Below are 144179 nucleotides of genomic sequence, written 5' to 3' on the forward strand. Positions count from 1 at the left end.
AGCCGTACAAGATACAGATTTTTAATTCATTACATCGGCAACTGTGCTGTAAAATAATCTACAATCATACTTTGAAACAATTAATACAAAGTTCATCAATGTTGAATATTTGTGAAACTTTTTTTATTAAAAATAGCTGATTGTACTTTATAAAAGATATTTTAAAAAAGATTTTAAAAGTTGTGTAGTTACTACCGATAGATGAAACATTAATTTATTTCACATCAGAAACTAGAGGTTTCAAAAAAATAACTTTGAGGCAAGAGGAGGGAGGAGGAAACCACAGAAGCCATGTAATTCCTTAAAAAGTGCGGAATGGAATATGTATGCGATATTTGTACGAAATGTTTCTTAGTGTCAACTGCACAATTGTAAGAAAATATAAATGATACTCTTCAACTGATGTTTCATTTATTGAAAATTGTAACTGATGAAGTAATACTTTTACACATACAAAAATTGTATGAATTATGAAAAGCCAACTGTGTATCAGATTACATATAATTCTGAATTGCCTTCAAGATGGTTAATTAAACATTCCTAGAAGACCATAATGAGCCATTTCAATGCAAATGACACAAATAATTCATTGAAAATTTATCGTAATTGCCCGGTGCAGTGATAGCCTCAACACAGTATGGTAGTACCGTATTCAATCGATGTCTTGCATATGAAGCACAACTGATTTTTTGTGTAGAATGAGTAACACTTCTGTAAAGGATTATTTCTCGCAGGAATTTCAGTGTTCTTCGCAAGCGCAGCTGTAGCTTATTCATCTGTCAAAGAATCCCTGTTATGACGAAGCACATTCAGAATCCAACAGTCTTCAAGACCTGTCTTTCGACATATTGTATTTGTGACCTTCTTTGGTACCGTAGGGTTACATGCATTCAAGAGTATTGGCCAAACGGTAGGGACAAGTGAACCATGTTTCTGTACAGACTAGAATGCGCGCTTTGCTATACGGGAAAACAAATTAATGATTGGGTCAACACATTTCTTTGGAGATATCTGAGAATGCCACCACACGCAGGCCATAGCTGAAGAGCTCTCCATAGAAGAAGTGATTTATTAGGTGCCATGGACCAATTATACCAGTATTTACCAGGCACAAGGTTCCACAAACCCAGTATTTCATTTCGTACATGTCGTGTCTCTTGACAGTTAAATCGTTCTTCTTCATACTTTTCGTCCTGGCATAGTCCACGATTTAAAACCATGATCAGAGTTCTTAACAGTTCTGCTTCGATGCTGTACCATATCCAATTCGGCGTATAGCATAACATAGCTTGAAAGAAAATACGAAACATATCTACTTTAGTAAGTTAATCTTTGCATCTCAGTCGCTGAAGTCATTTGCGACTTTGGGATGTGCCACTTCATTGTCTCAGCAAAGTATGCGGGATCGTAAAAGATTATGTAATAGAACGATACATGTTTATTGGTAATCCAATTACAGTGCTGTGTATGGGGTTGTCAACATACTGAGTGGTCGTACTGATGAGAGAACATGTCCGTAACGAAACGGTAGTGAACAGGTATTGAAGCCTGAAAATGTCATTATCAGTTACTATGTCGTGTTACTTCAGGTTTCTTTCAGTCCTCACAATAATTAAACATGTTATCAGCACACGATCAAGATGGCGTAAGAAAACAACTACTGACTTAATTTCCTCGGAGCAGTTCCTGATAATGCACAAAATTTTTAGCATTTCCGATGATCTGCAGAACGGTAACAAGCCCTTTTTCCCGAGCGGGCGATATTTACATCCGTAAATGCTGTTCACCACAAGCGAAAATGCACAACCTACCCCCACACTTTGAAATCACTAGACCACCACGCAGTATGCATATTTTGTTCCGCTTGTTGCTCTCTCGAGATATGGCGTCTATTTGCTAGGTGGCAGTGGCATTGGCATCATTTTCACACTGGTGGGGATCTTGAATTTATCATAATTCAGATAATTTCTGTGAAATATTCATATGGACAAAAACCTTGGTCCTGAATCTAATAAGACAAAACAACATCTGAATCCCTGCAGCAGTTCCTGAGATTAGCCTGTCCATAAGACAGATGCGAGCAGGCGACTTAAATTCACATACAGTTGGGTCAGAAGCAGCTGGAAAAGCTTGTATGTGCGTTGCATGGCAGGTTGTCCCTTCTGCACACGAAGCTTAAATTTATAACATCCGAAAAATACACAGTTTAACTGACATTGATCATCTGAACATGTGGTAACTCACGGACTCACAAATGTCAGAACATTACCGCATTTTAGCTCGTGCAGGTTCTTGAATTTGTGCCCGCAGCCACTTTGTTTGGCTAACTTCAATGCTAAGTAACTGGGAAACGGCACAACGTATCGAATTTTTCTCTTAACAATTATCTTTGAGCACAAAATTCCCTGGAATACTCTTACAAGCTTCTCAGACTTTTTCTGACCGCCCCGAATATAGAGATGCTGCATCGTTGGTGTGTTTAAGGATTTTTTATGAGATTATTCCAGTTCGCAAAGCTAAACGGTACGATCGACTGATTTGATACTAAAATATATAACAGCCCTCATTAAGAGCCTCGGATCAAGATATCGCATGATTCTGTAGCTTAATGCCATTAACCGCTGTTGCTCTTAATAGCTAATTGGCTCTTGTCTTTCTAATTAGATACGCCGCAGCTTTTATATTTTTTATAGTACAACAAATGGCTTGTATCACTAAATTTTTCTGTCAGAGGCGTGTCTTTTGGCTATAAGTAGATTGAAAGTAGGGTAAATCGTAGCAGAGGCCGCGATTTTAAAACGTGACTACTGAACGCGTGTCTTGTGAGACCACGAGGCAGCCAGAAGCTGGCGCTAACCGTCTTCAACCTGTTGCTATGGAGGGCACACTCACGAATAACTCAGTTCCTCGCCGCCTTCCGATATTTCACAACATATGACGTCACTCTACCACAAATACAAGTGCAGCCATTTAAAATATAATGCCTCACCAGCCTCTCATTTTGTAACGACATTTTCGATCCCCATTTGTGTAAAAGACGTGTACGACATTTTTTTCGGTTAACAAAGCAAAATTTTTCATACATTCGATTAATGTAATTGATTCGCAGTTGCGAATATGAACTACAATCAGCCGTTAAATGGAATGACGACAGTGAAAATTTGTGCCGAACCGGGAATCGAAACCTGATTTCCCGCTACTCGCGAGCGGTCACCCTACCATTACTATCTGTTTTTTTGTCGTAAACACTCGAGTTTAAGCTTTAATTACAAGCAAACCAACAGGCGTATCACAATATATCAATATCTGTCTTGTTTTATTCTACGTTTGGCTATATGAAGCCATTTGGTTTTAAAGTTCAATATATATTTTTTATTTCAGTTTGTAGTGAGGACTGTCTGGTTTTCGGCGTCTTCGCTACAACCTGCTCACTTCAAAAATATATAGCTTGAAATGTTTTTGTCCGATGTTGTATGGTAGTGGAATACTCAAGTTACAGAGTATTTCGATCACCAGCAAAAAAAGTTCATTTGATTTTTTCTGAACTAACATCATCTCATGACTGTGTAAACATCTGACAGAAAGTATTGGTTTGTTTTGAAGGTCTCTTCTGTGGCTGTAAAAAGCTGCAACCACTGTAACCGTGCACTGTGCTACGAATTTTATACAGAGTAGTCAGAGCGGTGCGCTAACTGCATGCTCCTCCGTATTTTGTAGTGGGACGCGAAATTGAAGCGTCATCCATCCATCCACCAGTGGCAGCCCAGTTTGCAGGCGAATATAAGTTTAATTTAGTGTTTTGTTTATATATTTTGTAATATTTGTAATTTTTGTGAATTATCTAAAGTTTTGTATTTATTTTTATGTTTCATGTACGGAGAGGGAGGCGCAACGAACGGAGACAGCATCTTCACTGCTGGGAAAATTGCTGGCCACTATACGTCGCGGGTCGACAGCCAAAGAGCAACAGAAGATCCTGAAACCGAGTTGTTGTGTCGTGCTTCCAAAATCTGAAAAAATAAGAATTTGTAATGTTTCTACAACAATAGAAAGTTTAATCATGTTGTAAATGTTCAGTCCTATCTTGTCAAGGCTCATGTTCACGTCTATATGTAGTATATATGAAGATAATAAACTAGTGTATACTACAAAAGTTTAAATACGTGTTCCGAGAATTTATTTATGAAGAATTGTATTAAGGAAGAAGTATTACTGATTTATTTGACAAGATTATTAATTTTTGACAACGTTCAACGCTTGGTTGAGTTTTAAAAGTTTATTCAATGTGGTTTTAATATTTATTAAAGCAGATAACTTGCAATAATATAATTTCTGAGTAGAAACAAACGACAACTAAATTGAAAAAAAGTTTGCGCAAACCAACTGAGTGACGTAATACTGCGCATACGGCTCAAATGATGATGTTTTAATTACAGTTTCGTTCAAGAACCATTCAGAGACAACTTTAAAAAGAATTTAAATAATTTTGAAGTGTTTTGTAACTGACGTAGGTGACGAAGTCTGCACATGGTCATATGTGAAAAGAAAATCATTTATACAAAACTTACGTCGTTACACTACAATTCACACCCAGTGACGCCTGCGGGCTTAGGACGATAGAGCGTCAATCGGTACCGTTGGTCTTCAAGGCCTGTTCGGACTGAGCTAGATATTTAATACTGGTTCTGTGCATGCTGGACCTCGTGATTAAGGCTACGAAAATGAGTGCATCGCTGCCACGAACCCCACATCTATTGGAAAACGGTTTGCCTACTACTGAAAACGTAGCATATGATTCACCCAATGCGTCTACTGTTATTCCCACGATCGAGTAAGCACAGAATGAGTCTTGAATATCACAATTTATAAAATTCGTACCACGTTGTACGTATAGGGGCTGTAGCTTTTTACAACAACAAAAGAGACATTGAAAGTAAAACACCTCTTTCTGGTATTTGTTTATCCTGAGCTGAGGAAACGTTATTTCAGACAAATCGTAATAAGTTTCTGGGAATGGCATCCATAGCTCAGAGACGTTTTGAATAACAATAACAACACTTAACACTCGAAAGGCGTGCAAATTATAAAAAAAATTATAACAGTTAAAATCTCAAGAATGATGAGGTGTTTCGAAGATCTGCATAGATGTATAAAGGTGCTTCACTCGCAACTAGCGGTTTTACGTCAGTACAGTCGTATCCTCAGATTTATCCGTCAAGAACACAAATCACTGTGTGGAATTTTTGAAATGGTAGAAATACAGAATCGTACTGTTTGCGTTAAACAAAAAACAATGACGAATACTCAGATTGAGTGTATATCCGTGAGATATAAATATATGGACAGTTATGGAGTCCCAGCTTTCGGTACGTTATCCACGTTAAGAGTGAAACCACTATTGTGGGTTGTCATAATAAAATTTAGTACACCAAACAGGTGCTTGTCAAAATGTACAAACCATGACTGCTGAGTGAGCCAGGCTTAGAAAAAAGCGATAGGAAAGCCTAGTAGTGAAAGGAACACTACTGTGAACAGGGCTAAAAAGCCTAAAAGTTAACTGAAATCTAGGGAATGTACTATAGGCACACGGGAAACATCATCGAAAAAATAATAAGGTGGAATACGCACATTACAGGGGATTTTTAAGTGCTGTATCCGCACGATTTCAAAAATTTCACACAATGATTTGTATTCTTGACAGATAAACCTGAAATGCGTCTATACCGACATGAAGCCAGTAGTTGTGATTTCTTACAACTATGAGGCTTTTGAAAACACCTCATCATTCTCGACTTTTTAATTCTTATAATTTTTATGATAATTAAATGGTTATCGAGCGTTGAGTGTTGTTACTGTTATTCATAAATTATAGCTACGTCATAACATTTGGTTCTGATTTCATCAGCTTCTGGAGAATGGTGTTCGATGGGTCTGTTATTTGAAAGGCTCGCAGAGTCGCAGGGCGAGACTGGACGTGCGCCAGCTCGCGGCTTTAATTGCGCAGCCGTCGCTGGTTGCTGCCTTACACTCCTGGTCGTCACTCAGCACTGGGCCCCGCCTACCGACACGCATCGTGGCTGGTGGAGCTGCCGGCCGCTCGGGGCTGACTGTAGAGGCACAAATAACCTTCCCCCGCCCCCCCCCCCTCCACACTCTCCACCACTCACTACCACACAACGCGGGCCGCCATGCGTTTCGTGTACCTCGCATCAAAGGCTGCCTGGTGACCGCACAGGCACTCCGGCATGAGCGGCAACGTGCTGTTTCCAATTATTGTATACCTATAATAAACAGGGGAGAAATTAACGTTTTAATCTGTGCTGTGGCGAACAATGTTAAAATTTACCGATGAGGCTGTGATAGTGAACATTGAATTCTAAGCGACAATTTGCTGCCTCTCCCATCGAATCCATTAAATCCTCAGTGCTTATTGTACCGTTCACTGGTCATTTTGTAACCTTGCATTGCCGCTCCCTCCTGGGGATCATGATTCTTGCTGTCTTCGCTCCTTCCCCTCTGCACCCTCCTCCCCTTCTCTTCGGGTTCTTACTTATGTCGGCCTGACTATCCACCTGATTTCTTGTATTGGTCTTCCTTTGGGGTTTGACTTTGACTTAAAAATTTTCTCTGTGTAGCGTGAAGCATTTGGGAAAGAACTTCTCTCTCCCCTTCTTCCCCTCTTCCATCCCCTCTGTACGCCCCCCCCCCCTCCCGCTTCACTAGGTCATCAGATGTGTAGATGTGTAGCCAGTCCATGTCTTGGGGCTTATAAAATAAATAAAATAAATTAAATAAAAAATATATTGTTATTTAGATATTGATTATTCTATCTGTATGATGGTGATTGTGATTGCAATTGTAATTAATATTTTGCTTATCTGGAACGTGGACGTTTAATTATTCGGTATCAGACGCTTGACAATGGCTTTTTCGTAAAGGCAATGTTACTCGTAGTTGACCGTGAAATAAAACTGAAATAATCGGACTTCGTAATTAAATCGTTTCCAAAGACTGCTGCGGTAGGTGCGGACTCATAATCTAAATCTCAATATTACAATAATTTGCCAGCCATGCCAATACATCGTACAGAGGTGATTGTCTACTAAACATAAAAAAGTTACACAGTTAGTTAAATCAGATATATTCAATGAATAAGCCTACAGTTCATAATCCTACTTACTTTTATAAATATAAATTCTTTACAGAATCGAGTGCCTAGTGTGGTTGCAACTCGCAGTATTCTTCTATAACATGAAATATGGCGGTGTGCCAGACAATAAAATAAAATACGTGCTTCTCGCACCACTTCTACCAGAGCTCTCCCTTTCTTAAACAAACATAAGAGTAACGTAATTGTGCTTTTGTTTTATCAGCGACACAGCGCTGCAGTTGTGTGCCATAGGCTTTATTTATTTGTCACTGATTATTTATTTAATTAATATTTCGCGTTTCCGAGGAAACTCACGCTCGGCATGCAAATGTGCCTTTATATTGCCCCCTGAATTGCGAGGCGAAAGGACACACCTGCAGGCGAGCAATTCACCTAAAGGCACAAGAAAATCTAAGTTATCTACAACTATTTACATGACCTACATTATACACATTATATACATTATATACAAAATTTGAATGACGCGGGTGCGCCGTAAAAGTTCTTATGTTGGCAGATAGAGTGCTCGCATGAGCAGAAGCGTCTGTGTAACTGCGGCACTGCCGTTATATCGTACAGTTAGATCACGCGGCACAGTATTGCAGATCATATTGTTCGTGTGCGCGCGTTTTTCAGTCGTTGCACAAAGAAAATATTCAACCAAGATTACATATGAAGACTACATTCTATGACAGGTAACGTAGTTTTAAATTTACAATATTTGTTATAACACAATACAACTTAGATTGTTGAATGTTCTTAGTTACATAGTATTGTTTTGAAATACTTCAAAGAAAAATGTCCGTATTTTTCAGGTGCGTTGACCTATACACATCGTGTCGTTATTACAGTTCATATTCATCCGCTGCACAATAATTTTTTACAGGTTAGTATCGTCGTGGTAAAGTTTTTTGATCACAGTAACATCGTTGTATAACAATGTGATTAATACATAAGCGTGTCCATTTCTCATTTCCATTATAGTCGTAGTGATGCAGTTCGTTGTGACTAAAAGCATTGCTTATTACAGATCAGACGTGACCCGTCGAGTAATTGGTCCACGTGCAGTTCGTTTTTTACATTCCGTGGAAGCTTGGTTGCAGAACCTCGGACGGCACATAGCTGGCGTCGATCCTTGGACAGTCCAGGTAAGAGTGTCAGTTACATTTCGAGAACATTTCATTCCCTGAAGTTCCAACCAAAATTCTTCCACCCGTCGTGTTGTTTTCTGGACAGGCACTTTGTGTCCATTTAATCCAGTTAACATCTTGAAGTTGGGTACTGTAGTAATGTCACTAGACGATGCACGAATTATGCACTTCACATTTTCAGTTTTTTGCTGAATATAGCTCACCTAAATGTTCGTAGTTATTAATCAAGGAAATCGTTCATCGCGTTTACATAAATACGCTGCATAATGAATGGCATTAACAGTTTCTTTCACATAGGTTTTCGCGTAGTTGCAGAGTTAGTAATGTTCGTTAATGTCCGTGAACAGTGGTTCACTATGCAATGTCTTTTTGGCACTCGTTTTGTTCAAATTTTTACATAGTAACAGTTACACTATACATCAGTTAAAAAATAAGTAATTATACATACACATGTCACATATTTTCTTAGCATAAACATAATATAGTTGCACATAAACATGTTTACATCATCATTACATCGCTATAGGTTATTACATTGTGTCACATTTGATTACATGAATTGCAGATATTTACATCCTCTTTAGCGGTTTTGCTGGGATATTATCGATGTTTTTTTGTGATGTCATCTGAAATTAAGATAGGTTAGACACAACATTCATTACATCAGTAGGCAAGACCAGGCGTTTTCACTACTCAATAAATATTCAAAATAGTAAGAGAGAGAAAATGTTCGATTCCTCGCGTTTTGTGCGTGTGTGTAGAGTGTCTGTGTGGCCTTGACTACTGATAGATGCTTTTCGTGTTGAGAGATGTGCGTCTAATCTATTTCTCAAAGTAAAAGATCGCTTCACAGATGACGTCTGTCAGTTCGTCAGGTGTCACACCAACGTCATCCACTGCTACGTAATCATAAATTTTACTTTAATATTCCGTCTTTCAGGTGGAGGCGCGCGCTGAAAGAAGAGTTCTTCTGTCTTCAACTGCGTCACTGGAACCGCTGAAATGAAAATTTCTATACTACTTATTATCTGTGTTGTAACAACAGAGTTTTTCGAGTTGCTTAGCAATATTTTGATGGGTATGACTTTGACATTATTCAGCATGAAATGCTCTAAGATCTCGGTGTGCTTATAGCCCAATAATTTTGTTAGTTCTAGGATGTTGTAACAGATACGCACCAGGATGCGGTATGTTAACAATTATATAAGGTCCTTCATATAGCAGACGCCACTTAGCGTTGCGTCGTTTGAGTGCTACAGATTTATGATGAGTACGAAGTAGTACAAGCATTCCTACCTCGAATTTTTGTTTTCTTTTTATTATGTTTCTGTGATGTTTGTTTCGTATTTGTGCGTGATGTGTCAATGTAGTCAATACTTCTTTTATTTTCTGTTCAGGTGTGATTTCCTTGTCTGACAACTTAGGTAATGGTTCTATCCACTGATCGTTCTGTTTGCAATTGAACATGATCTCGTTAGGTGTGTAATTCGTATCGTAAATATTTAAGTTATTGTGTACGTCTTCGAAAAGACTTAGGTAGGACACCCAATTAGTATGTTTTGATGAAATATAGGTCCTCATGAAACGGTTTAATTCTCGGAAAAGTCTCTCAGTCGCGTTACATTGTGGACTAAACCTCGAAATAAATATACTTTTAATGTTATTGTCCTTCAAGAAATTTCTCCATTTGTACCCAGAGTAGTATGCTGCATTATCTGATAGAATTGCTTTAGGTTTTCCCACGTGCGTCAGGTAATCACTTGAGAATCTTCGTATTGTAGCATTTGCAGTGGCGGATTTTAAAGCATAAAGTTTTACATGTTTAGAAAATATATCGTAAAAAGCTAAGATATATTTGACGCCTCCAGAGCTTGCTGGATGCGGTCCACTGATGTCAGTACACAGAATTTCCAGGGGTTTACTGGGTAAAATAGAATGTAAATCTGTTTTTGTGGATAAATTCTGAGGTTTTGATTTTTGACATATGACACATGTTTTCAGTTCCCTGTAAATTTTTCTTCTCATATTGCTAAAATAACAGTATGTACTGAGCTTTGCCAAACACTTTTTCGTCCCATAATGACCCCAAACTAAGTGTGTGTGCCAAATTAGATTACGTTCAGACTCTTTGGGAATGCATACACACCAGTTGGTAGCATTTGGATGTCGGCGGTAAAATAACACATCATTGTGTAACTTGTAATACTTAGTCAAAGGATGATTGTGTTTTTCTACCAGTAATGTTATTATCTTATACCAGTGAGGATCAGATTTTTGTAATTCAGCCATGTTTCTGCACATATCAATATAATATTGGTGATACTGCTTGTCTTGCATTAAGAGAATCCTGCAGTCATTTATATTTTCTAAGTCACTGTTGGTATCATTCATACCTTGTGGAAGTCTAGACAAAGTGTCTGCAATGGTGTTGTCCTTACCTCTTATGTACTTAATTTCAAAAGAGTAGTTCTGAAGTGTAACTGCCCATCGTGATAGTCTAGGATGTACAAGTTTACAAGTTAACAAAAATGTCAGGGCCTGGTGATCGGTGTAAATTACTGTATGTTTTCCAAATAAATAATAATTGAATTTCTTGAATGCCCATACTATGGAAAGTGTTTCTAACTCAGTAGTGGAGTATGTACGCTCACATTCAGTTAGAGTGCGACTCGCAAACCCAATAATTCTTATCTGTTCCTCCTCTTTATTCTTTACTACTTGAAATATGCAACAGCCCAAGCCAGTACGTGAAGCGTCACAAGTCATACAAAAATCTAAATTGAAATCTGGATGGCTCAATATGTTAGCATTCACTAAAGCATGTTTAATTGTATTAAAGTCATTCTGGCACTGTTCCGACCAGATCCAAACTTGATTCTTTCTGAGTAGATTTAGCAGATGTTTACTGTTCAAAAGTGGTTGTGGCAAAAAACGTCTGAAAAATGAACATAGCCCAAGGAATGATTTTAACTGCTTTTTAGTTCGAGGGCTAGGAAAGTTTCTGATAGCATCTAATTTACTGGGATCAGGACGTATGCCCCGTGAATTAATGATATGTCCTAAATATTTTATCTCACTGCAACCAAATTTTGATTTTCTTAGGTTGGCTGTGACTCCAGCTTGTGCAAATTTTTCTAAAATTCTTTGAAGTGTGTCAACGTGTTCCTTCCAAGACTGTGTAGCTATCAGTATATCATCTACATAGTGTGTGACTGTCTCAACTAAATCGTCGCCAAGCACGGTATCCAGGGCTGTAATGAATACCCCAGAACTGACATTCAGTCCGAAGGGTAGAACACAAAACTGATAGGTTCGCCCCCCAAACATAAATGCAGTATATTTCCGAGAATCAGGAGTGATACCCACCTGCCAAAACGAATTAGCGAGATCTATTGTGGAAAAATATTTTGCATCTAGAAATTTCTGTAATTGCTCATCTAAATTTTCAGGTTTTGTGTGAACCGGTAAAATTATTTCATTAATAGCTCGTGCGTCTAACACTAACCTAATGCTTCCATTTGATTTTTTGACAACAAGTAGAGGACTACAATAAGGTGAGGTGGATGGTTCAATGACCTTCCAGTCTAACATTTGTTTTAATTCTTGCCACACAGCAGGTCGTTGAGATAACGGTACGTTATATGTCTTGTGGTAGAATATCTTGTGAGGCTTAACTTCAATCTTGTATACATACGTGTTGATAACACCTAATCGTTTGGTAAAAACTTGTAAATATTTGGATAACACTTCCTGTAGTTTTATACGTTCATGTACACTGAGAGCTGTAGCTTCACTTATCTTATGATCAAGCAATGTTTTCAAGTCCATTATCTCTGTGTCAGATGAGTGTGTTTGCATGTCTTGAATGTCATTGTCAAGTACTAACTGAACCTTGTACCCTGTACAGTGTTTGTCATGCTTTAGAGTTCTCCTGTCCAAATCAATAATAATTACCCTGATTTTATCATTTAAAATACATTTACCTTTGGAGAAGTCTATAATGCAGTCCTTCTCGCTCATAATATCTATTCCTAATATGCAATTTGTCACAAGGTTTTGTACAACCAGGAATGGCCATTGTACGGTTCCATTACCTATTTTAACGTTTACAAAAACTTGCTTCGTAACCCTACATGACTTATTACCTAGTGCAGTAGTTATTTTACAGTTTTGGGCAGGAAACTCAGGCACAGGTTCCAATTCACACATCCTTTTATAGAAATTAAAAGACAAAACGCTCACAGCTGCACCTGTATCTAGGATAATAGTAGTTGGAATCCCACCTACTACACCAGTAGTAGATGCTAAAACAATTTCATTTCTGTTTAAACGACATTGTGTACTGTCTTGTAAAAGTTCATCTGATATATTGTTATTGTGGTTGTATCTTATAAATAAAACAGGTAGTTTTTGTTTAGAATTACTCGGCATATCATTATTCTGTTGTTCAAGTGTGGTGTCAAATAACTGATTAACATTGAAGTCGCCCCCCAAGAATTCTTCAGCCACGACCTGGGGCAAAGTAGTGACTGTTTCTAGTTTGTTGGATTAGCATTTGTACTAGGTACTGACACAGATTGAGGTTGTGCATCAGGTGTCATTTCTATTATATTCACATTCGGATATTGCCTATTATGATCTCCAAACTTTTGCGGTTGTTGTTGCTGTTGCGCATTATAACTTACCTGTCGGTCGTAAGGTATGCTCCAATTTTGTCCTGGTGGCTGCTGTGGTAAAGCAGAGTTTGAATGAAAGTACTGATCGTTACGAGTCCAACCTTGATGCTGTCTTGGCTCGTAGTTACTATTATTTCTATTTCTGTTTGTGTTTTTGTTATTACCTTTGTATCCGTTGTTACCGTTGTAGTTATTACCGCGGTGCCTTTTGTATGGATTGCCGCATGAAATGTTATTACTGTTGTAACTATTGTTTGTATTGGAATACGCGTGTTGATTTTGATTTCCGTACTGAGACGGCATGTGAGTTTGCTGTTTTTGTTGTACCGCGTATCCAACTGTGGGCGCGCCAGAATTGTGTTGGCAAGCCTGCATGTTTTGCATACCACTAGTGTAAACATTGTGGCTGCTGTTTTGCCGCGCGAAGCGCTGATCTTCAAGTAACATGTCAACCGAATCTAAGGCTGTTAAAAAATAATCTGAATCGTCATCCGGGATATGTAGAAGTTTTTCCTTAATGTTGAAAGGCAATTTGGCCTTCAACGCTCGGAGTATATCACGCGTTGCGACTGGTTCGTCTAAAAAGTGTCCCATGTTCAAGTATTTTTCAAAATATCTGCGTAGGTTACCATTTTTACTGTTAAAAGTTTCAGGTTCTAAAATTTGTCTTCTGAGTCGCTCCTGGACGGATTGCGACCAGAATTTGTTCAGAAAAGCACGCTCAAACTCACTGTACGTGGTACATACGTCAGCTTGACTGTATGCCCAGACAGCTGCATCGCCTTGGATGTAACCGACAATATATGAAATCTTTTTCCGGTCACTCCAAGTGCGTGGAAATGCGTTACTAAAAGATTTAAGAAAAATCACCGGTTCGTTTTTCTGGGATAAAAATCTGAAATTGCCTGTGTTTCATTAAGCTTTCATCTTCCTTCGCATTGTGATATGGATTTATTCCACTGTAATTACTGGTTTGTTCAGCTTGCGAGTAATTACGATAATGTTGCTGTGGTTTACCATGATAATAGCTTGTGTTTGTGTTTCCACATCGTGGTATGTGTTGTAGTCGTGGTGTGTTTTGTTCTTGTGTATTTGTCGTGTGCGGAATGTGTGTATCATACTCGAATGTATATTGGTTTCTGAACTGTACATTTTGACTGATATTTTCGTTACATTCAGACTGTAGTTGATCGGTGAATTGTCTCATGGGTGCAGTGACGGATTGTACTGCGTCACTGATCAGCTGTTTGTTATTAGTAATGTATTGCGCTACGGAGTCGTGCACAATTGTTGGTAAATTTTCACGTAAGCATCTATCAAAATGTTTGTCTTTGTTCTCAACCCAATCATGAAATTCTTTATTAATATTTTGAAAATGAGGTGTGGCATCTGATTGTAAGATGTCAGTCAGGTGTTGTTCAACATTGTCCAATTTATTCTGTACGTCAGTAATTCGTTTTTCAAGGTTGTCATGTACTGAAGGATATGTCTGAATTTGTTCAGTAAGAGCTTCACACGTGACATTAAGGTTTTTTACTTGTGTCTGTAAAAGTGCTACGTCAGTTGTAGTCTTTTCTTGTCTCGTATTAAGCTGGGAAAATTTAGTACTGAGTTCGGTCATCTGTTTGGTCAGTGTGGTGTCATTAAGTTCCACACGTTTACACAAAGTGTCATTACCTATCTTGATTGCTATGAGATCAGATTTGATTTCGTCATTTTGTGTTTTTAACTGTTCATTTTGTGTCTCTAATTGTGCCTTTAAGGTTGCCATGTTTTCGGCGTTCTGTTTCCTTATGGTTGCCATATTTTCTGCGTTTTGTTTCATTAGCATTTGTAACATGTCGGCAATGTTTACCGTTTGCAAGGTCTCTGCCCCCGCCGCGTCATTAGACGTGACGTCATGCATTAACATGGGCTCTGATTGTGATTTTGAAATTTTTGTAGTGGACGGCCTATCGTCAAAATTTTCGTCAACACTTGCGTCAATGTTTGATGAATCGTCACTACCGGTTGCTGTCGTAAAGTCATTTTCTAACACTTGTCTCACGTCCGAGTCGGATTGCGTCTGAATAGTACGTCCTTGCTGTTCCATTTTTGCGTATTGTTTTCTAGTTATTACCATGCCACACGTGATATATGTTTCAAGAAAATTTTTGACACTGATTTTAAAATAAAATGTAGTTGAGCATGAATCGCTCGTAGCAACAATGGCTGTCTGTTAATTTAAAAATATAAACTGAATTTGAGATTATTGGTAATGGCTGCTGGCCATGTTACATGATATCGTACAGAAGTCGGCCATATTGTACACTCGTGTATTGGTATTGTTGCATACGTTATTGTTTAGGGAAAAGTACTGAGAATGAAATTTATCACTGAAACTGTTATGCAGAAAAGAAACACTACAGAATTTACTGAAAAGCTAATACACTGAATTATACGTCTGGTCAAGCCTACCAATGCAAAGATGCTGCGTCTTACCTTATTTTGCTGGAAGTTTCATTGCGTCTTCCCGCAAAATTTCAGAATTGGAAAATATCTTCAGATTTTGTTATCTCTCATACATTGACGTCCAGGTCCAGAAAGTTGATTTTTTACATGAAACAAAGAGAACAATGTAACAAATGACAAAATAACAAGTCCGACACGCCGTCGCCAATATAAAATAAATAAAATAAATAAAAAAATGTTATTTTAAATATGTTAATTATTCTATCTGTATGATGGTGATTGTGATTGCAATTGTAATTAATATTTTGCTTATCTGGAACGTGGACGTTTAATTATTCGGTATCAGACGCTTGACAATGGCTTTTTCGTAAAGGCAATGTTACTCGTAGTTGACCGTGAAATAAAACTGAAATAATCGGACTTCGTAATTAAATCGTTTCCAAAGACTGCTGCGGTAGGTGCGGACTCATAATCTTAATCTCAATATTACAATAATTTGCCAGCCATGCCAATACGTCGTACAGAGGTGATTGTCTACTAAACATAAAAAAGTTACACAGTTAGTTAAATCAGATATATTCAATGAATAAGCCTACAGTTCATAATCCTACTTACTTTTATAAATATAAATTCTTTACAGAATCGAGTGCCTAGTGTGGTTGCAACTCGCAGTATTCTTCTATAACATGAAATATGGCGGTGTGCCAGACAATAAAATAAAATACGTGCTTCTCGCACCACTTCTACCAGAGCTCTCCCTTTCTTAAACAAACATAAGAGTAACGTAATTGTGCTTTTGTTTTATCAGCGACACAGCGCTGCAGTTGTGTGCCATAGGCTTTATTTATTTGTCACTGATTATTTATTTAATTAATATTTCGCGTTTCCGAGGAAACTCACGCTCGGCATGCAAATGTGCCTTTATAGGCTGTCATGTACCCATATGGCTGATCGCCTTTACAACACAGGTATCACACTTCTGATGAGCTGTTGCCTCCCCATGTATGTCTAGGAGTGGTTGCTTGTCATTATGGAGCATCAGAACTCAGAGCAATGGCCTCTGTGCGAGACAGTCCTTGCTCTGGCTGGGTGGCGCCCAAGGGAAGAGCCCCTGATCAAAATGGGTGGTATCAGGGAGGATGCTTTGCACATGGAACGTATCAAGAACTGCTGATTCTTCTATGGACATCTTTTCGTTTGTAATGGATCACTTAATGCTGATTCTTATGACCCTGTGTCCCTCCCTTCCCTGGCTACATCGTGGGTGGAAGGTGAGGCTCTCCAGCTTGTTGTTAAATACTTTTCCCCGTACCTGATGTGCACTAGGACTGACAAGGACACTTCCACCACTACCAAGCAGTTACTTTTTGTGCAAAATATCGGAGACAAGTTTGGCAAAGTGGGGTCTCTCAGTAAGATGCAGTCTGGTTTATTGTTGATGAAACTTCTCCTGCCACCAAATGTGCAGCTGTTCATGCTTGTAGCCATGTTGGCGAGGTCGTGATGTCCATTACTCCTCACCAGCCCTTGAATATGGTTCAAGGAATCATTTGTCATAGGGATGTCATCCCTCAAATTGATGATCAACTCTGGGCCATCTTGAACAACAGGTCGCTCAATGAGCTTGGCATGTTCAGAAATGTCGTAAGGGCAATTGCACTGATACTGGTGCCTTTATTCTGACATTTGAGGGAGGTACCCTCCTGTAGAAGGTCAAAGTTATGTGTTATTAGCATGATGTGAAGCCACACATCCTGCCACCCATGAGGCTTTTTCTTTGTTTGCGTTTTTGGTGCATTTCTTCCTGCTTTATAATGCAGCATCTAGGTGGTGAATGTGGACACCCACTCTATGATGGAAGTCCCTGTGTTCCCCCACCCATATGTTTTAACAACCATCACTCTACATGCTCGCCAGATTGTCTGGCTTATAAGAAGTAAAAGAAGATACAGGAGTATAAGTCCCTTGATAGAGTATATTGCACTGATACTCATCAGAAACATGACTGACTTCACACCATGTTAGTGAAATCTAACTTTACTTCTGAAACTTCCTGACAGATTAAAACTGTGTCCCCGACCGAGACTCGAACTCGGGACCTTTGCCTTTCGCGGGCAAGTGGTCTACCATCTGAGCTACCAAAGCACGACTCACGCCCGGCAGAAGTAAAGCTGTGAGTACCGTGCGTGAGTCGTGCTTTGGTAGCTCAGATGGTAGAGCACTTGTCCGCAAAAGGTAAAGGTCCCTAGTTCGAGTCTCAGTCGGGCACACAGTTTTAATCTGCCAGGAAGTTTCATATCAGCGCACACTTCGCTGCAGAGTGAAAATCTCATTCTGGTAACTTTACTTCTGTTACATTCTTTCCCTTTCCTCCCTCCTCCTTGCTCCAGTTACACCCCCTCCACTATGGTTCCCATGTCCTCCCATTTGGGTGCCATCCCCCTCGCCAGCTGGATAACTGTTCCTCTTCTTGAGCGCCAACCAGTGATAGAATCTCTCTCCCAGGGCCCCTTCCCCAGTATCTCCTATGCTGGAGGCCTGCTGCCACATCTCAGCCACAGGACCCACTGTCCCACTGTCCACATGCCCCAAGATCTTGCAGCAGCCTGCTCTCCCTCCCCCCTTCATCCTACGAAATAAAAGAACAAGAAACGTAAGTCCCAGGACAAGACCTCCTTGTGAGCCAAGATGTGCCATCCCATCCCCCCCTCCCCCTCGCAACCTCATTCTAATAATGGATGGTGACCTGGTGGCTCCAGCCTATTGCCCTCCCATTTCGATTATTCAGTGGAACTATAGTGCGTACTACTGTCACCTCCCAGAGCTGCAATTCTTTGTTCCTTTTACTTGGCAACTTGTTTCATTGTCCAGAAATGTTATTTTGCTGAAGCTCACTTCATGGGTTTCAAGATTTCTGCCAGAACCTGACCAGCCCTCGAGGGCTTCTGGTGGAATTTGCATGTTGGTCCACAAAGATGTTGTTAGTGTATGAATCTATATTTGTACAACATTGCAAGCAGTTGGTATCTTGGTCCACTTGGACTCTGCAGTAATATCTCTCTCCTGACAAGCCACCTACACCCACGTTCCAGCAGCCTTCCTTCCTTCAGCAACTCTCCCCTTCCTTACACCTCCTTGGGAATTCTTATGCCCATCACCCTTTATGGGACAGCACTTTTTCATTTCTTCATGGGTTCCTCATTGATCACGACCTGTGCTTTATTAATAATGGTTGATCTCCTCATTTTAGTGCCGCATATGGCACTTTCTCTGCCACTGACCTGTAGCTAACGTCCCCACCACTTCTTCCTTCCTTGCACTGGTCGCCATACGCGACCTCTGTGATAGTGATCACCTCCCATTGGATATCTTGCTCCTTTCCCACCTGCTGATGGCTACATAACTCTGCTGGTCCTTTGTTATGAGTGCTTCTTTATACCTTCCATGTCATGTTTACATGTTCTTTGTCAGATTGTACTGATGAAGTCATTCTTGACTTGTCTGATAAGATAATTCACATTGCCAGTATTGCCTGCATTTCCGTTCCCCATTCGATGGGCTCCATTTGCTGCCAGCCGGTCCCATGGTAGTGCATGTCCATTGCCACCATCATCTGTGATCGTCGTAATGTCTTGCAACATTTTAAGTGGCACCTGTACTTCGCCAGTCTTATTACCTTTAAACATCTCCACGCCATAATCCATTATTTGACCAAACGGAGCAAGTTGGGAACACTTCATCTTCTCACTAGTTTCTTGTGCCCCTTTGTCGTAAGCATGGGCCACATTTTGCACATTCTAGGTATGTCAGCGATAGACTTCTGTTCTGGGCCTTGCCCTTCTAGGTGACCTTTGCATGGATCCATCACTTCTAGCAGAATACCTTGTGACACATTTTGCGATGGCATCAGTGTCAACCACCTATCCAGTTGCCTTCCTCATCTGAAAACAGGCTTACCCCTTGTTAGGTGGAATCCTACAAAGAACCTTTGCTGAATGGGATCTTATTCTGGCACTCTCTGCTTGCCACAATTCAGTCCTTGGTTCTTATTCCATCCATTACCAAATGCTTCAAGACTACAGTCCTCCACAATGTCAATATCTCCTCGAAGTGGTTAACATATTTGGCTCTAAGGCATTTTCTCCTCTCAGTGGAGAGACAGTACTGTGATTCCTGTCCTTAAGTCTGGCAATGATCTGTCGTCAATTGATAGTTACTGACTCATTAGTCCAATCAATGTCCACTGCAGTTTATTTGAGTGGATGGTGGCTCATTGGATGAACGAGATCCTTGACTTCAAAGACCTTTTACCTCCTCATCAGTGTGACTTTCAGGAGGGATGGTATCTGATCAGTCATCTGCTTTGACAGGAAACTGCAGTTCGCCAGGTCTTTTCTCAGCACCACTCCCTTGTCACAGTTTTCTTTGACCTTTGTAAGGTCTACTGCACAGCTTGGCACCATCACATCCCACTTACACTCCATGGATGAGGTTTCCAGAGGCCCCTCCCGAATTTTATTCAGCAGTTCCTAACCAACTAGTCGTTCAGGTTGACACTGTTCTCAGCTCTTCACATACAAGGGTTTTGTATTATGTGTCTACCTTTTTCTCATTTCTCCACCTGACCACTGGTCACCCCTGCTGTGTATATGGATGATTTCTGTGTTTGAGTTAGCGCCCATTCAGAGGTCACTGTGGGGCAACATCTTCAGGGTGCCAACTGGAGCACTTCTGCTTGGACACTCTGGAACAGTCTTCAGTTCTCTCCCATTAAATCGAAGGTGATACATACCTGTCGTTGCTCTATTGTCCATGCAGATCTGGAGCTCTATCTCAACGTCCAACACCTGACCATCGTCTCCCAGTTTCATTTCTTGGGTCTTCATTTTGACAACAAGCTTACTTCATTTCCCCATATCCACCACTTGAGGACTGGCTGGTTCTGTGGCCTATGCTTCCTTGCACACACCCCTTGGGGTGCAGATGGTTCAACTATTCTCCTCCTCTATCTATTCTTGACTAGAGTTGTCAAGATTATGGATCAGCTGGTCCTTATGCACTGCTCCTTTTGGAAATAGTTCAGGGTTTAAATTTACACACAGTGCTTTCACACTAGTGCCCATAGTCTGGTGAGTGATGCTTTCAGTTCCAGTTCGGCAGTCCTAGTTCTTGGTATCCCATTCCATCTTTATTTGCTCCTCCCCTGCTCACCCCTCCTGTTCGACTCTTTTCGCTCACCCACTGTCCACCCTTTAGTGGGTTTAGTGGTTGGACTCGCCTTCACTTCTCTCAGAACTGATTTCCATATCCTCTCCTTGTCCTCTTCCTCATGTTCTCTTCTGATCATTCTCCTTCATTAGTTCCTTGGCCCCTGATTCAGGAGGATCTCTTGTGGCCTCTGAAAGCCTCCATCACTCAAATAGTGATCCAATGTCCGTTACACCTGCTCTTGTGGGACTTCCAGGATGCCACTGTTCTTTCGCTGACCTCTAAATCTGCTGATCGTGTGGGAGATGACTTCATGTGTTCTGCTGCCATGGAACATCATCTCTCGCCTGCCTTGTGTGTGGTGTTTACTGTGGAATTGATAGCCATTTACTGGGCACTCTGCTTTATTAAATGGTCTACCCTCACCTGAGTTGTGTTATGTATGGATTCAATGAGGGGTCTTCAGGCTATCACTAAGTGCTTCATCTCTGTCATCCACCACTATCTCCCTGATCTTGGTGATGCTATTAGTTTGGTTAATTTCCTTTGGGTTCCTGGCCATGCTGGTATCCTAGTAATGAGCTTGCTGATTGTTGGCTGGCGGGACAGGGGGGCAGCGGCCACATACCCACAGTTTTCCATGATCACTCAAGGGGCATATTTGTGGCTTTATGTCAAATCCCTTTCTGCACTGAGTAGGTTAACTTTTTGGAGCTACCCCCTAACGAATAAACTTTGTACAAGTACAGTCAAGGAGACTCCCACCACGTGACTTTCTTCCTGGTGGGAATCTGTCATCCTCTGTCTTCTTTATATCAGCTACACTAGGTTGACCCATTGTTTTCGGTCCCCCCCCCCCCTCATGAAACAGGGACCTTGTCGTTGGTGGGGAGGCTTGGGTGCATCAGCGATACAGATTGCCATACTGTAGGTGCAACCACAATGGAGGGGTATCTGTTGAGAGGCCACACAAACCTGTAGTTCCTGAAGAGGGGCAGCAGCCTTTTAAATAAATGCAGGGGCAACAGTCTGGATGATAGACTGATCTGGCCTTGTAACAATAACCAAAACGGACTTGCTGTGCTGGTACTGCAAATGGCTGAAAGCAAGCGAAAACTACAGCCGTAATTTTTCCCGAGGGCATGCAGATTTACTGTATGGTCAAATGATGAGGGCATCCTCTTGGGTAAAATATCCCGGTGGTAAAATAGTCCCCCATTCGGATACCTAGGCGGGGAGTAATCACGAGGAAATCATTATCAGGAGAAAGAAACCTGGCGTTCTACGGATCGGAGCGTGGAATGTCAGGTCCCTTAATCAGGCAGGTATGTTAGAAAATTTAAAAACAGAAATGGATAGGCTAAAGTTAGATATAGTGGGAATTAGTGAAGTACGGTGGCAGGAGGAACAAAACTTCTGGTCAGGTGAATACAGAGTTACAAATACAAAATCAAATAGGGGTAATGCCGGAGTAGGTTTCATAATGAAGAAAAAAATAGGAATGCGGGTAAGCTACTACAAACAGCATAGCGGACACACTATTGTGGCCAAAATACACACGAAGCCCACGCCTACCACATTAGTACAAGTTTATATGCCAACTAGCTCCGTAGATGACGAAGAGATTGATGGAATGTATAATGAGATAAAAGAAATTATTCAGACAGCGAAGGGAGACGAAAATTTAATAGTCATGGGTGACTGGAATTCGATAGTAGGAAAAGGAAGAGAAGGAAATGTAGTAGGTGAATATGGAATGGGGGTAAGGAATGAAAGAGGAAGCTGCATGATAGAATTTTGCACAGAACATAACTTCATCATAGCTAACACTTGGTTCAAGAATCATGAAAGAAGGTTGTATACTTGGAAGACGCCTGGAGATACTGGAAGGTTTCAGATTGATTATATAATGGTAAGACAGAGATTTAGGAACCAGGTTTTAAATTTTAAGACATTTCCAGGGGCAGAAGTGGACTCTGACCACAATCTAGTGATTATGAGCTGTAGATTAAAACTGAAGACACTGCAAAAAGGTGGGAATTTAAGGAGAAGGGACCTGGATAAACTGACAGAACCAGAGGTTGTAGAGAGTTTCAGGGAGAGCATAAGGGAACGATTAATAGGAATGGGGGAAAGAAATACAGTAGAAGAATGGATAGCTTTGAGGGATGAAATAGCGAAGGCAGCAGACGAGCAAGTAGGTAAAAAGACAAGGGCTAGTACAAGTCCTTGTGTAACAGAAGATGTATTGAATTCAATTGATGAAAGGAGAAAATATAAAAATGCAGTAAATGAAGCAGGCTAAGAGGAATACAAAGGTCTCAAAAATGAGATCGACAGGAAGTACAAAATGGCTAAGCAGGGATGGCTAGAGGACAAATGTAAGGATGTAGAGGCATATCTCACTAGGGGTAAGATAGATAGTGCCCACAGGAGAATTAAAGAGACCTTTGGAGTAAAGGAACCACTTGTATCAATATCAAGAGATCAGATGGTAACGCAGTTCGAAGCAAAGAAGGGAAAGCAGAAAGGTGGAAGGAGGGAGATGTACTTTAGGACAATATTATGGAAACGGAAGAGAATGTAGATGAAGCTGAAATGGGAGATATGATACTGCGTGAAGATTTTGACAGAGCACTGAAAGACCTAAGTCGAAACAAGGCCCTGGGAGTAACAACATGGCATACAAACAGCACAGCCCGGTCAATGGAAGGGAAAACTGGCAAACAAAGAAGTGAGAGGAACAGCTGGGCAACAGGAGGAGTAAAAAATGAAGGGTGGGTGGGCGCAACAGTGACAACATTGGCACCAGCTCAGCCACTGAACCTCCCCAATCCACCTGATCCCCCACCATACTATGATAATGACACAATGGGGACAGAGCATGGGAAGAAGACACTGAAAAAGAAAACGGCACAAATGACCAGACACGCTGGCCGGTGTGGCCGTGCGGTTCTAGGCGCTTCAGTCCCGAACCGCGCGACCGCTACGGTCGCAGATTCGAATCCTGCCTCGGGCATGGGTGTGTGTGACGTCCTTAGGTTAGTTAGGTTTAAGTAGATCTAAGTCTAGGGGACTGATGACCCTGACAAAACTCTACCATCAGGCGAGCAAGATGTATGAGACAGGCGAAATACCCTCAGACTTCAAGATAAATATAACAATTCCAATCCCAAAGAAAGCAGGTGTTGACAGATGTGAAAATTTCCGAACTATCTGTTAAATAAGCCACGGCTGCAAAATACTAACGCGAATTCTTTACAGACAAATGGAAAAACTGTAGAAGCCGACCTCAGTGAAGATCATTTTGGATTCCGTAGAAATATTGGAACACATGAGGCAATGCTGACCCTACGATTTAACTTAAAAGATAGATTAAGGAAAGGCAAACCTACGTTTCTACCATTTGTAGACTTAGAGAAAGCTTTTGACAATATTGACTGGAATAGTCTCTTTCAAATTCTGAAGGTGGCAGGGATAAATTAATGGGACCTAAAGGCTATTTACAATTTGTACATAAACCAGATGGCAGTCATAAGAGTCGAGGCTCATGAAAGGGCAGTAGTGGTTGGGAAGGGAGTGAGATAGGTTGTAGCCTATCCCAAATGTTATTCAATCTGTATGTTGAGCAAGCAATAAAGTAAACAAAAGAAAAATTTGGAGTTGGAATTAAAATCCATGGAGAAGAAATAAACTTTGAGGTTCGCCAATGAAACTGTAATTCTGTCAGAGACATAAAATGACCTGGAAGAGCAGTTGGACGGAATGGACAGTGTCTTGAAAGGAGGATATAAGATGGACATCAACAAAAGCAAAACGAGCATAATGGAATATAGTTGAATTAAGTCGGGTGTTGCTGCGGGGATTAGATTAGGAACTCAGACACTTAAAGTAATAAATGAGTTTTGCTATTTGGGGAGCAAAATAACTGATGATGGTCGAAGTAGAGAGGATATAAAATGTAGTCTGGCAATGGCAAGGAAAGCGTTTCTGAAGAAGAGAAATTTGTTAACATCGAGTATAGATTTAAGTGTCAGGAAGTCGTTTCTGAAAGTATTTGTATGGAGTGTAGTCATGCTCTGAAGTGAAACATGGACGATAAATAGTTTCGACAGGAAGAGAATAGAAGCTTTCGAAATGTGGTGCTACAGAAGAAAGCTGAAGATTAAAAGGGTAGATCACATAACTAATGAGGGGATATTGAATAGAATTGGGGAGAAGAGAAATTTGTGACACAACTTGACTAGAAGAAGGTATCAGTTGGTAGGACATGTTCTGAAGCATCAAGGGATCACCAATTTAGTATTGGAGTGCAGTGTGGAGGGTAAAAATCGTAGAGGGAGACCAAGAGATGAATACACTAAACAGATTCAGAAGGAAGTAGGTTGCAGTACGTACTGGGAGATGAAGCAGCTTGCACGGGATAGAGTAGCATGGAGAGCTGCATCAAACCAGTCTCAGAACTGAAGACCACAACAACAAGAACAACAACAACAGCATGAGCTGTCCCCCCACCCCCATCCAGTTTGTAGTTGTGATCCATCATTTGCTGAACTGCTCTCAGCTTTTGGCCTTTTGTACTAAAATAAGTTCTCCCCCCTCTCGCTGTAATGGCTGTTAGCGTATGACCTTCACATGGTTACATGTGTCCTCAGTTTTCTTTGTGAAAATGACCTACCTGCCAGATTTAGGTACCTGAACTTCTTACTGGAATTTTGAGTACCTTGGTTTTGCATTGACGGTAGCTATATGAGCATTCGTCTTGCTGCCATACTAGCTGGTTTTCCCCTTCTGTTTCATACATTGTGTCTGGTCAAAAATGGTTCAAATGGATCTGAGCACTATGGGACTTGTCATCTGAGGTCATCAGTCCCCTAGAACTTAGAACTACTTAAACCTAACTAACCTAAGGACGTCACACACACCCATGCCCGAGGCAGGATTCGAATCTGCGACCGTAGCGGTCAAGCGGTTCGGGACTGAAGCGCCTAGAACCGCACGGCCACACCGGCTGGCGTGTCTGGTCATTTGTGCCGTTTTCTTTTTTAGTGTCTTCTTCCCATGCTCTGTCCCCATTGTGTCATTATCATAATATGGTGGGGGATCAGGTGGATTGGGGAGGTTCAGTGGCTGAGCTGGTGCCAATGTTGTCACTGTTGCGCCCGCCCACCCTTCATTTTTTACTCTTCCTGTTGCCCAGCTGTTCCTCTCACTTCTTTGTTTGCCAGTTTTCCCTTCCATTGACCGGGCTGTGCTGTTTGTATTGTTCTCCTCTTGGTTTATGCCACCTTAGATCATGACTGACCACCTCACTATTTGATCTCCTCCCCCAATGAAACCCCATGAAAGGCTGTAGTTCAAAACAGTTACTGTTAACACTAGACATACCAATCGTTCTGTAGACCCTTAATGGGGAGATATTGAAGGATGTAGAAGTAAAAATATTGTAACATGTATTTACAGAAGGAAGGTATGTTAATGGTTTTTTACAGATCCTAAGTGAAATGGTCCTCATGAACTCGGAATACGCGAAAACTATTTTCATTTATGAGGCAATAACAAAGTTGTGACAACACACATAAATGTAATACTCAGAGGTGCATGCGATAACAGAGAACCACTTTACAACACATATTTACACTGATGGCATTATTGCAGTGAAGAGGCGCTCAAAGATCTTATGTAACACTACTCACGTTGTTTGATGTTATTAAGAACATACACATCAGTTGATTCTATTAAGAAATTCGTCACTAGAGTTAGAGGATTTAACCATCCTTAAATCAGCAAGGATCTGCGATGAGAAACGTAAATGATAGTTAAACTTTTTTATAACCATTGAAAAGACAAAAATTGATGTTCATGTATATGGGACACCGTTTGCACCAAAGTAAGTGACTTATGATCTTTGTATATTATTCAAATTCCTAGTAGTGGTTACATGAGTAGAGCAGTTAGTGTGTTTGTCCAGAAAAATAATTACGATTTTTCATCAACTAATTACCTATAATATTCTTAAAGACAGAACTGCATCAAAATGCAATGTATCCATTCAGTGTAAAACGTTTTCATCTTTTGAGGTAGTACATTGCACTAAGTAAGTACCAAGTTCTTGTAGCATAGAATTGATATAATCTGATAACGAGTTTGTCCTCTGAAACGTGGGATGCAAAAAGTTATTGTTGGAATCTTCAAAATGTTGCAACAGATCTGAGAGATTTGGGGCAAATAATGCTGTATGTGTGTTGTCCAACAAGAGTATAGAGGAAACAGTCGTAAAATACCCAGAATAACAAGTAATTTGAGAAAAAAAAGTTCAAGTTACTACGAACATGAACCACATGGTTTATCTCAATATTCTCGGTACCAAAATTTGCCCTTCCTTCTAGATTTTCGTAATGAATATTTATTTATGGGAACAATAACAATAGTAATGAGTACACTGTGCACACTTCCAGATTTCGAGACTACAACACTTACGTTGACACGGATGCGCACCCATGTTCCTGTAGCTTTGTAGACGGAAAAGATGCCCAAAACTTCTGGGAATGAATACTCTCAAATGAACTTGTGTTAACAGACGAAAAGATACTTGCAAACAGAATGTCATCAGTGTGTTATGATCTGAGTGTGCCACGGATTAACAGGGTTCTCTTTGCTTTACACTTGGATGTTGGTCTTAAAGACCAGGATTGACAGCAAGCAGTAGCAGTTTCTCCATTCATTTGGTTGTGGGAACGCTCCTGGATTAAGAAATCTGTCAATTTTCACCAATGTCTGCGAAAATTCTCGACTTGGGATCAGAAGTTTACAACCGATTTGATACTCGGATGTCTCTAAAGGGGAATATAAAATGACTGCCTGTTACTGAAAAAAGAGATTTCACCAGTTTCATATAGTGATCGACGAACAACGTAATGTTAGGCAACAATAAATAGAAATGGTACCTTTTATTTTCTGTTCGCTTCTTTGCATTACCTTTTAATGACGACTAGTGTGCTTATTGTATGTATAATTTACAAGCAATAACACGGAGCCACTGATAAATTGCACCAGTGCACAGTGGTTAGCCTGCCATTACCTGTGACACTCTGGTCTGAACACTTTTTTTTACCCTTTCGGGGTCAAAACTCAATTCATGTATGTTTCAAAAATAAAAAGATCAAAATCTGTTTTCCATTTTGACCAACATTACACTTTTACCAGAAAAAGATTTTTCAGTTGACGATTTTGAAAATCAGTATAGTGGGACACTTGTGGCCCACAAATCGAAATAGGTCGATGTTTCCAAATGAACCTAAAATTTTCGAAGTTAAATTTTTGTTTGTAGACAAATTTTACCAGGCTGATAAATATGGAAAAGGTATAACAAATCATTACGAATACTCATTTATTCTCATGAGAAAGAAAAATATAAAATATTGCATACAAAATTTTATCATAAATTTTGAATTTGGTTTGACATGTCACTGACAAATGTTTCTTTTCTTTGCATTCTATTAAATTTCCTGAGGCCTATATGTCCTACCAACTACAAATGACATAATAACCAGCAGAATTATTTAAGAATGTAGTAATGTTTCAAACCATTGTCTATTATGCATAAGGAAACAGTGTTACTGGCTTCACACGTTCTTGGAATGGAGAAGATGGTGATTTCACCGAAGTCGCGCGAAAGAGATGTATTCTGCTTGCTACAAACAGTTGATGTCTGCACTTTATCACTCCCAGCCTTTGAAAGTTGTCAGCTGTATTTGCATACTTGCGAATTTCCATATATTCTGTTTATTACGGGTTGGTCATTCGTAAGTAACTTTTGCTGTTAACTTTGAACCCACACTCGCTGCAGCGTCTGGTAGCTTGACAGAGAAAATGTGTACTTTCTTACAATGTGAAATGGTATGCTATTGAAAATGGCTGCATGTGTACATGATGAGAAAGAGAGAGAGAGGGCAGTATGTGAAAACAGAAATGGGTCCGTATGTGTTAAGTCGTTGCGTGAAATAGAAAGCACCTTTCATACGACTATTGTAGATCAAAAGTTAATGTTTTCTGTTAATAAGTGTTTGTTGAACCATTTTATCTTATCGAAATTTATCCGGGTCAGACATTGAATGCTATGGCAGAGTTGCTTCCAAGATTACGATTCGGTGTGACAGGTTCATTTCTCTTTACGAACATTATATAATTTCCAGTCGGGATTAGCTAGTCGGTATTTGAATTCACCAGAGAGATTATGCAACTTCCACGCTTTTTAATCATAAGTTAAAGAACTGGTCTTTGTACAACTGCGCTGATGGCAGCATGTGTTGTAAGTAACCATGTAGGCCTATATGAAACTTCTGTATTCTTGAAGTACAATAATAACTAAAAATCCATTTCAAATCTCACATCTTTACGTCAAACTCTAACCCTACATAAATTTAGTTAAATGAAGTACGAATTTTGTAAGACAGCACAAATGCTTTATTGGGAAGTGATTAAGCTAAATATCCTCATGCCTAATTCAGTTGGTTTGTCCAATGGAAACCACTTCTGCTCGTAGTAGATTTTCATACACGAACTACTCTTCTCATTAGGGAATTATTGTCAGACCGCAGATTGCCTCGAGATCTTCGAGAGGACAGCTACTCGACATTCTGTTTACATATTTTTGTCATTCTGTGGTATTAACAGGTCGCCACAACTAAATACCACAACATGAGACATAAATGTACAAATTTGGGTTTATGTTTTCCTAATTATGCAAAAAATAAATGTTATTAGGAGGATTAAATTTGGTTTCAGCAAAAGAAAAGTTATTCAGTGGATAGTGCTATAATATTTCAGATATTAAACAAAATGTTCTGTTAAGCTTGTAAGTTGAAAAGAACCACAACTGAAAATAGTCATATTGCATTGTATTATTTTAATTGGACCTTATCAAATTTTGAAGGAATCGGCAACCTTAATGTGGAACTTAGTGAGCGCCAAGTTTTGCAAATTAGAACACGAGTAACCCTGATTCATATACAGACATCACACACCTTCTACGTATGTATTCAGCCCATGGTTGGTCGTACATACACTCCTGGAAATTGAAATAAGAACACCGTGAATTCATTGTCCCAGGAAGGGGAAACTTTATTGACACATTCCTGGGGTCAGATACATCACATGATCACACTGACAGAACCACAGGCACATAGACACAGGCAACAGAGCATGCACAATGTCGGCACTAGTACAGTGTATATCCACCTTTCGCAGCAATGCAGGCTGCTATTCTCCCATGGAGACGATCGTAGAGATGCTGGATGTAGTCCTGTGGAACGGCTTGCCATGCCATTTCCACCTGGCGCCTCAGTTGGACCAGCGTTCGTGCTGGACGGGCAGACCGCGTGAGACGACGCTTCATCCAGTCCCAAACATGCTCAATGGGGGACAGATCCGGAGATCTTGCTGGCCAGGGTAGTTGACTTACACCTTCTAGAGCACGTTGGGTGGCACGGGATACATGCGGACGTGCATTGTCCTGTTGAAACAGCAAGTTCCCTTGCCGGTCTAGGAATGGTAGAACGATGGGTTCGATGACGGTTTGGATGTACCGTGCACTATTCAGTGTCCCCTCGACGATCACCAGTGGTGTACAACCAGTGTAGGAGATCGCTCCCCACAGCATGATGCCGGGTGTTGGCCCTGTGTGCCTCGGTCGTATGCAGTCCTGATTGTGGCGCTCACCTGCACGGCGCCAAACACGCATACGACCATCATTGGCACCAAGGCAGAAGCGAATCTCATCGCTGAAGACGACACGTCTCCATTCGTCCCTCCATTCACGCCCGTCGCGACACCACTGGAGGTGGGCTGCACGATGTTGGGGCGTGAGCGCAAGACGGCCTAACGGTGTGCGGGACCGTAGCCCAGCTTCATGGAGACGGTTGCGAATGGTCCTCGCCGATACCCCAGGAGCAACAGTGTCCCTAATTTGCTGGGAAGTGGCTGTGCGGTCCCCTACGGCACTGCGTAGGATCCTACGGTCTTGGCGTGCATCCGTGCGTCGCTGCGGTCCGGTCCCAGGTCGACGGACATGTGCACCTTCCGCCGACCACTGGCGACAACATCGATGTACTGTGGAGACCTCACGCCCCACGTGTTGAGCAATTCGGCGGTACGTCCACCCGGCCTCCCGCATGCCCACTATACGCCCTCGCTCAAAGTCCGTCAACTGCACATAAGGTTGACGTCCACGCTGTCGCGGCATGCTACCAGTGCTAAAGACTGCGATGGAGCTCCGTATGCCACGGCAAACTGGCTGACACTGACGGCGGCGGTGCACAAATGCTGCGCAGCTAGCGCCATTCGACGGCCAACACCGCGGTTCCTGGTGTGTCCGCTGTGCCGTGCGTGTGATCATTGCTTGTACAGTCCTCTGGCAGTGTCCGGAACAAGTATGGTGGGTCTGACACACCGGTGTCAATGTGTTCTTTTTTCCATTTCCAGGAGTGTATTTGTCCCTGTTCCGAAATATTCTCGCTAGATGCTAGCACTAGACAGGTTCGAGAAGCAGGCATCCCAACGCTCAAACCTGTGTAGGTATATGGCCCAACAACCATCAAAGTACTGGGTCTACAAGGCAGTACGTTTCTTTCTGCCTCCCCCCCCCCCTTCCCCCTCAACCCCATCAAAATTAAACTTTCTGTAGTGTACCCCTACGTTTTACGACGTTGTATGAGAGTAACAGCCGGGATGATAATACCATGAAGTAAAACAAATAATACAGATATCAGCTCTCTTAACGTTTCGGAGATCTAATCTCAATCCGAGAAAATATGTGGCAAACTGGAAATCAGCTCCTGAGAATTCAACAAGTAGCGTGTGAAAGACCCATGTCAAGCACATGTTACGGTTGTTAATGAGCTTTACGTGGTCCTGGCAGGCAAAGTCTACCTAATTTAATTCCATATTGACAGTATAATTAGAGTTATTGACGATTAACTAAACAAAATCGGCCACCTGTGGCAAAAATTGAGTACTCTAGAGCTTTAATTACTTTGTACTTTATTATTCCATTTAGTTTATTATACTTAGTTCAGCTCTGTTCTGTCTGCTTGGCTTCTGAGCACACTAAAGTGACACAACTCATGGGATATCTCCTAATATCATGCCAGACCTGCTTTTGCTCGTCGTCGTGTACAAGCTCGACGTGGTATGGACTCAACGAGTCGCTGGAAGTCCCCTGAAGAAATACTGAGCCACGCAGTCTCTATAGCTGCCCATAATTGCGGAAGTGTTCCTGGAGCAGGATTTTGTGCAGGAATTGAGCCTCGATTATGCCCCATAAATGTTTGATGGGATTCATGTCAGGCGATCTGGGTGGCGAGACCAGTCACTCGAATTTTCCAGAATGTTCTTCAAACCTATCGCGTACACTTGCGGCCTGTTGACATGGCGTATTGTCATCCACAAAAATTCCATCTTTGTTTGAGAACATGAAGTCCATGAATGACGGTCTCCGAGTATTCGAACATAACCATTTCCAGTCAATGATAGGTTCAGTTTGACCAAAGGACCCAAACTATTCCATGTAAACACAGCCCAAACGACTTTAGAGCTACCAAAAGCTTGCAGAGTGATTTCGTGGGATCTGAGCCATACTCGAACCCTACTACCAGTTCTTGCCAATTGAAATCGGGACTCATCTGACAAGGCCATATATTTTTACAGTCGCCTAGGGTCCAACCAATACGGCAGCGAGCCCAGCAGAGGCGTTGCATGCTATGTCCTGCTTTTGGCGAAGGCACTCGCATCAGTCATCTTCTGCCATAGCCCGTTAACACTTAGCCGCACTGTCCTAACGGAGAGGTTCGTCGTACGTTCCTCATTGATTACTGCGGTTATTTCACGCAGTGCTGCTTGTCTGTTAGCACTGACAATTCTACGCAAACGTCGCTGCTGCCGGTCGTTACTTGGAGGCCGTCGGCCACTGTGATGTCCGTGGTGAGAGGAAAAGGCTGAAATGTGATATTCTCTTACACTCTTGATACTGTGGATCTCTGAATCCTGAATTCCCTATCGGTTTCCGAAATGGAATGTCCCATGCGCCTAGCACCAGCTATCATTCCGCGTTCAAAAACCGTCTCCCGTCGTGCGGCCATAATCACGGCAGAAACCTTTCACCTGAATCGTCCGAGTAAAAATGACGGCTCTGCCGATGCACTGCCCTTTTATACGAGGGTGAGTCAAATGAAAACCTTAAATATTTCTTTAAATATTATTCATTGTGCAGAGGTGGTACAAAGCTTATCACTTTTCAGCATAATCTCCCCCCCAGCTTAATGCAAGTCCTCCAGCGCTTACAAAGTGCATAAATTCCTTTAGAAAAAAAAAAAATCTTTTGGTAGTCCGCGCAACTTCTTTCCTCCCAATGCGTCTTTGACTAGTCCAAACATATGGAAATCAATTGGGGCAAGGTCAGGTGAGTATGGTGGATGAGGAAGGCACTCAAAATGCAGTTCTGTGGTTGTTGCAACTGTTGGTACAGGCAGTGTGGGGCCTTGCATTGTCATGCTGAAAAAGGACACCTGCTGTCAGAAATCCACGTCGCTTTAATTTGATTGCAGGCCGCAGATGAGTTTTTAGGAGATCTGTGCATGATGCACTGGTGACAGTGGTCCCTCTAGGCACGTAATGCTCCAAAATGACGCCTTTTTCGTCCCAAAAGAGAGTCAGCATAACCTTCCCTGCTGATGGTCCTGTTCGCAACTTCCTTGGTTTTGGTAATGAGGAATGGCGACATTCCTTGCTCGCTCTCTTCCTTTCCGGTTGGTGGAAGTGAACCCAGGTTTCGTCCCCAGTAACGATTCTTGCAAGGAAGCCATCACCTTCTCGTTCAAAGCGCCGAAGAAGTTCTTCACAAACTTCAACACGTCGTTCTCTCATTTGAGGAGTCAGCTGCTGCCTCACCCATCTTTGTGAAACTGTAGCACATCACGCACAATGTGGTCTGCTGACCCATGACTAATCTGTAAACATGCTGCAATGTCATTCGGTGTGAGTCGGCGGTTCTCGTTCACTATGACTTCAACTGCTGCAATGTTCTGTGGAGTCACTACTCGTTGTGCCTGACCTGGACGAGGAGCATCTTCCACTGAAGTCACACCATTTGCGAACTTCGTACTCCATTCGTAGACTTGCTGCTGTGATAGACATGCATTACCGTACTGAACCTTCATTCGTCCATGAATTTCAATAGGTTTCACACCTTCACTACGCAAAAACGGAGTAACAGAACGCTGTTCTTCCTTGGTGTAAGTCGTAAGTGGGGCAGCCATCTTTATACTGATACTGCGACGGTATGTGTGCATCTGCACTATGCTGCCACCTACAGGCCATTCTGCACGCTGTTTGTAGTACGCTTACCAACTTACAGGATAACGGCGCAAAATTTCGATTTGTTATTGCAAATTTAAGGTTTCATTTTACTCACCCTCGTACTTTGTGTGTGCAATACTACAGCAATCGGTACATGTGCATATCGCTATCCAGTGACTTGTCGCCTCATTACGAACTGGGAAGTATTTTACGCTTAAAACGAAAAGCATAATTTGACTCTACTCGCAGCATATACGTGTTACACATTTGATGTCTTATCTGCAATTACATCTGAAACGCATCCCATGTTCTACCCATGATTAGTCGTTGGTTCTAATAAGTGAAAGAATGTAAAAGAGGAAAGCGATTACCAGCAGTTTATTAAAAGAGCCTTTATGGCTAACACTTGTTTGCCAACGTGGGGAACTTGCGGAGATACAAGTCGTAAAATTTTTATTGGGCGGCGAACTCCGTGCGCGATAGGATAAACATGGGCGCTCTGGTCGTAGCAGTCACTATAAATGTCATGAAAGCTTCACGCTGCGTGAATACTGGGAAGTTACAGCTCGTACACCGTGGCACGGGGTACACTGCGGCGATGTGTGTAGCGAAGAGGAACAGCACCTTCCCATTCAATCTCACGCGTGCCTAGTGACCCATACTGTCCTAAATAGGAGTTATCGACTCACAAAGATATACTCTGTTGCCTAGTATGTTTGAGAATGGCTTTTTCCTGTAATGAATTATAAGACATTGTGACTTACAAATAAAATCTAATGTCCATACAATGGATCGGATTTTACGATTCACGATTACGTCATACGTACTTCTCATGCTAATACAAAACGTTGTACAAGAACCATAGACACTAAATGAATTAAGTTTGTTAGGAACTTGAAACAAAGGGATTGAATCCTTCCATCATCTTATACATCATGCAAATACTGATCTTATTCGTCCTGTCGCAAGCAAATGTGGTCTGGACTTTCAGTCCCTCTACATTTTGTCACCTTCTTCAACTCCATGAGATTCTTCCACACTGTCTACCCTCCTCTACAAGAAACATCCAGCAGACTTTTCATCTCCCTGTCCACGTTCAACAGCTACGTGTATCTTACACACTTCCCAAACTCATCTACAACGACCGTATTGTACCACGCCTGTCTTTAAAAAAATTGCTCTGAGTACTATGGGACTTAACATCTGAGGTCATCAGTCCCGTAGAACTTAGAACCACTTAAACCTATCAAACCTAAGGACATCACACACATCCATGCCCGAGGCAGGATTCGAACCACGACTGTCTTAGTTTAACTACGACAAACCATTCCATATTATATCACCCCCATACTCTAACTTAACAGCTTCATTACTGTCTCACGCCGCATATCCGCTCTACCTACCCTGTTCCTAATTATCCATCCCTGCCATGGTCCTTTCGATTCAGTGGAATGTGTTGTTTAATATCAGCTTGTATTTAAGATACCAGTGTTTAACCACATCTTAAAAATTTTAAAAATATTTCTTTGTGTCATTTTCCTCACAGTTTTGCTCAGCAATCTGCGCTGGCTCCAAACCGTCATCACTCATCAGAAATGAGGAAAGTAAATAATAAGAAATAAAAAGAAAAGTATTCTGCTGAGATGCTGATGTAGTCCTGTTTTTATCTTAGCAGTCCCTTCCAAGTCTTTAATCTCATTATTCCTTAATTGCATAAGACTTTAAACCCGTCTTCCAAACCAAATAGAGCCTCTCTTCAAGTACTGGTTTTAAGGTGATTCCGCTGTTCTTGCGAACATTCGTCATCATAAAACAATGAGTCACGAAAGATGGCCGCTGTGGCACAATTATCTTTCATAAATCGCGCAACAGAATGTCACGCATAATTCATTTGTTAAATCCATCACTAGCTGACGCTGTCCACTGGAGCAGCGTATCTGTGCAACAGCAACGGGCAGGTGTCTCTTGTAGAGACGCTAAATGTTTGTCCGGTGTCGGCCAGTCAGCGCGATGGGGGCGTATTATTCAGATGGACAACTTGTAATCACAAAGCATTCTCTTCCTGCACGGCACATCGAGCAGAAGTGATTTAGACACTTGCATATTGTGTACTGGCGCCTTCGACCAGCAATCTGCGAACATTCAGGTTGTATTCACGTAACTGGAAATGACAAGTGCGTCGTGGTTTCGTAAACTCGTGTCCATTTCCCTTTACGTATTGCATTCGGATTTTCCGGGGAATAGAAGACTTGGTGATCGTTATCTGTTTCTTGGTTAACGATCCATAAATTTTAGTCATTTACAAACAGAATCACTCTCCAGGTCATTTTACAGAAAATTGTTAATTTGTTTTTGAGAAATGTTGTGCTACGATGTTCTGAAGGGATGCTGAACGGTTTAATCCGATGTTTCTGCTTATTCATGATGATTAATTGTGTATGCTTCGTTTGCTCAGACATTTCATCAAGTGTATGTATTATCACGGACCGTTTATCTCTGTTCACAAATTCCACCACGCGTACCTTACATCTACAACTACACTTCGCAAGCCACCTTACGAAGTGTGGAGGAGGCTACATTGTGTACCAGTGTTACTTCCGCCTTTTCCCATTCCAGTCGCGTGTGGTTCACAGGAATAACAATTGCTGGTAGGCCTCCGTGTGAACTCGTATCTCTCTAGTATTACCTCCAGGATCTTTTCGCGATACTTACGTAGGAGGAAGCAATACAGTAGTTTACTCTTTTAGGAACGCACGCCCACGGAACTTTTAACAGTAGATCATACTGTTACGCAGTGTCTATTACTGGAGCTAGCTGAGCATCTCGCTGACGCTATCGCGCTTACTACATGAACCAATAACGAAACGTGCTGCTCTGCTTTCTATCTTCTCTACTTCCTCTATCTGTTCTATCCGGTACGGATCCCACAAGACGCGCAGTATTCAACAATTAGTCTAACGATTGTTCTATAAGTTACTTTTATGCCGTCTCATCATCTCTATAGGTTTGTATCAAGGGAGTAAGAAGACGACCTTATTTGGTGGCCGCTATCCGCTTTCAATAACATAAACTGCACATATATATTAACTGGGTTATTTATTCATAAGAACAAAGAAGTACTTAATCTAGATAGTCGTTTCGGTACAAACTCTTCCGTTTTAGTCCACGTTAGCCTCACTGTCGCTGAAGTATACAGTCTGCTATATATACACTACTGGCCATTAAAATTGTTACATACCGAAGATGACATGCTACAGACGCGAAATTTAACCGACAGGAAGAAGATGCTGTGATATGCAAATGATTTACTTTTCAAAACATTCACACAAGTTTGGCGCCGGTGGCAACAACTACAACGTGCTGACATGAAGAAAGTTTCCAACCGATTTCTCATACACTAATAGCAGTTGACCGGCGTTGCCTGGTGAAACGTTGTTCTGATGCTATGTGTGAGGAGGAGAAATGCGTACCATCACGTTTCCGACTTTGATAAACGTCGGATTGCAGCCTATCGCGATTGCGTTTTATCGTATCGCGACATGGCTGCTCCCTTTGGTCGAGATCCAATGATTGTTAGCAGAATATGGAATTGGTGGGTTCAGGAGGGTAATACGGAACGCCGTGCTGGATCCCAATGGCCTCGGTCACTAGCAGTCGAGATGACAGGCATCTTATCCGCATGGCTGTAACGGATCGTGCAGCCACGTCTGGATCCCTGAGTCAACAGATGGGGACGTTTGCAAGACTACAACCATCTGCACGAGGAGTTCGACGACGTTTGCAGCAGCATGGACTATCAGCTCGGAGACCATGGCTACGGTTACCCTTGACGCTGCATCACCTACAGGAGCGCCTGCGATGATGTACTTAACGACGAACCTGGGTGCACGAATGGCAAAAAGTCATTTTTTCGGATGAACGCAGGTTCCGTTTACAGCATCATGATGGTCGCGTCCGTGTTTGGAGACATCGCTGTGAACGCACATTGGAAGCGTGTATTCGTCATCGCCATACTGACGTGTCACCCGGCGTGATGGTATGGGGTGCCTTTGGTTACACGTCTCTGTCACCTCCTGATCGCATTGACGGCACTTTGAACAGTGGACGTTTCATTTCAGATGTGTTACGACCCGTGGCTCTACCCTTCATTCGGTCCCAGCGAAACCCTACATTTCAGCAGGATAATGCACGACCGCATGTTGCAGGTCCTGTACACGCCTTTATGGATACAGAAAATGTTCGACTGCTGCCCTGGCCAGCACATTCTCCAGATCTCTCACCAATTGAAAACGTCTGTTCAATGGTGGCCGAGCAACTGGCTCGTCACAATACGCCAGTCACTACTCTTTATGAACTGTGGTATCATGTTGAAGCTGCATGGGCAGCTGTACCTGTACACGCCATCCAAGCTTTGTTTGACTCAATGCCCAGGTGTATCACGCCGTTTTTACGGCCAGAGGTGGTTCTTCTGGTTACTGATTTCTCAAGATCTATGCGCCGAAATTGCCTGAAAATGTAATCACATGTCAGTTCTAGTATAAGATATTTGTCCAATGAATACCCGTTTATCATCTGCAGTTCTTCTTGGTGTAGCAATTTTAATGGCCAGTAGTGTGGTTGCTATGTGCTGCCTGATTCTGAGCTACTGGCAGAGCTAACTACTACTCCAAATCCCACTGGGCTGTGACTGATGACAGAGTGGAACACTCGGTGTGACAGTCTGGTCCTCTGGTCCGTGGCGGCGATTTAAGTGCTGGCGGACAAGAGGGCGTTGCGGTGCGTTTCCTGCGAGTCAGTCGTTGGCCTCTGTCGATCTTCTCGCAACCTCTTTGCTTCTTGTCACGGTCCGTGCGGCTCACCTCTGTCGGAGGTTTGAGTCCTCACTCGGGCATGCGTGTGAATGTTGTCCATAGCGTAAACGACAAGGGGGGCGGGAGGCAGGATGCTGGGCATAGAGATGGGCTGAAAGCCGTGACTGTGAAAGATCTTCTGACTGTAGGCCGCCCTTCAGTTTGCAAGTCAACAGGAACATTCTTCAGAAAACTGTTGCCAGGACACACATCCAGGCCTGAGGGCGTGTGCTGGTGCGAAAAAGGATTGTAGGTGGAGGGTTTTATCCTTAATGGCACTGGAATTCTAATTTAAAATTCGAAGGGATCTTCATCTATTAAGGTCCATCGGCGAATACTATTAACATTAACTTGGTATATCTATCTCGTTCCTCTCGGACATTTTCCATTGTTTCTTTGGCTTTTTGCACAAGTGTGCACGTCATCGGGGCAGTTTTTGTGATGCCGCAATGGGACACCGCTTGATGCTTAGTTCCCACCTCCATAATTAAATGGCAGGTATCCACATCAGAGCCACCCCTACATCTCAGTAAACGCGGGTCACCGTACAGTGCAGCGGGTCCTGGCTTACCAATTCCTTAAAGCCTGAGAGGAGCGAGGAGGGTGCCTCACGGCGGCAAGAAAAGAAACACGCGCGGCAAAAACAGCGCCAACCGAACACCTCTGTACCGAAATACCCTCCCGCAGCCTCCGCCCCCGCCAGTAAACTAGCGGACGGTAATCGAGTAAGCGGTAAAATAACACCCCTAGTCACCCCTAGTTCACGCCCGCAGCCTCCGCGTTCGCCAGAACACCGGCGAACGGTAACACTACTTTCGCGAAGTGCTGTCCTGTTAGACCTCATCACAACTTCGCTCCAGAGCAGCACGATGACACGAAAATTTTGTTAGAATCCTCCCTCCAGAGGAGAGAGGTCCCCAAGGCCGCAAGTACGATAGTCAGCGAGCTCCGTAGCGTGTCTGCTCCGCTTGACGGTCGTTCTGCGCCTAGTGGTTCGGGCCCTCCGTTCCGCCACAGCTATTTAAATGCTGGCGGCCGAGAGGGCGTTGACTGTGCATTAATTGCGAGTCTGTCGTTGGCCTCTATAGATCTTTTTGCAACTACTTTGCCGCCTGGTGTGCTGGCGCCAGCTTACGCCAGCACAGTTACTCCCTTTGTTGATGGACTACATTTCCTGAGGAACCTTTACTGAATCTGTCCAACATCTGCCTTAACAGCGATTAATTTTATGCGGTTGTTCAACTTCAGATCACTCCATACACCTACCTCTAGATATTTTATGCAACTAACTGCTTCCAGTGACTCTTCTGTGTGTAATTTTGCAGTAGAATACCTTGCTTTCTATGTATTCACAGTATCTTACCTTTGGTTTATGATGAAGACCAGTGGGCGCTCCCTGCGCAAGCATCGACACGATGCAGGTCTTCTTGCATTTCGCTACAATTTTCTAGTGGTTCAAATGGCTCTGAGCACTATGGGACTCAACTGCTGAGGTCATTAGTCCCCTAGAACTTAGAACTAGTTAAATCTAACTAACCTAAAGGCATCACAAACATCCATGCCCGAGGCATGATTCGAACCTGCGACCGTAGCGGTCTTGCGGTTCCAGACTGCAGCGCCTGTAACCGCACGGCCACTTCGGCCGGCAATTTTCTAGTGTTGCGACTTTTGTGTATACAACAGAGCCATCTGTGAAAAACCTCAGGGAACTTCCAATGTTATCTACTGGGTCATTTATACATATTGTCAAATGTAATAGCCCTCTAACACTTCCTTAGGGTACAGCACAAGTTACTTTTACGTCTGAGACCACTGTCCATTCAGAACGCCATACTGTATTCTGTTTGCTAAAAACTCTTCAATTCAATCTCACAGTTTGATCCAATCTTTCAGCTCGTTTGATATTCCATATGCTCGGGTTTTGTTCATTAGGCGGCACTGCGGAACTTTTAGAACTCTTTCTGGAAGTCAAGAACTATCTGGGCGCTTGTGCCTCCAGCTTTCTGGATCTGTTGGACAAATAAAGAAGTTGAGTTTCACATGATCATTGTTTCCAGAATGATCATTGTTGCTGGAACACATGTTGATTTCTACAGAGGAGATTTTTGGTTACCAGGAATGTCACAATGAGCAAGTATGTTCCAAACATCTACAACAGACCGTTCGAAGAGAAACAGGTTATAGTACTGTGTGTCTTTTCGAGACCCTTCTTGCCTTCTTGAAAACGGAATGATCTGTGCTTTTTTGGGATGCTTCCCAGCTATACAGGGTGAAAAGTATTTAAACCGACAAACTCTGGGAGGTTGTAGGGGACATCAAAACAAATATTTTTCCCTAAAGTCATTTTTTCCTATGAGGAGTATTTAAACGGGTAGAGGAAGATTTCTCTGATGGCAAATTAATTAAACCAACAAACATTTTTCCATTTTTTATGACCAAGAGACAACAACTAGCTCGCAGGTACGGCCCAATTAAACAGTCCCCAACAGCACCGACCCATGCATTAACGAAGAACCGCACTTGATGAGCGCTAGTAAGTGTGGCATGTGGGTTATCCTCACCCCCAACGTTGCTTCATCGGTAAACAACACAGAGAATGGAAATGTAGAATGCATTTCACACAGTTCCAGGTAGCACTGCGAAAACTGTGCTCTGGGTGGCTAATCAACTGGTTCCAGGTTGTGGACACGCTGTAAGTGAAATGGACGAAACAATAGCTCTCGAAGGACTGTTCTTACATTCGTCTGTTTCGCTCCCATGTTACGCGCAATTTCACGAGTACTGATTGAAGGATCCTGCTCCACACGGTGCAAGGCAGCTTCCTCAACTTGCAGCTTTCTTACCGTGCGACGCCGTCCCTGTCCAGATAATCTGCTAAATGGCCCAGTCTCATGCAGATGTTGGTACACAGCAGCAAAGGTCGTATGATGCGGGATACGCCGATTAGGATATTGTTGTTGATAAACCCGATGTGCAGCTCGTCCGTTGTGGTGCGCTACTTAGTACGCACCAACCATATCAGTGTACTCACCCCAGGTGTATCGCTACATTAGTAAACAGAGACAATGCACTGCTCCACTGGTGGACAGCACTTGCCTACAACTGAAGAGCGTAATACGCCCTCTAACAACTGAAGATCGTAGTACGGCCTCTAACAACTGAAGAGCGTAACACGGCCTCCACCGTTTTAAATAACCCTCATAGGAAAAAATGGCATTAGGGAAAAATATTTGTTTTGATGTCCCCTACAACCTCCCAGAGTTTGTCGGTTAAATACTTTTCACCCTGTAGAGACCAACGGTATACCATTGCTAGAATTGGATCACGTTCCTTCACATATTCTGTGTACAATCGAGCTGGTATCCTACAAGTTTCAGTGGCCTTTCCTGTGTTGAGCGATTTCAGTTGAATTCGTATGCCTTGGTCATTTATTTCGATATCTCTAATTTTTTCGTTCGGGCGACCGTTTTAAGGAGGAAATTCAGTGGGATATTTCCCTGTGAATCAATTTAGAAAAAAGATGCTTAGTATTATGGCCTTTTCTCTGTATGATACCCGCCCATCACCACCTGTCTCTCAAGTAAACTACCTTGAGTCAAATCAGTAAACTTTTGAATTCACATTCAATTTCGGCAGTTTTATGGACCTTTAGTTTCCGTTCAGTCCATCTACACAAGTCACTGTACTACGCAGGGTAGCTCTTGTACAGCCCTTCCTCTTAGGCCGCTACAATTAACAATCCGGAACTTTCCAAATTACTGTGACTGCTCCCTTCCCTACTACCATAATAACTACGTCAAGATGACCAGCACAATCATCAATATGTCTTTCAGGAACGACCTGACAGCTAAGTGAGTCCACCTTCAGAGGTGTCTGGTCCTCTGGCAAACCCATTTCCGGCAACTACAAAATGGACGACGTTAGCCTCATCCGGCCAATCTCCAAGTCATTATGCTAACCCTTAATTTTAACAAATCAACGCACTTCCTGTCATCCTCAAATAATCACACCTCCCGTTCTTCTCAGCATCACCAAATGAACAGAATAAAAAGATCAAGTTAATGAATTATACATAAATGACAGACCAAACCATATACCCACTCTTGTTTCCTACACTTGCTCTAACTGGTGCCACTGGAAACAGTAGACATCTAGCCGACAGTCTAGGGGTAGCGTCTTTGATTCATAATCAAAACCTCTTCGGTCTCGGGTTCGATCCCCGCCACTGCCTAAATTTTGATAAATAATCAGCATTGGCGGCCGAAGACTTCCGGCATAAGAAGTCGGCCTCATTGTGCCAACGGCCTTGTCAAAGAGGGCGGAGGAGCGGATAGAGGTTCAGGGCACTCTCTTGTCTTAGGGGTGGGAAATTGCCCCTAAAGGCGGAAGAATCAGCAATGATCAACGACATGAGGATGCAGAAGGCAATGGAAACCACTGCATTAAAGACACGTAACGTGTATCCACAGGAAATGTGGCCTGTAATTGAAGTAGTATCATGATGATCTCTCCATTGGCAAAAGATTCCGGAATAGCCCCCATTCGGACCTCCGGGAGGGGACTGCCAAGGGGGAGATTACCATGAGAAAAAGATTGAATAATCAACGAAAGGATAACGTTCTACGAGTCGGGGCGTGGAATGTCAGAAGCTTGAACGTGGTAGGGAAACTAGAAAATCTGAAAAGGGAAATGCAAAAAATGGCTCTGAGCACTATGGGACTTAACTTCTGAGGTCTCGAGTCCCCTAGAACTTAGAACTACTTAAACCTAACTAACCTAAGGACATCACACACATCCATGCCCGAGGCTGGATTCGAACCTGCGGCCGTAGCGGTCGCGCGATTCCAGACTGTAGCGCCTAGAACCGCTCGGCCACTCCGTCCGGCGGAAATGCAAAGGCTCAATCTAGATATAGTAGGGGTCAGTGAAGTGAAGTGGAAGGAAGAGCGGGTTTGTTCTAATCAGAATCGACAGTAGACCAACACCGACAACGATAGTTCAGGTATACATGCCGACGTCGCAAGCTGAAGATAAACAGATAGAGAAAGTGTATGAGGATATTGAAAGGGTAATGCAGTATGTAAAGGGGGACGAAAATCTAATAGTCATGGAATGCAGTTGTAGGGGAAGGAGTAGAAGAAAAGGTTACAGGAGAATATGGGCTTGGGACAAGGAATGAAAGAGGAGAAAGACTAACTGAGTTCTGTAACAAGTTTCAGCTAGTAATAACGAATACCCTGTTCAAGAATCACAAGAGGAGGAGGTATACTTGGAAAAGGCCGGGAGATACGGAAAGATTTCAATTAGATTACATCATGGTCAGACACAGATTCCGAAATCAGATACTGGATTGTAAGGCGTACCCAGGAGCAGATATAGACTCAGATCACAATATATGTAGTAGTGATGAAGAGTAGGCTGAAGTTCAAGAAATTAGTCAAGAAGAATCAATACGCAAAGAAGTGGGATACGGAAGTACTAAGGAATGACGAGATACGTTTGAAGTTCTCTAACGCTATAGATGCAGCAATAAGGAATAGCGCAGTAGGCAGTACAGTTGAAGAGGAATGGACATCTCTAAAAAGGGCCATCACAGGGAAGGAAAACATAGGTACAAAAAAGGTAGCTGCGAAGAAACCATGGGTAACAGAAGAAATACTTCAGTTGATTGATGAAAGGAGGAAGTACAAACATTTTCCGGGAAAATCAGGAATACAGAAATACAAGTCGCTGAGGAATGAAATAAATAGCAAGCGCAGGGAAGCTAAGACGAAATTGCTGCAGGAAAAATGTGAAGACATCCAAAAAGATATGATTGTCGGAAGGACAGACTCAGCAACAGGAAAGTCAAAACAACCTTTGGTAACATTAAAAGCAACGGTGGTAACATTAAGAGCGCGACGGAAATTCCATTGTTAAATGCAGAGGAGAGAGCAGGTAGGTGGAAAGAATACATTGAAAGCCTCTATGAGGGTGAAGATTTGTCTGATGTGATAAGGCAGCAGGGATAGATAACATTCCATCAGAATTTCTAAAATCATTGGATGAAGTGGCAACAAAACGACTATTCACGTTGGTGTGTAGAATATATGAGTCTGGCGATATACCATCTGACTTTCGGAAAAGCATCATCCACACAATTCCGAAGACGGCAAGAGCTGACAAGTGCGAGAATTATCGCACAATCAGCTTAACAGCTCATGCATCGAAGCTGCTTACAAAAATAATATACAGAAGAATGGAAAAGAAAACTGAGAATGCGCTAAGTGACGATCAATTTGGCTTTAGGAAAAGTAAAGGGACGAGAGAGGCAATTCCGACGTTACGGCTAATAATGGAAGCAAGGCTAAAGAAAAATCAAGACACTTTCATAGGATTTGTCGACCTGGAAAAAGCGTTCGACAATATAAAATGGTGCAAGCTGTTCGAGATTCTGAAAAAAGTAGGTGTAAACTATAGGGAGAGACGGGTCATATACAATATGTACAATACCCAAGAGGGAATAATAAGAGTGGACGATCAAGAACGAAGTGCTGGTATTAAGAAGGGTGTAAGACAAGGCTGTAGCCTTTCGCCCCTGCTCTTCAATCTGTACATCGAGGAAGCAATGATGGAAATAAAAGAAAGTTTCAGGAGTAGAATTAAAATACAAGGTGAAAGGATATCAATGATACGATTCGCTGATGACATTGCTATCCAGAGTGAAAGTGCAGAAGAATTACTTGATCTACTGAACGGAATTAACAGTCTAATGCGTACACAATATGGAGTAAGAGTAAATCTAAAAAAGACGAAGGTGATGAGAAGTAGAAGAACAGCGAGAAACTTAACGTCAGGATTGATGGTCACGATGTCAATGAAGTTAAGGAATTCTGCTACCTAGGCAGTAAAATAACCAATGACGGACGGAGCAAGGAGGACATCAAAAGCACACTCGCTATGGCAAAAAAGGCATTTCTGGCCAAGAGAAGTCTACTAATATCAAATACCGGCCTTAATTTGAGGAAGAAATTTCTGAGGATGTACGTCTGGAGTACAGCATTGTATGGTAGTGAAACATGGACTGTGGGAAAACCGAAACAGAAGAGAATCGAAACATTTGAGATGTGGTGCTACAGGCGAATGTTGAAAATTAGGTGGACTGATAAGGTAAGGAATGAGGAGGTTCTACGCAGAATCGGAGAGGAAAGGAATGTGTGGAAAACACTGATAAGGAGAAGGGACAGGATGATAGGACATCTGCTAAGACATGAGGGAATGACTTCCATGGTACTAGAGGGAGCTGTAGAGGGCAAAAACTGCAGAGGAAGACAGAGATTGGAATACGTCAAGCAAATAATTGAGGACGTAAGTTGCAAGTGCTTCTCTGAGATGAAGAGGTTAGCACAGGACAGGAATTCGTGGCGGGCCGCATCAAACCAGTCAGTAGACTGATCACAAAAAAAGGAGTTACTTATCATAATTGCTCTTAGAAAGAAATTAAAATTTTTAAAAAATCTTCACATCATGATTTTCGGGTACATCTGTCTTCAGCCCACGCGCTTTTCTTGAACTCGTCATAACTGACGAGTGTGACGGACTATGGGCGTAATTAGCTTCCCGCCCTTTTTCTCTCAAAGTGGTAAATCGATACCTCCACATTTGAATTACCCGATCTAAAAATTTCAGCTCGATATCTTTCGTGTAGGCTAAGCAGTTATCTTAAGAAGGTTGTGGACGACAGGCAGTTGTCACATTGTTTACCACATATCTGCTGTGTGTCGACTGTGAGTTGCGTTGTGTGTTGTGTGATATAATGAGTGAAGTGAGTGGTAATGAATTTGAAAATGACTTTACAGACAAAATTAAGAGGAGACACAGTTAGGAAAGTTACAGAAACAAGAAAGGAATAGCTGTGGGCGCAAAGAAATTTAGCCTGTAGATCGACGTTGTCCAAAAGACTTAGTGCAATAGTCAGATGAGATCCAAGAAATAATATTCAATCTCTTTTATTATTGTGGTGATAAATCTCAACAGGATGCAATTCTCTCAGGATGTGTGGAGAGAAAGGATGTTAAAAAAATAAAGAAGATGCCCAAAACAAGGAATATCGGAAATGTTTGGGTGTATTCATTTTCTGACCAAGGTTGTAAAGTGCCTGTCAGGAGGAATTTGCTCCTTCGTGTGCTGAACTTTTCTGAAAAACGCTTAAGAACTGTGCAGAAGAAGGTTCTGCAAGGTGACAGCTTGGAAAAGACAAGGGGTAAGTATGAAAATAGACCCCATAAAATAGGTAAGGAGATCTGGGAGTGTATTAAGGAGCATTTAGTAACAATTCCTCACGCAGGTTCACATTATGCAGTATCAGAATCAAGCAAGTTGTATTTTGAAAACCAAAATTTAAATATCAGGATATTATTCACTCTCTTTAAAGAGTACTATCCTGGAAAATATGATAGCCAAGTTAGTAGGAAGTATCATGCGTAGCATAAGTTCTTCAAAATGTTGAACTTTGCATTCAGACAACCTAGGTGGGATATTCTGAAACTGCCGGCCGTTGCGGCCGAGCGGTTCTAGGCGCTACAGTCTGGAGCCGCGTGACGGCTACGGTCGCAGGTTCGAATTCTGCCTCGGGCGTGGATGTGTGTGATGTCCCTAGGTTAGTTAGGTTTAAGTAGGGACTTATGACCTCAGAAGTTAAGTCTCATAGTGTTCAGAGCCATTTCTGAAACTACTAAAAGGCTTAAATGTGAAGGAAACAGGGGCTCGAATGTTGATTAGAGTTCCACAAATAGTCTGTTGATGCCTATTATGCAGAAAAAAGCAGGTTATTGCACATTGTAAATCACAGTATGCTGTGCTTAGAATCCAATTATACACATAATCATCCATTACCAGAACTGGTAATGTATACACAGTCTTACAAACGACTCCTCTGGATGCATGTTTTTAATGTAAACTGACATAATGATGGTTCAAGTGCTTTTTACTACTTTCTGGAGTCCTGACGTATGAAGAATTCAAACTCTTTTTGCTCATTCCTCCATGGCTTTATATTCGACTAGCATGAAGACTTCAAGAATATTAGGAAAATATTTTTTTCTGATGCTGCAGGAGGGCAAAACAAAAACTTTGGTATGATTGCTTTTTGCACATGGTTAGCAAAAACACTTGGAAAATGAGTACCACAGATTTTCCCCGAACACGCCCATTCAAATAGTTAGTGTGACTGGAATTTTGGCATTTATGGAAAAAAAGTTGGAGAGGGAAACTGTACAGTCAAAGGAAGAGTCTGCCCGAGTCCTTAAACAATGCAGGGAGAAACCAAACTCATTTCAATTCACTGACGGACGTGAGCTTATTAAAGATTGGGAAGGAAGATTAATGGACTTCTTCTCGTCAAAGCCACAGGGGAAATTTCCTTTCCAGTTGTAGTTATTTGTGAGGATGCACTTTGGCAGTGATGGCACAGTCGAAGCTTCAAAAACATATTTTAAGGTTCATTAAGAAATCAACAACGCTCCTTGAAGATATTTCGTTTTTGTCACTAATAGAGAAACCAACTGCAGCAGCAGAAAAGTTGTGGGACGTTCAAGACCTGTTGCGTTTCCTTCCTGATACAATAAAAGTCTGGTATGGAGAGCTTCTAGAGAGAGTAAACAGTGAAGAAGCTACTCATCCTAAACAGGAACATAAACTATAATAGTCATGAACAAATATTTTTTGTTAATGTACAATTTAACAGGATAATAAAATAATAAAAGCAATATTTCAACTCAATTTTCGTGATATGTTGTAGAGGTATCATGGTTTGATGGAAAAAGGGCGTAAGCCGCTCGTTATATTTTGGATAATTATTACAAATAGAAGATATATCTTAAGTTGTAAGGAATGATTCTGTATATTAAAAGTGTGGGCTAGGACAGAATTATTACATCTTAGAAATTCAAAGATCTGTGACTGACGCCCGAGCAACAGGGACGTACATGCATTGAGAATAGAAAACAGTGCATTGAGAATGGCTAGCCACTAGCCGAAATCTGGATTTGCGTGATAAAATCTAAAAAAGGACCATTGATTGCTGCACTCTATAATTAATAAGTCACATAACACTCGCTGAGTGCACCCACTTTAGGAGTGGAAGGTAACCTGACATCATTGAAATATCATTGTTTTCAATAAGATATAAATACACAAATCTTCAGCTCACTTTTACCGGAAATACATTTTTCCGACTTACGCCCACAGTCCACCAGACTTCTCAATTATGACTATATGTAACAAATTAGCTTATAACTACGCAAGCTACTTGCGAAAATTGCTACTGTAAAAGACCACTAGGTAGAAACCACAACTCTTATCTTCCAGCGATGCACCGAAAGCATATTTCTGCCATTTAATGAATATGTTATTTATGACTGCCAAAAAGAAAAGAAATTCTTGAAGTGAACTCTTTGGGCAGGTAATATTTCCAGCCTTTCGGCCATACATTCTACCACGAGTGCAGATATGTATTAGCTCTCACCATGCGTGAACATTTTGAAACAATGCTCCTAGGAGATAGTAAAGTGCGGCCCAAATGCTCCCTGTCTCCGTAAAGAATAATGGAAGATATCGAGCACTGAACAATTATCACTCTTAAAACATCTCTTCGTTGCACGGAATCCATTCTCAGATAGCCCTTGCCGCCGCTGTCTCATGGATTTCAGTCAAGCATGTTTAGTCTTCAAACGAGTCAACTGTGTTACCAGTCAGTTCCTCTCCATGTCCTTCCTAAGCTCTTTATTAAGTCTGATAGCATACTGCTGACTACCCAACTACACACCACCACTCATATTTCTTACGCAGCTGTAGAAACCATTTGCCATGTACGAGGGCGTGCTGAAAGGATTGAAGGTGGAAGAAAATGTTCGCTCGCTCAATCACTTTGCTTACGCTGTTCCTTCGTTATCATACTGTTATTTTCCTTTAACCACTGCAGTGCAATTTATGAGCCATTCTGTTTCTTGTTAACATTTGGAGTATTGCTTACAAGTGTGTAGGGCACAAACAACTTTCATACTGTGGCAAACAATACCATAAAACACACTGTTAATTCTGTTATCCATCAATTTTGTCGTCTTTGAAAATCGCTAACTTTCAGGATTCCTTCATACATTACCAAATTATGGAAATATTATTTTATGGTTTCTCCAATTCTTAATGTGTTCATTCTGTAATTTGATTGGTCATCTGATTGGAAAGAGGAAAAAAAGACTCCCTATAAAATAAACGAAGGGTTTCTTCAGAATTTGCATGTAAAAAGGATGAGTGAGTAATGGAAAAATGGGGTATCAGATTCACCAGCGTTAAGTCTAGTTTTGCAAAAAATATTTAATAAATTTAAAATAATCACGATATTAGAAAAAAACTAAATTACTAAGAACACAATGAATTTCAGACTAATTTTCATAGCCAAAAAAAGAGTGGGAAATGGGAAAATTGGGTATCAAATTGGACAGCGAGAGGTCTAGTTTATAATGAGGTCTACTTTACAAAAAAATATGTGTCTACTTGCAAATAATCAGTGTAATTAAGAAAAAATTATTGACATGAAGGAAAATTGAACAGTTGATGTACATGAAGTGGTCAAAACCCTATTTTCAAGGTCTATTTTACGTATAAAAAGTTACTTTGATGTTGTATTTGACTGTCAAAAAGGCTTCTTTCGAATCAAGTACTAACTTTAGAACTTTTCGAGAACAGAAGACGCCAGGAAGGCAACTTAAGGGTCACAGAGTTCATATCGTTGTGCTGTAGCTATTTTCTCACAAAAACTTCAACTGTCTGATATTTGATTTTTAAAATGGCTTCCTTCGAATGAAGTACTAAATTTAGGACATTTTGAGAACATCAGACAGCGGGAAGACAAATGGGGTACCAAAAAGTTATAAGCCAAGCAATTTTGGGCTTAAAAATTACATTGGTGTGGTATTTAACTCTCAAAATGGTTTCTTTAAATTAAGTACCAGTACTAAATTGAGGACATTTTGGAAAACGAAAGAGGCTAGGAAAGCAAATGAGTTGTCAATAAGATGATGCTTTCTGAAGAACTTGAAAAGAAACTGAAAAAAGCCAGTAAAATATTTTGTGAAATGACTTGTCTAAAAGTAAGAAATAAAATAGATTTGGGAATCATTTGAAGCACCTTTGAATAGTGCTCGAAATCACGTGCATTATTTTTTACTTTTCGACAATTTATTTCAGATAGCATTTCACTGACTCTTTTTTTTTCTATTTCACTTCTGAACAAAGCAGTGAAAATTCGCTAACTGCGACCATAGTGACCTAATTACACAGTGTAAGGAAAACACGCACATTTAAATACGAGACAAATAGCGGCCCGTCAGTTATATTTAAATAATGCCGTTTTCTGTGATGATATAACGTCCTCCGCAACAGTCATTGCTTTTGATGCGATTAACGCCTCGTGTTGTGGCTTATGTAAGTCTTTTTCAGTATTCGTTAAATAAATGTAGGGTTACGCAACGCGGAGTCGCGGCGCCATGACGGCTGTCAGGATATCCTTGGCTGAGAATTCGATAGGCCGCTCGCACGGGGCGCCGTTGTGTAACTAACTCGTTCCGTGAGGGTGGCCGGGTGGCCGCGACCACGGCCGCGGCGTAACGTCCACCGAGGCCCTCCTCAGCCACCTCCGTGCTCGTAACGAGCTCCGCAGCTGCACCGATCTCACTTCCTCGGCCGGCTAACTTATATTTATCCCGGAATCGGAAAAAATTCACATACGAGCGCTCTCTCAATAGCCCTGAGAGTAAATTATTTGCCGATCTACAGCTTATTACTGCAGCAGGCGTCTTAACTCCTCTCACCAACAGCTTTGGTCCTACTTGGAACGTGTAAAACGTGCAGGGAATCCGAGGACATTTTTTGTCTATTGGAGGCTACTGAAACCGCAAGACAACCTTCTGCCCTTCTGTAACTACCAGCGTTCTCTACCAGTACACGTGTTCCATAGGGATCTATACTGGGTCTGCAGTTGTTCCAGTTATTTGCAGATGATGCGATGGTCGGTGGCAATGGGGATGGGGCTGCAAATGCTTCTGCTCGTTGGCTTCCGTCGTCTAACTCGAGGATGATCTGCTACCCTTTCCGCAGCCAGAAACTTGCGCTTTGGATAAATAAAATACTCTAGATGCTGCTGACCGACAAGCACAAATGTTACCCGAGGTGCAGCCTAGGGGACTGAGGTCGAGTGACGAATCGAACTCACGTGTTAAGTTCCTTAAAATACTGGTGGTATCTTCCAAACAGTTACGTGCCGTATTAATTATTGCTAGGCCCCCCAGCAGCGGTATTGTAATCGCTATAAATTTTAATTAAAGTTGCTGAATGCTGAAGAACATCGATTGAAATCTAGAAAATCAACCAGTTCGCTAAAACAGGGTCTAATTCCGATGTTCGAAAGTCCACTCGACACAAGTGCGAACTCCTAACTGTTAGTTGCTACAAAATATTCGATGTGCCTACCGGTTTAAACACAGTTAAAGTACAGTGGCACTGTTTCAGAATCAATTAGCTAAACTGGTGAAAAGAATTAGTCATACTTAGAAACTAAGTCCCATTGGTATCCCAAAATACAGTTCGGAATGCTGAAAAATAAACACAGTCCCTAAGTACGCTTCAGCAGCTAAGTCTGCCGACACTCTATTGGAGTCCCAAAACTACGATTTTGCAGTGAAGTCCCGTCTGCTTACATAAACAGTCACCGAACGACACAACGCATGAAAAACACATGACCCTACTGTGTTCCATTCCGAAAGTATCCTAAGTCCGGATTCTTCGCTAAAAATTGTTCCGTTTGCGCGTACACGCGAAATTCGGCTAAGTTCAACACTTCTGGAAACGAAAAAACTAGCACCAAAGTGTCGCATCGAGTGATACAGGTCCGGCGTCGGCAACGGCGCTCTGAACTCTGACCCCCAGTTTTGTGTCAGCTCTGCTTAAATGCCCTCCATGCCAAATTCTCCAAGTTACGTCACGTATCTGCTTTCCATTGATCACCACTTCTTTGCGTAATCTTTTACATAGAAGAGCAATCTTAATTCTCTTTGCACTATTATTTTAGCACTCAAATTCTCATCAAGAAACATACATTACACAAATAAGTAGCTGCAACAGTTTGCTCAGATTTAATGTTTGGCAATTATCTTTACAGAGCGAGAAAATATTTCCTGTACGTTTGCGCCGCTAAATAAAATTACAGATTTTTATAGGGCACCACTTTCCACACGGATTTGAAGCGCTCTTTCTTGTGTACTGATCAGAATATACGTGTATATAAAGGATAACTAATATGGGCAAAACCATACAAAAATTATTAATAAATAAAGACAATATATCATAATAATTACAGATATCACAGAGTAATCATACTGAAATGTGTATAACGACAAACGCTCTCACACACTGCCTTGCTTGTATTTCTGTCTTGTATTATTTGTTTTTATTAATTTTTATCGAGTAATTAATAAAATTGCTGTTTTACCTGTGAAATATTAATGCTGCAAATTATATTTCAGTCGTTGCATTTCGAAGAGACCTTTAAAATGAGCACTCGCTCTACTCTGTACCTACATTGATTCAAAAGTAATAAATTATCCACTATATTGCAGATGTTGCAGATTTGTTTATTTAATATCTTTTGATGTAAAATTTGTATAAATCCTATCAGCGTCTCGGTTGATTCGTCTCAAATTCCTCTTTCATTTGCCATATCGTACTTCGTTGTAGCAATTTGCTTATGCGCGTAATCAGCGCAAATGTGGTTAAGCATTGTCTTAAAAGCCATGCGCTGGAACGTGTAACAAGAAAAACATATTGTGCCCAAAGTAAAACCTATTGTAGACAGATCTACTCACAAAAACTTCACAGCATACGACCCTCTTATGGAGGTTGTTGTCAACAGTAACAGTTTGATAACAGTACCAATCAGAAATATAATAATAATAATAGGAGAAATGACCTGACGTGTCAAGCACCCAACCTTAAATGTGGCTCAGAATTGAGTGAGCTATTATGCCATAAGTATTTTTGGTCACAACTCAGTACAAACGAATTTAATTCTCAGTTAACAACCTATACAGATCGAAATCATATCTGCTTGTCAACTCATGATACTGTATTGAAAAATTTCTCATTTTGTAGTTAAATGGTGTGTGTGTGTTTGTTTATTTGTGTGTCTCAAACAAACACACACACACACACACCATTTAATTACAAAATGAGAAATGGTGTGTGTGTGTTTGTTTATTTGTGTGTCTCAAACAAACACACACACACACACCATTTAATTACAAAGTGAGAAATGGTGTGTGTGTGTTTGTTTATTTGTGTGTCTCAAACAAACAAACACACACACACACACACACAGAGAGAGAGAGAGAGAGAGAGAGAGAGAGGGAGGGAGAGAGGGAGAGGAAATAAATATAAACCACTGCATGTAAAAAAGTAACAGGTAAAGTACCTTTGGAGAATTACATAAATTGTCAGCATATTCTCAATCTAATTTTCAACGTACTTTTGCAGTCCCACATGTGAAACTTGTCCATTCTCTTGTTCCTAGGTTTTCCGCAGTCTACGATTCACTTCAGTACGACACCGTGGTCCCGACTTACATTCTCAGAAATTTCTTCCTGAAATTAAGACCGATATTTGGCAGACCTCTTTCGAGAACGAATACCCTCTTTGCCTATGCTAGTCTGTTCTGTATGTTCTCCTTGTTTCGTCTGACATTTGTTAATTTGCTCCTATGCTGGCCAAATATCTTGTACTTCGTGGCACCCATTTTGATATTACTGCTGCAGTTCCTCAGTACTTTCATCGTTCTTCGCTGTACCCTCAAGCCATTTTATGTGTTCAGCAGTGTCCATTCCATTCAGTGCGTCCTGTAATTCATCCTCAATTACACTCAGAGTAGCAATGTTATCGGCGAAGATTATCATCGATATTCTTTTACCCTGAGTTTTAATACCAATACTGAACACATTTTTATTTCCGCCATTGTTTCTTCCATTTTCAGATCCAACAGTGGGGAAGAAAGGTTGCATCCCTGGCTCATACCCTTTTTAAACACAGGACTTACTCCTCTCCTTACATTCCTGTTGTTCCCCCTATCATATGTTACCCTTCGTATGTGGCTTACACCAATTTTTCTAAAAATCGTACATCTTAAATGATTTTGCGTTGTAGATCAGTTTTTCTAGCTCGACAAATCCGTATTGCTTCCATCATCAAGGGCAACGTCAGAACTCTCCTTCCAGTGCTTACTGATCGTTACGTAAGAGCTTCTCAACTTCCATTCCGATTCAGCTACACTGGTGCCCAAAATTAAAGCAACAAATCGCTATTTCCCCGCCCTGTCTCTAATTCACGTCATAATCATACAAAATGTCAACAGACGTCCGTACCAACGTGTTTTGCAGGGAAGATGGCATTCCCATGCTCGGACAACCACACCAACGATGACGTTATTTGCTGGCGAGATGACTGGATGTTGCTGTGTCGTCTTCATCATCATCACTCATCGCCGTTACGGTCGGAGGAAGGCAATGGCAAACCACCTCCGCTAGGTCCTTGCCTAGTCGGCGATGCGGGTCTCCCGCATCGTACCCTACGCTCCTCGGAGTGTGGAACCTCATCATCATCATTAAGGAGCAGAGAAGACGGCTGCCGGACCTTCTGCGGTGGAAGGCCATAGGGAGAACAGAAGCAGGACAGTCGCAAACTGATGTGATCCGATGGCTTAATGAGAATCGTTCAAGGCGCTTCAGTCTGGAACCGCGCGACCTCTACGGTCGCAGGTTCGAATCCTGCCACGGGCATGGATGTGTGTGATGTCCATAGGTTATTAGGTTTAAGTAGTTCTAAGTTCTAGGGGACTGATGACCTCAGAAGTTAAGTCCCATAGTGCTCAGAGCCATTTGAACCATTTGAGATTCGTTCTATTGTTTCTCGGATTTGGCTACAGTTTATAGAGACCGAAACTGTATCCCGAAGACCAGGACAGGACCGACCACGTGTGACGTGAGAAAGAGTGAGCCGTTATTCGGTTATAAGGGCACGACGGTACCGCCTTAGTACTGCACGGAACCTGGCATTTGGCCTCGCAGCATCCATTGGACGTGTCGTATCGAGGCAAACGGCATACAGAAGGCTTCGGCAGAGTGGCCTTTATTGTTTGAGGTCACCTGTACGTGTACCTGCGTCACGTCTTCGCAGAAGGGAACGTCTAGAGTGGGCTCGTCAACATACCACTTGGACGGTCGAACAATGGGCCAATGTTCTTTTCACAGATGAGTCAATATTTGTTCTGGAGTGTGAATATCGGCGGATTCGCATCTGGAGGGAACGTGGAACACGATTTCGGTACCCAAACATTATAAAGCGACAGATATCGAGAAGGATCCCTAATGGTGTAAGTGGGTATCATGTTGAGCACTCGAACACCTCTTCATGAAATTTTAAGTGTGAATCAGAAAAAGCAGGTATCGTGGGACCTAATGTGCAGTTGTTGCAAGATACTGTGTGCCCAGATTTCGTATGATGGACGATAATGCTCACAGAGTACGGGCGGTTGAGGTTTTCTTGGAAACGGAACGTATTGCTAGCTCTCCCGATTTGAATCACGCAGAGCACTTCTGGAATGCACTGGGGAGACGGTTTGCACCACGTCAGCATCCACCAACCACTCCCCAAGATTTGCAAGGAGCTCTGCAGGAAGAAAGGAAGTTATTGCCTCAACATGAAATTGTTGACATCATTAACAGCATTCCCAGTCGTTGTCAGGCCTGTATTGATGCCAGAGGTGGTCACATCCTATACTTAGCACATTAACTAGCTGTCGGAAGGTGTGTACAGATCCATTTATTTGGAAAAAATGAAAAAAAATGTTTGTTTACCGCTACGCATTTTCAGTTGTTTACGTCTGTATTCATTAGTTTGTTTCTACTTTACTATGACCTGTTTATACGTTTTTGTGCCAAAATAAACGCAACTTTACAAAATTTTCGTTTGTTGCTTTAATTTTGGACACCAGTGTGTAATTATTCTTTTCAGCAACTTAGATACATGAACTGTTGAACTGAGTGAGCGATGGTTCTTGCACTTATCTGCTCTTGCTTTCTTCAGAATTGAGTGGATGATATTTTCCAGAAAGTTTGATGGTAGGCGACAAGTTGAATAGCCATTTGATCGCCATCCCCCCACCTCCAGGGATTTTAGAAATTCTCAAGTAATGTTATGTATGTCTTCTGCCTTATTGACTGAAAGTATTTCATCTCCATGTATCCATGAATACACAATTTAAACTATTGAACAGTCGGACAAACAAATATCAGTATGTACAGATGTATAAGTACAGCTGATTCGCGCGTTAACAACGCGATTTTGAAAACGTTTCTATGGCAACGCCTGTTCAAAGCTCTATAGGCGGCTATTGTTTTCGCCAACAGCCATTTGCACCTCCGTGGTGGAAACTGTCAAAAGGGCTGCTAGGCGTCAGGGATTTGCTTCAGTTGCCTCGAATGCAGAAGTGTCTTAGTAGTAAATAAGAAATGTACGAGGGTCAGTCAAAAAGTAATGCCTCCTATTTTTTTTTCTACGTTTAATTGTCAGGAAATTTAAATGCAATTACATAGGTTGAAAACCACAACATTGAGGATCATTTTGTCATTTTTCAATGTAATCTCCGCCCATCTCTACAGTTTTGGTCCATCTTTGAACAAGGGCATGTATCCCAGCACGGTAAAAATCACAGCTCTGCTTCCTAAGCCATTGACGCACGGATGTTTTGACGGCCTCCTCATCTTCAAAATGAATCCCACGATGAGCTTCTTTTAGTGGCCCAAACAGATGGAAGTCTGATGGTGCCAGGTCAGGGCTGTATGGGGGATGAGGCAAAACTTCCCATCCAATTTTGACAATCTCGTCAGAGGTGTGACGACTGGTGTGTGGTCTTGCATTGTCATGCAAAAGAAGAACATCTGCCATTGATTTTGTTGGGCGAACTCGCTGAAGACGTGCTTTAAGTTTGTTGAGGGTTGTGACGTATTGAACAGAATTTATTGTGCATCCCTGCTCCAAAAAATCAACCAGAATCACACCCTCTGTATCCCAGAAAACTGTTGCCATAACTTTCCCTGCCGATCGCACAGTTTTGAATTTTTTCTTCCTCGGCGAGCTTGTGTGACGCCACTCCATTGACTGCCTCTTTGATTCGGGTTCAAAAAAATGCACCCATGTTTCGTCCCCGGTCACAATTTTTTTCAGAAACTCATCTCCCTCCAAACGGAAGCGCTGCAAGTGTTGGGAGGCTATTGTTTTCCTTGCCTCTTTATTCTGATCGGTTAACATTCTTGGAACCCACCGTGCACAAACTTTTGAGTACCCCAATTGTTTAATAATCGTGATCACACTGCCTTTACTAAGAGAAATAATGCGACACACTTCATCTGCAGTCACCCGACGGTCACCACGAATGATGTCATCAACTTGCTGAATGTTGTGTGGAGTCACTGCACTCACCGGCCTGCCGCTCCGCTTTTCGTCAGTCAACGGTGTTTGCCCTTCAGCTTCCTTACAACGACGAACCCATCGTCTAACAGCGCTGACATCCACTGTCACAACACCATACACCTTCTTCAGTCTTTCATGAATGCGTATGGGCGTTTCACCTTCTGCATTCAAGAATTCAATCACACAACGCTGTCTCAAACGAACATCGATGTCGGCCATCTTACAAACTTCTGCTGTGCTGCCACCTGTTGACACAGAAAGTTACTACTGCAGTGGATTGCAGAAGAAGGTTTGAGGAATGGCGCCAAATTCAAATTTTTCACTTAACTTAATTTCTTTAAGTAGAAAAAAAATGGGAGGCATTACTTTTTGACCGACCCTCGTATTAACACTTGATGCATGACAAAGCATTTTTACGCATCTCATTGTTTATGGCGTCATATATCTTGAACTATATGTCGTATAATGACATATTTATGCAGGTATGTTCAGCGGAATGTGTGAATACTGTCTACTAAATATGTTGCGAATATAGTTAGTACCAAAGAAGTAAGAAATTTGAACGTCATTCATGATGCGGCAATTTTTCAAGCATCTTAGTGTTTATGACGTCTTATTTTCTGAACTATGACAGGTAGGTGTTTATGGCCTCCACATCGATTGTTGCCTGACAATAAGGGAAAAAAATGAGGTGACAAAAGTCATGGGATAGCGATATATAAATATAGATATGGCGTTAGTATTGCGTACACAAGGTATAAACGGGCAGTGCATTGCTGGAGCTATCATTTGTACCCAGGTGATTCTGGTGGAATGGTTTCTGACGTGATTATGGTCGCACGATGGGAATTAACAGGCTTTGAACGTCGCATGATATTTGGAGGTTGACGTATGGGACACTCCATTTCGGAAATCGTTAGTAAATTCAATAATCAGAGATCCACATTGTCAAAAGTGTGCTGAGAATATCAAATTTCAGACATAACCTGTTACCGCGAACAACGTTTCACTTGACGACGGAGAGTAGCTGTGTTTGCGTGTAGTTGTCAGCGCTATCATACGAGCAACACTGCTTGAAATAACCGCGGATATTAATGTGGGCAGCACGACGAACGTAACCAGTGCAGTGAAATTTGGCGTTAATGGGCAATGGTAACCATCGACCGACGCGAGTGTGATTTCACTTGCTAAGAGCTGGTGGTAGTGTTCGAATATGGATCAGATCCCACGAAGTCAAGGATCCAAGTTGTCAACAAGGCATTGTGCAAGCTGTTGATGGCTCCATAGTGGTGTGGGCGGGCTGTGTTTACATGGAACAGAATGAACTAATCATTGACTGGTAAAGGCTACTTGGAGACAGTTGGCAACCATTCATGGATTTCACGTTCCCAGACACGGAAGGAATTTTTACGGATGACAGTGTTCCATGTCACCGGCCCGCTATTGTTCGTGATTAGTTTAAGAAACATTCTGGACAGTTTGAGCGAATGATTTGTTTACTCATCTGACATTTATCGAATACAATCGAGGGGGCAGTTCTTGCACAAAATCCTGTACCTTCAACGCTTTCGCATTTACGGACGGCTATAGAGGCAGCATCAGTCAATATTTCTCTGGGGGCCAACCACTGTTAAAATCAAAAATGTTCCATTTGCAGCAGTTAGCTACACCTTCCAGCCACTCCTCTATGTAGTCACCGATCGGACTTAGACATCAGTCGTAGCGTTGTATGAACTTTTCATACCCTTGTCGTAACAGGTAGCCGCATTTGCTTTTCGAAAATTCTCTACACTAATCTACAACTCGTTGTCGGTGCCAAAACGTTGTCCTCATAGCCAGAAGTTCATGTGAGTAGAGATGAAACTCAGTGGGAGACAATTACAGGCCGTATTGTGGGTGATCAAATACTTCCATGGAAAACGCTGCAGGAGCATCTTCATTGCCCCTATTGGGAATTGTCACGAGGAAGGAACCGTATGACAGTTACGTTACGTGGGCTGCATAACATCAGGCGAAATCTGTCAACAGGTCCTTATACTTGGCAGGGGACACTATTTTCTAAGCTTCTTTATGTGCTCATCATGCGCCCAGAACTGAAAAGAGTGACGTGATGCGATCAATGGGCATAATAGGGACATTGTCCATAATGTATGTGCAGAGCTTCATCGGATTTTTGCACTGGTTTACATTTCGTGACCGATTGGAACCTAATTCCCGAATAGCGCTCGTATAAATGTACATACACATACATTTTTATAATACGTATGGATTTCTTCTATTACCCAATTTTACATTTCAAGTTTCCCCAAAACGGTAATGCAACAAATTTCATGATCTTATATGCTCACACCCTTGATCAAGGTAGTCGGTTTTTTACTCTGATTCATAACTGCAGACAATATACAGTAGTATCAGTGACTGGCCAGCTAACTGCTTCTTCTCTTTCCTTCTTTTATGATGATGAGTGCCTTCCTATTTTTATACAGAGTTTAAAGCTTCCAAGCTGGCTGGGGCCGACTTAGGGTTTACATAAAAGGGACAGAAGAAGTCATAAATGTGTTCAGTGCTGAGCGTTTCCGTCAGAGCTCGTAATTGAAAGCAGAATTCACCTCGCCCATCCCCTTTTTGCTGGTGGTACAGAGGATCCACTATCTGCCAGAAATCTGTATTGTTTGAGACACGAGGAAAAAGCCTCTTAGAAAAGATAAAATTATGTCAGGTGCCGGCATTCAGAGGAACTGCAGGCAGCATGACAACCCTCGTTTGCCTCGGCAGCCACTCCGTGGAAGAGGGCGTTTCAGTTCTTTGTAATGGGCTTTCTCATTGGTTTAAAGTGTTTATTTCTGTAAACCGTGTGCTTTCTTGTGCGTGTCTGTGTGTAAGCCTTCCTATTTTTGTCAGCCTCAGAGTCGTGGTATGGAGTGGGAGAGGTATTCTGCTGACCTCCCCAGACCAGCATTGCAACAAAATCCGCAGGAGTAGGAGTTTTTTAATCTCTTTACAGTATTATTACTGGACGGAACTTACATTCTCTGCTGCTGTTGCCTGATAAGATTCCTTGTCGGCCAGGGGCCGAAACAGCCAAGTGTCAGACTGTTAAGATGGAGAGCACTTCCTGCTAGGCGATCAGAGAGAACTCATGAGGGCCGACGAATGAAGAGTAAAGACTTGCTGGCGTACAAGACTTGGTGTGGAGTAAAATTATGTCACAATTTTAGTACTGAGTACAGAGAGCAAGCTACCGAGCCAATATTTCCCGTATCACCTTGAATTTCTTCCGCTATTACAACGTTCAGATCACTCCTGATCGTTAAATAATCATCTCCCTTTACATACAGAGCTACTCGTTCTGTGCGTTATATAGTCTACCTCTTCATATACTGCTTGTGATTTCGGGATGTATACTTTATAACTTTGGTTGTTAGCATTCATTTGATGTCGATTCTGATGAGAATAATCTCATTGCCTCAACCGTTCAAAGTAATGCTCCTTGTGACCTACATTCCTATTCACAATGACTCCTTCTGTTATGCCATTTCCTGGTGCTCTTCTTACCATCCTATATTCGTTTGACTAGTACTTTCTCATCTTACCAAGTGTCCTTACCACATTCAGGCTTCTCATATTCCACGTTCTGAATTGCGAAATGTTATCCTTTAGTTGGTTAATCAGTCTTTCTCTCTTGATTACGTTTTTTGCCAATGAAGAAACCGTCATGATACTTTCTCTTACAAGTTACATGTCATGTGTGTGCAAATTGTGTGTCTTTAAAGGAGTTGTTTCCATTGCCTTCTGCATTCTTGTGCCGTTGAGCATTGCTGATTTTTCCACCTTGAAATTTCCCACCACTGTGGGCCAGATGATGTCTTGAACCTCGTTCTCTTCCTCCGCTCTCTTTGGCAAAGTCGTCGGTAAAAGGAGATTGGCTTCTAATGCCATCATCGGAGGTTATTTTTATTCAACATTTGGGTAATGCTAGAAGCCAACACGGGACCCAGGCCGTTTTGATTACTGAAAGAAGCTATCATTAGACCACAATGACTGTCACTGTGCTACAGCTGTAAAATTGACTCATTGCACATCATAGTGAATGGTAGTAAATATAATCGATCGACTTGCAAATAAACGAAACTTAAGTGAAACCTGGCTTTAAAACTCAGGTCTTAGAGAACAAAGCTTACTTGCACCTCAGGATTCCTGTCGTCTGCATCTTCTACCATGTTGTAGGCAGACAAAAGGTTTCGATCTCTCTGTATGCGATAAAGCAATATTTATTTCCAGTTACGAACCTTATGTCATTGACCGTAAGAGCGGGTTGAAGGGGCGGAACTATCAGGTTAGCACAAGGCTGCAATGCTACATTGCAATAATTTCATCCTTTACATAATTTACGAATTTTACGATTGTCCAACAGATTTTTAGCAACAAACGATAACAGAAATTGTAGTGTACGATGAAATGTTTCGTGTAATTTGTATCTTTAATCTATTTATTCAACAGAAAAGGTGGCTATCATGTGCAGCAGTAATTTATAAATGAACCATCTGTCATCAATTACTTGAAACTCATCCTTTATCCAATAGCCTACGATAATCTGCCGTTAGAAAGGACACAAGTTCTCTTGTGTAATCTATGGACATTGGCGGAAGTGCAAAATACTATACCATGAACACCTTTATCGAACGGTACCAATCTAATACTTCATGCTTGGAGGATGAACTGACCAAAATTTTATCTTTTTGCTATCTTTTTTCAGTGCGAAAAACAGCTACTCGTACAGGCGAGGAACGGTATGAGTACATAACGGCTGTTAGGTATATTTAACGTTATTGGACGTTTCAGGTGGAGATTGCAACACACCGTGCAACGTGCAGCTTATTGCCATTTTTCAGATTTCGTGGAAGGTAGAATAATTACCATGAGGGACATGGGCTCAGAAAACGTCAGATCGCACCGACTGTTGGCTGTTGTGAAAGGACCTTAGATCAAGTGGTGACGAGATGGACGCAGGGCAACAGTTTGGCGAGAAGAGATACCATACCACACAGAGCAGAGTGTTGCATGATGCATGGGTAGATCCGCTGTGACACTGAATGATGTTCTGTAGTGTTCACTGAAGAGTCCCGCTTCTGTTTGTGGCGGTTTGATCGATATCAACGTATTTATAGATGACCTGATTTGGTAATTGCTGAAGAGAGACTGAACGGACACTAATACGTGGCTTGTGTGGTAAACGCTTTTGAACTATTCTTCATGAGCCAGGTACCAGATGACATATTCCAGCAGAATAATGCAAGACCCCGAACTGCAGATCGCTCGACAAACAAAACGAGGAATGTACAGATCCTTGAATGAAGTGTCCAATCCCCACATTTGTCACCCATAGGACATATCTGTGGTATCATAGGAAGAGGTTGTAACATAACGCATATGCTCGACAAATCAGCCAGAGATAATTTTTAAAATGCACCATACGAGTGCGGCCTGGCTGCAGAGACGTTCCGGATGGTCCCTGTGTGATTAGTAGGTAACAAGAGGTGAACCTCCAACGTGGGCTACAGTTCGCTTCTGGTACAATGGTGGCTTTCGTTACAGTATAAAAGACGACCATGTTGAAATACTTAGTAATTCTATAATAATTCGATATTTCACAGTACGACAAAGTCAAACACAAAAGCGTAATTGTGGCACTGAGGCGCATTTATTAAGACTTTCATATTACAAATATCATAAAAGCTGTAAAAGTTTTTTGAATACAGTTAACAAATGTACTTCAAATAGTCACTACAAATTTAGAACTGCTGACTGCATACTGCGATGTTTATAAACGAAGTATTGGCTGATATCTCAGGACTCACGCTGTCATCCTTGAAAATCACAAAAAATGGTTCAAATGGCTCTGAGCACTATGGGACTCAACTGCTGTGGTCATCAGTCCGCTAGAACTTAGAACTAATTAAACCTAACTAACCTAAGGACATCACACACATCCATGCCCGAGGCAGGATTCGAACCTGCGACCGTAGCAGCAGCGCGGCTCCGGACTGGAGCGCCTAGAACCGCACGACCACCGCGGCCGGCTGAAAATCACACACGGATACATATTTTAGTTATTGAATTATTGCGTTTTATGTCTTTTATCATATAACGTGTCAGTTCATAGTATCCTCCACATATACACAGCGACGGAAAGCAGTATGGAAATTCTCAGGTGTAGGCATACGTGACCATGTGAAGTTTATCTCAATCATTAACTGTTTCGGAATTATAACTCAGAATTATGTTGGCAAGTATTAAAACCATTGTAACTTAAGCACCGGTAAGTTATCCGTAATACTTAATACCATATATAGATTAGGCGTGAAAAGACGCATCAGTTTAGCAGGCCAAACTTACATTTCGTGTATTTTAATGTCTATTCCTTATTACTTGTCATGTTTAACATGTTCATGTTTTACAATAGTCTCTACAAAAGTGTGAGAAAATGTTCTTCAATTTAAGCCATATATTTAGTCTATAACATTATTAGTATGAAAACCGTGGTCCATTTTATAGATTTTAGTAAATCATACTATTTGGTGAAGGAGCGGATGTTTATTATCGCGAGAGGTGAGGCCCTCGGACAGTCTGATTCGTGGAATATCTCTTGGGAACAAGGTGGGATTTCTGGGAGAGGTGGAGAGTTGAAAGTCATGATGAAGAGTGGAAGATTTGGTGTGAACATGTGAGACAGTGAATTTCGCGTCGAGACGTGACAGGGGTACAGCTGGATGCGGCAAAGTTGTCAGTGACGTAAAGTGATGGAATAGAAGCGACTGTAGGTCGCGAATTCATTAAAATTTGCTAAAACTTAGTGAAATTGTGGAATTTCGTGACAAGTGGGACTTCGACTCTGTCAGCTAGTATGGACTTTAATTGTGAACGATCATCATATGATGCGCTTCAAGAAACTCCGACGTGATTACTTGCGCTCTGGGATTATTTGTACCTAGTTCAACGCATGGAACATCGTTGTTTTAGCGAACTAGTGATTTACTGATTATGGGGAGGGTCTACTACCCTTCTGATTATTCACATTTAGCTGCGATTGAATATCAACCTTTTAAACTGATTTATTCTAAGATTGTCATTTCTAGAGATCATTAACTGAATAAATTATCGCTGTATTCAACACAGAGTTGTTGTGTAGTCTACATCAGTTTACTATCAGGAAAAAATAACCTTTTATTGCCATTTATTATTATTCATTTTATTGCAGTTTGTGTTTATTTAAAATGTTGCTTAACTTGCCAGTGCTTTAGCTATTTGACCGGTGGGCCATAATCTGTAGCTGTTACTTCAACTATCTTAGCTGGCATGAAAACAGACGTAAACTGCTCGATCTTATGACAACATCGAGGCACATTTTTGAACAGACATGCGTATAGCCCAAATACCAACCGACCACAGACCCCTAAATTTTGGTACGTCGTTAACATGGTTTCTCATCAGGGAACCTGATTAAAAACATCTGTCCAAATTCCTTAAAAGTCGGCATGTCTCCATGTATACTTTCACAGCAGAATTCGGCTAGTAATCTTCATGAACTGATACATCATGTGTTCCTGGGATGGCAACCAAGTCCTCAGTACGACTTTCGGCATCTGCTTGCTTCTGTGTCAAAAGGAATACAATAGCGTATTAGTTTCTTTGTGCTCCTATCTTATACCGAGGTCGATGATAGATCTCAGTTGTGGATGGATGAAAGTTTGATGTTTCAAAAGCCAATATGTGTTGAACGTCTCCATGAAGTTTAACAGATTTCAGGAAAATAGGGGTAATGCAGGAATAGGTTTAATAATGAAGAAAAAAAGTAGGAGTGCGGGTAAGATACTATAAAGAGCATAGTGAAGGTATTATTGTAGCCAAGATAGACACGAAGCCCACTCCTACCACCGTAGTACAAGTTTATATGCCAACTAGCTCCGCAGATGACGATGACATTGTTGGAATGTATAATGAGATAAAAGAAATTATTCAGATAGTGAAGGGAGACGAAAATTTAATATTCATGGGTGACTGGAATTCGATAGTAGAAAAAGGAAGAGAAGGAAACGTAGCAGGTAAATATGGAATGGTATTAAGGAATGAAAGAGGAAGCCGCCTGATAGAATTTTGCACAGAGCATAATTTAATCATAGCTAACACTTGGTTCAAGAATCATGAAAGAAGGTTGTATACATCGAAGAACCCTGGAGATACAAGAAGGTTTCAGATAGATTTTATAATGGTAAGACATTTAGGAACCAGGTTTCAAATTTTAAGGCATTTCCAGGGGGAGATGTAAACTCTGATCACAATCTAGTGGTTATGAACTGTAAATTAAAACTGAAGAAACTGAAAAAGTTGGGAATTTAAGGAGATGGGACCTGGATAAACTGACAGAACCAGAGGTTGTAGAGAGTTTCAGGGAGAGAATTAGGGAACGATTGACAAGAATGGGGGAAAGAAATACAGTAGAAGAAGAATGGGTAGCTTTGAGAGATGAAATAGTGAAGGCAGCAGAAGATCAAGTAGGTAAAACGACGAGGACAATTAGAAATCCTTGGGTAACAGAAGATATATTGAATCTAATTGATGAAAGGAGAAAACATAAAAATCCAGTAAATGAAACAAGCAAAATGGATACAAACGTCTCAAAAATGAAATCGAAAGGAAGTACAAAATTGCGAAGCAGGGATGGCTAGAGCACAAACGTAAGGATATAGAAGCATATATCACTAGAGGTAAGATAGATACTGCCTACAGGAAAATTAAAGAGATCTTTGGAGAAAAGAGAACACTTGTATGAGTATCGAGAGCTCATAATGAAAGCCAGTTCTAAGCAAAGAGGGGAGAGCAGAAAGGTGGAAGGAGTATATAGAGGATCTATACAAGGGCGATGTACTTGAGGACAAATTTTTGGAAATGGAAGAGGATGTAGATGAAGATGAAATGGGAGATATGATACTGCGTGAAGAGCACTGAAAGACCTGAGTCGAAGCAAGGCCCCGGGAGTAGACAACATTCCATTAGAACTACTGATAGCCTTGGAAGAGTCAGCCCTGACAGAACTCTACCATCTGGTGAGCAAGATGTATGAAACATGCGAAATACTCTCAGGCTTCAGGAAGAATATAATAATTCCAATCCCAAAGAAAGCACGTGTTGAGTGATTTGAAAATTGGCGAACTATCAATTTAATAATCACGGCTGCAAAATACTAACACAAATTCTTTACAAACAAGTGGAAAAACTGGTAGAAGCCGACCTCGGGGAAGATCATTTTGGATTCCGTAGAAATGTTGGAACACATGAGGCTATACTGACCCTACGACTTATCTTGAAAGATAGATTAAGGAAAGGCAAACCTACATATCTGGCTTTTGCAAACTTAGAGAAAGCTTTTGACAATGTTGACTGGAATACTCTCTTCGAAATTCTGAAGGTGGCAGGGGCAAATTATAGGGAGCGAAAGGCTGTTTACAATTTGTACAGAAACCAGATGGCAGTTATAAGAGTCGAGGGGCATGAAAGGGAAGTAATGGTTGAGAAGGGAGTGAGACAGGGTTGTAGCCTATCCCTGATGTTATTCAATCTGTATTTTGAGCAATCAGTACAGGAAACAAAAGAAAAATTGGGAGTAGGAATTACAATCTATGGAGAAGAAATAAAAACTTTGAGGTTCGCTGATGACATTGTAATTCTGTCAGAGACAGCCAAGGACCTGGAAGAGCAGTTGAACGGAATGGACAGTGTCTTGAAAGGAGGATATAAGATGAACATCAACAAAATCAAAACGAGGATAATGAAATGTAGTCGAATCAAATCAGGTGATGCAGAGGGAATTAGATTAGGAAATGAGACACTTAAAGTAGTAAATGAGTTTTGATATTTGGGGAGCAAAATAACTGATGATTTTCGAAGTGGAGAGGATATAAAATGTAGACTGGCAATGCAAGGATAGCGTTTCTGAAGAAGAGAAATTTATTAACATGGAGTAGAGATTTAAACGTCAGGAAGTCGTTTCTGAAAGTATTTCTGTGGAGTGTAGCCATGTATGGAAGTGAAACGTGGACGATAAATATTTTATACAAGAAGAGAACAGAAGCTTTCGAAATGTGATGCTACAGAAGAATGCTGATGATGAGATGGGTAGATCACATAACTGATAAGGAGGTACTGAATGGAATTGGGGAGAAGAGAAATTTGTGGCGCAACTTCGCTAGAAGGAGGGATCGCCTGGCAGGACATGTTCTATGTCATCAAGGGATCACCAATTTAGTATTGGAGGGCAGCGTGGAGAGTAAAAATCGTAGAGGGAGAACAAGAGATGATTACACTAAACAGATTCAGAAGGATATAGGTTTCAGTAGGTACTGGGAAATGAAGAAGCTTGCACAGGATAGAGTAGCATGGAGAGCTGCATCGAATCAGTCTTTGGACTGAAGACCACAACAACAACAACAGTTACAAGAAGATCTAAGGCTCTTCTCTGACGCGTAGGTTTTCTGCATGCTCTAAACAATTCTCAGAAAACTCAGAACATTTTCACAGAAATCTGTCTGTGTCAAAAGTTTCCATACAAATTCTTTCCCATTCCACAATGTGTTTTTCCGTTTTTGAGTCCTCTCTACCGAAGTCGCAGTTTCTCAAGTAATATGGGAGTTATTCCGAGTTGCCGGTTCTAGGAGCTACAGTCTGGAACCGCGCGACCGCTACGATCGCAGGTTCGAATCCTGCCTCGGGGATGGATGTTTGTGGTGTCCTTAGGTTAGTTAGGTTTGAGTAGTTCTAAGTTCTAAGGGGCTGATGACCTCAGACGTTAAGTCCCATAGTGCTCAGAGCCATTTGAACCAATTGTTATTCCGAGTCTTTCGACTGTATGTGTTAATTCGACCAGAGGCGTTGCAGTTTATTTACAGCAATTTCAGTACTTTGTTTCTTGGCTCCTGTATTATTTCCATCGGTTCGTCTATACACACACAATAGATTTTTTGCACACTGTACTGCACTGAAATATAATAATTTCTCGTTTATATGTTGTTAAACATCCACATTAACCTCGAACACCTTGTGTGCTTAAATTTTGATGCCGCAGGATGCGTTCGACTTTCCAACTCGTAGTATGGTACCCTTTCGATGGTTATCCAATCTTTTTTTTCTTGTTTACCTGTTTTGCCAGTAAAGAGACCATCATGATACCATTTCTCTTACAGGAAGCTCGTTCTATGGACACAATCGTCCTTGCTTTTTGGGTCATCAGCCTTCTGACACGAATTCCTCTCCTGTGGTAACCTTTTTATCTCAGAGTAGTAATTGCTACATACATCCACAACTATCTGTGGGGTGCACTACATTCTCTGTGTACAAATTTAACCCTCTGTGTCTTAACAGATGTCCTATCATCATGTCTCTTTTTCTTGTCAATTTTCCATATACTCCTTTCCTCGCCGATTCTGCAGAAAACCTCAGTCCTTATCTTATGAGTTCACCTAATTTTTAACGTTCTTCTGTAGCATCACATTTCAGATGTTTCTGTTCTATTCTGCTCCGGTTTTCCCATAGTCATTTTTGAGTTCAAATGGTTCAAATGGCTCCGAGCACTATGGGACTTAACATCTGAGGTCATCAGTCCCCTAGAACTTAGAACTACTTAAACCTAACTAACCTAAGGACATCACAGACGTCCATGCCCGAGGCAGGATTCGAACCTGCGACCGTAGCAGTCGCGCGGTTCCAGACTCGAGCGCCTAGAACCGCTCCGCCACCGCGGCCGTCAATTTTTGAGTCTGTAATGCAGTGGTTTCCATTGTCTTCTGCATTCCTCATGCCATTGATCACTGTTGATTCTTCCTTCCTTTAGTATGAGTTTCCCACCCCGGAAGCGCTGTTCAGTTCTCCTCCCTCTTTGACAAAGCCGTGACGAGCGTTGTAGTATTGTATTCATGGCTTGTGTTACTTGCAAGTTAGCTTAGGCTTCGCAATATACGTGATGGTATAATCCAGAAGTTCAGCCGGAAATGCGTATCCGGTTGACAGCTGTATCGCATGATATAACAGCAATGCTGTCATGTGACACTATCGTCATACTTTAGATAAACTGGTGCTACAGTTGGTTTAAATATCATCGTAATGCCTCAAGACAGTTTTCATCTTAGAGACGCAGAATACACGCGTTCCGTTGAGTCGTTGCCTTTAGGTTTCTGCGTCCGGAGTCCTCTTGCTGTAAATGCCGAGTCCTTCTTCCAGATACAAGAACCTGCTGCGAAGCTGGTGCTTGCACTGCACGGCGTATCCTCTGCCCACAGCTTGTGCACGGCACGGCGATGCATAGTGGCCGTCTGATCGCCAAGGCCTCTTGTCGTCTGATACATGCTGCCGTTACTAAAGGGTGTACTGCTACACGGCTATGCTCAAATATCAGCCAGGGAGAAAGCTATTATTAAATGAAGATGGCATCTGTTCTTTCGGACAAGGCTCACCGGCCATTTGACCATCTTCTTCTGTGCGGACGCACAACCAGTGCCCGAACTCTTACGAGAATCGGCAAATAGCCGCAAGTAATGGGTATAATGGGCAGGGCACTATGAATATAGCGCGGTACAATATGATGGGAATGTGGGTCGCCGGCCGAAGTGGCCGTGCGGTTAAAGGCGCTGCAGTCTGGAACCGCAAGACCGCTACGGTCGCAGGTTCGAATCCTGTCTCGGGCATGGATGTTTGTGATGTCCTTAGGTTAGTTAGGTTTAAGTAGTTCTAAGTTCTAGGGGACTAATGACCTCAGCAGTTGAGTCCCATAGTGCTCAGAGCCATTTGAACCATTTGAATGTGGGTCTCACGGGAGGCGTGACAGAGATAAGTCCCTGCAGTCGCACTATTCTCTGTGTCCTAGGGGGCTCAGATGGAAGCCGGCACGGTAGCTCAGTGTGTTCGGTCAGTGTGTTGGGAGCCGTCTGTAATTAAAAAAAAAAAAACTGAATTAACCGATCAACGACGAACTTAAACGAGTGTCTCACGACGTCCGCACGAGCAGATGCAACGAACGAAAGTGAACAAAATGAGATAAATGATATGGATAGAGCGTCTGCCATGTAAGCAGGAGATACTGGATTCGGGTCCCGGTCGGGGAACACATTTTTAACTATCCCCGTTGACGCATATCAACGTCTGAATGCAGCTAGGGATATTCATTTCACTGTAATTTCAGAAAACTATTAGTTGACGCGTATCTGCAGTTTTTTAAGCGGTTGCTTACAGACTAGCTCATTTGCATCTTAACCACTGTACTTGCTTGACGCACAACACTTCTAAAAGTTATGGAAATGGTTAACCTACGCGTTTCCAAGACTGGGAGAAGCGGTTTGTTTAAAGGAGAAAAAGATCCTTCAAACGTGCAAAACGCTCTTACTTCTCGGCTTATCGACCTTGAAGATCATGCACCGACCTTACATGCGCCTCCTGTTACCGCAATTCTGAACTTTTTATTTCGATCTTCAGCGGTCGCAAATTTTTCCCGACGTCGTCGACTGATAACTTTCAGAGTTTGCAAGTAGATGTACTATTTGGAGTCTTTTTGTCTTCATTTTAAGGAAAATGTTAAGTATCCGCATAATTTCGCATAGTTCTTGGTCCTATCTTCTTCTGAGGCCATCGTAAAGATTCTTATCAACGGCGAAATAACACAGCTACCTGGATGCAAATAATTCTTTAAGATATTTACCTAGGACATCTTCATCATAATGAAAATTTAAAAACCCTATAAAATGATACACAGAAAAATAAATTTGACAGAAACATTAACCAAGATAAGAACATAACATGGAAAGGTTTCTTACGTAAAGCTAAATTCTGAGGAAGCAATAGTCAAAGTTTAGAGCATACATGCTCAAGTCAAACATTGAAAATTAAAAACGTGCCAGCCATTGGTACCTATACCTTGCAAGGAACATCAGACTGAACGACCTAATGGCTTACTTTGCTGCTACGAAAACAATTCACAAGTTGCGTTGCTTAACGAGCGCGGACAGTGACATTGGCCATTCGAGACATTGTAACAGAAATAATCGAATTAAACATTTTATTGTAAAAAAATAAAAATAAAACGAAATTCAAGGGATCAGAGCTTAATGTATTTTTGAAATTACAAAGTAGTCAGGTAAATGAAGTACCAACTAAGAGCTATCTATTAGGCATTACGGAAATGCTCATTGCGTAAAGTACAGAGTACTGCAGAATAATTACACAAACTGCTGCACAGTCCAAAAAATGTCTGCATGAAGGAAACTTTAGTAATACACATCTATACGAGATTTAAAGAACAAGACGTTTCAGAAGTAGAGACAGGAAAACACAGTAGAAAATAAACGAATCAAAAATCCGCAAGTAGTGGATTAAAACCATTGAAAAAAATTTTGTTACGTGATTTCAACTGTTCGTTAAGGATGAGGCCATCGTTTTTGGAAATATGCTTGGAACTCTCCAGCCGTTCAAGTACGTCGAGCCTATGACCTTTCTTTTCCCTACGTAAAATGGAAATTTCTTCAACACTTCTCGGTTTGTGACCGGATATTAACAGACGATCAAGTAAAGTGGAATTACGTACTTTAGTGCCTGTTATCCCTATTAAATGTTCCTTGTACCTTACACTGAAAAATCTTCCAGCTTATCCTGAATAATAAATAGGACACGTATGACGAGTGATTTTATAAACTCCTGAAATACTCGCGGATTTTTGATTCCTTTATTTTTTACTGTTTTCTTGCCTGTAGTTTCAAAACATGTTTTTCTTCAAATCCCATATAGATACAACGAAAAAGGTTTTGCCTCACCCCAGTTCTCAGAATTCCTGCAGATAAACGTTGACTGTGGATACTGTATCACAGACACAGTCCCTTTGGCTGTTCAGAAATATCACGAAACCCACCTGAAGATATAAACAATCATGCATGAGCAGCGCCTATTACAAGGAGGGGGTCCGACAACCGATCAGTTCCATTCAATCCGCCAGAAAAGAGGTACACGACTTGTGTTGTCTGTAGTTCAACCATGCCTAGACGGTCAATACCGTGGTTCGACCGCGTCCGCACTGTTACTCTGTGCCAGGAAGGGCTCGCAGCAAGAGAAATGTCCAGGGGTCTCGGAGTGAACCAAGGCGATGTTGTTCGGAATGGAGGAGATACAGACAAACAGAAACTGTCGATACCGTGCCTCGCTCAGGCCGCCCAAGGGCTACTACTGCGGTGGATGATCGCTACCTACGGATTATGGCCCGGAGGAACCCTGACAGCAACGCCACCATGTTGAATAAGGCTTTTCGTGCAGCCACAGGACGTCGTGTTACGACTCAAACTGTGCGCAATGGCTGCATAATGCGCAACTTCACTCCAGACGTCCAGGGCGAGGTCCATCTTTGCAACCACGACACCATGCAGCGCGGTACAGGTGGGTCCAACAACATGCCAAATGGACCACTCAGGATTGACATCACGTTCTCTTCAGCGGTGAGTGTCGTACATGCCTCCAACCAGACAATCGTCGGAGACGTGTCTGGAGGCTGAACGACTTAGACACATTGTCCAGTGAGTGCAGCAAGGTGGAGGTTAGCTGCGGGATGGCATTATGGGGGGCCGACGCACTGCACTGATGGTTATGGAAGGCGCTGTAATGGCTGTAAGCGAATGCCATCCTCCGACCGATAGTCCAACTATATCGGCAGCATACTGGAACGGAAATCATCTTCATGGACGGCAATTCATGCTCCCATCGTGCACATTTTTGTGAATGATTTCCTTCAGGATAATGACATCGCTCGACTAAATTGCTCACCATGTTCTCCAGACGTGATCCGTATCGAACATGCCCGGGATAGATTGAAAAGGACTGTTTATGGGCGACGTGACCGACCAACCACTCTGAGGGATCTTCGCCGAATCGCCGTTGAGGGGTGGGACAATCTGGACCAACAGTACCTTGATGAACTTGTTAATAGTACGCCACGACGAGTACAGGCATACATCAATGCAAGAGGACGTGCTATTGGGTATTAGACGTACCGGTGTAGCCGCGCGGGATTAGCCGAGCGGTCTTGGGCGCTGCAGTCATGGACTGTGTGGCTGGTCCCAGCGGAGGTTCGAGTCCTCCCTCGGGCATGGATGTGTGTGTTTGTCCTTATCATACTTAAGGTTAAGTAGTGTGTAAGCTTAGGGACTGATGACCTTAGCAGTTAAGTCCCATAAGATGTCACACACATTTGAACGTACCGATGTACAGCAATCTCGATCACCACCTTTGATAGTTTCGCTGTATGATGGTACAACATGCAATGTGTGGTTTTCATGAGCAATAAACGGGGTTGAAATGATGTTTATGTTGATTCCTATTCCAATTTTTTGTACAGGTTCCGGAACTCTCCGAACCGACGTGATGCAAACCTTTTTTTGGTGTGTGTGGATGTGTAGTACGGTACTAAAGTTTCCTTCATGCAGGTGTTTTCTTGATTATGCAGCTGTTAGTGTAAATATTCCACAGTACTCTGTACTTTACATAATGGGCATTTCAATAAAGCCTAATAGATGGCTCTTAGTCGGTACTTCATTTACTTGACTACTTTGTATTTTCAAAAATACATTAAGCTCTCATCCTTTGAATTTTATTTCTTTTACAATTAACTGTTGTTTAATTCAATTATTTCTGTTGTAATGTCTCAAATGGGCATATGTCATTTCTGCGCTCGATTGGTGGCCCAACTTTTGACTTGTTTTCGTAGCAGCAAAGTAAGCCACTGAGCCGTTCAGTCTGATTTTTCTTGCAAGGTGTCGAAACCTAGGTTAATGTATTAAACAATTACTTGCACCCGATTGGCTGTGTGATTTCTCCACTGAAACTGATCAACGGTTGCTGAAAGACAGCCATGTTCAGAACTATGCCATCTTAAAGCTTTTATTATTCACGTATCAGTAATATCTTGTAACCTGGCTTTGTGGTTCGCGCAGTCTGTTTCTCATAGAAGCACTGCAGCTTCGTCAATGGATTCTTGATCTCCACGTCTGCCCTAAAAACAGTGCTAGAAACATTGTGACCCACTGGCGCAGACGTGAAGAATGTCGTGAAAGCAACAACGATTACGAGGGGCTCTTACCTTTTCTGGCGTCCCTCTGACAGTTTGAAATCCTTAGATGGCCATATTGGCTGTACAGCGGCTTCCCATTATGAGGATCTGACTGTCTCTCGTGGCATACTGTAGCATGTCCACCATTGCTAAACATGTGCTCTCCGGGTATTAGAAATGGCCCGTTTGGCAAGGGATGACTACTGTTTTATTTGTACTCCTTTCATATTTAGTACATATTATTCGGGCGACATACACTGGGAAAAATTTGCAATGTTTCCTGGTCTATCCCAGGATGCTGCTTATGTAAAATGCATACATTTCGGCAGACTGTTGAAGTATTTGGTCCGGACACAGCTTCGTAATACTTGGGAATGATACGCAGTGCCTTTACTGTGTCTGGTATTCTGCGTTTGTAGTACTGAATAAGGTTTCGGAGGTGCTTCAGGCTCGTAATTCGCAGCCTACTCTTACTGAATTCATTAATAAATGTTACTCGTTAACTTTTACCTCAAAATATTGTGAATTTGGACTACGTAAAATTAACAATTTAAATCAATTTGTTTGACTCGCTTTGTAATTACGAAACTAACTGTGCTTGGAAGGGTTTACATCGAATTGTAAACGCAATTAGTTTTTTCATAAAGTTTACGAAAGTCTTTTTTGTTTCTCTGCCTTCACGGTAAAGTTTAAGTAAATAATGTTAACGTAACAGCCGACCGAACCGGCGGTGTAAGAGAGCCAGAGAATATTGAAGAATCTCGCACGGGGCTTTCGCAGGACAGTTTGACATTGCTTCCCGGCTTGATAGGCAGCAGGTGTCCTGTATCAGACCGTTCCTCTCCACTTCGTCAACACCACTGCGGTACGTTCTAAACACCGTTCACGCTCTGCATACACTTTAAATCGAGACATAAATCACGTTTTCTGCACAAATTTTCATCTGTAGTTGAAAAAGTTTTATACTGAAAATTTAAATGCAACTGAACAGCATCAGCTACAACTGAACATCATGGCCGGGGCCACTTCAAGGGAATCCAAACGGAAACTGTACATGAATAGAAATAAACGATTTCCATTAACTTTTCAGTTGTTTTAACTAAATAACGTCCAACGTTGTCGCAGTCGGTCAGGGCCGATGTCTTGTGACCGCAAACTCGTACAACGGCGACCTCCGCGGACTGCCTTTGATTTACTCAGGATGGAATCCGCTCGACTTCAGTCTCAGTCTCAAATGAAACATGAGAAAACAAAGCACGAAAGCAGTTGTTACCGTATTTTACGGACTATAAGACGCTACAGACTATAAGACGCACATTAATTTCTAGGCAATTTTGTGAAATTACATTTTTAGCATTTTTATTATTAGACTGCAAATCCAGCCTAAACAATAATTCTTAATTTACAAAACCGAACTGACGTTTAAAAATTCCGGAAAATCGTCATCTGAACTTTCTTCTTCTTCTTCTTCTTCCTCTTTGTCGCGATCGTCGTCCTCTTCACGTATAAGATGGTCTTCACTGTCCTCGAGAGCGTCACTTATGCCTCATATCTTGAAAGACCAGTCACTCAGGACGTATGCTCGAGACACTTCCAAGCAAAAATAGTTAAAGTTTTCGTAGAATATAGGATATGCATAGAAGTGCTGCTGCTCAAAATGGGTGAATTCGATACTTAGGTATGTATACTTGCACAGTGCACATTTTTATATTACTTTCGAGTATGAGGCGCCGCAGAGTGTTGGGGGTAATTTTTCGAAGAAAAAAGTGCGTATTATAGTCCGTCAAATACGTTACGTTTTACAGAGATTAATAAAAACGTGAAATACATATCATTTGTTCGTATTACGGTGTGCTGCCAATGGCGAAGAAACACGAGTGTCGTAGTCCACATTTTGTGACACTACAAAATTTACATCGTGCCGCTGCAGCTCAGAAGACGTCGCGGCTAGAAAGAATCATTTCGCATGGATACGGAACACTTATTACGCCATGGCTGAGCTCATAATTTATCGCAAGCGGCATAGAAACGCACTATAATCACACGATACTGGTGTATTACTTGTATATTAAAAGTAGCATAGCCGTGTTAAAGAGATGCCGTTTAACAAAACGTGGGGTTTAAGCTTTGAAAACAAATCCTCCGCAAATGTCGGAAGAGGGCTTCCAGTAAACGCAGTCATTCTATGTGTCTATGCCAAGGCTCTAAGCCAGATTTCTACTACTGCTGTGATGCTTGAGTTATAAAAATTTTGCTTATAAAGAAGCCCTGCCATATAATTTGAATGCCATCAAGGTAATACAGACAGATTTCAACGTCTGTCACGTTCGATGTGTCTTATATTCGCAGACACTCGTCAACACACGTGTGCGAACAAGAGTGGACATTCACATAGGTACTTTATTGCTTGTTTCGAGGATATTTTGTTTTGTATCTGCTTAGGTTTCTCATTGATCCATATTGTGACAACGACGTGTATTTTGTTCCAAAATGATTTCACTTTTCACGTATCGTCACTTTTCGATTAAATATGCATTTAATCCGAAACACGATCTAAAACACCAAGAAACCTTCACTGCTTGTTAATTAGCCACTAACGAACATAAATGCAAGTTGCGATTTGTTCTAAGTCGTTGCATGATAATTGCAAATATAATATCAACCAATAAATAAACGAGTCTGCTTTCATTACCAACGTACTGTCCGTTGTATGTGCACCAATGCACGATTAACGTTTAGATTCGCAATCTAGCCATGCGCAGTCAAAGGTTTCTATCTGATCTTTCAGTAAAGTGACAGTGAGAGACAAACTTGCAAAAGTTGTGTCTTATGATCAGCTGGAGAGAGATAAACGGACACCTGAGCAGCCTTTCAGGAAGTGGTTGTAACGAATGCGGAAGTGTATGGAGTTCAATGGGCACTACTTTGAAAGCTATCACTACGAACAGAGTATTTTTATAAGTAGAAATACTTGCTTAATAGGTTTACTTTGTGGCAGTCATCGTACCCCGAATTTTCTGATGAAACTAAACATGTCTATAGTAAACCACTACTCCACTGGTACTGACATGAACGATTTTGATGAAATTCTTAAGAGCAGAATGACGCGTTAAACGTCGAGAAAAATCACGCAATAATACGCCACGACGAATGGTTCCTTAGTAACGCAACCGGGGTCGTTTCCTTGTTAACATATCTCGTACACGAGACGAATACCCAAATATAAGAACAGGCCTTTTTTACCTTCCAGCCAAAGGAATAAGAACACATTAGCTTATTTCCGGATACAGACACAGAGTTTAGAAACCATTACACTACTGCGATTATAAATTTTGCAGCCGATATTCGAAGTGGTCCAAATTCGATGCGGTGCAATAGATTGCTTCATTAAATTAGTCACGCCGTATAACGCTGTGGGCTGCATATCAGCAACTAGCTCCCCACACTCGTATATTTCCAGCCAGCTGTTATGTAAGTCTCATGAGGGGGCGGTCTATGTAACAGGTGCTTCTCATCTCATCCGTCTTCTCGGCGGGGTGTTGCAGAGATTCTACAGAACGACAGTGGTCTGGCAGTCCAAAATGCTTCAGCCTCATCGTCTGTGGTACTCTGTAGGAGCAGCGCATCTCAAACCACAAATAATGGTGTGTCTGCAGTGATTCCAGAAAAAGTTGTCCGTTATAGCGTTCTGCAAAACAGCTGCATCGTCGTCAGCAAATTCTTTCTCTGCACTAGAACGCTAAACAGTCTTTCATGGCTTTCGAATCAGAAATTCGTACTTGGTTCCTGGATGCTCAGTATTCACTGCCGGTCCTTAAAATTGCAGCATTGTGAAGAATACTAAATAAATTGTGCTTATACTTTATAGCAGGAAGAGTCCATTACTGTGTCTGCAAATAATATGGCAAGTACAGTGTCCGGTGGCTTTAACATCGAGTCGAACTGAGCTTGCATGAGAGAATGGGTACGTTATCCTATGCTGCTTCAAATATAGATGTACATCTACATGTATACTCCTCACGCCACCTTAACTCTGGAGTAATAAAGGGAGGAAAATGTTACGTTACGACAAAACCATTGTAAATTTTACAACTCCAAATTTTATTGAAAGGAAGTCATCATTTATAGTTTATGCAGTCGTTAATTACAATTATTTGATCAAAATAAGTGTAAAATGTCCTTTTCTATCCCCCACAATGACAGTTTAAATGGTCAAAATGTTAGTGAAAGGCAGTAATAATTTATGCTATGCACTTGTTACAAATTATTATAGTAGTATTAAAAAGGAAAACACTTCCTAATGTTCTGCAAAATTACTTGAAATATAATTTTGAAAAACACTTGGAAGTGTTTTCCTATTTAATATTATTATCACGTTCTCCCAAGCAACAATGGAAAATGCAAATAAAATTATTGTAATTATTATGGCTCCAAGAGCATTTTACGAACATAAGGAGTAGAGAGTCTTCTGTTGATACTCTTCACGATTATGCAGCCAAATGTCATCGTCCTGATGATACGACGTTTCGACGGTCCAACTGGTCACCATCTTCAGGTGAAATTACAGGTGACAAATCACGCCGTAACTCCTTTATACGCCGGGTATAGTCCTCCGCGCATACGCGAGAAGCGGAGAGACGGCCGTCTGCGAAGGGAAGAAATGCAGCGCCGCCCTCGGTAGGAACTAACGAAAGCGATGAATCGCAAATTAATATGCAGCCGCTCGAAAACAAGACTGTTGTTTTAAACATGATCTGGGACTGAGAAAACTTGCTGTATATAAAATTCCTTATCATTGGCGATAGGCTTATAATCGATAATTCCTACGGTTCAGGACCTATGTGTGGAACTTCAACGACACACACAATGTTACTACAGCCTGGAAAATCTGTCATAGCTGAACATTATGTGAATGAAGGGCGTAATGTGTTGTTGAAAGAGACGCAAATTATTGCTTCGGCTTTCGGTTACTGGGATTTTGTACTTAAGGTTCAAATGGTTCAAATGGCATGGATGTGTGTGATGTCCTTAGGCTAGTTAGGTTTAAGTAGTTCTAAATTCTAGGGGACTGATGACCTTAGATGTTAAGTCCCACAGTGCTCAGAGCCATTTGAACCATTTTTACACACAACATTATCTTCTCGAAGAAAATCTGCCACTTCATTAAATTCTCCATTGACTGTGTTTCTATCAGCTTCTTGAAGCAAATCACCCAGCATTTTAACGCCAAAATCAAGCTCAGCACCACCGGTACTGTGCTAATTTTACTCAGCGGAAGATGACATCAGCACCCAAGACGGCCCGTGTGATATAAGCTAACACTCTTCTAATTGTGATCGCTTGATATTTCACCTATGACACCACGATGAGATGAACTGTAAGCGAAGAAACAAGTATGTCGACTATTAGAAAACAGGCACACCATTACCAAGCATACATAATATTTACGGCAAATGCACCAGTGCGACCAAATCGCTGGTGGCAGGCAATAAATAATTCATCCGTTTTTAACAACTATGTTTTCCATGAAGGAATTCAAGAGCACGTGTCAATAACCGTCCGGAAAGGCGGGAACCACGAAGAAACACCAACTGCAATCGCAAATTTTACAAGGGTTTAGTAATCTAGGGTTAATATCGGTGATAACTAAGCAGCCTGACAACATTAATAGAGAGGTTGGCTACAAACTTTCGACACCCTATCCGACGGGCCACGAGTGGTCCCGGTGTAGGAGTCTCAGTGTATTTCCGCGCACAGCAAGAAATGTCCACCAGAAGTCAAGGGCTGAACTGCAGACAGGCGCCAATTATCGACAAGCTACCAGTAGCCTCCTCCCTATCTCTCCTTCTTGTTATGGCTAGCATGTTATATTCTACGGCTAGTAAAATTCCAGAAATATGACGTGCTGACACCGATATTTTGCAATAAATAGGGGCACCTTTCCTCCAGTAAGACTAGCCTCACCTTGAGAAGGCCTGTTGTAATCAGGTCGAAATGTTGGTTTTATAGTTTCTGTACTTTAAAGTGACGCGGTACAACAGCCAGAAGAATGTTAATCCTCTTGACACCGATCTCAGACGCCTAGGTCGTTAAGACAAAAACAGCTGCGATAGAAGATATCCGTTTACGGAACCCATATTTGTTGCTATGGCGGTGAGTTCCATTCTCTACAAAGGTCATAATGCGTGAGAATAGAATATCGTCCATAATTGTGCTGCAAGTCCGTCCCGATTGGTGAGTGGTCAGCAGAGTGACGGATTGCGTCCCACGCGCCAGGGTTTGATTTCCGGGTGGTCGGGGATTTTCTCCTCTCAGGGACTGGGTGTTGTGTTGTCTTCATCATCAATCCATCTCCATCCGGCGCGCAGGTCGCCCAGTGTGGCGTCGAATGTAGTAAGACCTGCACCAAGGCGGCCTGACCTGACCTCCCGGCCGATGACGTCAAAAGCTCATTTCCATTGTACTGCAAATTAGCCCCAGCAATAAATGCCTATAATTACGAGCGTCATTTCGATGCTTCTCCTTTAAGACAGGAATGACCTGTACTTTTTTTTTTAATCCGTTGGAATTCTTCGTCGTTGCAGCGACCTACGACGTAAAACTGCTAGAAGGGAAGTGAGTTGTTTCGCATAATCTCTGTACAATCCTACAGATATCTCATCTGGTCAAGATTTCATCCACTATTCAGCGTTATTGTATCCTTTTCTTTCCGCGGTCACATTTATCAATATGTGCAATGTCGGCGTTCGTGCTATGATTGAAAGAAGGTATAGCATTACAATACTTCGCTGTGAGAGTACACTGAAAAGCCAAAGAAACTGGTACACCTGCCTAATATCGTGTAGAGCCCCCGCAAGCACGCAGAACTGCCGCAGCAGAACGTGCCATGGACTCGACTAATGTCCGGAGTAGTGCTGGAGGGAACTGACACCTTGAATCCTGCAGGACTGTCCATAAATCCCAAAGAGTACGTGGGGGTAGAGGTCTCTTCAGAACAGCACGTTGCCAGGCGTCCCACGTTCATGTCTGCGAAGCAGGGTGATCAGCGGAAGCATTTAATCTCAGAAGTGTGTTCCTGGAGCCACTCTGCAGCAATTCTGAACGTCTGGGATGTCGCCTTGTCACGCTGGAAGTGTCCAAGTCCGTCGGAATGCACAATGGACGTGAATGGGTGCAGGAGATCAGACAGGATGCTTGCGTACGCATCATCTGTCAGAGTCGTATTTAGACATCCCATATCACTCCAAATGCACATGGATTCATGAGGCTGTCTCCATAGCCGTACCCCTTCATCCACTAGATACAATTTGTAACGAGACTCGTCCGACCAGGCAATATGTTTCTAGTCATCAACAGTCCAATGTCGGTGTTGACGGGCCTAGGCGAGGTGTAAAGTTTTGTGTCGTGCAGTCATCAAGGGTACACGAGTGCGCCTTCAGGTCAGAATCCCATATCGATGATGTTTCGTTGAATGGTTCGAACGCTGACACTTGTTGATGGCTCAGCACTGAAATCTGCAGCAATTTGCGGAAGTGTTGCACTTCTGTCACGTTGAACGATTGTCTTCAGTTGTCGTTGGTGCCGCTCTTGGAGACTGTTTTTCCGGCCCGCAGCGATGTCAGAGACTTGATGTTTTACCGGATTCCTGATATTCACGGTTCACCCGTGAAATGGTCGTACGGGAAAATCCCCACTTCATCGCTACGTTGGGGATACTGTGTGCTATCACTCGTGTGCCGACTATAACACCAAGTTCAAACTTACTTAAATCTCGAGAATCTGCTATTGTAGTAGCTGTAACCGACCTAAGAACTGCGCCAGACACTTGTCTTATGTATGAGTTGCGGACCACAGTGCCGCATTCTGCCTGTAACTATCTCTGTATTCAATAAGTATGCCTATACCAGTTTATTTGGCGCTTCAGTTCGGCCTTCTCTGTCTCATGTTCGGTTTCGGTGCCATTATGGTCACTGAGCGACAGAGTACATGAGTTTGATACGCTACTTGACTTTACTTAGGACCAGAACTTCCTAGTATCTTTGGTCAGATCTGAAAGTTCAATGAACTGTGGATGAAGCCCGACCAACAGACATTACATGCATTGATCAAAAATGATAGTGCATTGAGAATAGTTAATTTCTAGCTGAAATCTAGATCTGTCAATAAAATTTAAAAAGGACGACTGATAGCTGAAATCTATTATTTATAAGGCGAAATGCTTGCGTGCAAAACGTGAGGAAATCTAAAAGGAAATTATTGTTGGAAGGACTGACTCAGCACACAACTAGGACAAATGAAACGTTGTGTGAAATTAAAAGCAAGGGTGGTAAGAGTGCCATGGGAATTCCAATACTAAATGCAGAGGAAGGAGAGGATAGGTGGAAAGGGTACATTTGAAGGACAGAGTACACGTTGGGGAAGACTTGTCTGATTTCGTGGTAGAAGAAGAAACAGGAGTCGATATGAAAGAGATAGGGGAACCAATATTAGAACTAGAATTTAAAAGGGCTTTGGAACATTTAATATTGGATAGTGTGAGAGTTATTGCAGAATCAGCTTAACAGCTCATCCATTCAAGTTTCTGACAAGAATAATGTACGAAGAATGGAAAAGAAAATGAGAATGTGCTAGATGACGATAAGTTTGGCCTTAGGAAAGGTAAAGAGACAGTTCTGACGTTGCGGTTGATAATGAAAGCAAGACTAAAAGGAAAACAAGATACTTCATTGGATTTATCGACCTGAAATAAGCGTTAGACAATGTCAAATGGTGCAAGATGTTCGAAATTCTGACGAAAACAGGGATAAACTATATGTAGAGATGGGTAGTATATAACATATACAAGAGCCAAGAAGGAATAATAAGAGTGAAAGACCAAGAACGAAGTGCTCAGGCCGCGCGGCATAAACCGAGCGGCCTAGGGCGCTGTAGTCATGAACTGTGCGGCTGGTCCCGGCGGAGATTCGAGTCCTCCCTCGGGCATGTGTGTGTATGTTTGTCCTTAGGATAATTTAGGTTAAGTAGTGTGTAAGCTTAGGGACTGATGACCTTAGCAGTTAAGTCCCATAAGATTTCACACACATTGGACCATTTTTTTGAAGTGCTCAAGTTAAAAAGTGTGTAACAGAGGGATGGAGTCTTTCACTCCTATTTTTCAGTCTGCCCATCGAAGAAGCAATGATGGAAATAAAAGGAAGGTTCAAGAGTTGAAATAAAATCCAAGGTGAAAGGATATCAGTGATAATATTCGCAAATGATATTGGTATCCTCAGTGAAAGCGAAGAAGAATTACAGGATCTGCTGGATGGAATGAACAGTCTAATGAGTACAGAATATGGACCGAGAGTAAATCTTAGAAAGACAAAAGTAATGAGCAGTACAAGAAATGAGAACAGCGAGAAACTTAACATCAGGATTGATGGGCACGAAGTATATGAAGTTAAGGAATTCTGATACCAAGGCGGCAAAATGACCGATGAGGCATGCAGAAGGAGCACATCAAAAGGCATACCTGCCCAAGAGAAGGCTACTTGTATCAGATATAGGTCTTAATTTGAGGCAGAAATTTCTGAGAATGTACGTTTGGAGCATAGCATTTTATGGTAGGGGAACATGGACAGTGGGAAAACCAGAACAGAAGAAAATCGAAGCATTTGAGATGTGGTGCTGCAGACGAATGTTGAAAATTAATTGGAGTGATAAGGTAAAGAACGAGAACGTTCTTTGTGGAAACCGAGAGGAAAGGAATATATGGAAAACACTTACTGAAATAAGGGGCAGGATGTTAGTACATCTGCTTGGACATCAGAGAATAACTTCCAATGATGCTGAAGGCATCTGCAGAGAGTAAAAACCATAGAGGAAGGCGAAGACTCGAATACATCGAGCAAATAATTCAGGATGAAGTTTGCAAGTGCTACTCTGAGATGAAGAGGCTGGCATGAGAGGAATTCGTGGCGGGCCGCATCGAACCAATCAGGAGACTGACGGGGAAATAAAGAAAACAAAAGTCACACAAAAATGATCAAAGGTCGAAATTTGCTATAGTGGTACAGTCCATAGCGAGTATGAAGTCATTTATAAAATTCCACGAGACTGTCACCTCACAACACATGCATTTGTTTCAAGATTAGTTCTGTGCTCCACATATGGGTTTTAAGCTGTCGGTGCACGATGCCCCCTTCTGAGAAAATCGACTCAAGCCAATAAATAATTAGGCCGTGGAATGCCCAACTGATAGGGGCGCTCGTAACACGCCATACGTACCCTGCTACCCGTGTAACCGCGCTCCTGATCCACTGAGCGAGGCCCTAAAAAACCCCACTCATTTTACCCGAAGATACTCATCTAAATTCTGTAAGTACACACTTGGGTACATGCTTTGCGATAGACCTGCCCTGGGCAGTGTTACGTCCACATCGTGCAACGGAAGCGCAGCATTCAATCCGTTTGGCATAGCTTGCTTCACAGGAACACTTGCTTGCCACACTGCACATAGCTCCTGCTCGAAAGCAGACGCTCTTCTTTGTGTATTGGATAACTGCTAGTTTCCTGCTGAGCATACATGCTCCATACCTATTCATTTTCCATGCGTGCGGCTGATCCCGCCGGAGGTTCGAGTCCTCCCTCGGGCATGGGTGTGTGTGTTTGTCCTTAGGATAATTTAGGTCAAATAGTGTCTAAGCTTAGGGACTGATGACCTTAGCAGTTAAGTTCCATAAGATTTCACACACACACACACACACACACACACACATGCGCGTGGCGGTCCTCGTCATTGTGAACTTGCTTCTTCAATAATTTTGTTGAGTGAGTTATTTAGTCTCTCGTAGTTTCTACATCGTAGGACGAGATGTCCATTTTTTGGTGAAAAGTGAAAAGCTAGATAATTTTCTGCGGTCCACTAACATCTAGTAAATGCATCTCAATATTTGAAAAAAATTGAGCATCAATGATAAAGTGATTGATAGATATTTATAACGGAACAAAAATATTAAAGTGACTGGCCTGCGACGACTGATTACAGTCGCCAGCTGAAACCTGCCTAGTGGCTCGATCGACAGTATAAGTAAGACTCCTGTAACCCTTTGCTTGGCTGTTTAGCAGCGAAGGAATGCACTGCGTCTACATGTCGTTACAAGAGTCTTTCAGCACCTGGACATATCATGGGGGCGTTTCGCAGTGCGACTGTACCGTCAGCCGAGTCCCCTCGAGATAATATTTGGATTATATTAATACCTTCAGCTGCTAACGGGGGTTGATATATACCAACGGGGATAGGTGAAAATATGTGCCTCCTCCGGGATTCGAACCCGGGATCTCCTGCTTACATGGCAGACGCTCCATGCATCTGAGCCACCTAGGGCACAGAGGATACCCTGACTGCAGGGACTATCTCGCGCACGCCTCCCGCGAGACCCACATTCTCACCTTCTACGTCGACACACTACATTCGTAGTGTCCCACCCCTCTGTGTGGTTGCACACATGTTCCACGAACTCTTACGGGACATGGTAAGAATGCCTTCCACGAGTAATGAGTGTGTTGGTGTGGGACACTACGAATGTAGGACGTACAAGGTGAGAATGTGGGTCTGGCGGGAGGCGTGCGCGAGATAGACCCTACAGTCGCGCTATCCTCTGTGCCCTCAGTGGCTCAGATGGACGTGTGCTCCGTGGCTCAGCTGGATAGCGCATGTGCCATGTAAGCAGGAGATAGCAGGTTGGAGCCCCGGTCGGAGCACACATTTATAACTGTCCCCATCGAGGTATATCAACAACACCTGTCAGCGGATGACGGTTTCAAGTAATTGTCATTTAAATATCATTTGTGTCATGCACATACTTTTTACCGGCACAGTAGCTCAGCGTGTTCTGTCAGAGTTCCGGTTGGCCTCTGTAACAAAAAAACTGAGTGGAAGGATCAACAAACGAACTTGAACGGATGTCATGTGACGCCCGCAACGACCAAACACAACGATCAATAACGAACAAACTGGAAAAAAAGATTTATAGAGCGCCTGCCATGTAAGCACGAGATCCCGAGTTCGAGTCCCGGTCGGGACAGACACCATATCCATGTAAGTATATAATATTTGGATTGTTGTGTCCTGCATTTCATTGGCGTCGCGGTATTCCGTCAGTACTGCAAGAAAGTGTAAAATGTCACGAAACAGTTTGTAGACAGGAAACGATATACGCCAACAGATAGAAATCGCAGCTTCAACAAGGAGCCGTGTGTCACAAGCGGGAGTCGGTAGGTATTTTTCTACATCTGAAAGATAATGTCTGTTCAGATTTTGAGCCACTCGCATGAGAGGCTGTGCTAGTACCGCCACTATGAGGATGCAAATCAGGTATGATTTAAATACACGCTCTAACGGTCGTGAACGTTAGTTATCTTAGACATTAAATGTCGTGAGTTGATGTTGATCAACGATGCCTTTAAGGTGACAAAAATGCCTTATCAGTATCTCACTGAGTTTGAACGAGGTCGTGTAATAGGGCTATGAGAGGCTGGATATTCCTTCTACGATACTGCAGAAAGACTTGGCAGGAATATAGCCACTGTACATGACTAGTGACAGCGGTGGTCACGAGAATATATGGTAGCAAGAAGAGCGGTCTCCGGACGGCTACGTGGCACTACCAACAGGGAAGATCATCGTGTTCAAGATGTGTCTCTGGTGCATCGTACAGCACTTGTAACAGCAATGTGAACCATAGTTGGCACCACAGTGACATAAAGAACTGTTACAAAGCCGATTCTGCCTTGGTGCGAGTAATGGCTGTGTGTTGATTGGAAGATAGTCAATTGAGCGCCTGCAACCAACCTGTCCGAGACAGTGAACCTTCACCTGGCGTTACGTTCTGGGGTCCGATTTCGTATGACAGAATGAGCACTGTCGTGGTTATCTCACGCACCATGCCTGCAAATTTGAGTGTCAGTGTAGTGATTCCATCTGTTATCCTGCCATTCATGAATAGCATAGCAGTAGAGTGGTTTCCAACAAAATAACATTCATCCACATACCACTATTGTAACCCAGAATGCTCTACAGATTGTCAACATGTTGCCTTGGCCTGATCAATCACCATATCTGTCTCCAACCGAGTACGTATGAGGCATCATCGAACGACAGCTCCAGCGTCATCCACAACCAGCATTAACCGCCCCTGTATTGACCGACCAAGTTCAACAGCCGTGGAACTCCATCCCACAAACTGGCATCCGGCACTTACAAAATACACTCCTGGAAATGGAAAACAGAACACATTGACACCGGTGTGTCAGACTCACCATACTTGCTCCGGACACTGCGAGAGGGCTGTACAAGCAATGATCACACGCACGGCACAGCGGACACACCAGGAACCGCGGTGTTGGCCGTCGAATGGCGCTAGCTGCGCAGCATTTGTGCACCGCCGCCGTCAGTGTCAGCCAGTTTGCCGTGGCATACGGAGCTCCATCGCAGTCTTTAACACTGGTAGCATGCCGCGACAGCGTGGACGTGAACCGTATGTGCAGTTGACGGACTTTGAGCGAGGGCGTATAGTGGGCATGCGGGAGGCCGGGTGGACGTACCGCCGAATTGCTCAACACGTGGGGCGTGAGGTCTCCACAGTACATCGATGTTGTCGCCAGTGGTCGGCGGAAGGTGCACGTGCCCGTCGACCTGGGACCGGACCGCAGCGACGCACGGATGCACGCCAAGACCGTAGGATCCTACGCAGTGCCGTAGGGGACCGCACCGCCACTTCCCAGCAAATTAGGGACACTGTTGCTCCTGGGGTATCGGCGAGGACCATTCGCAACCGTCTCCATGAAGCTGGGCTACGGTCCCGCACACCGTTAGGCCGTCTTCCGCTCACGCCCCAACATCGTGCAGCCCGCCTCCAGTGGTGTCGCGACAGGCGTGAATGGAGGGACGAATGGAGACGTGTCGTCTTCAGCGATGAGAGTCGCTTCTGCCTTGGTGCCAATGATGGTCGTATGCGTGTTTGGCACCGTGCAGGCGAGCGCCACAATCAGGACTGCATACGACCGAGGCACACAGGGCCAACACCGGGCATCATGGTGTGGGGAGCGATCTCCTACACTGGCCGTACACCACTGGTGATCGTCGAGGGGACACTGAATAGTGCGCGGTACATCCAAACCGTCATCGAACCCATCGTTCTACCATTCCTAGACCGGCAAGGGAACTTGCTGTTCCAACAGGACAATGCACGTCCGCATGTATCCCGTGCCACCCAACGTGCTCTAGAAGGTGTAAGTCAACTACCCTGGCCAGCAAGATCTCCGGATCTGTCCCCCATTGAGCATGTTTGGGACTGGATGAAGCGTCGTCTCACGCGGTCTGCACGTCCTGCACGAACGCTGGTCCAACTGAGGCGCCAGGTGGAAATGGCATGGCAAGCCGTTCCACAGGACTACATCCAGCATCTCTACGATCGTCTCCATGGGAGAATAGCAGCCTGCATTGCTGCGAAAGGTGGATATACACTGTACTAGTGCCGACATTGTGCATGCTCTGTTGCCTGTGTCTATGTGCCTGTGGTTCTGTCAGTGTGATCATGTGATGTATCTGACCCCAGGAATGTGTCAATAAAGTTTCCCCTTCCTGGGACAATGAATTCACGGTGTTCTTATTTCAATTTCCAGGAGTGTACAATGCATGCACGTGTGCATGGTTGCATTAAACATTCTGTCGGTTACAACAGTTACTAGTGCACCAGTATCTCACTTTGGCAATGGCTTATCTCACGCTTACAATAACCTGTGTATTTGTAATGTTAATCACTTAAATATGTTACCTAAACAAATGTATCCCGAAAATTTCACTACTCTACATCAATTATTTATTTGTATAGCGATTTTCTGCTGTCAGTGTATATATCCTGTTGCAAAACGAATTTTCAGTGCTTGTTTATGGACTCTCATGCCTTAAAGCGCATTGTTGTAAAAATTGAATAAAAAATTCAGAACATACATACAACGTAAATAGTAGCTATATCTATGATACTCGATATATGCAACTGGCAGCAGAATGATTCTTAGTTATACTCCGCACAGAGAAACATATGATAAGGCGATGCTGACGACAAATCTGATCAGCTACATAAGAAAGTACCACCATTTTATGTTTAGATCGTTGTTTACTTCTCAAATAAAACATGAATTTTGAGATTTATTTTTTGGGCTTAATTCTGTTTCCCTCAGAATTGTTATTAATACGAGCGTATGTTCGTTAATTATTTGTGTTTTCATGTCTGACTGATAATTTACATAACAACAACAAGAAGCAAATATATGAGGATTTGGATGTCGCGACGAAGTACATGCGCTGTATTACGTTTCTGATAACGGTCTAATCGACTAAAAACGGTTCGTTTGATTGAAGTGTAGCACGGAAGATCGCTGGTGGAAATGCCCCTAAAATATTAAAAGGATTAGATATTTTTTTTCATTTGCTAAATATTAAGACATCACGAACATGAGATAATTTCTATTATTTGCTACAAATGTGTCAGGCTTAATTACTTCATACTCCATATGAGTCACATTACTAAATACATTTCAGACTTTACTGAGGAGTGATATAAAATGTGCAATCATTTTTAAGTAATTATCCTTCAGTTTCATCGATGTCTCTCCTATGAACTGTGATACACAACGCAACTGTGTCACGCTGTTTTTAAGATTGCTATTGGCCACCTAATCGTTATAGGCATCTCGCTATTTTAACCTCATTTTTCTTAATGTTCGGAGTTATTTATTTTTCTCGAAAATTACACCAGTGTGTGCAGAAGTTTTTGGTTTCTCTTACTTCTTTATTTGAAACACATATCCTTCCCGTGTATCTTTATAAGAAGCCGAGATGATCATTGTCCACTAGTTTTTCCTTGACTTCTTTCATGTGCAATTCAGATCATCAGCAGCAGGAATAAGTCACATATAAATTTAAAATAAAAGTCTATGAAGTCAGATGAATGAATTCTACGTAGGTCGGTCGAAAAATTTGTGGTGTAGTTACAAAAATTACAGCAGAAATGAATGGCTAATAGATGTGAGGGGGGCATTGAAGTACCAAAGGTGAACTACAGGGCTATATATTTAACTCATCTATGAAAACAAGAATTTAAAAAGACATTAAATACTACGCATAAGATTTTCAGGCATTAGCATAATGTTAACAAATTCCCCGTGCGAACTGAATAGTATGTAGAAGATTTTCTTTCCATTCGTCGAAGAATGGATACCTTAAATGAAGGTTAAATCTGTAACAGTATACAAATTCAGAGTAAATGTAATCTTAAATACGTAAAGAATAGAACAAGCGAAACACTTGTGTTAAATGGTAACGTCAGCAACGGAAATAACAGACGCAATCCAGAAATTAAGAGAACATCTTATCTTGCAAATAAAGTATATAGATAAGAAAAATCTATTTAAAAACATCAATTGGAGGGTGGAATTTAAAAAGTCTTACGTAAAACAAACGTAAGGAGCAAAAGGGAGGTAGGATGGAAGATTAGGGATTAACATCCCGTCGATAACAAGAGAATTAGAGATGGAGCACACGCTCTGTCTGAGGAAGGATTGGGAAGGAAACTGACAGTGTCGCTTAAGAGGAGCCATCCAGGAACTAACCATAAGAGATTTAGCAAAACCTCGGAAAACCTAAATCCGGACGGCAGGATCCGGAAGGAGGGATATGGACAGTCTCACTTTTTGCGTGTCTGGAGAACACTGTTTGCACCATGAATCTTGTTAAACGTTAGATATCACGAAATCACCGTTTGTGGTAGTGGTTGTGGGGGAAGGGATGAAGGGAAATGTGAACACATGATGGCAACAATAACACTTCGTAACCAACCACTGATTTATTTTTCAGTCACGAAGCCTTAGCTTAATTTTGAGATGATAACTTAGATTTTTGACTCGTCCATATAGCTTTTACGTACGCAAGACTGTTAGATACACTAAAATGGTTGAGTTTGCGGACCGTTAACATGGAGGAACAGTAAATCATCAACGAAATATGCTGCTCTTGGAATTGTGTGGCAGAAACTGCTGCAGACTCACTCTGTACCTGTCATGTCTTATCTTCAGAATATTTAATGCAGTTGGAACGAGGGAGAAGCGACAAGATAAAGTCTATTACTGATATTAAGATGTATGCAAAACTGTGGAACACATTGTGACTAATATAGAAAGGGTGTCCTAGGAGTAATCATCAATATTCAAGGATATGTCACGAGCGATCATTCGAAGAAAAAAGTCTAGTAAACAAATGGGAAGAGGTAGTGTGGACCAAAACAAGTAAAAATTGACCAGAATCAAGGGCTCTACAATAATGCCTTAAGAGCTACGAGCACTTGTTTAGTAGAAGAGAAGTGTTTTACAATAGCGAAGTTGAACATGTACTCAGAGCTCTTAAGGTATGCATTACAGACCCCTTGTTTACAAGACTTTTACCAGGCAACTATCAGAGGTCGCAGTATGGACCACAACAAGAAAATAATATCTAGAAAACCGACAGCAAACCAACACCAACAACGATAGTTCAGATACACATGCCGATGTCGCAGGCTGAAGATAAAGAGATAGAGAAAGTACATAAGGATATTGAAAGGATAATACAGTACATAAAGGAAGATAAAAATCTAATAGTCATGGGGGGCTGGAATGCAATTGTAGGTGATGGAGTAAAAGAAAAGGTTACGGGAGGATATGGGCGTGGGACAAGGAATGAGAGAGAAGAAAGCCTAATTGAGATCTGTAATAAATTTCAGCAAGTAATAGCGAAGAGGAGGAGGAAAGGGCTGGGTGATAGGGGAAGATTACAGTTAGATTACATCATGGTTAGATCGAGATTCTGAAATCAGATGCTAGATTGTAAGCGTACCAAGGAGCAGATATAGACACAGACCACAATTTAGTAATGATGAAGACTACGCTGACGTTTAAGACATTAGTCATGAAGAATCAGTATGCAAAGAAGTGGGACACGGAAGTACTACGGAATGACGAGATACGCTAGATTTTCTCTAAGGCTATAGACACAGCAATAAGGAATAGCCCTGTAGGCATTACAGTTGAAGAGAAAAATACGTCTAAAAAGGGCAGTCACAGAAGTGGGAAACAAAAACATAGGCACAGAGAAGATGACTGCGAATAAAACGTGAGTGACATAAGAAGTACTTCAGTCATTGATGAATGAAGGAAGTACATAAATGTTCAGGAAAAGTCAGGGATACAGAAATACAAGTTGCTGAGGAATGAAATAAATAGGAATGGAGGGAGGCTATGACGAAATGGCTGCATGAAAAATGTGAAGAAATCGAAAAAGGATTGTCGGAAGGGCTGACTCAACATGTAGGAAGCAAGGATGGTAAAATTAAGAGTGCAACGGGAATTCCACTGCTAAATGCAGAGAAGAGAGCGGATAGGTGGAAAGAGTTCATTAAAGGCCTCTATGGGGGGAAGATTTATCTAATGTGATAAAAGAAGAAACAGGAGTCGATTTAGAAGAGTTAGAATTTAAATGAGTTTTAAGCACTTTAGATCAAATAAGGGAAAAGGGATAGATAACACTTCATCAGAATTTCTAAAATCATTGGGGGAAGTGGCAACATAATGACTATTCACATTGGTGTGCAGAAAGTATGAGTCTGGCGATACACCATCTGACTTTCGGAAAAATATCATTCACACTATTCTGAAGGCTGCAAGAACTGACAAGTGCGGGAATCATCTCACAATCAGCTTAACATCTCATGCATCCAGGTTGCTGACAAGAATAATATACAGAAGAATGGAAAAGAAAATGAGGATATGCTTGATGATGATAAGTTTGGCCTTAGGAACGCTAAAGGGACAAGAGAGACTTCTGACGTTGCGGTTGATAATGAAAGCAAGACTAAAGAAAAATCAAGACACGTTCATTGGATTTCTCGACCTGGAAATAGCGTTCGACATTGTAAAATGGTGCAAGATGAGCGAAACTCTGAGAAAAAATAGGTATAAGCTGCAGGTAATATACAATATGTGTAAGAGCCAAGGTGGACGACTCAGAACGAAGCGCTCGGATTAAAAAGGGTCTAAGACAGGGATGTAATATTTCCCCCCTTACTGTTCAATCTGTGCATCGAGGAAGCAATAACGAAAATAAAAGAAAGATTCAGGAGTCGGATTAAATTTCAAGGTGAAAGGATATCAGCGATAGTATTCGCTGCCAGCATTGTTATCCTGAGTGAAAGTGAAGAAGAATTACATGTTATTCTGAATGGAATGAACAGTCTAGTGAGGACAGGATATGGATTGAGAGTAAATCGAAGAAAGCCGAAAGTAATGAGAAGTAGTAGAAATGAGAGCAGAGAAAAACGTAACAGCAAGATTGATGGTCACGAAGTAGATTAAGTTATGGAATTCTGCTACTTAGGCAGCAAAACGACTAAGGACGGAACAACAAGGCCATCAAAGGCCTGGCCAAGAGAAGTTTACTAGTATCAAACATAGATCTTAATTTGAGGAAGAAATTTCTGAGAAAGTAGGTTTGGAGCACATCAAATGGTTCAAATGGCTATGAGCACTATGGGACTCAACATCTCAGGTCATAAGTCCCCTAGAACTTAGAACTACTTAAACCTAACTAACCTAAGGACATCACACACACCTATGCCCGAGGCAGGATTCGAACCTGCGACCGTAGCAGTCCCGCGGTTCCGGACGGCAGCGCCAGAACCGCACGGCCACCGCGGCTGGCTGGAGCACATCATTGTATGGTAGTGAAACGTGGCCTGTGGGAAAACCGGAACATAAGAGAATCGTAGCATTTGATATGTGGCGCTATAGACGTATGTTGAAAATGAGGTAGACTGATTAGGTAATAAATGAGAAGGTTCTGCAGGGAATTGGAGAGGAAAGGAATATGTGGAAAACACTGACAAGGAGAAGAGACAGGATCACATGGACACCTGTCAAGACATCAGAAAACGACTTCCATGGTTCTAGAGCGAGCTGTAGAGGGGGGAAAACTATAGAGGAAGACAGAGATCGGAATAGATACAGCAAATTGAGTACGTGGGTTGCAAGTGTTACTCTGAAATGAAGAGGTTGGCACAAGAAAAGAATTCGTGGCGGTCTGCATCAAACCATTCAGAAGACTGATGAAAAAAAATTTGTGGGCCATAAAATGCATACCTTCGGAGGTAAGTGCACTCGCTCAGTAGAGGAGATTTGTTTCACAGTAGCGAAGATTAACAAGTGCTCATGACTTCACAGGTATGTATTTTAGAGCCCAAGTTTATTAGACATTATTTTCTTCTTTTGGTCCAGACTACCACCCCTGAAAGTTGCCTACCCTACAACAAGAGTACCGTTACGTGTATCCACTGTCAGAGTAACACAACGATTCGCTCGTTTCCGGACCAGGTCCCGTACCCCTGAAAGTCATCCCTGAAAGTTTGAATCAGCCTGTATGCACGCATATATTCAGGCACCGGTGTCTATAACTTTGATGTCCTGTTGGGTCGTTGGATGATATTTTCGGACACTGGTACCTATCCTCATTTCCTTCCTCTAGTCACCTTCGACATGCCCTCGAAGTTTGTGTGCGTAATTCTGAAACACGCTTAGTTGTGATCTATTATTAAATCGGTTTGTTTGTAAAAATTCAGGACCTAAGAAATATAGATTAAAATGATTAGGAGGTTTTGTCATTATAGCCTTGAATCCATAGACTTTCTTTTTAAATTATCGAGACATTTTTAGATTTGGAGTTCATTTTGAAGTAATAAATCTATTTGGCTATAGTTCAGTTTCTCTACTGAATGGCGCGTTGTGAGCTACAGTCTTTTGCAATTTACCCCACTACCGTCACAGGAAAAAAGTTGGTCGCTCCCAGGAACATTGCAGTAATTCCGTATAACATCGCTTTCAACACCACGTTGACAATTCACTGCTCTATGTTGACTTGAAAACTATTAGTGACTGATTTCATGCAGCCGACTAGCACACATTACTTTCAGTTACGTCGTCAATCCAGGGTCACATACCTGCCTGGTACCAGTTGTTCACCACCTTTAAATGCCCTAAAGTAACCCCTCGGCTCTTTTAAGCGGGTGACTAGTATTTTGCCTGCCGCGAAACTGGGTAGACTAATAGGATTGACAACAGGATATCTCTTTAAAATATGTGGTGATAAGTATAACCCAAAGGAAATACACTGCTTCACTTAATTTGATGTTTCACAAAATCCCAATGATTACTCGAAAAATAGGTGAAATTAAAAATTTTCAGACAATTTGAACAATCTTTCATGAACTTTGATGTTACGATTTATACAGTGCTTTCGGACACGCGCTGCGCACTGGAATACGGACTGCGGATATAGATTATGTTGGAAGCTCGAAACAAAGTTGGCAGAACACAATTTGACTGCTTCTTTTCATAGATGGACATTCTATTAAATTCTTTCTACTGTTGCGTGACATATAATTGTTTGGTTCAGTTGATCAAAGCTACTGATTGCGGTGTGTAGTCTCTAGATTTCAGTTTTTTTTTTTTAAATTACGGTGGTTGCAACTGAGAAACGTAATTCTCTTTTGCACATGTGCTTAACAAGGCGATTAATTCACAGATTTAATGCAGGAGGCATTTGCTGAAAATTTACCGGAAAGAGTTGTACCTCACCATAAGGTGGCTCGTCGAATTTTTATGGAAATTTGTGATAAGTTCCTATGAGGCCAAATTACTGAGGTCATCGGTCCCTATGCTTACGCACTACTTAACCTAAACTTACTGACGCTAAGGACAACACACACACCCATGCCCGAGGGAGGACTCGAACCTCAGGCAGGAGGGACCACGCAATCCGTGACATCGCCACCCCGCGAAGACTTTTTTCCATAAACGTAATGATACACGGATTCATTGGACAGCTAAGTGAAGACAAAATCAGTTACTCATGGTTTCAACATGATGGTGCTACTGCGCTCACAACTAATAGTACCATGCATCTTCTGGAAGAGTGTTTTGAGAAACATGTCACCTCAAAAAACCCCATGGCCCTCTCACTCACCGTACCTCACCACCAGACTTTTTCGTTTGGGGAGCAGAAAATCTGAAGTTGATCTCAGTCGCCCACGCATGCTTTGTGACTTAAAAACTAAAATAACACCGTTCGTGAGAAGCATATAACAATCAGACGAAAAGAAAGAGTTTTCCAATAAAATTAAACGGGTTCAGAATTGTATAGCTGCCCGTGGATATCATTACCAACTTATGTTGTTACTGAGCAGTAACTTACCGAACGCCCTGCATAACAAATTCCACCCGATTCCGAATGATATGAACGTTATCGCAAATAGCCGAAGTTACATATAACTTGCCGTATATAACGACGACACGGTGAGGACCATAAGAGTTGCAGGTCCTTATGGCTCTCCGTTTATTTGTACGGGATCCCCCAATAGACTTACACAAGCGTCGCGGCGCCGCAGTGGAACTCCCGGGTTTCGTAAGCGGGTCACATCGACGTAAGGCATCCCTTCATTGTACTCGGTATGATGCGATTGTGCTTACGGCAAATATCCAAGTGAGAAAAAATAATTAGGCTCAGAGTATTACTGTACATATGGGACAGGTATCCCGTCATTCTGTTAACAACTCAATTAATCCGTCTAAAAATGAACAACTGCTTCCTGATGCGAAGTATTGTAATGTCTCCATTGCATAAAACAATACACACTACACCGTAAATTAAAAGTAGGCTTCGGAATGTGATTCACTATTATTTAGGAAGTCCTTGCGATGTCACAACGAAATTACTTAATTAAATCAATGTCTAGGGGTTGAAATTTGTAAGACAGAGTAGAGTATTACTTCACACGGTACTAAATTTCACTTTGTCCGACCCTAAACTCGCTATGGGTCTTACATGCTACCTCAGCGTCTTTCTCGTCTACACCTTATGACACTGTCACTGCACGCGTTTTGATTATAGAAATTCTTCCAATCCATATGTGGCATACACCAAACCAGTGCTTAAAAGTATTGGTTAAAAACAGTCTTGGTTGCAATTTTAGCTTTTTAGTTTCCAACTACGCGTTTCGCCTTATTCAGGCATCTTCAGGTTATCTTAATTTTGTATTTCTTAGAAGGATCCTTTAGTCAGTGTAGTCAAAGGGCATCGTCAAATGTATCAGGCCAACATCGCCTTCGTTAAATTCAGTAACTCTAGAAAAGTTTTTACTGAGTTTAACGAAGGCGATGTTGGCCTGATATATTTGACCATGCCCTTTGGCTACACTGACTAAAGGATCCTTCTAAGAAATACAAAATTAAGATAACCTGAAGATGCCTGAATAAGGCGAAACGCGTAATTGAAAAATAAAAAACGAAAATGGCAACCAAGACTGTTTTTAACCAATACCGTTTTGATTATGTTAACATATAGATAAAACCCAATTTTGGTATTTGAATACAGTATAATGTTACTATCTGGGAGGATTTAAATAAAATTGACCGTGAGTTACCTAATGGGTTTGGCTTATCAGACCTGAATATCAATGTTACTTAAGGACATAGAAAGAGACAGGTCCAATTTAGAAAATGTTTTAGCTGATCACGTTTACTCAAATGAAATAGAATACGGTCGCCAGCCAAATTAGGCATAGAAACATGAAACATTTCTGTTAAATAAACATTAAATAGTTTTGATAGAAAAACACAGCCTGTCTTCTTTCTCACAGAAGTGCAACGAACCCTTTTACAAGTAGGCAACTAGTATAGTGGATATAACCAGTTTCAATAGGAAATGCAAGTTCTCACAAACACATTTGACACTTTAGCGCTCAACAACAGTAAATACTTTACCTGGCATAAGTTATTTCATCAACAATAAAAGTGGAAATCAATATTAAACAAAAATGGACACGGACCTAGTTCTATTACATCAGATACATTCTAAATAGCACAAATTCAACTAAAAAAAAAAAGATTCAAATGGCTCTGAGCGCTATGGGTCTTAACATCTGAGGTCATCAGTCCCCTAGAACTTAGAACTACTTAAACCTAACTAAGGACAACACACACACCCATGCCCGAGGCAGGATTCGAACCGGCGACCGTAGCGGTCGCACGGTTCCAGACTGAAGCGCCTAGAACCGCTTGGCCACACTGGCCGGCCACAAATTCAACTAAAATTCACCTGCAGTAAGATTTACACATTCCTTAATAAGTACTGTTGTAACTGTTTTCATGAATAAGGGCACTCACAGTAACTTTATCTCCAGTAAGAAAAAAACAGTAAGTGGGGGCTCACAAGCTGACATTACACTTTTCCTCACACAACGTACACAAAACTCAACATTAACTTCAAATGCACTTAGTATATTCATTAATCAAGTAAATTTATGCATTTTGAGCAACTTAAAATGGGGGACCCTTTATCTTGACCGTCTCCATAAAACAATCTAAGCACACTTTTATGAACAAACTACAGAAAACAAACTTTGGAAACACTCTTTCACAGTTTCATGCACCTTGTATGAATTTTATGACAGTTAATGCAGAAGATCTTTTTAACAGGATTTTCAGCTATGACTTTAAGATCATTTACTTCTAGCTAACCTCAAAATTGTGTTGCCTATTTGTCATCAGCACAAACATTAATATTTTCAGACAGAATTAACTCAGTTATTTCTCATAATATGATCTAAAGCAATTCAATTGCTGGAGAGGCTTTCATAAAAGTAACATTTACTTCCTCCCTCAACTTCAATAAAATCCTCAGTAATTTTAGGAAACTTTTTAGCACTCAGGTTTAAGCAAAAGTAATTAAACACTTGGTTTTTCACCAGTTCTCATAATCAGAGTATTCGGAAATCACTATTTAAGAGAAGTGGACCCTAAGAGGTCTCATGATAGGAAACAAATCAAGGTTGATACACAAATTTAACATGAGTTACCTTATATTTACACATACTTTAGTAAATGTGCTGATCCATACACTTTACAGAGATCTGACTTCTGCTGAAGTGATTGCGCAATGTTGGTGGCGAGTACATAACAACAAGTGGACTTTCCGTTGTAAGTAATTTGCTCTGTTATTATCTTCTTGGCGATGATCATCAACTTTTTTCCAGAAACAGGGCAGTATTTTAGAGCCATTTGTCCACCCGAGGCTTTTCCATAATAGCTCCAAGTACTGAAAGCTCTCGGCACCTGCGCTGTGCACCTTCCAACTACTAGTTGCCGACTGTGTGGTTGCTAGTCTCCGACTGACTATTGTTACACCTTTTCCCTTGCACCAACCACATTTTGCGCGCGCTAACTCACTTTCGTTTCAGAGGGGAAGCACACCAAGTTTTCATTTATACAGTTCAAAAGTGTGAATCAGAATATACATAGTTGTATATTCACACCTTTCACAAAATATTTTCATTTACACACATTAGTAAATCCACAAAAAAAGCAACATATAATTGAAGTCATCCTCCTCCAAATGATGGAAAGTGTTCTAATGGTGAAGAGAAAACATAGTGCATATCTTTCTTCATCTTTACAGCATATCAAAGATTACATACCGAAGAAAACATACTTTATATAGAGCATAATCAATCATTAAAAAGATTTATGATCTTAGCTACGGTGTTACAAACTTTCTCGAAAGTATTGCAGTTTTTCTATAGTATAACTGTTTATCCGAGAGTGGAACTATAAACAGCTTATTACATAAAACAAAACCCTTTTCACAGAACTGAGGAGACAAAGTCGTAGGATACCTCGTAATATCATGTTGGACATCCGTTTGCTCGGTGGAGAGCAGCAACTCAACGTTTCATGGACTCAGCAAGTCCACGCTGCCTCTATAGCCTTCCATAACTGCGGAAATGTTGCCAGTGCAGGACATTGTGCACGTACCAATCTCTCGATTACATCCCATAAATGTTCAGTGGAATTCATGTTGGGTGGTCTCGGTGGCCAAATCGTTCATTCGAATAATCCAGAACGTTCTCCACAAAAAACGCGAAGAACTGTGGCCCAATTACATGAAGTCGTCGTTTGCGAACATGAAGTCCGTGAAAGGCAGCAGATGGTCTACAAGTATCCGAATACAGCCATTTGTAGTCAATAATCGGCTCAGTTGGACCAGAGGACCCACTCCATTGCATATAAATACAGCCCACGCCATTACAGAGCCACCACCAGCTTGCACAGTGCCTTGTTGACAACTTGGGTCCATGGCTCCGTGGAGTCTTGGCCACACTTGAACTCTACTATCAGCTCTTACCAATTGAAATAGGGACTCATCTGACCAATCAATTATTCAAAATTACAGTCACAATCGCATCATTTATTTTGCCACCAACCGGTTTTTCAACCTGCGATGGGGTCATCTTCAGGGTAATTTACACCATTTGGTCGCTCGCTGGAGTCGTTACCCTGCCTGTGCACGGTTGGTAACTATAGAGTAAAAAATAAATAATGTGATTGTGACTGTCATTTTGAATAATTGATTATAAGTAAATTAATCGCTGTCTATCTCTATACAAAGCCGCGCGGGATTAGCCGAGCGGTCTAAGGCGCTGTAGTCATGCACTGTGCGGCTGGTCCCGGCGGAGGTTCGAGTTCTCCCTCGGGCATGGGTGTGTGTGTTTGTCCTTAGGATAATTTAGGTTAAGTAGTGTGTAAGCTTATTGACTGATGACCTTAGCAGTTAAGTCCCATAAGATTTCACACACATTCTCTATACAACTACGTTGTCTAAAAATTCATCTTACCAAGCCATGGGTTTTTAGTCGTCTGGCGTCCAAGCGATATGGTCACGAGCACAGGAGAGGCGTTCAGGCTGATATCGTGCTCTTAGCAATCGCACTGGCGTCGGTCGTCTGCTTCCATAACCAATTAAAGCCTAACGGATACGCTCGTAGTACGTGCCACATTGATTTCAGTGGTTATCTCACGTAGTGCTGCTTGTCTGGTAGCACTGACAACTCTAGCTGCTCGCGGTAATTAAGTGAAGGCAGTAGGCCATTCCGTTGTCCGTGGTGAAGCCGGCTGGTGTGGCCATGCGGTTCTAGGCGCTTCAGTCTGGAACCGCGTGACCGCTACGGTCGCAGGTTCGAATCCTGCCTCGGGCATGGATGTGTGTGATGTCCCCAGGTTAGTTAGGTTTAAGTTGTTCTAAGTTCTGGGGGACTGATGACAACAGATGTTAAGTCCCATAGTGCTCAGAGCCATTTGAAACATTTGTCCGTGGTGAGAGGTAATGCCTGATACTTTCTGTTCTCGGCACACTCTTGACACTGTGGACCTCGTAATACTGAATTTCCTAATGATTTCCGAAACAGAATGTCCCACGTGTCTCGCTCCAACTACCACTCCGCGTTCAAAGTCGTGCGACCATAATCACTTCGAAAACGTTTTTTACATGAATCACATGAATATACATGATAGTTCCGCCAATGTACTGCTCTTTTATACCTTGTATACGCGATACTACCGCCATGATTATATCACTTTCCCATGACTTCTGTCACCTCAATGTAATGTTATTAGGACGACAACAGCCTAGTTCAGCTCCATCTTACTCCTTCCCAGCCCCGCCACACCATCCCCTTAATGGGGTGTGGTAGTTTACCTATGATTAGGTCGGACCTAGTGGAAAATAAAGTGCCTGAAAACCGAGAGATGGTGGGTCAAATCCCGGACCACGGAAATTTTCTGTTCGCCTTCAATATAACCTTCACCTCGAAACGCTGTGAGGAGTCGTCAGGAACAAACGTGGTTCTGTGTCCATTTTAAACTGTAGGTCCCTTTTTCCCCAGTTGGATAACGGGGGTAGGTTAGGGACATGTAAGTCACCGAAGCAGCGTCCAACTGGAATACTTGAACTCAGTCGTTGAACCACACACAGATTATTATTTCCGTAGCGGGAATCAGTAAACAGGTACAGAACGGTTCACTACGTATTTAGGCGTAAATGATCTCCGTACATTACTTTACTCATGCCAGAAATCTGCGACCTAGCTTCACGTAATACACTGAAGAGCCGAAAAAACTGGTACACCTGCCTAATATCCTATAGGGCCCCGCGAGCATGCACAGAAGCCGCAACGCGACGTGGCATGGACTCGACTAATGTCTGTAGTAGTGCTGGAGGGAACTGACACCATGAATAATGCAGAGCTATCCATAAATCCGTAAGAGTACGAAAGAGGGGATGCGGGGTGGGGATCTCTTCTGAACAGCACGTTGCAAGAATTTCCATATATGCTCAATAATATTCATGTCTGGGGAGTTTGGTGGGCAGCGGAAGTGTTTTAACTCAGAAGAGTGTTCCTGGAGCCACTCTGAAGCAATTATGGACGTATGAGGTGTCGCATTGTCCTCCTGCACTTGCCCAAGTCCGTCGGAATGTACAACGGACATGAATGGATGCAGGTGCTCGGATAGGATGCTTACGTACGTGTCACCTGTCAGGGATCGCATCTACGCGTGTCAGGGGTCCCGTATCACTCCAACTGCACACGCCCCACACCACTACAGAGCCTCCACCAGCTTGAACAGTCCCCTGCTCACATGCAGGTTCCACGGATTCATGAGGTTGTCTCCATACCAGTACACGTCTATACAATTTTAAACGAGACTCGTCCGATCAGGCAACATGTGTCCAGTCGTCAAGAGTCCAGTGTCGGTTTTGACGGACCCAGGCGAGGCGTAAAGCTTTGCGCCGTGCAGTCATCAAGGGTACACGAGTGTACCCTCGGCTCCGAAAGCCCATATCGATGACGTTTCGTTGAATGGTTCGCACGCTGACACTTGTTGATTGCCCAGCATTGAAATCTGCAGCAATTTTCGGAAGAGGTGCTCTTCTGTCACGTTGAACCATTATCTTCAGTCGTCGTTGGTCCCGCTCTTGCACGATGTTCTTCCGGCCGCAGCGATGTTGAAGATTTGATGTTTTACTGGAGTCCTGATATTCACGGTACACTCGTGAAATGGTCGTCCGGGAAAATACCCACTTCATCGCTATCTCGGAGATGCTGCACCCCGTCGCTTGTGCGCCGACTGTAGTTCCACGTTGACTCACTTAAATCGTCATTGTAGCAGCAGTAACCGATCTAACAACTGCGCCAGACGCTTGTGTTGTATAGGCGTTGCCGACGGCAGCGCCGTAATCTGCCTGTTTACATATCTAAAAAAGATATCAAATAAGCGTAAAACCTGCTGTTACCCCACTTGGATTGATTACACACAGAAAGATGCCATTTATCTTCCAGTCATTTTCAAAACTCTCATTCCCTGCTTGTTAAATTATTGGAATTGCATGGTCATGTCTCAATACATTGGAGGTTGCCATCGGAAACTTTACTTTCATGAACCTGTTCCTTACGTTTCTCATTTTTTTTTATGTGTTGTGATAACATTTAGGCAATAAAAGATAAGAGGAAGAATCATACTGCACCACATGTTAACTGTGTTTAATGTTTTATGAAATTTTAATGTGGTCGAATGTGTAGTACCACCTCTTTTCTTGGGCAACAGAATATATACCAAAATGTTTTGGAAAGGTACAAGTACGAATTACTAATAACAAATGCATGTAAAAAAGTCTTCATGTTGTGAGTACAGAAGAAATACTGAATAACGAAACAAGAAATCAGTAGAAAGGTTTACTTCTTTCCCTGATAAGCTATATCTGGAAAGCAGGTTCTTTCCCCTTCCCGCTGAAGGGAACTATATTAATCCTTCTTTTAAAACGGAGAAACGCTACACTTGCCCAAATTGTCGTAATGACGCCATTAAGACGAGTGCAGGAAAGTCTTTGCAGTATTTGGCACATCAGCATAAAGACTGGGGTATCTATACAGACTTTATTAATCGCCTACAGTGGCCGAGCTTCAGTCTTGAACCGCGAGACTGCTACGGTCTCAGGTTCGAATCCTGCCTGGGTATGGATGTGTGTGATGTCCTTAGGTTAGTTAGGTTTAAGTAGTTCTAAGTTCTAGGGGACTGATGACCTCAGATGCTAACCCCCATAGTGCTCGGAGCCATTTGAACCATTTTAAATCGCCTACAGTGCAGGTTCAGGAGATATCACTAGTATTGGTAACTGCGACCTACTGATGACATTCGGACGTAGAAGCAACTGTTACTGTCGTTTTCGAAGCATATTCAGACAGGTGTGCCGATGGAAAATATGAGTTTTTGTCTCCATCCGCATTAGGTCTTTCCAATATCGGCGCATTTAGTCATGGAGTCGGGGAAGTGCTACGAGACAGATCTGAATAATAAAATTATCTGCCACAAGCAAGCTTTCTAATATTGGAAACGTTTGTTCTGACGATTCAGGACATAGTTTTTAAGCAAAAGGTAACAATGTTTCCTGGGCCTCGTATTTGATAGCGAAATAATGTGATTAACCGTACATAAGGTACAAAGAAATAATATGTCTTAAGGCAAATGAGGCAAGGAATTGCGTTAGTCGTAAGGTCTTTGTAACGTTTCTGTGGCCGATGGAGTAAGATGGAAGACAAAGGCAATTTGCGATAGTCCTGTTTCACCAGTCGCATGAAACTTCGCTGGCCGCGGTGGCCGAGCGGTTCTAGGCGCTTCAGTGAGGAAACACGCGGCTGGAACCGCGTGACCGCTACGGCCGCAGGTTCGAGTCCTGCCTCGGGCATGGATGTGTGTGATGTCCTTAGTTAGATTTAAGTAGTTCCAAGTCTAGGGGACTGATGACCAGAGATGTTAAGTCCCAGGCCGGCCGGAGTGGCCGTGCGGTTCTACGCGCTACAGTCTGGAACCGAGCGACGCTACGTCGCAGGTTCGAATCCTGCCTCTGGCATGGATGTGTGTGATGTCCTTAGGTTAGTTAGGTTTAATTAGTTCAGTTCTAGGCGACTGATGACCTCAGAAGTTAAGTCACATAGTGCTCAAAGCCATTTTTTTTATTAAGTCCCATAGTGCTTAGAGCCATTTGAACCATTTGAACCATGAAACTTCGACGTCGTTTCATAACCACAAACGTCACAGAAACGCCTGTTACATGCTAGGGAAAGTGTACGAACGTCAGCGACTGACGCGTTCCATGCCCAAGCACTGTGGCTCGAAATTTTGTTGTGTGTGGTATAAATCTAACTAGAAAAAGATGCTGGGGTTTTCCTTCAATTAAGAAAAGATAATCGAAATGTGTTAGCGCATTACGGCCCAAAAGAAAGAAAGTCTTTAATTAAAAGATACACGAAGCTGGCTAAGGGTAGGGAGCCAAAAGAGAAGTTCTATGGCGTCAAAGGCAGGGAACTGCGTAGAAGGAAGGCAGCCAGGAGGGAGTAAAGTAAACGTAGTGACGCCAACAGTCGGTGGTATAGGCCTGAAGAGAGACTATGTTGCTCAGGCGCCACCATTATTACTAAAAGCGCGATCGCGCGATCGCATTCGGTAAGTAATGCGACACATTTTCTTTCTCGACCTCTTTCGGTTGTGGAACATAGTGGAAAATTCCCGCTTCAATAAGTTTCGACAGATGGCGATGCTACAAATAGGCTTGGCCTCTTTAACAAAGGTGTTTCCGAGCAGTGAGTTATCATTGGGTTTCTTTTGGGGGAAAACCAGAGCGTCGCCGATATTCGAAGGCGCTATAAGAATGTCTACGGAGACCTGAAAGTGAACAAAAGCACGGCGAGACGTAGAGCGAGACGCCTGTCATCATCGCAGCAGGATCGCGCAAATCTGTCCGATCTCCCGCCTGCAGGTTGGTCGCACACACCAGTGACTTCTGCAGTGTTCGAACGTGCGTACACTCTCATTCTAGGTGAACGTTAGATCACAAACATCTCATTGCTCAACCGGACGTCTCTGTTGGTAGTGCTGACATACACGTGCACCAGTTGGCTCACTCAAAGCTGTGTGGCCACTCGTTTCCTCGCCGCGTATCATACCATGAAAAGCAACGAAAGACCATTTGTGCGGAATTACTTGAGCGTTACGCGGTCGATCGTGACAATTTTTGTCCAAATTCGTCACAGGCGGTGAAACAAGGGTTCATCGCTTCGAACCGGAAACAGAAACGACATTCCATGGACTGACGCCACGTAACCTCTCCTCCGAGAAAAAGTTGAAAGTCGCACTTTCAGTTGGTAAAGTCATGGCGAGGGTCTTTTCGAACTCTGAAGGGCTGTTCTGTTTGATGTCCTCTCTCATGGTGCAACGATCAACTGTGAAGCGTGTTGTACTACTCTCAGGAAATCGAAGAAACAGCGGATCGTTGCCACAAAAATGGAAACGAACTTCTCCTCCTCCACGACAACACAAGGCCCCACGCAACTCTGCGGACCCGAGAGGAGCTCACGGATCTTCATTGGGCTGTTCTTCCTCATCCAACCTACAGCCGGATCTCGCACCTTCCGACTTCCATCTGTTTGGACCAGTGAAGGATGCTCTCTGCGGGAAGCATTACGTGGGTTATAGGGAGGTTAGTAACGCAGCCAGACGTTGGCTCAGACGTCGACCAGTAGAGTCGCACCATGCGGCATACAAGCTCTCAAAGTAAGGTGGTGCAGGGCTGTTGCATTGAACGGACATTACTTTGAAAAATAGAGTTATGTAGCCAAAGGAGTGGGGAATAATACGACGTATTGGAATCCTGAATAAAACCAGTCTGCTTTCAGAAAACTTCTTGAACACCCTTCGTGTAGTTTTGTCTGTGTACGTGTGCTGCAGAAAGACTTACTGTAAAGTATGGAAGTCACTCAACCACTTTCGTTATATACTGCTGTGCTGTGCTTCAAGAATGAGTGCATCTGTATTGTGTTAATTGCCCGTCAGTAGCTTCTAAGCACTGGTTAACGATAAACGCAGCTGGGATTCCCTACATGACAACATATCAGTTGCTAGCTGCCTGCAAAGCAGATACAAATATTAGTACCAGTGGTATTTAAATAAGCAGTTGGGAGCACAGAGGTTATGGAAATTGAAGTGTCCGAATATCTTGAATAGTCAGTCAGACCTCACATAGGCTGCAAAATATACAAAGCTCTTAATTAGTGTGGGCAGTAATTTAGTAAAATTTTTGAGAAAATGGGAATCATTCTAAAGGATAACGTTTGGTTACAGTTGCCCACGTGATTCCGTAGAATGCTTATGCAAAAAGCGTATTGGACTAAGTTCTACGAATGCTAAGAGTCAAGAAAACAACTAAGAAAGCTGTATATTTTGAAAATAGTGTCAGTGTTATGAAAGTAAAGTCACTGCTTTTGCCAACCAGTTATGGTTTTGAGTGAGACCGCGCGTACTTTGATTTTCAAACAGTTAGATCGTTGACTTATCGTACCATTAAACATAAAGGCAATAACAGTGCAAATGTTGTAATTTCAAAACGACCAGTAGAAGTTTTTACTCCACGTATAATTTAAATATTTTGCCCTGGGCATTTCATGTAGAGTTACGAAGCGTTGAGTGCTAATGACTAATTTCAGATCGATTCCGTATTTCTGGATTTCCGGAAGGCTTTTGACACGGTACCACAAAAGCGGCTCGAAATTGCGTGCTTGTGGAATATCGTCTCAGTTATGTGACTGGATTTGTGACTTCCTGTCAGAGAGGTCACAGTTCGTAGTAATTGACGGAAAGTCATCGAGTAAAAATAAGTGAATTCTGGCGTTCTCCAAGGTAGTGTTATAGGATGGATGGATATTAGTGTTTAACGTCCCGTCGACAACGAGGTCATTAGAGACGGAGCGCAAGCTCGGGTGAGGGAAGGATGGGGAAGGAAATCGGCCGTGCCCTTTCAAAGGAACCATCCCGGCATTTGCCTGAAGCGGGTGTTATAGGCCCTTTGCTCTTCCTTATCTATATAAACGATTTGGGAGACAATCTGAGCATCCGCCTTCGGTTGTTTGCAGATGACGCAGTCGTTTACCGACTAATTAAGTCATCAGAAGTTCAAAACAAACTGCAAAACGACTTAGAAAAGATATCTGAATGGTGCGAAAAGTGGCAGTTGACCCTAAATAACGAAAAGTGTGAGATCATCCACATGAGTGCTAAAAGGAACTCGTTAAACTTCGGTTACACGATAAATCAGTCTAATCTAAAAGCCGTAAATTTAACTAAATACCTTGGTATTACAATTACAAACAACTAAAATTGGAAGGAACACATGAAAATGTTGTGGAGAAGGCTAACCAAAGACTCCATTTTATAGGCAGGACACTTAGAAAATGCAACACACCTTCTAAGGAGACTGCGTACACTACGCTTGTCCATCCTCTTTTGAGTACTGCTGCGCGGTATGGTATCTTTACCAGATATAACAGACGGAGTACATCGAAAAAGTTCAAAGAAAGGCAGCACGTTCTGTATTATCGCGAAATATTGGAGAGAGTCTCACAGAAATGATACAGTATTTGGGCTGGACATCATTAAAGGAAAGGCGTTTTTCGTTGTGATGGAATTCGAATCACCAACTTTCTCCTCCGAATGCGAAAATATTTTGTTGACACCGACCTACACTGGGAGGAACGATCACTGCGATAAATAATGGAAATCAGAGGTCGTTTGGAGAGATATAGATGTTCATTCTTTCCGCTCGCTATACGAGATTGGAATAATAGAGAATTGTGAATGTGGTTCGATGAATCCTCTGCCAGGCACTTAAATGTGATTTGCAGAGTATCCATGTAGATGTAGATGAGTAATAGGTATCTTTCTGTAATGCACAGGAGATAGACAAAGATGTGGACATGTAAAAACACACTATCATACATAATACTACCGAGGAAACACGCTGGCATTCAAAACAGCTTCCATTCGTCTCGAAACTGGTAAATACTGGTCCTGCATGATTTTGGAGGGAGTCTTATATCCTGCTTCCTGCATAATATTGGAAGTTGTGGCGATGATGGCAGTGTATAGCAATCACGCACCCATCTCTCCAAAGCAGACCATTAGCGCTCGATAATATTCAGATGTGGTGCGTGTGGGGGCCAGGGGAAAGGCGACAATTCATCCCCGTGTTCACAAAACGAGACCTGGACTGTGCGAGCTGCGTGGACAGTGGCTATGTCGTCTTGGAATACAGCGTCACGATTGTGGAACACAGTTGTTCCATGGGATGGTCCAGACCAGCCAAAACGGTCACGTAGTCATTGACAATAATGTGATCTTGCCCACGGAAAGCAATGATATGACCGTCTAAATCATCACCGAGCCCTACCACGTTTTATTCATGGGACATAAACTCGGCCAGAAGTTGAAAACAGTGTGAAACAAGACTGTTTCGGCCAAAGAATATTCTTCCATTGCTCCATAGTCCAGTTTTAACCTTCGCCACCGCATTATCCTGTTAGGGACAACTGTATCTCTGTTAAGGGAATTCCATTTCGCCTTTCAGTTCCCAGCTTATGGGATTCCCTTAGTGTTGTTTTGGTGCTGACAAGGTTCACGAGTGGTATATTTAGTACTGTAATGACTTTTCCAGTTGTAATCCCCTTATCTTCTGTTGCAACACAAATGGCCGCCCGTCACGATCACTCAGCACACAATTTCGTCAGCGTTGTGAGTTAGTGCGTGATGTTTTCAGGCTTTCTCAGTGTGCGGTATTAATCTTCAGTACGCTGCTTCATGAAACACTAAATGTTTTGACTATCTCGTTCAGGCCTACGGAAGCACCCATCTTACGAACACCAACAGTCTGCCCACTCTCGAACACACCTGGCACCGACATTATACACTCAAAACTACACAGAACATAGTTCTGACTATGACTGCCACTTGCTACGTATTGAAAACACTGCAAATGTGCCGTTCTTGATCAGATGCAACAGCGCTTTTATGTTGAAGCATTCATTTCTCGTGGTGTTTCCGTATTTTTGTCCAGCAAGAGCATGAGTGGGGTGATGATTATGACCAGACAGGCACTGGTACAAAGACATGGCATTTCAAGGAACCATTAAATCGTGAAGACAGCCAAGAGGTTCAAATCGCTCTGAGCACTATGGGATTTAGTTTCTGAGGTCATCAGTCCCCTAGAACTTAGAACTACTTAAACCTAACTAAGCTAAGGACATCACACACATCAATGCCTGAGGCAGGATTCGAACCTGCGACCGCAGCGGTCGCGCAGGTCCAGACTGTAGCGCCTAGAACCGCTCGACCAATCCGGTCGGCCAGCCAAGAGGGAAAGGTGAGATCTGTTCCAGAGAAAATCGAAGCTGACCAAGATATAAATCTGCAGTGTCCCTGAATGGATGAAAATGGGATTACATTGAGAAGCCTAAAAACTTCAGAGGCTCCATTGTGTCTGATAAAGCAGCCCAGCACTCTCCACGAAGGGTGATGTGCTGCCAGAAGCGTGTCTATAGAACCCATTATCGGTAGAAAACCACTCGCTGAAGATCATTAGGTCGAGCGGGCCAATCTATGCAGTCGGGTGGTGGAGGGGAATGAGCAGTTCGCAGAACTCGGACAACGACCCGGCCCATCGCTATAGAAAGCCAGAAGCACGCCTGGAATAATGTACGACATGGCTGCCGCACAGCCCCCAGAAGGTAAATGAACGCGACGTTCTTTCTTTTCAAGGCGACTTCAAAGCTTCGGATGCCGCTGCAACGTCTTGCCATCGTCGGAGGGTCAATCGCTCTAAAAATTTAGTTCAGCCAATTGTACTGCATCGCTCTGGACAGAGCTCTTGCGGCATAAGGTTGACGAATCATAAAGACACCACTTCAGTCGGGTATCATCTTCGCAGTAAACAATGTATGTCGTGTGATTCTTGAAATTCTCCCGAACTAAAGAGTGTTCCACGAATTTCGGGATGACAGCCGGATTACGTCGACTTCTTGCCACGATATTTCGGCTGACAACCATTCAGCTATCGTCAGGTGAGTTTTTGCACTGGAGATTGCTTTTTTCTTTCTTTATTGGATTCAGATTCCCCCCCCCCTGAGGGGGGAAAGGGGGGAGGAGAGGAAAAGAAAAAATGAGGGGAGCCAAATGGAGGGAGGGGACTGGAGATTGCTAGCTCACATCGCTAATTTTAGACCAAAAATTTGCACAGGGACGCACGCGCAAAGGCAGCCGCTACATGAGCGACCTGTCGAGTTTCGCGCCCTCTTTAAATACTGCTCTACGTCGCGCATGCGTGATCGTGATACCACATGCGCACTCTCTGTCGCAATGCGCACTCGCGAAGTTAAAATTTAGATACCCCAATTAATAAAATTAGCTGACGCTAGACGTGTCATTAGTCACAAAACATTTTCTCTCTGAAGAAATGAAGGAAATCACCGGGTCCCAGGATCCTCCCGTACGTCGGCAATATTTAGTCTAAATTAGGCAGACTCTTGAGGAAATATTTTGGCAAAGCAATTTTCGGCCCACACACAAAGACTCGTGCTATTCTCGGTTCGGTAAATGACAGTCTGGGATTGCATCTACAGAGTATCTTGCCAGTGTGGCAGACCCTATAGTGATCAGACAACGATCACAGTGTGTGAAAGATGCGTTGAACATGATCGCCACGCTCACCTTTCGCAGCCTAGTAAGTCGACCGAAGCCGAGCTTCGTATCTCCACAGGACATTCCACGATTTATCAGTTACGGAAGTCTTGACCTCGACGAGGTACTTCTGGGATTCAGTTATTAATGAATCAGTGTAAATATGTTGAATCTAAATAGCAGCTTTTAACTGCATATTCCTGTGGCCCGGAGATTTCTTTAATTTCTTCAGAAAGAAAATAATTTGTGAGTGATGACGTGACTAGTGACAGTTAATTTTATCAATCGGTTTATCTGAATTTTAACTCCTTGAGTGTGCATGTAGTGTCATCATTACGCATGCGCCTGCGCGCCATAGATGGACCAATATTCGACGAGTGTGGGGGACTCAACAGCGGTCGTTCACGTGGCGGCTGCCTTTGTGCATGCTTCTCTCCGTCAATTTTTGGTGTAAAGTTAGCGATGTTAACCTACAATCTCCATCCGCAGGAACCACAGCATTACCCTACTTCTAGGTCGCCATAAGCCAACTTACAAGCCAGGTCCCGCCATCTCCCACCCATACAAGATTCTACAGGAATGGCATTCGCTTCCTTGGCCTACACCTCCGCCAAAACACTCACCTGAAGGTGGATGAAAGCTTCTTTGTCAGTTGAAATACAGAGGAAAGAAGTCGACGTAATCTGGTTGCAATCCTGATACTTCACGGAAGACGCGAGTGGAGGGAAGTTACGTGCACTTGCACCTGCTTTTTCATGATCTTATCAACAATTCTCACCCGTCCCACTGGCAACAGCAACCTGCCCATGTAGAGGTAGTCTTAGAGAGTAGAGAGCTGAGGGCCTTGAACTGGGATGCTGGACACTCTGTTCCGGAGAGAGCGTTCTGCCCCAGGCTGACAGAGAGAGCGTCATCCCAGTCCGTCGCTTAATGCTGGTCAGCAAATGCTAGCCCTTTCAGCTAATGGAAGTAGTGCTGCTGCTGTATCGTAATCCACACTGTGTGCAGCTCCTTACTTGCTTACTTTTCCATGCTATTTGTGTTGCTTATTTTGGCTATAATTGTTGCTTCTTGCTGTAATGCTGACTTTGATTAAGCAAGTTGCCCAGATAAGCAGATTTAGTTGCGCTAGTTCCATGCAATCTTCCACAGATTTATTGATACCCCACCCCCTGTCTTAGCGTCATTTCGTAATTTATTTCGAAGTATACAGAACTTTGCTCACTTAATTTCGTCGTCATTCATGTCAGTCGCGAGAGAAAATAAATAACTCTTAATTGGATTTCAAGACCCTCGAACTTGTTCTACAGCTGGTCCTGGGTAGGCGACTCATTAAAAACAAATATAACCGGTCGTACTTCCAATTTGTTCGCTTCATCTGTGTTGACGATGTCCCGGGGGACAGTGGCCCATATCGGGGGTAACTTACTTATTACTTTCTGAAAGCAGAGAGCATTGCATCCGCTCGTCTTATTTTGTATGACTTGGTTCCTCCTGATATTGCGTGTCAAATCAAGGAACATCGCACTCGTTCGTCCTGCATCAGTACTCCGTACTCCTCAGTGTTCGAACATAGTACGCGCTCGGCATGCAACGCTCAACACGTCTAACGACGGTTCAGTCGCTATTATGAAAGTAACTGCGAAGAAACCATGGGTAATAGACTAAATACTCCGATTGATCGACGAAAGAACGAAGTATAAAAATAGTCAGGGAAAGACAGGAATACAGCAACACAAATCACTTACGATGAGATAAATATGAAGTGTAGGAAAAATGTGTAGAAATACAAAATGAAATGAATGTCGGAAGGACTGATCTCCATACAGAGAAATCAATCCAATCTTACCTCAAATAAAAGCAAGGGCGGCAACATTAAGAGCGCAATGGGAATTCCACTGTAAAACGCACAGGACAGAGCGGATAGGGGGAAAAATACACTGAAGGCTTCTATGAGGGAGAAGAATTGTCTGATGACGTGATGCAAGAAGAAATCTGAGTCATTATGGAAGAAATAGGGTATTCGTTACAGAATTTAAAAGCGCTTAGGAAAATTTAAGATCAAATAGGCAGAAGAAGAGCATAACTTTCCATCGAATTTTCTAGGATCATTGAAAAAAGTGGCAACCAAACGACTGTTCAAGCTGGTGCCTAGATTTTACGAGACTGGAGACATACCATGTCATCCATTCAGTTGCGAAGATAGCAAGAGCAGGTACATACCAGAATCATCGCACAGTCTGATTAACAGCCTCCAAATTGGAGACAAGCATAGTATATAGAGGAAATGAAAATAAAATTGAGGATGTGTTAGATGACGATCAGTTTGGCTTTAGGAAAGCTGACAGCACCAGAGAGACGGTCTTGACGTTGCGCTTGATAATGAAAGCAAGACTGAAGAAAAATCAAGATACTTTCACAGGATCTTTTGATCTGGAAAAAGCGCTCGACACTGTAAAACTGCGCAAGATGTTCGAAATTCTGAGGAAAATAGAGGGAAGGTAAATGAAAAGACGGGTAATATACAATTATGTACAAGAATCAAGTGGGAACGTTAAGACTGACGTGCTAAGATCGAAGTGCTCGGATTAACAAGAACGTAGGACAGTGATACAGTCTTTTGCCACTACCGTTCAATTATTAATCGAAGAAGCAGTTATGGGAAGGTTCTAGAGTCGGATTGGAATTCAGGGTGAAAGGACATCAATAATAGTATTCGCTGATGGCATTGCTATCGCCAATAAGGGTGAAGAAGAACTGCAGGTTCTGCTGAATGGAATGAATAGTCTATTGAGTACAGAACATGGATTGAGAGTAAATCGAAAAAAGACGAAAGCAAAGAGAATTAGTACATATGGTGACAGTGAGAAATTTAACATAAAAAATGATGATCACGAATAGGCAACGTTAAGGAATTCATCCCATGACGGACGGATTAAGGACATACGAGACAGGCTAGTACGAGTACAGGCGATAAGCGCATTCCTGCCGAGAGAAGTCTACTAGTATCAAACATAGGCCACAATTTGAGGAATAAATTTCTAAGGATGTATATCTGGAGCGTAGCATTGGGTGGTAGTGAATCATGGAGTATGGCGAAAACGGAGCACAAAACAATCGAAGCACTTCAAATGTGGTGCTACAAAAGAATGTTGAAAATTAGGTGGACTGTTAAGGTAAGGAGTGAGGAGGATTTTCGCATAATAGTCGGAGAAAGAAGCTTATAGAAGTTACTGACAAAAGTGAGGGACAGGATAACTGGATATGTTTTAAGACATCAGGGAATAACTTCCATGGTAATAAAGGGAGCTGTAGAGGGCAGAAACTGCGTGGGAATACAGAGATTGGAATAAAGCCAACAAATAATTGATGACGCAAGTTGTAAGTGCAAGTCAATAGGACGAAAAACCAGTCCAAGTTGCTAATATTGTATTTTCCATTCGACGAGTAGTTTCGGGCCGAGACTCATTTTCAAATCGACCTACAGGGCAGAAAACCAAATTTACACTCATGCATGATACAGTTATTACCAAATTCTTAAGCATATGCCAGACATACGGAACGTATCGTTTTAAACTTACATAACAAAGTCGAAAATGGCATTTCCGAAAATATCAAAACAAAAAAATGTGTTTCGTACATTTAGACTGCATACAGATAACTGGCAGATTACGCCTTCCTCTGTCGTAAGGAAACGTCATCAAGGGGGGCGCCTATCAGGATATAGGAAGCCTTTTCATTCATTAAAATGTTCTCCAGCCATCAAGAATACAACAGTTCGTACATTAACCGTACAATTCCACAATAAAATTAATACTTTTTAACATATTTACCAAAAAGAGACAGATACTTAATATCACGGACTAGTAGCACATAGCAGCGCCACATACGGCGCGTACTACAAAACAGTATGCCATATTGGCACATAAAGATCATTAAGTGTGAAACAGTGAAAGTTGACAATAAAATTATTACCTTTTTAAGTCGTCTACCAAAAAGAGTCAACTATTTAAAACCACGAACAGTAAAACACAACACTACCACATACGACGTGTATTACATAGTTGCCACGTAGGCAATCAATGAAAAAATGGTTCAAATGGCTCTGAGTACTATGGGACTTAACTACTGTGGTCATCAGTCCCCTAGAACTTAGAACTACTTAAACCTAACTAACCTAAGGACATCACACACATCCATGCCCGAGGCAGGATTCGAACCTGTGACCGTAGCAGTCGCGCGGCTCCGGACTGCGCGCCTAGAGCAATCAATGAAAGTGAACACCAACAACAGTATTTAAATACAACACAATATGAGAACTTTTTAAATATTTACCTACAAATAATTGAGGATGTAGGTTTCAAGTGCAAGTATTTCACTTTGTACCATCCATGTACCCTAAAACGCTTTCCGTTGTTTTAAACACTGCTTGGTTTTACCGTTTATAAACATGGGATAGTAAATATCACAAGGTACACTACTGGCCATTAAAATTGCTACACCAAGAAGACATGCAGATGATAAATGAGTATTCATTGGACAAATGTATTATACTAGAACTGACATGCGATTACATTTTCACGCAATTTGGGTGCATATATCTTGAGAAATCAGTACCCAGAACAACCACCTCTGGCCATAATAACGGCCTTGATACGCCTGTGCTTGAGTCAAACAGAGCTTGGATGGCTTGTACAGGTACAACTGCCCATGCAGCTTCAACACGATACCACAGTTCATCAAGAGTAGTGGCTGGCGTATTGTGACGAGCGAGTTGCTCGGCCGCCATTTACCACACGTTTTCGATTGGTGAAAGATCTGGCGAATGTGCTGGCCAGGGCAGCAGTCGAACATTTTCTCTATCCAGAAAAGCCCGTACAGGACCTGCAACATGCGGTCGTGCATTATCCTGCTGAAACGTAGGGTTTTGCAGGGATCGAACTAATGGTAGAGCCACGGGTCGTAACACATCTGAAATGTATCGTCCACTATTCAAAGTGCCGTCAATGCGAAAAAGAGGTGACCGAGACGTGTAATCAATACACGCTTCCAATGTGCGTTCACCGCGATGTCGCCAAACATGGACGCGACCATAAAGATGCTGTAAACAGAACCTGGATTCATCCAAAAAAATGACATTTTGCCATTCGTGCACCCAGGTTCGTCGCTGAGTACACCATTGCAGGCGCTCCTGTCTGTGATGCAGCGTGAAGGGTAACCGCAGCCATGGTCTCCAAGCTGATAGTCGATGCTGGTGCAAACGTCGTCTAACTGTTCGTGCACATGGTTGTTGTCTTGCAAACGTCCCCATCTGTTGACTCAGGGATCGAGACGTGGCTGCACGATCCGTTACAGCCATGCGGGTAAGATGCCTGTCATCTCGACTGATAGTGATACGAGGCCGTTGGGATCCAGCACGGCGTTCCGTATTACCCTCCTGAACCCACCGGTTCCATATTTTGCTAACAGTCATTGGATCTAGACCAACGCTAGCAGCATTGTCGCGATACGATAAACCGCAATCGTGATAGGCTACAATCCGACGTTTATCAAAGTCAGAGACGTGATGGTACGCATTTCTCCTCCTTACACGAGTCATCAGAACAACGTTTCACCAGGCAACGCAGGTCAATTGCTGTTTGTGTATGAGAAATCGGTTGGAAACTATCCTCATGTCAGCACGTTGTAGGTGTCGCCACCGGCGCCAACCTTGTGTGAATGCTCTGGAAAGCTAATCATTTGCATATCACAGTATTTTCTTCCTGTCGGTTAAATTTCGCGTCTGTAGCACGTCATCTTCGTGGTGTAGCAATTTTAATGGCCAGTAGTGTAATTGTTTCCACATTCTGGACTGCTCGTATACTTACCAATTACATGAAAATGGGAAAATAAATGTCATGGCTTCATGGAGTTAGTGTTACAATTGAGCTGCTGGTACATGTACAAGACTTGAACGCCAGAGTTTTGTAATTCCACCGTTATACACTCCTGGAAATTGAAATAAGAACACCGTGAATTCATTGTCCCAGGAAGGGGAAACTTTATCGACACATTCCTGGGGTCAGATACATCACATGATCACACTGACAGAACCACAGGCACATAGACACAGGCAACAGAGCATGCACAATGTCGGCACTAGTACAGTGTATATCCACCTTTCGCAGCAATGCAGGCTGCTATTCTCCCATGGAGACGATCGTAGAGATGCTGGATGTAGTCCTGTGGAACGGCTTGCCATGCCATTTCCACCTGGCGCCTCAGTTGGACCAGCGTTCGTGCTGGACGTGCAGACCGCGTGAGACGACGCTTCATCCAGTCCCAAACATGCTCAATGGGGGACAGATCCGGAGATCTTGCTGGCCAGGGTAGTTGACTTACACCTTCTAGAGCACGTTGGGTGGCACGGGATACATGCGGACGTGCATTGTCCTGTTGGAACAGCAATTTCCCTTGTCGGTCTAGGAATGGTAGAACGATGGGTTCGATGGCGGTTTGGATGTACCGTGCACTATTTAGTGTCCCCTCGACGATCACCAGTGGCGTACGGCCAGTGTAGGAGATCGCTCCCCACACCATGATGCCGGGTGTTGGCCCTGTGTGCCTCGGTCGTATGCAGTCCTGATTGTGGCGCTCACCTGCACGGCGCCAAACACGCATACGACCATCATTGGCACCAAGGCAGAAGCGACTCTCATCGCTGAAGACGACACGTCTCCATTCATCCCTCCATTCACGCCTGTCGCGACACCACTGGAAGCGGGCTGCACGATGTTGGGGCGTGAGCGGAAGACGGCCTAACGGTGTGCGGGACCGTAGCCCAGCTTCATGGAGACGGTTGCGAATGGTCCTCGCCGATACCCCAGGAGCAACAGTGTCCCTAATTTGCTGGGAAGTGGCGGTGCGGTCCCCTACGGCACTGCGTAGGATCCTACGGTCTTGGCGTGCATCCGTGCGTCGCTGTGGTCCGGTCCCAGGTCGACGGGCACGTGCACCTTCCGCCGACCACTGGCGACAACATCGATGTACTGTGGAGACCTCACGCCCCACGTGTTGAGCAACTCGGCGGTACGTCCACCCGGCCTCCCGCATGCCCACTATACGCCCTCGCTCAAAGTCCGTCAACTGCACATACGGTTCACGTCCACGCTGTCGCGGCATGCTACCAGTGTTAAAGACTGCGATGGGGCTCCGTATGCCATGGCAAACTGGCTGACACTGATGGCGGCGGTGCACAAATGCTGCGCAACTAGCGCCATTCGACGGCCAACACCGCGGTTCGTGGTGTGTCCGCTGTGCCGTGCGTGTGATCATTGCTTGTACAGCCCTCTCGCAGTGTCCGGAGCAAGTATGGTGGGTCTGACACACCGGTGTCAATGTGTTCTTTTTTCCATTTCCAGGAGTGTATGTTTACTACAATGAATGTGTTAAGACTTTGCACCGTACAATCAGCACTTCACCATGCATACAGGACGTAATTAAAATGCACGGCACAAGCTGCAGGAGACATTCCTCACCCGTAAACGAAGAAATTATGTTATATGAACATGGGTCTGGAAACACCTTTTCTCCATGTTACAACTCATTTTTTCCAACTCACGAGCAGAACACACCAGCATAGCACATGCAACTGTTTCTCACAGGACATTTTCAATGTGCCCTCCGTGGGCGTGCATCAACCCACCGTCATGGTGAATCTCAGATGCTCTGATGAATACATGGTGTATTGCGTATGGTTTCGCAGCCCTCCATAATACGGTCACGGAGACTCTAAACATCTTTTACTGGGGTTCCATACACAAGAGCTTGATATGGATACAGCTGGTCCTCATGTAACACTCGCCAGTCACGTGGTCCACATTCAGTGTTGCAGCTACACGTCTAGTACTGACACTAGGTTCCTCGTATAGTGCATGAAGAATTGCCGCCTCCCGTTGCGTTATTCTTGTCCTTCTTGGCCCCCCTCTGGCTTAAATGCCCCATGTTCCCTAAGACGACGATCAATGGCCTCAAACGTTTCCTGTCAGGGTACCTTCCTTCTGGAAATGTCTTCCGGTACAAAAGCTGAGCTTGAACGCCATTGCCGTTAGCTAATCCATACATCAAATGGGCATCTGCCATCTCTGCATTTGTCTACACAGCCATCGCAAGACCCAAGTCTGTGATCAACTCCAAGTAGCAACCAGTGTGCTTGCAACGGTCGTACTGATCGCTGGAACAGGTGATGGTACATGAAAACAAGCAATGGCGTACGTGGCAAAGCAACTAGGACATGTAAATAAAACACTGGCAGTGCGCAGCGTAACTAGAGTGCATGTCCTCCATGATCCTAACGTTCTGTTCTTGTGTGTTTCCCGTGATTAATTAGTTGTAGAAAATGAGTTGTAACAAGGAAACCCAGACCCATGTTCATATAACACAATCTCTTCGTCTACGTGTGAGCAAAGTGTCCTGCAATTTGTGACTCACATTTTTGTTACATCCTGTACACAGCAACACAAATCAGCACACAGAGGTTGTTAAGAGCGAAACTCGATGGAAGAGAATGACCTGTTAACTAACTGATTTAATGCGTGTAGTTAATTACTCTGCCATCGAGTGCTAATTTGCGTTTTCACGATGGTTTGCGCATCCCATCTGCTGGAAATTCACAGTTACGTCGTTTAATATCGCGTGCGTCACACAGACTTCTTTATTTTCCTTGGTTATACTGTCATACGCTGCTGTACACCAGGGACCGAGGAAATCACTTTGCGAAAATTACATCGGCAGTACACTTTACACAAATTTACCCATAGGTGATATAGCTAAATACGCCCTAGGACGTAGGAAGCTCCGGTGGTTAAGGCTGGAAAATAATCCTTAATGAACAATCTCTTAAGATATACTACTGCAGATTCATTTAGACTGGTAGCTGTCAGTGCGACGGAATGTCATACCTAATTGCCTGGGTTCGATTCCCGGCTGGGACAGAGATTTTCTCCGCTCAGGCACTGGGTGTTGTGTTTTCCTTATATCACCTTTCGCACCCATCGACACGCAAGTCACCGAAGTGGCGTCAACTCGAAAGACTTCCACCAGGCGAACCGTCTACCCGACGGGAGACCCTAGCCACACGGCATTTCATTTAGACTTAACAATAAAAGCTGGTAGTTTGATAGACACTGACAGAGCCAAATATGCAAAACAAATATAACTTTTGCTTGGGCATTGAAAATTCAGTTAGCAGTTATAATTTTGTTTTACAGTCGGCTGCACAAATCCCTTGTTTGTACACATTAAAAATACTAAATTTTAGTATATGTCGTATTCATCAGTTTTTCTGTTAGACAGTTAGTAGTTTGTGGAGATATCAGTGGAGATTTCTTAAATGATACGGCCAAGACAAATGGACTAGAATCATTACTTAGTGTTTCAATCTAATTTCAGTAGTCAGTTTGCCAACCAGTGTGCGGCAAGGTAGTAGAACACTGACTGATAAAATTTTTTATAGATAGTGTTCAGGCTGAAGCAATTAATATATACCCCACTGTTAATATATTATCTGATCATTATGCACAATGAACTGAAATAAACACTGCGGCAACTAAAAGCTCTGCCGCGCGTTAATATAAAACAGTGAGGCTCTTTAATTAGAGCGGGATACATCGTTTTAAGAGTGAATTAAAAGAGGTGGTAGGGGATGAGGCAATATAGAAAGAGATGCTATGGTCAAACTCAGTATATTTCATAGTAAATTCGTGTCTACATTTATTGGTACTGTCCTAAAAAGTTGTCAGAAGATCCATTAAAAAAAGAGAGAATGCTGTGGGTAACTAAGAGAATTAAAATCTCATGTAAGAGAAAGAGGGAAACTTATATAATGGCTTGCGTAAGTTAAGATCCGACAGCACTTACATACTATTAAAACCACTGTAACATTTTAAGAGTATTCAGTAAATTACCCACAAGCATGCATGTCCTGACAGAACTAATTAAGATTAAAACTATATTGGATGTTGTCAAATAGATGACAGGACAGCCAGTCAGTGTAAAAGTTACAATAACAATTAAAACAAATAAAAATGTTATGTCTGACAATTCACAAGTTGCCAGTGCTTTTAACAATCCCTTTATAAATGCATCAGCAAAAATAGGATTAAACGCTTCATTTGAGGAATCAAGAGAATATATAGAAATGTCATTCTACTAAATTATAATCAAAGAGAAGTATTACCAACATTCGTCACTGAAATTAATATAATTATAAAAATTATAAAACCCAAAACTCTCTGTGGTGTTGATGGAGTTTGAAACAGAACTCCAGAAAGACTTTTCTTCATTGAAATACGTAATGCATTACTGGCACGGGTTATTTTTCCAAACAGGTTAAAGTATGCAGCTGTTAAACCTCTTCATAAGGAGGTAAAAAGACTCTAACGGTTATCGACCAGTTTCCGTACTGACATGTTTTTCCAAAATATTCGGAAAAGTAATGTACTCAAGAGTAATCTCACACTCAACTGGAAATAATTTACTTAGCTTATCCCAGTTTGAATCCCAGGAGGGTTGCTCGACTGAGAAAACCATTAATACATTCACTCGTCAAATAGCGCAAGCCTTAAACAATAAAATATCGCCGGATCGTATTTATTGCTGTCTTTCCAAGACGTTTGATTGTGTGGATCATATTACTCTTTCAGAATCACTGACGTTTTGGGGAAGTGATGGTTTTACACACAGCTTATTTGAATCATACTTGGCAAACAGAACGTAAAAAGTTGTGACGAATAATGAAAACAATTGTTGGTAAGGTGGAAAATTTTAGTGACTGGGGAGAAATCACAAACGGAGTCCCACAGAGTTCTGCTTTGGGTCCATTCCTATTCCTTATAAATGTGAAGGACGTTCCACTTAATAGCCAACAAGCAGAATTAGTATTTTTTACGAAGAGCAAGGGATTGTTAAATAACCATCATACATACATTCGCTAATGAAATTCATCATAAATAATCCATCTCAATGTTAGCAGAACAGCGATGTCCATGCCTACAACACCAAAGGGAAAAATGACCTCTAGTAACCATTATTAAGGCTGTAAGTGGCTCAGAATGAAATTTAATGTACAACAACGAAGAAGTCTGATAATTTTTCCAATACCATAAAATGAGAAGTAGCAAGTAAGTTTTAGATCTAACTTAAAATCATTTCTCCTGGCCAACTCCTATTTCATTGACGAATTTCTATTTAAACGTTGGTAGCTAATGAAAAGAAAACTTTTTTTTTAAGATGCATGAGTAAAACTATTAAAATAACTTCTTTGTTAACGTTATCAACACTAATCACGTATACACATCCTGTAAACTAAATAGTTCCACATCGTTTCGATAAAAGAATCGTTCACATGATCTGGGGATCATGTAACTAACTAACTGAATTTATTTTCTGTACAATTTTATACATCTTGGGTTTTGTGTGGTTTTCTCTGTTGCCATTCTTGATGATGAGAGAATGACTGGCCGAATTTTAAAATTGTGGGGGCTTACTGAAAAGTAATGCCTCCAGATTTTTTATTCTGATCCTAACATCGATTTAGGTATTTTACTTGCTCGGCTTTCCTGCTTCGCTGATGCAAGTTGCAACCCTCTACTGCTATAGGGCTCGGAATTGCAGCATGTAAGATGGCTGTGTGTAACGTAACTACGTCGATGAGTAGGAACAGTGTGATAAATCGAGTTTCGTATTCGATGCGCTCTACCACTCCTGGAGCACCACCTCCTTCAATTCCGGACCACAAACTAGCGCTACGACGTCTGCAACAATCCGATACCTTTGGTTCCCTGTCATCGATCACCCTCCACACCACAGATGGCCACAGCACGCTAGATTTCACACGGGCTGTGCGTGTGGGCCGCGTATGGGGCAAGGGTCGGTCTACTTCGGCTTTAATCCTCTCTTTCCGTAAGTACGATATACAGTGAGACATTTCATTTAGTATTGCTGTGTAGTAATTTTTTGTTGGCGCAACTCTCATCAGTTTGGCAGAATAGTAGTGTCAGCGCTATTTAGCCTTCGCTATCTCTTCGTGGCATGAAGGACGTTCACAGGTTCATAGGCTACTTACACAAAAAGGGACAGTCTATAGAGCTACCATCACAAGTCATTAAAAAGAAATGGGAATGACAGAATACAGAAATGCGAAATCTCAGTATATATTATGCAGTCGCGTAAGCGACTTGTGCTGCAAATATATTGTTGTTGTTGTTGTGGTCTTCAGTCCTGAGACTGGTTTGATGCAGTTCTCCATGCTACTCTATCCTGTGCAAGTTTCTTCATCTCCCAGTACCTACTGCAGCCTACATCCTTCTGAATCTGCTTAGTGTATTCATCTCTTGCTCTCCCTCTACGATTTTTACCCTCCACGCTGCCCTCCAGTACCAAATTGGTGATCCCTTGATGCCTCAGAACATGTCCTACCAACCGATCCCTTCTTCTAGTCAAGTTGTGCCACAAACTCCTATTCTCCCCAATTCTATTCAGTACCCCCTCATTAGTTATGTGATCTACCCATCTAATCTTCAGCATTCTTCTGTAGCACCACATTTCGAAAGCTTCTATTCTCTTCTTGTCCAAACTAGTTATCGTCCATGTTTCACTTCCATACATGGCTACACTCCATAGAAATATTTTCAGAAAAATCAATACCCGATGTTAACAAATTTCTCTTCTTTAGAAACGCTTTCCTTGCCATTGCCAGTCTACATTTTATATCCTCTCTACTTCGACCATCATCAGTTATCTTGCTCCCCAAATAGCAAAACTCGTTTACTACTTTAAGTGTCTCATTTCCTAATCTAATTCCTTCAGCATCACCCGACTTAATTCAACTACGAGGTGCATTCAAGTTCTAAGGCCACCGATTTTTTTTCTAATTAACTACTCACCCGAAATCGATAAAACTAGCGTTAGTTCTCGACGTAATCGCCCTGCAGACGTACACATTTTTCACAACGCTGACGCCATGATTCCATGACAGCGGCGAAGGCTTCTTTAGGAGTCTGTTTTGACCACTGGAAAATCGCTGAGGCAATAGCAGCACGGCTGGTGAATGAGCGGCCACGGAGAGTGTCTTTCATTGTTGGAAAAAGCCAAAAGTCACTAGGAGCCAGGTCAGGTGAGTACGGAGCATGAGGAATTACTTCAAAGTTGTTATCACGAAGAAACTGTTGCGTAACGTTAGCTCGATGTGCGGGTGCGTTGTCTTGGTGAAACAGCACACGCGCAGCCTTCCCAGACGTTTTTGTTGCAGTGCAGGTAGGAATTTGTTCTTCAAAACATTTTCGTAGGATTCACCTGTTACCGTAGTGCCCTTTGGAACGCAATGGGTAAGGATTACGCCCTCGCTGTCCCAGAAAATGGACACCATCATTTTTTTAGCACCGGCGGTTACCCGAAATTTTTTTGGTGGCGGTGAATCTGTGTGCTTCCATTGAGCTGACTGGCGCTTTGTTTCTGGATTGAAAAATGGCATCCACGTCTCATCCAGTGTCACAACCGACGAAAAGAAAGTCCCATTCATGCTGTCATTGCGCGTCAACATTGCTTGGCAACATGCCACACGGGCAGCCGTGTGGTCGTCTGTCAGCATTCGTGGCACCCACCTGGATGACACTTTTCGCATTTTCAGGTCGTCATGCAGGATTGTGTGCACAGAACCCACAGAAATGCCACCTCTGGATGTTATCTGTTCAACAGTCATTCGGCGATCCCCCAAAACAATTCTCTCCACTTTCTCAATCATGTCGTCAGACCGGCTTGTGCGAGCCCGAGGTTGTTTCGGTTTGTTGTCACACAATGTTCTGCCATCATTAAACTGTCGCAGCCACGGACACACTTTCGACACATCCATAACTCCATCACCACATGTCTCCTTCAACTGTCGATGAATTTCAATTGGTTTCGCACCACGTAAATTCAGAAAACGAATGATTGCACGCTGTTCAAGTAAGGAAAACGTCGCCATTTTAAGTATTTAAAACAGCTCTCATTCTCGCCACTGGCGTTATAATTCCATCTGCCGTACGGTGCTGCCATCTCTGGGACGTATTGACAATGAACGCGGCCGCATTTTAAAACAATGCGCATGTTTCCATCTCTTTCCAGTCCCAAGAAAAAAAAATCGGAGGCCTTAGAACTTGAATGCACCTCATACATTCCATTATCCTCATTTTGCTTTTGTTGATGTTCATCTTATTCCCTCCTTTCAAGACACTGTCCATTCTGTTCAATTGCTCTTCCAAGTCCTTTGCTGTCTCTGACATAATTGCAATGTCATCGGCGAACCTCAAAGTTTTTATTTCTTCTCCACGGATTTTAATACCTACTCCGAACTTTTCTTTTGTTTCCTTTACTGCTTGCTCAATATACAGATTGAACAAGATCGGGGAGAGGCTACAACACTGTGTCACTCCCTTCCCAACCACTGCTTCCCGTTCATGTCCCTCGACTCTTATAACTGCCATCTGGTTTCTGAACAAACTGTAAATAGCCTTTCGCTCCCTGTATTTTATCCCTGCCACCTTCAGAATTTGAAAGAGACTATTCCAGTCAACATTGTCAAAAGCTTTCTCTAAGTCTATAAATGATAGAAACGTAGGTTTGCCTTTCCTTAATCTTTCTTCTAAGGTAAGTCGTAGGGTCAGTATTGTCTCACGTGTTCCAACATTTCTATGGAATCCAAACTGATCTTCCCGAGGTCATGTTCTACCAGTTTTTCCATTTGTCTGTAAAGAAGTCGCGTTAGTATTTTGCAGCTGTGACTTATTAAACTGATAGTTCGGTAATTTTCACATCTGTCAATGCCTGCTTTCTTTGGGATTGGAATTATTATATTCTGCTTGAAGTCTGAGGGAATTTCTCCTGTCTCATACATCTTGCTCACCAGATGGTAGAGTTTTGTTAGGCCTGGCATTCTCAAGGCTGTCAGTAGTTTTAATGGAATGTTGTCTACTCCCGAGGCCTTGTTTCGACTTAGGTCTTTCAGTGCTCTGTCAAACTCTTCAAGCAGTATCATATCTCCCATTTCATCTTCATCTACTTCCTCTTCCATTTCCATAGCGTTGTCCTCGAGAAAATCGCCCCTGTATAGACCCTCTATATACTCCTTCCACCTTTCTGCTTTCCCTTCTTTGCTTAGAACTGGGTTTCCATCTGAGCTCTTGATATTCATGCAAGTGGTTCTCTTTTCTCCAAAGGTCTCTTTAATTTTCCTGTAGGCAATGTCTATCTTACCCCTCGTGAGATAAGCCTCTACTTCCTTACATTTGTCCTCTAGCCATCCCTGCTTAGCCATTTTGCACTTCCTGTCGATCTCATTTTTGAGACATTTGTATTTCTTTTTGCATGCATCACTTACTGCATTTTTGTATTTTCTCCTTTCATCAATTAAATTCAGTATCTCTGCTGTTAACCAAGGATTTCTACTAGCCCTCGTCTTTTTACCTACTTGATCCTCTGCTGTCTTCCTCAAAGCTACCCATTCTTCTTCTACTGTATTTCTTTCCCCCATTCCTGTCAATTGTTCTCTTATGCTCTCCTTGATACTCTGTACAACCTCTGGTTCTTTCAGTTTTTCCAGATCCCCTCTCCTTAAATTCCCACCTTTTTGCAGTTTATTTGGTTTTAATCTACAGTTCATAACCAATAGTTTGTGGTCAGAGTCCACATCTGCCCCTGGAAATGTCTTACAATTTAAAATCTGGTTCCTGAATCTCTGTCTTACCATTGTATAATCTGTCTGACACGTTAAGAAATGATATTATAGTACCATGCAGAAGCCCTCCCGGCTAGCTGCGCGGTCAAACGTGCTGCTTCCCGAGCGAGAAGGCGTGCCAGTCCCTCGCACCAATCCGCCTGGCGGATTAGTATCGAGGTCGGTGTGCCAGCCACCCTGTGGATGGTTTTTAAGGCGGTTTTCCATCTGCCTCGGCGTAGCAGGCTGGTTCCCCTTATTCCGGCTCAGTTACGCTATGACGGCGACTGCTGCGCAAACACTGTCTCCACGTACGCGTGCACCATCATTACTTTACCACGCAAACATCTGGGGTTACGCTCCTCTGGTATGAGACGTTCCTGGTGGTGGTGGCAGGGGCGAATCGCACAATAACCCTGGGTTCGGAGTGGGGGGGGGGGGGGGCGGTGGGGTGGATGAACTGCTGTGGTCTGTTGTGGGGTTGTGAACTACTGAGAGTTACGGCGGGACGAAGCCCCTTCGTCATTTATAGGTCCCTGATTCAATAAACACACAATACACCATGCAGAAAGAATTTAAAGATTTGGTTGGCGATGAAAGAGCAAAAAATTACAGCGATCGACAACCTGGATTCATTGGGCTGTACTTCAAGAAGAGCATTCGGCATGGACTGCAGACCTCACATTTTAAGTGGACTTCACTGCACAGTGCCAGTTGACAAATAAATTCTTTCTGATTTTAAGGAGTGTATTTAAAAAGAAAACCGTTTTTTGGAAGGGACGCATTCTGACAAACATAGTCTTGTTCCCTAAAGTCACTGCCGTTTAAGAAAACTCAAGGTCTTAAGAGTTCAGTATGAATTACAAGGATCATTTCCTAAAAGCTGTCAATTTTACTCTGCTTTCGAGACTGTTTGATGTTTCACTTTAAAGCGCCCCTATGAGTGTCCAGATGAAACTGATTAACCTGCATGGTAATTCCCATTTTAATGACAAATACTTTTACGTTAAAACTGTCCAGGACGTCTACATTGCTTCCCTCGGGTAGAGTTTCTATGTCTCCATGATGGCGTAGCGAAAGTGCCCAAGTATTTTGATTGATGTATTTATGTGAAATACCTCTTCTTTGTGTAGCAAACTAAATAAGTCTCGATTATAAAGCAACCTCAGTGAAACTGTCTGGCCAGCCGCTGTGGCCGAGCGGTTTTAGGTGCTTTAATCTGGAACCGCACTGCTGCTACGGTCGCAGGTTCGAATCCTGCCTAGGGCATGGACGTGTGCGATGTCCTTAGGTTAGTTGCGTTTAAGTGGTTCTAAGTCTAGGGGACTGATGACCTCAGATGTTAGGTACCATGGTGCTTAGAACAATTTGATCCATTTCTGAAACTGTCTGCATCTGTCCGTACGCCGACAATTTGTACCAGATAAACAAATTATGTGTTCGGTGTGCCAAAAATAATTAAATAATGCTGAAGTTTTGTTTAATTTGTTATCAATGTTGTTAAGAAATGTGATATATAAAACTAAGTCCCACGCAGTACGATTGCACTGCTATCTAAATGTGGCACGTTCGCAGCTTGCCCCGCTCTCCATTCTAATGCTCGAACAGTGCGACCAGGCTGCGGGGAAGTGTGCATCGAGGCTGAGCACTAGGCTGTCGTGCCAGGGCATGGCTCACGAGCTAAATTCTTGTCTGTCCCTGAGCCACACGGTCTTGACTTGACGCTAAGAGATTTTCATCTGTTTTTAAAACTTAAACCCTTCGAGTATTTCACTTTGACAACGGTGATGCAGTGAGGTGGAGACGAAGTTGTGGCTCCATCAATTAAGCCAAACATTTTAGTATCAGCAAACTAGTCTCTCGTTGGGAAAAAATGTGTTAACTGCCTGGATGAGTATGTTGAGAAATACATACGTAGACATGAAGAATAACGATGCAGAATGTTAATAAAATTTGTTTTATTTAAAAAATTCAGGAAAATTATTTTTCAGCACGCCCTCGTAATAATTACAGAGTTCGATTTTCAATATTCTGATGGCATTTTTTAGTCCTACAAAAATTTTAGTGTACGTTTGTTAAGTAATATTTTTATGAATTTTGAAATTTCAATAAATCATTATCATGCCTTATGCATTTTATAGCGTATAAAAGCCGCTCTGTAGTGTATAGTGGAGCACAATTACTTCCAATGTTAATATACTAATATCAAATTTACAGTTACACAGTTGCATTTTCTTGAAAGAACCAGATGGGAATCTTGATGGTAATGAATAAAACAGGAACGATTTATGCAACATCACCACCACTATATCTTGAAGCCTTCTGATTTATGTCACTTTGGGTCTAGTTTATGTCATTCCCAGTTACCGATAGCGAGATAAAGGATTCGATAGCATGCAACAACTCTCCTACTCCTGAATGGGAAACGTCTGGAATGAGGTCTACTCATCGAATTTGATGTTACACTATGTGATCAAAAGTACCCGGACACCCCCAAAAACATACGTTTTTCATATAAGGTGCATTGTGCTGCCACCAACTGCCAGGTACTCCGTATCAGCGACCTCAGTAGTCCTTAGACATCGTGAGAGAGCAGAATAGGGTGTTCCGCGGAACTGACGGTAAGGTGATTGGGTTTCATGCGTCTCCACGTGAGATTTCCACACACCTAAACATCCCTAGGTCCATTCTTTCTGAAGTGGAAACGCGAAGGGACACGTACAGCACAAAAGCGTACAGGCTGATCTCGTCTGTTGACTGACAGAGACCGCCGCAGCTGAAGACGGCAGTAATGTGTAATAGGCAGACATCTGTACAGACCATCACAAAGAAATTCCAAACTGCATCAGGAACCACTGCAAGAACTAAGACAATTAGGCAGGAGGTGAGAAAACTTTGATTTCGTGGTCGAGCGACTTCTCATAACCCACACATCACGCCAGTAAATGCAAACGACGCCTTGCTTGATGTAATGAGCGTAAACATTGGACGACTGAACAGTCGAGAAAAATTAGCAGGCGATGGTGTTATGGCGTGGTCGTGTTTTCATTGAGGGGGCTTGCACCCCTTGTAGTTTTGCGTGGACTATCACAGCACCTTCTTGCTTCCCACTGTTGAAGAGCAATTCGGGGATGGCGATTGCATCTTTCAACACGATCGAGCACCTGTTCATAATGTACGGCCTGTGGCGGAGTGGTTACACGAAAATAACGTTCCTGTAATAGAATGGCCTGCACAGAGTCCTGACCTGAATCCTATAGAACACCTTTGGGATGTTTTGGAACGCCGACTTCGTGGCTGGCCTCATGGACTGACATCGATACCTCTCCTCAGTGCAGCACTCCGTGAAGAATCGCCGGCCATTCTCCCAAGAAACTGTCCAGCACCTGATTGAACGTATGCCTGGGAGAATGGAAGCTTTTCTGAAGGCCAAGGGTGGGCCAAGACCGTATTGAATTCCAGCATTACCGATGGAGGGCGTCACGAACTTATAAGTCATTTTCAGCCAGGTGTCCGGATATTTTTGATCACATAGTGTACCTGGTCTGAGTGATTGAACTTATTAGCGATAACAATACTTAAAAACTTTTGTGGCGTCATACTGAGCCGCTTGGCACCTATAATGCTTAAAAATGACTTAAAACTGCCAGAAATGTTGGTCGACAGTTTCTTTCAGATTATCCGTCATGGTAATAAATGAGCGACGCTACTGCTTCTTGTACTCCTATTGACAACGTTCCTTCACCATCTTACATGTCACCCCAGCTAATGCTTTGCAATTTACTAACACGAATTATGTGTAGAATGGAAAAATTAGTAGACACCGACCTCGTGGAATACCTGTTTCAGTATCATGGACTAGGAGATTTCACACTGAAATTAGTAGATCAGTTTTACTATATAGGAAATAAAATAACACACGCCTAAAGAAGAGAGACAGTAAAATGAAAATTGGCTACACACAAAAAAGCATTTTTGAGAAACAGCAATGCTGAAGGTATTTCTCTAGATTGTTGCCTTGTACGGAAGTGAAACTTGGACGATAAGCAGTGCTGTAGAAGAATGTTGATTATTAGATGGGTAGATCGAATAACCAATGAAAAAGTACTGAATCGAGTATGCGTAAGAGAAAGTTATGTTCCAACTAGACTAAAAGAAGAGATCGTTTATTAGAACGTATCCGGAGGCGTGAGGAAATCGCTGATTTGGTAATGGGGGGAAGTATGGGAGTGGGGTAAAAGTAGCCAGGTTCAGATGGATGCAAGTTGCATTAGCTACTCGGAGATGAAGAGGCTTTCGTTGGATAACTTGGAGAGGTGCATCTGGCCAGTCTTCAGGGGGAAGACACCAATAACAGTAAGACATTAGCACAGTGGCTGTGACACTAGTACTCATATGAGGACGAAATTAAATGCAGACCCAAGTCGTGATGCGCTAATGCAGCATGTCCAGATGTCCATGATACACTCCTGGAAATTGAAATAAGAACACCGTGAATTCATTGTCCCAGGAAGGGGAAACTTTATTGACACATTCCTGGGGTCTGATACATCACATGATCACACTGACAGAACCACAGGCACATAGACACAGGCAACAGAGCATGCACAATGTCGGCACTAGTACAGTGTATATCCACCTTTCGCAGCAATGCAGGCTGCTATTCTCCCATGGAGACGATCGTAGAGATGCTGGATGTAGTCCTGTGGAACGGCTTGCCATGCCATTTCCACCTGGCGCCTCAGTTGGACCAGCGTTCGTGCTGGACGTGCAGACCGCGTGAGACGACGCTTCATCCAGTCCCAAACATGCTCAATGGGGGACACATCCGGAGATCTTGCTGGCCAGGGTAGTTGACTTACACCTTCTAGAGCACGTTGGGTGGCAGGGGATACATGCGGACGTGCATTGTCCTGTTGGAACAGCAAGTTCCCTTGCCGGTCTAGGAATGGTAGAACGATGGGTTCGATGACGGTTTGGATGTACCGTGCACTATTCAGTGTCCCCTCGACGATCACCAGTGGTGTACGGCCAGTGTAGGAGATCGCTCCCCACACCATGATGCCGGGTGTTGGCCCTGTGTGCCTCGGTCGTATGCAGTCCTGATTGTGGCGCTCACCTGCACGGCGCCAAACACGCATACGACCATCATTGGCACCAAGGCAGAAGCGACTCTCATCGCTGAAGACGACACGTCTCCATTCATCCCTCCATTCACGCCTGTCGCGACACCACTGGAAGCGGGCTGCACGATGTTGGGGCGTGAGCGGAAGACGGCCCAACGGTGTGCGGGACCGTAGCCCAGCTTCATGGAGACGGTTGCGAATGGTCCTCGCCGATACCCCAGGAGCAACAGTGTCCCTAATTTGCTGGGAAGTGGCGGTGCGGTCCCCTACGGCACTGCGTAGGATCCTACGGTCTTGGCGTGCATCCGTGCGTCGCTGCGGTCCGGTCCCAGGTCGACGGGCACGTGCACCTTCCGCCGACCACTGGCGACAGCATCGATGTACTGTGGAGACCTCACGCCCCACGTGTTGAGCAATTCGGCGGTACGTCCACCCGGCCTCCCGCATGCCCACTATACGCCCTCGCTCAAAGTCCGTCAACTGCACATACGGTTCACGTCCACGCTGTCGCGGCATGCTACCAGTGTTAAAGACTGCGATGGAGCTCCGTATGCCACGGCAAACTGGCTGACACTGACGGCGGCGGTGCACAAATGCTGCGCAGCTAGCGCCATTCGACGGCCAACACCGCGGTTCCTGGTGTGTCCGCTGTGCCGTGCGTGTGATCATTGCTTGTACAGCCCTCTCGCAGTGTCCGGAGCAAGTATGGTGGGTCTGACACACCGGTGTCAATGTGTTCCTTTTTCCATTTCCTGGAGTGTATATTCAACATCTATGACACATTCATCTGTATGGCTGTAAGCTATTCCTTCTTCTGCGCTAACCCACAGCTTCATCTGCTATTACGTCTGTGTTAAAAATCAAATTCACTATGAAGTTTCCTTACATACACGACACAGGACTGTAAATTATGCAACCTCCTCTGCTCTGCCATAGGGGACAAACGTACAGCTTCCGTAGTCTAAGAGGAGATTGCAAGAGAGCAAAGTAAAACTATGGTACTTCCCTCGTGGCCGCCACGAAGTAGGCTTGCATTGGTCTAACATATTCGTTATATATTACGGAAGTAAGAACAGTGAATGAATGAGTTTCGTAGGTTAAACAGAATTTATTTTTATACATCCTCCATCTTAGGTTTACTCACTTTGCCCCGGGTTTTACTTTTCTCCCAGTAAATACTCGTAGATTCCTTGAAGCTTGATTCCGGAAGTTCTGCAAACTATTTGTCTATGCAGATATTAATATTTTCATTAAACACAGAACATTTTCAAGTCTCTAATGTCTTCAGATGTTGTAATAGCTGAAATCAGAGGGCGACATATACGGCAAATACGGTCGATGACTCCACAGTTTTACCTCAAATCAATCAATTTCACGGGGTAAAATGTACAGATGTGGACATAGGAGAAGTATTAGGTTTCTTTTTGCAATTTTATGCCTCATCACAAATTTCACAACCTTGCAAGCAGATGAAACTTTTTTCACCTTCACCTTCGCCTTCGACTGCGATCTGGCTTCGACCCACAGCTTTGACTGTTGTATACGCCCTGGCATGAACTGAAGGGCCCACACCACATCTACAGAAAAATTTCGGTTCACAGAATCAGTTAAATTCTTTTTAAATCGGTGCAGACATGGTCGAAATATTCATTTTATGCACTCAAAAAAAGTGGCTCACACCACCTTTCACCTTACCCTCCTGCCAGACATACATCTCTTTGATTATTTTGAATGCTCCCATATTAATTGAAACCCTTGGGACAGGTTTTGATACTTACCGATAGTGTAATTAAAATCTGTGAAGTGTCTAGTGTTATTAACGGATCTTCGGGATTAAACCATCATTTAAGCCGTTCCAAGTGAAAGTATTAGCAGTTTTAACTCATTTGTTCGCGCAATATTCAAAATGAAATTTTCGTTGTTGTTGCTGATACCATAGCGTAAGGTGGAGCTAAATGGTGAACAGATAATGGTTATACGTTTTGTATGATAAAAGTACATTTCTTGAAGATCTATACTTCTTCATTGTCAATAGCAAAATTTAAAATGTTGAAACAACAGAAAAATCAAAAATTTGTAGGGCTCTCTAAATCGTAAATGGGGCTACGTGAATAATTTTAAAGTGTCATAAGATTTTACGCATTATGAAAGATTAGACTTTTTAACTGTTCCAATATTTGCAACAGGCATTTTCCACAGCGGAAATGGTACGACCAGGAGCCCCCGCACAAATTTCGTGGAACCAAAATTGCACTTATCACGCCAGATCCATTCCTCTTTCTTCACGTATCTACTTATACTTAACGTTGCAGAAACTACAAGCTACGTTTCATTCTTCCGACTCATCTCAAGATGCTGATAAAGATGAATCATCTTCTGGATTTGAAGGTTCTCTTGTATATCCATTGCTTTTCTGTAATCCTTGACCTTCTTTCCTTGGAGTTTTCACAGTGTTTTCTCTTGCGTTTTATAAGACGAAGATAAACTGGTGAAACATGGCAAGCTGAATTTTCCTCTCTCCTCGCACATGGTTTTGGTTGGGGTTGACAAAAATAAAGGAAATGAAGACGATGATGTTGCAGATCTCTGACTTTCCGAATTTGTTGGAGGATTAGAAGGAGCTGCAGGCCCTTGGTTTACTTCTGATTCTGTGCTAAGGAAGCAGTACTCACCATTCAGGAATGTCAACGAAGGATGGAATTTGTGTGATACTATTTCGTTGGGACTGAAGGGGAAAACTGCGACGCACTCAAACCTCTTACAGGGTTTTCTACATTAGCTACACGTCTTCAGGCGACGTCGAAAATTTTACCAAAGAGAAAAAAAATTGTAATGTCGACTGAATGATCCTTCTGTATACTGAGGCTTCATAAATACTTTTACGAAAGAGAAATAATACATATTAACTCTGATTTCGAAAACCTCGCAAAGACTGACTCACATAACCCCACTCTCTTATTAATTTATATGTAAGAAGTTCCTCAGATTTATAACCGATATCGCTAGTTGCTGTGTTGACTACCTAGGGGATGTTATACAACTGGAAGCAGAAAGATTTGTAACTATCTTTCATCTATTTCAAAAACAGACCTTATTTTAAACAGATTTAATATTGCATGGCGATTGTTATAAGAAATACTGTCTTCCCTTCTTCTATTTCCTTTTGGGTGGTAACTCTCTTCATTAAATATATTTTGAGAAAGCTGAGGGAGACTGTCAAGAGGAAGGTGACAGGTGGCCATGAGAAAAAGTTTGAATAACTAACGAGAAGGTAACGTTCTACGAGTCGGGCGCGGATTATCAGAAGCTTGAACGTGGTGGGGAAGCTAGAAAATCTGAAAAGGCAAATGCAAAGTTTCAGTCTAGATACAGCAGGTATCAGTGAAGTGAAATGGAAAGAAGACAAGGATTTCTCGTCAGTTGAGTAAAGGGTAATATCAAGAACAGTAGAAAATAGAATAACGTGAGTAGGATTCGTTATGAGTAGGAAGGTAGGTCAGAGAGTGTGTTACTGTTAACAGTTGAGTGATAGGGTTGTTCTTACCAGAATCGACAGGCTACCATCATCATCATCATCATTTAAGACTGATTATGCCTTTCAGCGTTCAGTCTGGAGCATAACCCCCTTATTAAATTCCTCCACGATCCCCTATTCAGTGCTAACATTGGTGCCTCTTATGATGTTAAACCTGTTACTTCAAAATCATTCTTAACCGAATCCAGGTACCTTCTCCTTGCTCTGCCCCGACTCCTCCTACCCTCTACTGCGGAACCCACGAGTCTCTTGGGTAACCTTGCTTCTCCCATGCGTGTAACATGACCCCACCATCTAAGCCTGTTCGCCCTGACTGCTACATCTATAGAGTTCATTCCCAGTTTTTCTTTGATTTCCTCATTGTGGACATCCTCCCGCCATTGTTCCCATCTACTAGTACCTGCAATCATCCTAGCTCCTTTCATATCCGTAACCTCAACATTGTTGATAAGGTAACCTGAATCCACCCAGATTTCGCTTCCATACAACAAAGTTGGTCGAAAGATTGAATGGTGCACAGATAACTTAGTCTTGGTACTGACTTCCTTCTTGCAGTAGAGAGTAGATCGTACCTGAGCGCTCACTGCATTAGCTTTGCTACACCTCGCTTTCAGTTCTTTCACTATGTTGCCATCCTGTGAGAATATGCATCCTAAGTACTTGAAACCGTCCACCTGTTCTAACTTTGTTCCTCCTATTTGGCACTCAATCCGTTTATATTTCTTTCCTACTGACATTATTTTCGTTTTGGAGATGCTAATCTTCATACCATAATCCTTACATTTCTGATCTAACTCTGAAATATTACTTTGCAAACTTTCAATCGAATCTGCCATTACAACTAAGTCATCCGCATATGCAAGACTGCTTATTTTGTGTTCACATATCTTAATCTCACCCAGCCAGTCTATTGTTTTCGACATATGATCCATAAATAATATGAACAACAGTGGAGGCAGGTTGCAGCCTTGTCTTACCCCAGAAACTACTCTGAACCATGAACTCAATTTACTGTCAACTCTAACTGCTGCCTAACTATCCATGTAAAGACCTTTAATTGCTTGCAAAAGTTTGCCTTCTATTCCATAATCTCGTAGAACAGACAATAACTTCCTCCTAGGAACCCGGTCATATGCCTTTTCTAGATCTATAAAGCATAGATAAAATTCCCTGTTCCACTCATAACACTTCTCCATTATTTGCCGTAAGCTAAAGATCTGGTCCTGACAACCTCTAAGAGGCCTAAACCCACACTGATTTTCATCCAATTGGTCCTCAACTAATACTCGCACTTTCCTTTCAATAATACCTGAGAAGATTTTACCCACAACGCTGATTAAAGAGATACCTCTGTAGTTGTTACAATCTTTTCTGTTTCCATGTTTAAAGATTGGTGTGATTACTGCATTTGTCCAGTCTGATGGAACCTGTCCCGACTCCCAGGCCATTTCAGTTATCCTGTGTAGCCATTTAAGACCTGACATTCCACTGTATTTGATGAGTTCCGACTTAATTTCATCCACCCCAGCTGCTTTACTGCACTGCAATCTATTGACCATTTTCTCCACTTCCTCAAATGTGATCCTATTTCCATCATCATTCCTATCCCATTCTACCTCGAAATCTGAAACATTACTGATCGTATTTTCACCTACATTGAGCAGCTCTTCAAAATATTCCCTCCATCTGCCCAAGGCATCCACAGGATTCACCAGCAGTTTTCCTGACCTGTCCAAAATACTTGTCATTTCCTTCTTACCACCCTTTCGGAGACTGCTAATTACACTCCAGAATGGTTTTCCAACAGCTTGACCCATAGTCTCCAACCTGTTTCCAAAGTCTTCCCAAGATTTCTTCTTGGATGCTGCAATTATCTGTTTGGCTTTGTTTCTTTCTTCAACAGAACTTTCTCTGTCTACCTGAGTTCTAGTATGTAGCCATTTTTTATACGCCTTCTTTTTCCTTTTACAAGCTGCCTTGACTGTGCCATTCCACCAAGCTGGTTGCTTCATCCAACTTTTACGCACTACTGTTCCTAGACATTCTTTAGCCACTTCTAGTACTGTGTCCCTGTACCTTGTCCATTCCTTTTCCAATGACTGTAATTGACTACATTCACATAACTGGTACCTTTCTGAGATCGCTGCTATCTATTTGTGCCTGATTCCCATATCCTGAAGTTTCTCCACTCTTATCCTCCTACATATGGACCTGACCTCCGGCACTTTCGGCCTCACAATCCCAATTTCACTGCAGATTAAATAATGATCAGTGTCATCAAAGAATCCCCTGAATACACGTGTGTCCCTCACAGCCTTCCTGAATTCCTGATCTGTTATTATGTAGTCAATGACAGATCTGGTTCCCCTGCCTTCCCAAGTATACCGGTGAATGTTCTTATGTTTAAAAAAGGAGTTTGTGATTACTAAGCCCATACTGGCACAGAAATCCAAGAGATGTTTCCCGTTCCTGTTGGCCTCCACATCCTCTCCAAATTTACCCATAACCTTTTCATACCCTTCTGTTCGATTTCCAATCCTGGTGTTAAAATCACCCATGAGCAGAACACTGCCCTTGTCCTTTACTCTAACAACTGCATCACTGAGTGCCTCATAAAAACTATCCATCTTATCTTGATCTGTCCCTTCACAATGCGAATATACTGACACAATCCTAATTTTCTTGCTAGACACTGTCAAATCTAACCACATCAGTCGTTCGTTTACATACCTTATTGCAACTACGCCGGGTTCCATTTCTTTCCTGATGTAAAGCCCTACACCCCATTGTGCTGTTCCTGCTTTGACTTCTGACAGGTAGACCTTGTATTCTGCCACTTCCTCTTCTTTCTCACCCCTTACCCGAATGACACTAACAGCTAAAACGTCCAGCCCCATCTTACTTGCAGCCTCTGCCAATTCTACCTGCCGGCCGAAGTGGCCGTGCGGTTAAAGGCGCTGCAGTCTGGAACCGCAAGACCGCTACGGTCGCAGGTTCGAATCCTGCCTCGGGCATGGATGTTTGTGATGTCCTTAGGTTAGTTAGGTTTAACTAGTTCTAAGTTCTAGGGGACTAATGACCTCAGCAGTTGAGTCCCATAGTGCTCAGAGCCATTTGAACCATTTGAACCAATTCTACCTTCTTCCCAGAGTAGCCCCCACTGATATTAATAGCTCCCCATCTCATTACCATTTGTTTGCCAAGTCGTATCTTAGGAGTCTCTGGTTTGTCAGTTAGAGGTAGGACTCCGTCACCTCCAAAGGTCCGAGGCATTTTGCTCTGATTGTTGCCAGCAACATATTTAAAGTACCAGGGAAGCAGGTTGCTAGCCTTACTTGCCCCGAGTCCCATTGGGTATTACCCCTAACGGTTGAGGGACTAACTGGTGGATTTGATAGTCTTTGCCGTTTGAGCACAAAGGTGACCACGACTCAGAATATGTCCGAGATGCCCTGCCTTATTCCAAAGTAACTGGTATCCCGACTGTCGGGTCACTTACTTGGCCACTCATACATTGCCCGTGGTTCATGAACTAGGACATGACTACAGGAACCCACACCATGAACCAGTTCTCTGTGACAAGTAAAATGATCACCATTGTTGTTCATATTTACTGTTGTTACAAAGCTGGGAGAATGTAAAAGGGGCACAAAGAGTGTCAGATTTTGAGTTATTGCTGAAGGACACACAGGTGCCACATACTCTTTTGAGACAGCATTATCAGCATCTGACAGAGTTTGAATGAGGCCTCATTTCTGGGTCTTCATTTCGCTAGCAGATTGAACTGTGGAGTATTCCAGTATGTGGGGCATTCAGATGTGAAAGTGGCTCATTGTTGGATTTCATGGGAATGTGAGGACAGATTTGTTCACTGTCATTGTCAAGGTTTCAGTTGACCATACTTGATCACCAGAAGGAAGGATCACGTTATTGCACAGGAGGACGTTGTAACTCTTTTATATTTGTGCCTGCCATACGATAACAATTAATGGACTCTCTGCCATATTCTGTGCTACCCCACACCAGTGATCAGAGACTAGCAGCAGCTCGAATAGGTAATTTCCATGCCCTGGATAGGTAGCTGTTAACACCACAACACAAATGGGTGTGTTTAGTGTGGTGCCACTACCAGGAAACAGAGACTGCTGATGATTGGTATCATATTGTGTTCAGCAATGAGTTATGATTCTGCACTACCTTGGATGACCATCATTAGTGAGTGTGGTGGTGATCTGGAGAGTGGTCCCATTCTTCCAAAGTTTTGGAGAGGCATAGTGGTGTCATTCCTGGCATCACGTTGTGAGGAGTCATGGAGTACGACTTCAGTTCAAGCCTGGTGGTGACAGACAGAACTTTGATGGCACAATTGCATGTCACGGACATCCCGCATCCTCATGTTACCTATTATGCCAATACTTTTAAGCAGGACAATGTTCACCCACTCATAGAATTTGGCACTACGTATTACCTGTGTGATATTGAGCTACTCTCATAGCCAGCGCAATTCCAGATCTGTCCCCAATAGGACATGTGGGGGATAAGCTCAGATGTTAACTGCATTTCAGTGTCAATGTCCAGTACATAAGGCCTCTATTACACTAGGTTGCCAGGTGGCACAGCCTGCCATGCCAACAGTTTCGCTGCTTGTCATTGGGAATTAATTGTTAAGGATACTATTAGATTAGGGCAGCCCATGGTGCTGCCACAAGCTGGCTGTTGACTGACTGCAGCGCTCTGCCACCATGTAGGCAACAACTGATGGGGAGAGATGTTGCAGGGCCTACAACACTGGGCTGCCATGTGGGGCAGTTGTCCAGCCACCATTAATCAGTTAAGCCACCATGTGGTCACCCTGCTGTCCACTATAAAAAAACTGTTGTATTCATTTTAGTGTCCAACAACGTCTGGTACTCTTTCAGAGCTTCTTTCAGCTTCGTGTTCTTCGCTTTTGTGATATCTGTGATTTCACACTGAACTGGTCCTCTGAGGATGAGTAACATTTGTTTTTGGTTGACATGAAATGTATACATAATAAAACTGTTATTCTGTGTACCGGATAATATTTCTAAATATTAATTACCTCACTCTGGCGTATATGAAAAGCAGTATCAATATTTCATTATAGTCTATATTTTGAAGTAAAGATACAAAGAACAATGAATATAACAGAAACAGATTTTCATAATCTTTTTACTCTGGTGTGGATCTTCCTACGAGAAAGAATAGAATGGAGACGTACGTATCTTGTAATGTATCTCTGGTAAATATATGTTGTTACTGATAACAAAATCACTTATTTCAGTAGCATCAACATCCCTAAAGGTGTGAAAAATTAACTGTACAATTTTCCAGAGATTAATAATATGTGGTACAGCACAAATCGTAATTAGTATTGTTGCCTGCCATTTACAACACAGCAGATTCTTTTTTTAATTACTTCAATATTATGTGGTATAAACCCAAAAGGAGATGGGTTACAATCAATTTCTTGAACAAACAGATCAAAGTCAAGTTAATTTCAGTCACTTTTGCAGAGAGTGATATAGATATCAAAACAAATTCTTGTCACTGCTGCTTCAAAGCTGTCTTCAGTTCAAGTGATGAGATTTTTCATAGTTAAGAAAATGTTCAGCTTTGAATTAATAATAAATGTACCATGAAAAAGGTGTTTCTACACATGAACCTACAAAAGTATTATTATTCTTGTGAAAAGATATTTCTAAAAGAAAAGACTAAGGTGCTCCACATTGAGCTTTTCCTAATTTATTTTACATTCATGCAGACATTCCAAAGTGATTTATGTCGCAGGCACTTTAGAAAACCTTAACAACATCAAAAATAAGAATACTTGCCTCTGGAATGAAGCTGTAGTAAATATGTTGTATGTAGCCTCATGTGATCTTACGATGTGTTATTAACAGCACAAGTACACTCACACTTATTGTTCAGTGACTCATATACACACACGATACACACCCATATATACACAAAAAATACAACACCTTTGCACAGTGAAAATCTACAGATCACTAGATATACTGAAGTACACGAAGCCCACGCCTACAATGGTAGTACAAGTTTGTATGCCAACTAGCTCCGCAGATGACGAAGAGATTGATTAAATGTATGATGAGATGAAAGAAATTGGTCAGATAGTGAAGGGAGATGAAAATTTGATAGTCGTTCGTGACTGGAATTTGATAGTAGGAAAAGGAAGAGAAGGAAACGTAGTAGGTGAACATGGAATGGGGGTAAGAAATGAAAGAGGAAGCTACCTGGTAGAATTTTGTGCACATCATAACTTAATCATAGCTAACACTTGGTTCAAGAATCATAAAAGAAGGTTGTATACATGGAAGAGGCCTGGAGATACTAGAAGGTTTCAGATAGATTATATAATGGTAAGACAAGAGATGTAAGAACCAAGTTTTAAATTGTAAGACATTTCCAGAGGCTGATGTGGACTCTGACCACAATCTATTGGTTATGAACTGTAGATTAAAACTGAATAAACTGCAAAAAGGAGGGAATTTAAGGAGATGGGATCTGGATAAACTGACAGAACCAGAGGTTGTAGAGAATTTCAGGGAGAAAATTAGGGATAGATTGACAGTAATGGGGGAAAGAAATACAGTAGAAGGAGAATGGGTTGCTTTGAGAGATCAAATAGTGAAGGCAACAGAGGATCAAGTAGGTAAAAAGGCGAGGGCTAATAGAAATCCTTGGGTAACATAAGATATATTGAATTTAATTGATGA

This window comes from Schistocerca piceifrons, chromosome 1 (assembly GCF_021461385.2).
Source record: "Schistocerca piceifrons isolate TAMUIC-IGC-003096 chromosome 1, iqSchPice1.1, whole genome shotgun sequence".
Lineage (NCBI taxonomy): Eukaryota > Metazoa > Arthropoda > Insecta > Orthoptera > Acrididae > Schistocerca > Schistocerca piceifrons.